The 144179-nt window shown below is 41.8% G+C and overlaps 1 long non-coding RNA gene across 1 annotated transcript; it reads left to right on the top strand.

Moving 5' to 3' along the window:
• Nucleotides 1–42519: 42519 nt before the first annotated feature.
• Nucleotides 42520–114464, top strand: LOC149469615 (uncharacterized). The gene is made up of 2 exons (XR_016311549.1): nucleotides 42520–42716; nucleotides 113707–114464. It is a non-coding gene; the product is annotated as an uncharacterized LOC149469615 (long non-coding RNA).
• The last annotated feature ends 29715 nt before the right edge of the window (nucleotides 114465–144179 follow it).

The raw sequence follows: 144179 nt of genomic DNA, 5'->3' as shown, positions 1-144179 counted from the left end.
GAAGGAGTGGCTTCTTAAGAAGCATTTCAAGGTCCTGGAGTGGCCTAGCCAGTCTCCAGATCTCAACCCCATAGAAAACCTTTGGAGGGAGTTGAAAGTCTGTGTTGCCCAGCGACAGCCCCAAAACATCACTGCTCTAGAGGAGATCTGCATGGAGGAATGGGCCAACATACCAGCAACAGTGTGTGCCAACTTTGTGAAGACTTACAGGAAACGTTTGACCTCTGTCATTGCCAACAAAGGATATATATCAAAGTATTGAGATGAACTTCTGATATTGACCAAATACTTATTTTCCACCATAATTTGCAAATAAATTCTTTCCAAATCAGCCAATGTGATTGTCTGGATTTTTTTTTCTCATTTTGTCTCTGATACTTGAGGTCTACCTATGATGCCAATTACAGCCCTCTCTCATCTTTTTAAGTGGGAGAACATGCACAATTGGTGGCTGACTGAATACTTTTTTGCCCCACTGTATATGCTGATGACAAATCTATGTTTCTACCCTTCAGCTCACTCCATCTGTATCCTCACGCATCACTAATCTACTGACAGACATATTAGTCTGGATGTCACACCACTTCCTCCTTCCTTTAACTCGTTCTATCCAAAACCAAGCTCCTAATATTTTCTCCCCATGTGGCCCTTCCCTGACTTCTCTTCTACTTCTCTTCTCAAGATCAATAACACATCTATCAGTCTGTCCCCACATGGCTAAGGCTAGGTGTAATCCTGAACTCTGAACTCTCCTTTGGGTCCAGCATCTAATCACTGTCCAAATCTTACTGCCTCAGCCTCTCTAATATCTCCAAAATATGCCCCTTCTAAACCAATGACATCACAAAGCTTTTAATTCACTCTCTGGTTATCTCTCTCGCTTCAACTACTGCTGCTCTCTCCTCATTGGATTACCTTTACGTGGGCTATCCCCTCTTCAGTCCATCATGAATGCTGCTGCCAGACTCATCCACCTTGCCAATCATTTAATTACAAAGCCATCTAAAACTTTGCCTCCAGCTACATCGATAACCTAGTCTAAAAATATTAACCAAATCATTCTTTTTGATCCTCCCAAGACTTCCTGCTCTCTAGTTCCCTCATTACCTCCTCCAATGCTCACCTCCAGCACTTCTCCAGAGCTTCTCCCATCCTCTGGAACTCCCTACCCCTATCTATACTGTTTCCTCATCTGTCCACTTTTAGGTGACCCCTGAAAGCCCTGGTTTTTACAGAAGACTTCCCTGCCTCAACAGGTTATTACCTTTTAGTATCACTTGACCCTGCCTTCTAGTTTGTAAGTACTAATGAGCAGGGTCACTGATTCCTCCTGTTTTGAATTGTATTGTAACTATACTGTATGTCCCATTTTGTAAAGTGCTGCACAAATTGTTGGTCCTATATAAATCCTGTATATTAATATAATATGTTACGTAAGCTGCTGCTGGCTTCTATCCCAGCCCACCACCGTTTAGACCTGTAGTCCAAATCTAAGTAAAGTGCTCTGAATCTCCATGGCTCCCTGCTACAGGTCTGACAGGCAATGGGCTGACATATTGAAATTAAAAAAGTGCAGAGGGCTAAACCGCCGGAGAAGTTTGTCTGACAGAGACAGATTCCTCCAAGTGATGACTGTTGCCAGCAAACAAGGATGATTTACAACCTTAATTAACAATATGATTACAATGCCACTTGATTTAATATGGGTGACTGTCTGGGCATAGCCTTACAGAAAATAAACAATACAAAGGATTTCACCTCTTACATGCACTCATCTACAAAGTTTTGCTAATGTAGAAAGTGCAGGGGTTTGGTAGATACTGTACTGTGATACATTTTCTAATCAAATTTTAATCTTAAAGTGGTCACACATAGCCCAATATCTTCATTATCAAGGATGTGCCCTCAAGCTATGACAGACAGTCGAAAGATTTGAAAGTTCTTATCTCACACACAGTTCTCCAAGCATGTGAAAAATGTATGTGAAAGGTCAGCAATCACCCTTACCTCCAGAGGCAAGGGAAATGGATTGGTCCCCTTACCAATCATGCAAAACTGAGTCCAAAAGAATGTTTGTAGAGAGTCCTGTCAGTGTGACCATACGTATGTCCACATGGATGTGTTTGACTGCTCATCTTTGTTGACAAGACATCTGTCTGTATATTTGTCTGTATATGTCTAGATTTCCTGCATTCTCTATTGAATAACCAAGCACATAAGCATTTGAGCTATACAGAAAAACTTGGCATGCAAATATTGTTCTAATTGCTATAAACCAACCAAAAAGTTTATTTTTCCTGGTTGCTATGGATTACAACCCATCACTGCTTTTTAGCATAATGTTTTAAATAATCATTTTATTCCCTTTCTCTCTCACTGAAGATTGCACACAAAATGATCTATTATTACAAAGTACTCCTAACTTTGCATTACACAATGGCTTCACTGCTATAAAAGAGGGAAACTCCATACCTTATGCTGCGGTTTACTAACCTAACTGGCAAAAGAGTTATTCAAATTTTAAGACTTCTAAATGTACCAAAATGAGCCTGGCTATCCACATAAATAATTTTGACATGATAAATATGTGAGTTTGATGATAACTGATAAGTGAAGCAATTACCTTGCTTTTTCTGGATTACATTAAATGAAGATTCTGATAGAGTAATGAAAATAGACAAAGGAGACAAAAGCCATCTATGGAGCTTTTGGGCACTGTGTTATCTCTGTTCTACCATATTGAAGTAGAAGAGTTATCACCAATCATGCTTCCTATGTAGCTTCTTGCTTGTAAGCGAGAACAGTGAATAAATTGTCACACCAAAGCAACTGATAAATTGAGACTGGCAGACCTTTTAAAGTGTGTAAATAAACTTATCAGCAGTCTTCCGTTAGTCCTAAAGATAGGGATATTTTGCATATAATATACTGAAGAATAAAATTTCCGTAATTTGCTGACATCAGTAGCTCATTGTCTGCTTATTCATATTAAATAAACATTTCATCTTTGATCTCCGATTATCACTGTCACTGCACTTTTGCTGCATACAATAGAGGCACAGAAAACCAAAACCTATAATATTTTAATTTATCAAGAGGTAGAAAATGAGCTTTCTGGCCAAGATGCAAATGCAGCCATCACAGAAAATTGAGAGAAGTATTTATGAAGATCTGTAATCTTCTACTAAATTACTTGTGGCTCTGAGAACTTTTATTAGGATAAATAAAATGGGATTAAACCACATATCAGTCTTGAACACAAACAAAGATTGGCAGGATAAATAGAGGCCTATTACCAACAAAATCAACAATTGCTGTATTTTGTTGACTGGTCTACAGAACTAGAAAGTATGTCTTAAAGGTGCCTTCAAATACTAGGTGGTTGTCTTGAATATTTCCATCTGTTGAAAGCATATGCTCAGCAGGCATTTGTCTGTCATTGTATGTCACTGTAGAATTGGGGTCTGGATGACAAAAATCCTTCTCCTGAACAAGTTGGACAACAGATACTCAATGACCATCAAAAATGCTACAGGCATGCAAATGTTCCTTGATCTGACCATAATTGGCTAGATTGGATGAACATTCTCCAATATCTGTAGACCCTCATATAGATGATTAACCAACAGACAAAAGCAGGTCACAGGCATCACACTTGACATTATCCAATGATCCACCCACAATTTATGCTTATCTGACAGTCACATGAAAGGGTTTGCATCCTATGAGCCTGTATGTCAGTAAACTGCAGACACACCAGTATCAAACATCCCAAAAAAAACCAACAGATAAATGAGTGGATCTTTCCCCTAATGATGGTATCCACAGAATCAATACAGTAGTTTAAAGCAATCTTTAAGCATTATTTTGTGGTAGGATGTGCATGAAATAGGGTTTAACTGGTTAGCCAACGCTGTTAAACCTAATTTCACACTCCTCCCTAAACTGAATCAATAAACCCCGAAGTTGCATTAAAAAAATGTAGTAAAACCCACAAAACACACTTATTTTACAGAAATAACCCACACTTTTATTTTGAGAATGTCAAAACTAAAAATACAGTAAAAAATTTGTAATGTTTACATATGCATAGCATTAATACTATCCCCCTTAAAGGTCCTTAGACAAAACCAAAGATAGTTACATCCACTATAAATCAGCCCAATTCAACCATTTAAATGTTGTTCCATTTAAAGTTTTTCTATATTTCACTATCAATTTTGCCTGGAGACCTTTGAGAGGTAGAGTGAATGCTTTTCCTAAACTGACATAGGTAAGTTTTCATTAGTCGTCTGACACACTGCATATGGAGCAGAAACAAGGCAGTAGAGCACTGTTGTTTGCTAAATATGAAGGTCTACTAGCCTGGACAGGGCAGAGAAGCAAACAATAAGAAACAGAACTTTGATGGAATTCAAAAACACTAAGGAAAATAGTACTTTGGAATGTACAAATGATAAAGTTTTAAAAAGCGAGCCTGAAGCAATTTCTGTAACATGTTCGAGATGTCATCTACCCATTATGAAAAGAGTACAAGAAAATGTCACCTACCTCTTATAAAATAAAAATTACCAGGGGTTGCTTGGTGAATCTGTCTCACTGAAGTGTGTCATTTTAATGGTTTTGGATGTAAAAGATAATGTTTTGTTTTAGTATGCATCAACGTCTGATGAGAGAGCACTACATGCTCTGAAACAATTTGATTTATAAGTTTGGGACTTATCTCTTGGTATCATGATCCACCTCCTTATTCGACACTTTGTGGACTCCCAATATCCAGCAGAACTGAAGTTGAGGGTGGTACATCAAATCTTAGGATATGTTTTTGATGGCTTTTTTGGGAAATTTACAGTAGATTCCTGCTATTTAAACTTGTCAGCTGAGACACAAGTTGGTGTCTGCTCTGCCACTTGCTAAGGTGAATCTCATAAATTGATTCCAATTTATCTATCCTCCCTCTGATACTTTTAGATGTGCTCCTCTTTTGTTTCATTTTCTAGTATATATTCCTATTATATTTCTAGTATATTATTGCTACCTTTATACACTATTTACTTTTTTCCTAACTTGCATGGTGTTGCATATATTTCCAGTCTTGGAATACCAGTCCGAAAGTCCAATATTGAATAGACCAGTGTTTTTCAACCTTTTTTGTGCAAAGGCACACTTTTTTCATGAAAAAAATCACGAGGCACACCACCATTAGAAAATGTTAAAAAAATTTACCTCTGTGCCTATATTGACTTAGCTGCTTCAGGTCCGAGCATCTCCTCTACAATAGCTTTGCAGGCGGGAAGTATTAATGTCTCTGCCACAGTGTGCAACTTTTTTGACTTGGCTATAAGTTCAGCAACTTGATAGCTAGCTTTAAGAGCTCTTTCATTTACCTTTGTGGTTTTTCTCATGAAAGTTGCCTGTTTCTCCGTGTTTTCATGCAGGTGAACAAAAAAGTCTGCATTCTTGTTTTGAAGCGAAGGGTGTTTCGTTTGGAGATGGCGTTTAAGTTTACTTGGGACCATAGCACTGTTAGATAGCTTTTCACCACACACAGTGGAGTTGGTTTCTTTGCATCTCCGGTGAAAGTAAATCCAAATGAAATATAGCTTTCGCTATATTGCCTTGTGCCAGAGAATTTCCTTGAGCTAACCATCTTTGCTTTCTTTTGATCCCCACTCATACTTGGGCTCTTATCTGGCTCCGAATTTTGTTCAGAGTCCAGTTCTTTCCTTTTCAAAAATTTGTCCATCACTGCAGTATCTGTTCCTGTCTCACTGTCACTCAGTACTTACTGCGCTTGTCTCCTCCAGATAGCCGCTGTCCGTCACACTCCATCCAGATCCATCAGTCAGCGCTCTTCTGCTCCTGTCTCCTCCAGATCCATCACTCAGCGCTCTTCTGTGCTGAGTCCGCGATAATCCTCCAGAGTCCAGATCCTTCGGTGCTCTTCTGCGCATCGGCGATCTACTGCGATGTCTTCTCCTGTCAGTGTAACAGTGACACCGGAGCTATTTATAGTCCGTAACATGCGCTTCGGCTTACAAATAGACCAATCATTAGATTCTAACGATTGGTCTATTTGTGAGCCGAGGCCACATGTTGCGGATGAAATTGGAATTTTTCCCACGGCACACCAGACAATATCTCACGGCACACTAGTGTGTCGCGGCACAGTGGTTGAAAAACGCTGGAATAGACCATGCTGCTGGAAGATATTTAGCTTGCATTGTCATGCAACTGATCCATAAAAGTGTGTTTTGATCAAAGGGTATGTATCCCGAACCTGTTAAGTGGCAGTTGTGGACTTTGGTCTTATTTTCTTGTTAACAATTAGGCTTTTTTTGGAAACTGTTCTAACTTTTTTTTATTTGGCTTGTCTTTGGATATCTACTATCTTTGTTTTCTCCCATACAGCTGCTCTGCTATTCTGCTTGATTGTTCATCTCTAGCCCTGACCATCAGACCTGACTTGATCAATTTCATTTATTACTTCATTCTGTTCTTGTGTATACTGTTGTCTCTCACAATCCAGGCAATCTGGAATTTGGTTCTGTCATTTGGATCTTACAATTGCATCATGTCTCACTGTCTTTGGGACAGTATGTGGTGCATTAACATTACGGGGACATACATGCGGCCGTGTGAAGCTCCACCTGCCTGGCCACATCACTCCTTTACAGTCCTCTGTGGATCGCAGTGGTAGTTCATTAATTCTTCCTGTCAGTATATCTGCTTGTTCGTACATCCCATGCGTGCAAGCATATATACTGACAGATTTACAGGAGACCTGCATGGCACCAACGATCTTCTGATCACTGGTGCTATGCTTTTTAGGCTCCTGCAGACAAAAATAATAAATGCACATTTTTTTACCTGCGAAAAAATGTGCATTTTATTATTTGTTTACTAGAAGGTGAACTTATCCTTTAAAGTGATACTAAAGCTTCAAGCTTTTTTTTTTTTTTTTAATAAAATAACAAACTTGTCATACCTGCTCTGTGCATTAGTTTTGCACACGGCTGCCCAGATCCCCTTCTTTTTTGGTCCCCCGCTGGTGCTCAGGCTCCTCCACCTTGAGCAGTGCCCCAAGGGCAAGGTGCTTGCCCCCACGTGCTCACTCCTAAGCTGCTTCTCTATGTGTCCATATGACACATAGAGCCATGGCTCGCTCCCAAGCTCTGTCCTCATTGGCTCACTGGCTGTGATTGACAGCAGCGGGAGGCAATGGGCTCCTGCTGCTGTCTCAGTCAATGAGGAGGGAAAGTCCCCATACATCCAAGGCTATTGTGAGCATACCTGGATTGGAGGGGGCTCAGGTAATGATGGGGGGGTGGGTCTGGGAAGGTTTTTTACCTTCTTGCATAGAACGCATGAAGGTAAAAAACCTTGAGCCTTTAGAACCACTTTAAAGCTGTCAGGAAGGCAGGAATCATGGCCATGCCCAAGATCTCAATGAGCACATATTGCAGCCTATATTGTGAGGATTGGGGTCACAGTTTCGCTCACATCTTTGGTGGGAATTGCTCTATATAAAGCACACCCCAGAAAATTTGCTGAGTGGTCAACATATCCTGTGACTTATTCTGTGCTTCTGATAATTTGTTTGGCCCAACTTACCTCCTGACTACACTGTATCCGTATGTACCCCTTCTGACATTGGTTTGTGTCCTGCCTTCATCTTCCACCTGCAGACTTATTAAATCTGTTGCCCATCTGATTTTAACCTTGGACTGGACTCTAATTTTGCTTTCAGAATGGATACCTCTGCTGCCTGAATGTTGGGATAAGGATAGGGTTTCTCCCTTACATTTTAGGACACACTCCACCAGATCTGTTAGTGGGCTTTTCAGAATCAGGTATTTCTTTCTCAGATTTACAAGGCTTCCATCCAGTATTCTGTTAACACATTTGTGGATGTCCAAGCCTCTACTGATATCAACATTAGTTGTAAGGTGTTACAAGCTGTTGTTTGAGTCTAAATCTTTTTAGCCCATTGTTGTTAAATAAGCCTGTTGGCATTGTTTGCTGTGTTGCCCCACCTCTCAGTTGGACTGCTTTTAGATGTCCTAGTCATAATGATTTAAAGAGGCCTGTGTCCTGTAGTGTATGGTTTTGAAAATAGAATTCTTTAATTACCAATAAAATCAATTTCCTGGTTATTAGGTTTCCTAATGATTTTCTTATTGCTTGCTGCATAACTGAGGCTAGCTGGATGAGTTATATTGGGGAAGTCCCAGCAGCTTATTATTGCCAGTATTCAACCACCTGTAAGTATCTGCATACAACCCAGCCATAATGACTTAAAGAATCCTGGGTCCTATACTGTACTAAAGGAAATAGATTTTTGGGGTAAGAAAATAAAATCCTATTTTTCCTCTTTACACCTTTTAGAAAGTATTTGCCTTACCACATTAAGTTTTTGGCAGTTTTCAGATGTCTAGAATTTGTACAGCCAACTTTTTTGCTTCGTCTTGGATGGAGTATAGAAGGATTAGAATCCCTGTCAAGTATTTACTACTATCTGGAGCTGTGATAAACAGATCTCCCCTCACTGTCCCGCTGACAACATTTCACCAGACAGAAGCGAAGAGAACTCCTTAAACTACACAGAACTAATTTTATGTTTTTTTTGTATAGTAGATGTAGGCTATAATTCTGTTAGATTTTATTTTTGCCTGTGCCCCTTTTGCAGATTTTCCTTTTCCTCCTGTGTGGTGAAACCACTGTCAGAGAATGGGAAGTAGGAGTACATTTTCTGTAACAGTAAGTTTTAATTTTTCCCCCCTCCATCCAGAACTAAAAAAGAAGACTTTGACTTAACTTAAAATGTAATGTCATTAATTGGTCTTGATAAAGCAAAATGTCCTATCAACACCTATTCATTTTCATGCAGCAAAACATGCATTTTGCTGCATGAAAGTGCATTTCAAGTAGAAATCCCTTTCATTTCCATGGAGCTGGTTCATATCTATGCACAGCAGTTTAGTGTGAAAAAGAAAGGGAAACTATATGGGCCTATTCACACCATTAAATGTCTGTTTCCACACATGCTACATTTTTTTTAAACCACTGACACCTTGATGCCTTAGTATTTTTTCCTTCCATTGCTGGGGCATTTTTCCCCCCACCACTGGTGGCCCCATATTTCAACATCATTGCTGAAATGTATGAAGCATGGGGCATTCATTACCTCTATTTTTGAAACATTGTATTCAGCACGGCTAATACCCTATTTCAGCACAGCGCACAACTGTTACCCCTGCCCCATCCTCAATATCAGAGTTACTAACTTGACCAGGTATGATCATGGCTGCAACAAAATAAATCTCACAATAGCAAGCTAAACATTGTTTCTAAGTGCACCCAATTAATAATTAAGCCATGTCCAGTTTTTGTTCCTCTCACTGTTTAACTATAAAGCAAGGCAGTCTACATGTTGTAGGTATTGTATATATTGTTTTTATGTTTTCATTATTATTTTAAGCTTGTAACAGGTCTTTGGCATATACTGTATGAGGTTGTCAGTAATACATTTGCACCATCATAAAGGTTCCATATTTTGTCAAAGAAAAATATTATCAGCAGTTGTCAATCCTGACGCAGACAGCATTTGACATGGAGCTAGGTTAGTAATAGTAATACAATGCAACAGATTTTGGGGAAGGGTAGTACAAATTTGGTTTTGGTGGGATGGGCTTTACAAGAGACAGTCACTTTGCCCATTGAATCTTAGAAAGTGGTTTTCTAAAAACAGGTGAAGCAGTTGCCTTCCACAACTGCCTTATCAAAAGTTGTACACAGTTTCTAAAATTTGTTTGAAGAGTTTGAATTTTTATAGAGAATTCTTGAACATAAAGTGTAAAGTAGATTGCCACTTTCTTCATCCCTCAAAGAATTAGTAAATCCCAAACACAGAGTCGGAAATGCAGTGCAAAATTACAGGATTCACAGTGATACTAAAGGTTATTTTTTTTAAATTAAAATAAGAAGTTGTATTTGAATCCAAAATGATGCGCTGTTAAAAGCAATAAACATTAAAGTGACATAAGTATAAATGAATATAAATCTTTATAAAAGTGCACAAATAATAATAAAAATAGTCCCAAAAAGTGAAAATGATAAATGATAGTGCCCAAAAAATTAATAATACATAAAATAGTTGAAAATGATCAGAGAAGAAAACTCTTAAGGTGTCAGAGCACTTTTGGTGTTTTGGAGAACCCCATCATTTGTGCAAGATTAGTGTAATGTAACTCTTGCGACAGCTAATGGACACTTTAAATATGAAAAGTGTCAAATGTGCATGGATATCTGTATGGTCCCTGTTTGGAAAGGAGTGCCTCCTCTGGGTAATCCACTACATCCTCATGGGTTGCTTCATCCTCAGACATAAGGGGGTTTATTTACTAAAGCTGGAGAGTCCAAAATCAGACTCCCTTCTGCATAGAAACCAATCAGCTTCTAACCTCAGCTTGTTCAATGAAGCTTTGGCAATGAAACCTGGAAGCTGATTGGTTTCTATGCAGAAGTGAGTCTGAGTTTGGACTCTCCAGCTTTAGTAAATAAACCCCAAGGTGTTCAACCATACCATGAGAAAAAACTTGAAAGGCCACATAGAGTAAAACTGTATACAAGTTTAATATAAAGTACTAACCACTTACAATATAAAGGACAATAAGCAGTTATCTCAAAAAGGCCAATCTCAGAAATCAGATGGGCTGTTTCCTAATTGTGAGATGCATGGTAACATCACAAGAGATAGTTCCGCCCTATGTGTTTTGTCCCATCTTGTTGTCATCGGGGGCGTGGAACACTTTTTTTAATGGCTGAATACCTTATGTCAATGGATGAAGCAGCCATGGGGATGTACTGAAAGGCTCTCCTTTTCAAATGGGGACCATACAGATATCCATGCGCATTTGGCTTTCTTCATATTTAAAGAGTCCACTAGCTCTGCTAAGAGTTTCATTGCACATAAGGTGGTGGAACACTTGTGGTGTTTTGGAGAACCCTAACATTTGTGCAAAATTAAGATTATTCTTCTCTGATCATTTTGGACTATTTTATGTTATTTAAATTTTTTGGGGGCTATCATTTTCACTTTTTGAAACTATTTCTATTATTTGTGCACTTGTATAAAGATTTATATTCATTTATACTTACAGTATGTCACTTAATCTATATTGCAGTGTGGCAGTTTTTGAGTCATATTTGTTACACAATTTATAATGGTTTTTGTGCCAGCTGCTTTGAGGCTTTTCACCACGATTTCTTTTTAGGTTTATTAAGAGGTTACCCGCTCTGTGCAACAATATTGCACAGAGTGGTACTTTACCTCCTCTTTGGTGCCTTCTTCCTCCAGGTGCACCCTTAGCAAGTGGGCTGCTAAGGGGGCACCTGTGTAAGTGTGCTCCTGAGCTGCCAGGCTGTGTGCATCCATAGACATACACAATACTGGTAAGCCACTCCCACCTATGGCTCACTTTTTTACTTACAGCAGCCACAGGAACACTAGATCAATGAGAAAATTCATGTTTGGGAATGGGGGTGGGCAGTGGAATGGTTTTTTAACTTAATATAAAGAATGCATTAAGGTAAAAAGTGGCTTTAGAACCAATTTAAAGAAGTTTTAAAGTAAAAAGGATGCCCTATTTTCTATTATGTCCTAAATATTGGTATATTGTTCGGTATTTCATTATTTAGTTCACCCCTGTATATGCTCCTTATGCAGCCATGATCTATTTACTGCTGTGGAAACTGTCATTTTCATATAAGCAAGACAATACTAATATACTGTGACTCTTCATAAACCAGACTTTGGAGCTTCTTTTCACTTTGCAGACTTTTCTTTTCTTTAGATTTTCTATGGATTGTTACTATATGGCTCACAGTGACCTCTAATGTATATCTGTGTATGTACGTAGCTATACACACAGCTGGAGTTAATTCCACACTACCACTTTCATGTATAAAAATAAATCCCCATATTTATCCAATAAGCACAACTTGTCCTTCAAATAATGGTATTTTTTCATCATGTTCACAAACAGTTCTGTTTTAATCAAACATCAATTGAGCAATCCTAGGTTTTCGAGACCCACATTGATAAACAATATCTTTGACAAATGACACATCGTCCTTTGATGTTGAAGTGATTTTTGTATACCCAATTATGTTTAAATGTACTTTCATCCTACAGATGAGCTAAGCATGTACCATGTATGTTTTCTTTCTTCATCTTTTTGATTTTGGAAATACGTTTATTCACTGAATGCATATACATGTAGAATTATGTATTTGGCTTACCTGCCATCTGTCACAGATGTTTATAAAGTATAATTCCCACATTAAATCATGCAATCCATATCTAGATTGTTATGGATTTTGTAACTGCATGGTGCATTGCATTAAAGATCCTTATTTCTTTGACAACTCCCACAATCATTTCAAATGGAAAAAATATGCCAATTTGAGTTTTTAGCTGGCTACAAATTCAAAGGGAACTCTGCACAAAACATTTAGAGAGGATATCATTGTTTTAAAGAAAGCAACCCCATGTATCTTATAATAAAAACTGTTGTACCTGTAGTACTGACCCAAACGGCATGTACCACTTTTTATAGTTTTGTATTGGAATTAAGTTGTGTTACTGTAATTTTAAGCAGGGGAAAAAAAAACAGTTTTTTCATATTAGCAGAGCCTTCCCCAGTAGCTAAGATGCACTGTGAACATTTCTGCAGGACAGACAAAGAATAGTTAAAAAGTTTTTCCACAAATGACTTTCTTGCAAAGAACCACAGTGTGCTGTGAGAGACAGCAGACTTATTCACCAACATGCAATGCATAGTACATGTACTTGTAAGACCATTAACGGATGCTAGTTTTTGTCTGTCCTCATATTTGAGTTACAGACCTGTAGCGACTATGCAGAGAGTGAATTCAGAATTCCTGATCTACTTACTAATATGAGGTCAGAGACTCCTCATTAAACCCAGGAGGTCAGATTTTAGCTTTCAAGAGAGCAGTGAAGGGTTAAAACCTCTGTCAGTTTTTTTGTTCACTTTTAAGTTTTCTTTGTTTAAAGATGTGTGTATGTGTGTGTAGATATATTCACACACACAACAGAGAAAAACACAATATCAATAAAAAAGGGGAAGGGAGAGTACCAAAGAACAAAAAAAAAAAACGTACATTGGTAGGACATTTGCAAAGTATAAAATGCACAAAAGTCGTATCATATTAGAATAAACAAGGTATTTAGTAAAGCACATAATCAGAGTATGTACAGTCATGGCCGAAATTGTTGGCACCCTTGATATTTCTCCAGGAAATCATGTATTTCTCACGAAACGTATTGCATTAACACATGTTTTGCTATACACATGTTTATTCCCTTTGTGTGTATTGGGACAAAACAAAAAAAGGGAGGAAAGAAAGCAAATTCGACATAATGTCACACAAACCTCCAAAAATGGGCTGGACAAAAGTATTGGCACCCTTTCACAACTGCGGATAAATAAGAATGTTACAAGCATGTGATGCTCCTGTAAACTCACCTGGGGCAAGTAACAGGTGTGGGCAATATAGAAATCACACCTGAAAGCAGATAAAAAGGAGAGACGTTCACTTAACCTTTGCATTGTGTGTCTGTCTGTGCCACACTAAGCATGGACAACAGAAAGAGGAGACGAGAACTGTCTGAGGACCTGAGAACCAAAATTGTGGCAAAATATCAACAATCTCAAGGTTACAAGTCCATCTCCAGAGAACTAGATTTGCCTTTGTCCACAGTGCGCAACATTATCAAGAAGTTTGCAACCCATGGCACTGTAGCTAATCTCCCTGGTCGTGGACGGATGAGGAAAATTGATGAAAGATTGCAACGCAGAATAGTCCGGATGGTGGATAAGCAGCCCCAAACATGTTCCAAAGACATTCAAGCTGTCCTGCAGGCTCAGGGAGCATCAGTGTCAGCGCGAACTATCCGTCGACATTTAAATGAAATGAAACGCTATGGCAGGAGACCCAGGAGGACCCCACTGCTGACACAGAGACATAAAAAAGCAAGACTACAGTTTGCCAAAATGTACTTGAGTAAGCCAAAAGCCTTCTGGGAAAACGTCTTGTGGACAGATGAGACCAAGATAGAGCTTTTCGGTAAAGCACATCATTCTACTGTTTACCGAAAACGGAATGAGGCCTACAAAGAACAAAACACAGTACCTACGGTAAAATATGGTGGAGGTTCAATGATGTTTTGGGGTTGTTTTGCTGCCTCTGGCACTGGGTGCCTTGACTGTGTGCAAGGCATCATGAAATCTGAGGATTACCAAAGGATTTTGGGTCGCACTGTAGGGCCCAGTGTCAGAAAGCTGGGTTTGCGTCCAAGATCCTGGGTCTTCCAGCAGGACAATGACCCCAAACATACGTCAAAAAGCACTCAGAAATGGATGGCAAAGAAGCGCTGGAGAGTTCTGAAGTGGCCAGCAATGAGCCCAGATCTAAATCCCATTGAACACCTGTGGAGAGATCTTAAAATTGCTGTTGGGAAAAGGTGTCCTTCCAATAAGAGAGACCTGGAGCTGTTTGCAAAGGAAGAGTGGTCCAAAATTCCGGGTGAGAGGTGTCAGAAGCTTATTGATGGTTATAGGAAGCGACTGATTTCAGTTATGTTTTCCAAAGGGTGTGCAACCAAATATTAAGTTAAGGGTGCCAATACTTTTGTCCAGCCCATTTTTGGGGTTTTGTGTGACATTATGTCATATTTGCTTTTCTGCCTCTGTTTTATATTTGTTCCAATACATACAAAGGGAATAAACATGTGTATAGCAAAACATGTGTTAATGCAATACCTTTTTTGTGTGAAATACTTGATTTTCAGGAAAAATATCAAGGGTGCCAACAATTTCGGCCATGACTGTATAATTCATGCCAATCAGGCAACACCAACTTCTAAGATTATAATTTAGGTGTTAAGAAGAATAGTGCAGGCCCCCCACTAAGTTATTGTCAATCATTATGTAATACATCCAGAGCTTATAGGGCAACTCACACCTGATGCAGGATGTACTCTTGAGCATCAAGAAACAAAATAAGAAAGAGTTAATTCAACAGTAGGAATGGTTGATCCATTAGCACCACATCCCCATTATGTTATGTCAAAGAAGACAAAGAATCAAAACGTCTGGTACTTTTAAGGTGCTTTCTCAACCTCAGGAAAAATAACTTGAACACAGGTTTATATAAAATACATTAAGTTTTATTACAAAAATTCATTACAATTAAGGGATAATAAAACCAGTGAATGGATGATATTACACACAATATTTTCAGTACAGTGAACCCCAAGATACCTTCCTACATCATAAGTTTCTGTGTAATATGTAATAATTATAATGTATTAGATTAGATAATCCAATGAAAGGTGCCAACAACCGACATGTTTCGCCGCACAGGTTTCTTCAGGGGTTCAGAAAGGGTACACTGTTAATGCAAAGCATACATTATAATTAACACAGATAATTAGCTTTCCTTTAACATTACAGCAAATATTTTATGTTCAAAATGAAGTCTGACGTTAAAAGAATACAAAAATATGTACTTTTTACCCATACTGACAATCATCCTGACGGTGCATAACCATATATGGAGAGGGGCGTTTAGATGGAGGCCACCATAGGACTCCTTCATGGGACCCCACCCAGAAAACTGGAAAATACCATTAGGTGAGGGGAACCACTACAGATGGAAGTACTAGCTCTAATCAGTAGTATAACCCAGTGGTCGGCAAGCCGCGGCTCGCGAGCCACATGCGGCTCTTTACACCCTTTAATGCGGCTCTTGTGTGCCGGGTGCCCGCTCCCCTCCCTCCTCTCGGGCGGCAGGGACTCTGCAGCGTGATCCAAAAAAAAAACAGCCAGGGCAGCGCGCTCAAATGCAATGATTGGCCAGTCTCGCTGCCACTCACATCCTGATAGCCAGTGATTGGCTGTAAGGATGTGTGTAGGCGGGGCAGCGTGACGAACGTGAGAGGAGCTAGGCTCCTCTCATAGTCCGCCCTGAAGACCGGAACGGCGCAGGAACACGGCGAGAGGAACGCGCGGAGCAAAGGTAAGTGAATTGACACAGGGGGGACTTGGCTTACTACTTGCTACTTACTTACTACTACTATATGAGGGATGAATTAATATGGGGGATGAATTACTATAGGGGGGATGAATTACTATAGGGGGGATGAATTACTATATGAGGGATGAATTAATATGGGGGATGAATTACTATAGGGGGGATGAATTACTTTAGGGGGGATGAATTACTATATGGGGGATGAATTACTATATGGGGGATGAATTACTATGGGGGATGAATTACTATGGGGGATGAATTACTATATGGGGGATGAATTACTATATGGGGGATGAATTACTATGGGGGATGAATTACTATATGGGGGATGAATTACTATAGGGGGGATGAATTACTATAGGGGGGATGAATTACTATGGGGGATGAATTACTATATGGGGGGATGAATTACTATGGGGGATGAATTACTATATGGGGGATTAATTACTATATGGGGGATGAATTACTATGGGGGATGAATTACTATGGGGGATGAATTACTATATGGGGGATGAATTACTATATGGGGGATGAATTACTATGGGGGATGAATTACTATATGGGGGATGAATTACTATGGGGGATGAATTACTATATGGGGGATGAATTACTATATGGGGGATGAATTACTATGGGGGATGAATTACTATAAAAACGTATTGAAACTAAAAACAGTGTACCATCCTATGTATTTTCAGTTTTAAAAATGTGGCTCTCAAAATAAATTTCAATCGTGGTTTTGGCGAGATTTGGCTCAGTTGAAAAAAAAGGTTGCCCACCACTGGTATAACCTATAAGCCGAGCAAATGGACATCATATAGAGGTAATTTTAATAAATGATGATACAAGGTTCAAAATAGGACAGGGGGTATACAACATAAATATAGAATATAGCCCATATAGAGCACATACAGTTGTGCTCAAAAGTTTGCATACCCTGGCAGAAATTGTGAAATGTTGGCATTGATATTGAAAATATGACTGATCATGCCAAAAAATGCTCTTTTATTGAAGGATTGATAATCATATGAAGCCATTTATTATCAAATAGTTATTTGGCTTCTTTTTAAATCATAATGACAACAGAAATTACCCAAATGGCCATGATCAAAAGTTTACATACCCTGGAATGTTTGGCCTTAACCTCCCTGACGGTATTCCCGAGTGTAGCTCGGGGTAACATTTCAGTACCAAAAGCGGTAACCCCGAGCTACACTCGGGCTTACCCTGAGGCACTGCTCCGGCAAGTGTTCTTCACTTACCTTACCCTGCGCTCCCACGATGTGTCCCCTGCAGCGTCCCCGGCCATCTCCTCCGGCCGATGCCGGCATCCGGCTTCTGTGTCCTGTCCCTGTGACGTCGGGACGTACGGGCGCCGCCGCCGCCGCCGCCGGCGGGAAATTTAAAAATTTTAAAAAATGTCATTTTTTTTTTTTTACATTTTACACAGTAAAACATTGCTGTTTCAACCTATTTCACATACATATTGTCCCTAGTGCTTTGTCCTGCGCCCTGCCTGCATTTTGTCTGTTCTTTCTGTCTGGAAACTGAGAAATGTCCATGGCGTCCAAAAAGTGTCCCTTTAGGTCAAAAGCGGTTTAGATCAGCTAGAGAACAGCGATAGTAAATCAGAACCACTTGCAGAATTGAGTGATAATGATTCGTGGGGGAAATTCGTCATCAGAAACTGAAAACGATTTTGTGACTGAGCTCAGCAATGTGCGAACTTGGCGCTCTATTTCACATTTCAGTGTTTTTGGTTTGATTATATTATTGAATTAAATTTTTTATTATTTTTATATTATTTTTATGATTATTTATTAAATTATAATTTATGATTTTGTGTTTCAAATTTTATCATACCCGGGATGTTTACTAGACTCTTGTTCGGACAGATTTCAGTGTGTTTTTCCTAAAAATTACAGCCTACAATAAAAAAAATACATATTTCCATGCAAAAAAATGGTACCGCTTTCAGCACCAAAAATCTGAAATAATCATACCGCCAGGGAGGTTAATACAGATACACAAGGTGACACACATGGGTTAAAATGCCAGTTAGAGGTTAATGTCCCACATCTGTGGCTTTTTAAATTGCAATTAGTGTCAGTGTATAAATAGTCAATGAGTTTGTTAGCTCTTACATGGAAGCACTGACTAGGCTAGATACTGAGCCATGGGGATCAGAAAAGAACTGTCAAAAATCTTGCGTAAGAAGGTAATGGAACTTTATAAAGATGGAAAAGGACATAAAAAGATGTCCAAAGCCTTGAATATGCCAATCAATACTGTTAAATCACCTATTAAGAAGTGGAAAGTTCGGGGATCTCTTGATACCAAGCCAAGGTCAGGTAGACCAAGAACGATTGCAGCCTGTGTAATATTTGTCAGTACTGCAGTCCTAACTCTTTACATTTCAGAGTCTCTTTTGTAGAAGCACATATAACAATGGACTGCAGTATATAGAGGAGCCTTGATGTGGGCACTGCAACTTGCACATATATTTGCAAATGCTTGAAAAGGAAACCCTCTGTTTTAATGATTGTTAGGGTCGATTATGTTGTTTTGCAGGCTGGCTGGTAAGTGTGCGGGGAAATCTTTTGTTTATTTGGGCCTTAACTGCTTTCCACCCGGCAACTGCACATAAAAGGCCTGGTGGGAGCTTTCCGGTTCAGAGAGGACATTCCTGAACGTCCTCTCACAAACATGCACAGCAGCGCACTCCTGTGATGGCTGTGTCCATCGGACACAGCACATCACAGATCGGGATATGGCGCTGTGATTGGCTCTCCCGATCAAATGATGACAGTGTCCAATCACAGCCATCATTCAGTGTAAACAGAGACACGTGTCTCTGTGTTGGCTTTACCCGCCAAGCTCAGTGAGAGCTCAGTGCAGGGGGGGGGGGGATGCTGCAAGTCTGTGACAGCTCTCTGCATAGCTGATGATTTTAGTATTCAGCTATGCAAAGAACACACAGATTGATACCATCCCCACACAGTACACAAAGCACCATCATCTGTCCCTATCCAAGTGTCACATCAACACCTGCGTCAGTGCACAAAACATTTTTCACAGTATACCAGTGTTACATCAACATGTACCAGTGCACAAAACATCTGTCACAGTATACCAGTGTCACATCAACATGTACCAGTGCACAAAACATCTGTCACAGTATACCAGTGTCACATCAACATGTACCAGTGCACAAAACATCTGTCACAGTATACCAGTTTTTTTGATTGAAAAGATACTTTTATACATGAATATCTATCACAGTGTACCAGTGCACTGAACTGCAATAGTGTTCCAGGTAACTTGTAAAGGCTTATAAAGTGTTGCCTATGGAGATTAATTACCAAAGTGTGGCGCCATTTCACAAGCATGCACAATAAACCATGGCATGTTTAGTATCTATTTACTCGGTGCAACACCATATTTTATGTTTTAAAAAAAACTATTTGTATTACATTGTGTTTGCGTGCATTAAAATATATTAAAGTGTATTTTTGCATTAGTGTGTAAAATTGCGTTCCAATAACTGCTGCACATATACCATGTGACTTCATATTCTCTATGGTCTCTGCTGAAAAAATATATAATGTTTGAGGGTTTTAAGTCCTAGCAAAAATACAGATATTTACTTGTAAACCAAAAGTGTTAGAAGACGGACTGGTCTTAAAGTGGATAACGCATGAAGGTTCTCCTTGGATGTTGGGCCTTTTTATGTGGCTAGGATGTAAAAAAGTCTCACACATGGGATGTTGGCATACTTAGGAGGTTTGGAAGAATGTGTTTGGGGTGTAGTTGCAAGTATGCCATCTGTGAGAAATAACTTGTTATTATAACTTTTTTATGGAAAAAAACTAATTTTATTTACAATCTTCATTTTCCAAAGAATTTTGGAAAAAAATTACAACTTCAAAAAGCTTGCCATACCTCTTACTAAATACCGTGGACTGTCTAATTTACAAAAAGGGGTAATTTGGGAGGTACTTGTAATATCCTGGCATGTTATGGCCTCAAGAAATGAGATAGGCCGTAAGTATATCAAGTGTGATCAATTTTAAATGATTGATACCATAGCTTGTAGACTCTAACATTCTCACAGACCAAATAATATACACTGATCTGGGTTATTTTTACAAAAGAAATGTAGCCACTGCGTAAATTGTGCTTAAAATTTATGAAGAAAATTTACTTATTTGCAACATTTTTATAGCAGAAACACATTGTGTTCACAAATTTGCGGTCTTTTTCCATTTAAAGTGCAAAAAAGTAAAAACCTAGAGGTGATTAAATACCATCAAAAGAAAGCTCTGTCTCAAAAAATAAAAAAATTCATATGGGTACAGTGTTGCAAGAGTGAGTAATTATCTTTCAAAGTGCAACAGTCCTGAATGCTGAAAATTGGCCTGGGCAGGAAGCGGGTGAAAGTGCCCAGTATTGAGGTGATTAAAATATCCTATTGCTTTGAGGGGTGGTATTGTAGGATTTTCATACATTTTGGGGGTATACTGGTTTTTAATTTTATGTTTATAATACCTTTATTTAAAGTAGAAATAATTTTTTTATATGGAAGCTTGAAAGGGTGAAACATTTTAGAGGGGCGGTTCTTCAGGTGGAGGCGAGCAAGATGTACTATTTGTGAATAAAACGTGCTGAAGGAAGTGATATTACCAGCATATGGCTCAATTTCTATGCCTTTTTTTCCTGCAAGTTTTCCCTTCAAAAAGTGGGATTTGTTTCAGGAGTGATATTTTGGCTTTTTGATTTGTTAACCTTTTTTTTTAGGTTTGTGGTGCTCAAAGCACAGCATTTACTTGTTTCTTAGGCTGCCTTTTGTTCACAGCAAAAGTGCAAAAACAGTGTACCCATCAACCACTTCAAATTATAATTCTCACATTCACTGCATCCAGTATAACTATACCCAAAGATAAAATAAAAGTTAGAAATATACTAGTGTAGTGCTCTCCCCTGAAGGGGCGGCGGTTTCCTTGGGTTCCCTGTTCCCAGTGCTCATGACTCTAGAAGGAAGCATCACACCCCCAGGTGCAACTGTGGCTTTAAATTACCAGGCAAAGGCCCTGCAGGGAAGAGGACAAGTGGAGTAACCAACAATGACAATACAATTGTTGCTTTAGATTTTAAGGTAGTTCATGAAGTTCAGGCTTTCGGAATTTTGATCAAAATTCCCTAAACTCTTAGTGAATTGATCGTGGACAGATTTGCCTATCACTGATCCATAAATGTTGCCTAACTGGAATGTGGCATGTGGTTTGGCCATCTGGGTTCTACACTAGCCTATGCAATTCCACAGCTGAGTGACAGAAAGTGGGATTTAATGTTGGGAGAGTGTGTAGTACAGGTTGCACCTAGGATTTAAAAGACTCCAAGGAGATGAATTTAAGTACTAACTGTGGCAAACACCAAAGACAAGTGTACCTTAAAACACAGAAATCACCTATAAATGGAATATGAACATTTTGGAGCGAGTCAAATACCTGACAATATTCTTTCCACCCAGTGTACACATCTACTTTTCTGAACATATCAGGTAATCTCCCTTTTAGTGCCTAAAACATTCATGAAAAGAGTCATATTGTTGTGAATTACAGGTCCCTGGCTGCTAGTGGTTCCTGAACTAGACTAGGCTAACTGTATTATTAATAGCAAAGGACTTTCTTTGGCAGGGAATTTGTGGAGGACTGTAGCGGAGGTCAAGGCAACAGGCATTGCGTTTTTCAATGACCTTACCTCACATAAGTTACCTTGAGCTGATGTAATGAAATCTAGATGCAAATCCGAAAAGGCAGAGATGAGTATATGTCAATGAGAACCAATAAGTATAGTTCTCTGTCACCCTATTTTGAAGTTGAACTCCAGGCAGAAAAACATACACAGATGAATGCAGCTCTGTGTTCATTGATTACACCTTCTACGACATGAATGTATCTTTTCCGGCTGGCCATTATTTGAAGACCATACAAGGAGATATTCCTTTAATTTATGGGACACATTTGAGATATTCTAAATGTTATACGGATACTTTCAATTTATAAGAAAGCTTCTAAGTACCACCTTTGGGTGGCCTCAGTGTCAACCTGAATTGGCTTGTTTTGCTTGAGACTCCCTTATCTCCTCCCATCTTGGAAAAATTCACTAGGAGAGGTGGCTGATTGTTTCTGCTTTTACAAACAAAGCTATTCTTTTTATTTTTTGGCATATTGTTTTATCACATTGTATTGACTGCAGAGCTACTCCTGAGGAAGGAGCCATTTTGTCTCTGAAGCATGTTGGGTATCTGCATAGCATACTTTTCTGGATTTGAATATAGGAGTAGTGTTGTACATCAAAACTTGTTGCAAACAAAAATATATATCTGTATCTATCAATGTGACCAGATAATATTCATGCATGTGAAATTTATAGTTATGTAATCTATTTTATTATTTTTAGAATGTGATTTAAATAAACATTGATGTATATTTCTTTTTAACACATTGTCAATTCTTGCCAATAAAGCCCCTTACATATTTAAGAACTTGCAAACCAGTTTCTCTGCAGACATCCGGGAGGCCAGCGATGGTGGTGGAACCTTTTTTTTTTTCTTCAGAGTGGCAGCGGTGGTGGCGGACATCGTGATTGACGTTGGATCTACTTCAGGGGACATTCTTTTATTAAAAGAGTTGTCAAAGCATGACTCCTGTCTTTCTTTTAAAACTACAGCTTTTTTTTGTGAACGGGTAGCGGTACCATGTATCCCATACTCATTCACGTGGGGGGGGCGGGATCTGGAGGCTAAAAGGGGGCTTTCAGATTCCGATAATCCCCCTGCCCGCAGACCCCCTCAACCACCGGCCAAGGTTGTGGGGAAGAGGCCCTTGTCCCCATCAACATGGGGAAAAGGTGCTTTGGGGGGGAGCTCCCCCTACCCCAAAACACCCCCCATGTTGAGGACATGTGGCCTGGTATGGTTCAGGAGGGGGGGCACTCGTGCTCACACGCCCCCCCTTTCCTGACCTGCCGAGCTGCATGCTCAGATAAGGGTCTGCTATGGATTTTGGGGATTTTGGGGGGAACCTCATGCCTTTTTTTTTCAATTTTGGCGTGGGGCTTCACCTTAAGATCCATACCAGACCTGAAGGGCTTGGCATGGACGGGAGGGGGGACCCCACGGCGTTTTTAATTATTTTTTAATTGTCGGCAATTTCTTTTACATTCAGCTGCCAGTGAGAATCCGGCTGACAGCTGAAACATTAATGCATGGTTTTCACTACTTGATAAAATAACTCCTGCAGTATTTTAGTAGCCTTTTTTAGTGAATATAATATTTTTCAGTGCATTCTGGGCATTTGGGATGGTCTCCTGAGGTTATCTTTTAAAAAGCTTCCAAACGCAAATGTGCATAAACGTGGCTAAATGCGTTATGCAAACGTAGCAAAACCAATGTTTTTTAACTTCATTTTCCAGCAGTCAGTTTCCATTGCTCAGAAGAGTTTTCCAAACACCCCATGTACATGAGCCCTAATAGTGGGGAAATATCCACAATAACCAAAAAAACTGATGGGTTCTAACCCTCCATCACTCTATCCAAAATGAAAAGGAAAGTTTTGTCTTTGGTTACACTTTAAAGTCATTTTTGCTGTAATGTTTTCCAAAGTCATTGCTATATCTTTGGACAGGTCTGTTTTGTCTTGTTAGAGAATAGTCATTGTCATTCTCTGGTGTTCTTGAAAGTGTCACTCTGGTATCCATCTGCCAAACATTCCAACTGATGACACAATTCTCCTAACAGCTCAAGTTCCACACCTTTGTAAGAATACTTGTTTATTCATTATCCCATTCTGTCTTGTGAATATTTTCTCCAAAGATATCTCGAAAAATGATTGTGAAAAAGTAAAGTATCCCCACTACATGTATGGCATATATGTTCTAACAAGGGATTAGACCATTGTGATATGCATGGACTTGTTGTTTTTGCTTTTTTTCCAGCAAATGAAGTATATGCTTATATATACAAAAATGTCTCTGAAAATATGGTGACATGACAGGAGAAAATAGATATATTTCACTACATGTAATGGGGTTGATTTACTAAAGGCAAATAAACTGTGCACTTTGCCAGTGCAGTTGCTGTAGAGCTTAGTAAATGAGGGGAGGCTCTGCTGGCTTCCATCATCCAACCATGCGCAAACAAAAATGCAGTTTTTTGTTGTTTTTTCTTTGCATATTTTCTTTATATATGATTGGGTATTCTTTGTAAAGTAAAGTTTTACCTAATTTGCTAAGCTCTGCAGAAACTTGCAAAGTTAACTGTCTGTTTGCTTTATGTAAATCAACCACAATGATTCTGTGTTTCTATGCATTACTGCATTTGGGTTTCTATGCATTACTGTTGAGAGAATTTATCCAAAAAATGTAGAGGCTATACTCCAAATTGGCTATTATATTTTTACATTCCTTAAATACCACATGCCTGGACCACTACTGATTTAACTCATGCATTCATTTATTTATTTCCTTTAGTTAATTGACTTTAATGCTGTTTTATGAGATATTTCTTGAACTTTTTTGCTATATGAGGTAAATACCCCATAAAAGGATAGTGAATTGACATTTTCATTACCTCATAAGATGTTTGGTAAAATTGTGTCAGTTCACCAAAATACCTAATGAGATATGCTTTTGTGAATGGCGCTCAGCATCTCTTTAACAACTGCAACAGAGAAAAATCTGCTCTCCTTCCCTGCCAAGGCAGGGCTGCGCTATAGTAGGGTTGTATAGATTTGGATAAAGAGAAACACAAATCCTTTATCAAATAAAGGATCGGCGCTTTATAAATACTGTATAATAATAATAATAATAATGTCTCTTGTAAAGTATATGTATATCAATAGTGTATTTAGCAACTTTCCTGAAATGTAACTTTATAACGTTATTTGAAGAAAACATGTTTGTCTATTTTCATATATTTGCTACATTTGTGCAAAGTGTAGATGTACATGCAAGGGACACACTTTAAATCAGTTGTGCTGTTTTGGTGTACAAACCTTGTCTACCCTTTCTTCTATGGACAACATTGTACCTCTTCTTAGTTTGAATACCATCATTGCAGCACATTACATTCACTTGACTATGCTAAAAATCCTTTTATCTCTTTGTACTTTCTTGATTGAAATAATTGCTTTATTGCTAATGCGTAGCTGATTCCTTTAAAATGGGTATTGACACATAGAGCCATTGATGTATAGGTTTATGGTGCTGTTCACTCCTGCTGTAAAACTTTGTGGTGTCAACTGCCTGTTCAAGACAACTAGTGTAGGTTTGGTCCACACCCAAAAGAATGTTTATTGTTGAACACTATGTTGTATACCCAGTTCTTACGCATTGCCTCAAGTGGAAAGAAAGTGGACCACCAAAGAAAGGAAGCTAAGAAAAGAATAAGTATGTTACATTAAAACTCACAGCAAGTTAAAATTAGGCATACATTTTGGTACGATTCTCATTTTTATGAAAGTGATCATTTTAGAAAACAATTATACCCAATTTGTATAATTTGCATTGAATGTATTAGCTTTTGCTGAACATATGTTTTAGTAGTACATACTGCATATGGTTGGTGTAACTATAACATATATATATATTTTTTTTTCTTTTTTAATTCAACAATAGGTAATATGTGCAAAGAGCTCGCCTGAATTTCAGAGATCCAGCAAATGGATCATACTTAAAGAACAGAAAGAGAAATATTATAATATCTGGATTCTGTAATTTTTCTATAATGATCAAACACCTCTTGTTGCTCAACAGCAATAAAGTAGATAAGTCCTTCTAGTCCTGGCAAACACCATAGAATTGGAGTGTGGCCTGGGGAGATGGGAGGGACTCTTCAACCTGCCTTCCCCGCTTTTCCGTTTCCCACCACACCCTTTTTTTTCTTCTTCCCCCACCCTCCTCCTTCCCTCTTTTTCCTTCATTGTCCTGGGGTTAGACATTATCCCCCTTACAAATGGTGGATGAGGGGGGTGCAAATTGGCAAAATTCAAACATTTGCAAAATTTTACTTGTTTACTGGGTATTGTCAAGTTCACTTGAGAGTGTAATGCCAGAGATTAGTGATTTGCTATTCAATTCCAAGGTAGAATAGTGAGTGTGTGCGTGCTGTTATATCTCCTCCACATGACCACCAATTGGCTCACAGGTGGGCAGGATAAACAAATAAGGTGGGAGAGAGTTTCCTTGGGTGCAATAAATGCTGGCACTTGTAGAGCACTGGGGAGTATTTCCTGTGTACTTGTTGCTCCACAGTACTCAGCCATCTTTTTGCTAGCATTTAGCAAACATGCGAAGTTAGGCAGACCATGGCAAAATCTTAATTTATGTGGAAAAAATATTAATATTTTTAAAACAAAGGCAGAGCTGCTTTTAAGCCATAAAGAAAGCATAAAGGAAGTGGACATGAGTTCTCTGACACCATAAGGGGAAAGCGCAAGTAGAGAATACTCTGGGTTTCTACATGGAGTAAGAAGGGGTGGCAAACACATCTCAATTTTAAAGAATAAGTTCACCTTTCATAAAATGTTATACCCATATTCAGATCTAAATGCAGTTTTCCCAACATACACATTCTTGCAAATGGCTGTTCAGCAGTGCTAGATGCTGCAGTGACCACGGGCTGGGAACCGCAGACAATCCAAGAGGAAGAATGTCACCAGCACACCAAGGAATCCTCAAAAGGGTCCAAAGCTTTATTTAGTGGTCACATAATATATACAGCTGCAACATTTCATATTCACATATTCAGGGAGTAACATATAACATATTATGAATAGACCAGCTCCTGCTCCACCGCTTTGACAGCTAGCGGGGAACTTCTCCTCCTGCTTGCTGTCAATTTTTTTTTTAAATGTGCCCATCCATGAATGAGAAACTTTCTTTTAGCCGCTATCAGCTTAGAGTTCTCAATTAACTACCACGACACTATGAAGCACTGTGGTAGTTCCTTTTCATTGATTCTTCCTGTCAGTGTATCTGCTTGCCCTTACATCCCATATGGGCAAGCAGATATACTGACAAGTCTGAAGGAGGCTTGCATGGCATTAGCGATCTGCTGATCACTGAGAAATACTTTACAGGATCCTGCAACAAAAAAATTATAAATGCATGTTTTTTACCTGCAAAAATAGTGTTTTTTTTTTTTTTGTTTTTTTAGCAAAAGGTGAACTTGGCCTTTAAGCATGCCAGTAATCTGACTTTAACCCAGTCTCTTCTTATTTGCATACTTGTTTTTGTTTATAAATCCTTTTTTAATTGTCTTTTTTTTACATTTTGTTTAATTTTATTTTATAGAAAATATAACCTTTTAAATGTTTCCTTGACTTGGTGCATTGAATCTATTCGTTTTTAACATTCTTTTCAGCTTAGTACATTACATAATTAGTTGTACTTGGAGAAAAAACAGTACCACATAAAAGACTGAATTCTGGTAGGAGAGCTAGACAATTAAACCAAAAGTATTTACATTTTTTCTGTTACAGAAAGCCTTCATATTTGACCTCTTTTGCTGTAACCCGTGTTACCGCATTACAATACATGATTCTTTCTCTCTCAGTTCCACAATTGCATTCAAAGCAAATACTGCATCCTCTCAATAGAAATACATTAGCTCCAGCGGGTACTTACCTCAAGAGACTTACTCATTGCTCTATAGATTTAATGTGTAGGCATTTTTGTGTTCTATCTTATGTGGTTTCTGCCTTGCCTCAGAACAGTACATTTCATTTTAGATTCTTTTTTAAATAGATTATTGATAATGGAATGAACTATTAAATTCTTAGGCTTGTGAGCTCATATTAAGACATATTCAGTGTGTATATCATTCAGACCAGGGATAAAGAAACCTGGCAATGCATACTAGAAGAGTGCAAAAGGATGAATACAAGTAAATGAATTGCTACTTTCAATTTTAGAATTCATTGTGTTGTGTTTTTTTATTCTTTTTATTTAGAGGTCATCTCAAGGAAATACTGGTACATCTTTATCTTTAGAACAGGTTTAGCTTACATGTGAAAGAGTGCTAAGTACTAGCACCAAAAGTCATCTCTGAGTTTCATAATAACATTAATTTTATTTGATTCAAGAGAAATCCTTTGCTGAGCAAATGTTTTGGTCTAATCCGGAACGTTCCAGTACTTCCATTCTTCTTTTTTTTTTTTCTTTTTTTTTAAATCTGAAGACAACCTGTTGTGATTCAAAATATCTTCTTCCAAGTGAAATTTAATAGATTCTAACCCTTGCCCATTTTAATCAACCAAAACTAAAATACATTTTGACTGATGCTACTTTTTAAGAAGTATTTGATTAAATAAATAACCTACTGTAAGACATTTTATGTATAGAGCACATCCTGTGATTGTTAGAAGAGATGAATAGAAAATCAGACAATCTAGCATTTAAGATCCATTGCAGTGCTGAGGGTGGAATCCTTGTGACTGTTCACTCTTCCTACACTGAGATTGCTGATATTGTTTGGAGCTTGCAATAATCTTTTCCAAAATATGAACAGAAATGTCTTGAACTTGCAAGGAGCAGCTGCTTTGCTGCAGCAATGGAAATTCTATTTAGTCCCTTATTTAAACATCTGTTCCTAAAAAAAAAAAAAAAAAAACTGTTCTGCCACTTACTATTATTAATTTATACAAAAGTATCTTAAAGCATGTGCCATCTCTGCAATTTAAAATTTCTTCACATATGTTAGTAGGGGGCCTAGAAGTAATTTAAATAACCAATCCATGGATTTGTATTTATTTTTCTTTCATCGTTAATTGCTTTCTACACATAGTTCATGGGTGAGTTGAGTTTAGGAATGAGAATTAGTTGATCTTTGTCTCCTTCAAAGGAAAGCAGAGGCTTGCTACCTACATAAAGAACCCGTAACAATACATAAAAAGTTTCACAATTCCAGAGAACTTGTATGCTATAAGACAAGCTTCAAACTCAGTGGTGGAAAGTTGTCTTGACAGCCTCCCTCGGGCACTCATTTCAATGAACAGTTCCTCTAATATATTTCCTCTCCTACTGTGCATCAGAATGTGTTAACTTACTTTTTAAACACCATTAGATTTACCAATCATAACCGCTGATGCCTAAAATTGAACCATGGTTCATGAATGCAGCAGGATATACCTGCCAGCACCCTAATGAGTTAAACAACTGTGTTGAGAAGTGTTGTGTAGTTTAGGGTATGCCACCTGTAGGCTTCACTTGTAAATGTTACTTTTTTTGTTGTCTAACCTGCTGGCAAAATACAATCTTAACAAATGGAGTTACTATTGGGGTCATAAATCATGTTTGTTTGTCTGCCATAAATATTTTAAATGCTTGTGTGCATTAGCTTAATCCTCTGATTTGGATTGTTTCTTTATTTTTTTGTTAGATGATCAAAGGCAAATAAAAGGTAACAATGTCCGCTAATTAAGGGAGATAGGGTGTGGGGAGAGGAAAGGATTAAGGAAAAAGAGGAACAGTAAGCAACAATTTCCACTTCTGCAGAAACTCCAAGAAAAAAAAAAATCTATACATTTGTATTCAATAGTACATATTTCATTTATGCATTTCTTGAGTCTTGGTTTTGTAAAATGAAGCCAACAGATATTAGTCTCCAGTTTCCCTCTAATTTAAAAAAAAGTGCAAACTGGCATGCAAACTGATTTAAATGCATGCAAACCAGAAACAAACCTAAGAAGCATGCTTTTTAGAATGGCAGCAATGGAAATGGGACATAAGATGTTGTTGAGAAAGCAAAAGAAAAAAAATAAGTTTCAGAGACAGGACGGTTTCTAGTAATGTGAAAGACCTGAGGATCCATTGGTCACGCTGGAGAGAGAAAAGCCGAGCACACATACACTGTGGCAAATAGTATAAATAGCCGCATCGCACTGAACAGTGTGCATGGCTTAAAGGAGCACAGTGAAATAGAACCCAAGACAACGTGTTTTCTACACTGCGTATACTGTATATGTTGCAGTTCTTGTACTCTCAAAATACAACTCAATAATTGTCTTACAGACACACAATAACTTCTGAACAAAGGACAAAGGATGATTTAAAAAGAAAACTCTTCCATTATATGTGCTTATCTGCTCAGAAAATAGTTCTAGAACTTACACTTTACCTGAACCTAACTTATAAGAGAACTTTATTAAACTAGATTAGAGTTGCATGGCAACCAGTAAGAGAAAATAATATGGTCACCAGTATGTAATGTAGAGAGTGCAACAGTCAGGTGTATATAATGTACAGCACAGTTTAAAGTGCTGAACTTGGTCTATATAATGTACAACAGAGTATAGATTGCAGTGGTCAGAAATATTTGACATAGTCTCAGCTGACAGTCTAGCAATCAATGTCTCAGGTATGGACTATACAGAATAGTCAATGCAGAAGTGTCCCTTTGTCCCCCTGGGCGTGGCTTGTCGTGGCTTGTCGGATGCTGATGTCAGGAGATTACCTACTAATGTCGAGTGGCAGCTGAGTAGACGGAGCGGTAATTCCTTCTGTGCCTATGCGTTTGATGCCGGTGTCAGCTAGACACCTCACTTGTGAGTGGATTTTATATTTTAATAAATAGATGCTGGTTAAACATGCTGCACCATTATATTCTTCTTTATTTTTGAATGTGGTCCCGATGTATATGGAGCCGTGGTGATTGTCCACTCACGGAAGAGTGGCTGCAGAGTATTCCTCCTCATTTCCTGCCTATATAGAAGGGTATCTATCAGCTGGATTCTAATTCTGCAGAGTATTACATCGAAAGTCTGGAGTTTGTTGGTGTCTACGCTCCCAGAGCAAAAGCGCTAAGGCTGGTCTATAATCTGATCAGCACTTAGCTCTGGTGAGTGCATTTGATTGATTTGGTGGTGGATTAGTCACAAAGTTCGTTATATTTGTCACATGAATTTTTTGGACTTTCACATATTTGATGTATGGACTTTTTTTGTATGTAGGGAATTTTTTGGACTTTCACATATTTGATGTATGGACATGTTTTGTGGAGTTGGAGTTGCTGCTGTATAGTTTGAAGGATGTGGCGCTTTTCTAAATACCAATTTGAGAAATATCATCTAGTTTAAAAAAAAAATGTTTTGATGTGTTGGCTATCCTCGAGTGCTCTAACTGGCAAATCTCTTTTCTCCAAATACAGTATATTACAAAAACACATTTACACATCATCTTGTAAAAAAAAGTTTTGTGTAGAATAAATGAAATTAAAAAAAAAGACTTCTTGGAAACTACTGACCACCCCTAAGATACTACGGAGTTGGTTTACTAAAATTGGAGAGTGCAAAATCTGGTGCAGCTGCTCATAGAAACCAATTTCATAGCTAAACTGAACATGCTGAAGTTAGAAGCTGCATGGTTGCCATATACAGCTGCACCAGATTTTGCAATTTTAGTAAATCAACTCCTGTGTAAATATGACCATAAATATTAAACTTGGATTGGCCATTCTTCTACACTGGGCCATCAATGCAAAAACTAAAATATAGAAATTGCTTCCTTTTGTAGCATTGTTTGTTGTTTTTTTTTGTTTGTTGTTTTAATTATATGTTCCAAGCATAATGCTAAATTTTAATGTAGCTTCCAAGACTTTGTTTTACCTACTTCTGAAAGCTATAAAGCTATAAAGTATTTTTTTTTTTTATCACTGAATACTATCTTTGCCTAGTAGTTAATATCTAGCATGAAAGACTGTGATATATGGTCCTAGGGAGAGACATTTAAAGGCAATTGAAGAGAATCACTATCTTTTACTTCTATCAGTTCTTTAGTTCTGCGGAGGAGTCAGTGCTTCTCCCCATCTCCATGTTTGGTAATAAGATATCATTAAGGTAAAATAAATTGAACTACTCAAGGAGTAAAAAGGAGGTGAAAGTGCAAATACTGGTTTGGATAAAAGTTTAATTCTTCAGTTCCAAGTGACACAGCTTTGTTCTCCAAAGCTAGCTTAGCTCCGACAGGAGTGGCCATGTAATGAAGATGGATGCATCTAGTTATCAGCAAGCAATTTACTAAGGTTTGATGTAACCTTAATCATTGCAGATTGCTCAATGGCACCTGCCACATGGAAGCTAATTAATGAATAGCTGTCCCCAAATTAACAGAGAGCATTTGTAGATGAATTGTGGCCACTCATTAAATGATGTTTCCACGTCACGTTGTAGCTATTTGCTTTTACTGCTCTGAGCTGGCTTATAAAACTGGAAAGTTTCACATAGCTACTGAAGTTAAATGGCCTCAATCATTCATAATTTAACATTGCAAAAATCCTAACGTAAAATAAAAAAATAATTCTAGTAAGCCATCAAGTAATGGTACATCTACCTGCTGAAGGAGCAGGAAACGTATGGATTCATACATGAGTGGGTAACTACTGTGCCTCTAAGGAAAGGGCCAATGAGGATTACCTTTACCCAGACAGGTCACTATGAAAGAGGGCTGATGGAATAAAGAGCTTTCTTCAGTGATATATGTATTTAAAAAAAAATGCCTATTATATGTGCATGTTTATTTTGGGCCCTCCTATCCCTCTTGTATGGAACTGTACTGTTGCTGTATTGTCTCCCTTTATATTGTAAAGCGCAGAGCAACCTGTTGGCGCTACATAAATCCTGTATAATAATAATAATAATAATGCTTATCAACTAGGCCCACCTTTTAACTGATGTTTCAGCCATCTGACCAGTAAAAGCCTATATCAGTTCACTGTCAGTGTTTAATTATTCCCACCAGTAATGGCCTACAATCCACAAATCCTACTTATCATTAGAGGTAAACTGGATTATTATTACTGCTGTCTTTTTGAGGAAGTTATCTTCAGCACAAAGCACAAATAGAAGTTTTTGCTCAAGCATTTGGCCCAGCTGTAACTGGCCAATTGCATTTTCTCCAACTGACTCCATGTAGTCTCCTATAGCTCCACTGGGTTTCTGTTTCAGTTACACAAAGTGGTTAAAGAGTCTGTATAGCTAAAACTTTTAGATGGAGAAGGGAAGGGGAAGAACCTCTGTCTCACCGGGGAGATTCACTATCTGTATTTGTTCTTTTGGCCATTATCACATTAGTATCACCATTAAAGACAAGGTGATGCTAAACCAACATTTTACAGTTGTCACCAAGTAAGCATAAATCTTCAAAGGGTGAACCTGTCCTGGTGAGAACCACCTATTTAAGGAGGGGAAACCTCTTGTGAAGGGAACCATTAGCGATTGCATGTGGGATACCCAGCAAGGGTTCCTGATGATTAGCAATGGGTGAAAGCTCCATTGAAAGCAATGGGATGCTAACAGCAGGAGCAACTGCCTTTGAATGATCAGCTCTGGAGGCAGGCTCTCTGCCTTCAGGGCCAATCATTTGCTGGTAATCATTTCTTGAGTGATAACATACCAGTGGCCATAACTAGATGTGGGAGCTATAGGCCTCCCTTTGCTTTCAATTGGGCTTCTGCCTAATTAATGGAATCCCCCTGCTGGGTATTCTGTATCTAATCACCAGCAACCCAATTAACAAATGTGAATGGGGCCTTGACATGTCAGTAATGTGTTTTAGTATTGTAAACATTAACATTTTTAGTAATATGTCAAATAATAGTGTACAATGAAAAAGACAATAAATCTGCTGATGCATGAGTAGATTTGTTTTTTCATGTCTGCAACAGCAATAAACAACTGTCCACATTAATTGAGGGCATAATCATGCCAGTGTAATATTCCTATCCTCCATCTTGCAAAAAAAATGTCCTGCATGACTATTAGCAGGTAAAGCCAGGAAAACCCATGCGCACAGTTGTAATCATATTCTCTCCCTGACAATATGGCCTAATTCAATATTTCTATTTTTTAGCTAAGGAAGAAGTAGGAAAAAATGGGATTCTCTGTCAGGTTTTTATTGCTGCTCATGTCCCTGTTTTTGTGTATGTTGGAAGGGAGGATGGGAGGAAAATTAGGTGACATTTAAGGAGAGTTCACCCTCTTTTGGCTATGATTGGACTAGGAAAGCAGAAATGGGAAATGTGGAAAAATCCTTTCAACAGGGACAGGGAGAACAATAAAAATATGTTGGCAGTTCTACCATTACCCCACTATCTCCAAAAAAAAAATACAAAGTGTTTAGAGTTCTACTTTAACCAAACTGAATTCATAATTCCATTTTAAGCATAAGTTATAGTGTTTGACTACTGGTATGCATGCTCCTCATTTATAAGTAATTAAAGAGAGCTATTACTGGCATTTAAAAATAATGACCTTAGGAGGTTACAAAGCGATAGAAGTGCAAAAGCATAATTGAAGAAAACATACCATTAAACATTTTCCAATATAACAGTTTAAAATGAATTTAGGGATATTTCTGAACAGATGGGTTGCTCTGGCTATTTTGACCCTGTGTTAATATGATGTTAGACGGTGGTTGCTCAGAAAGCATTGGGGGGAACTACATATGAATTAACATTTTCAGCTTCTGCTATGTCTGCCCCCAGGACTCTTGCATGCCCTCTTCCTGGCTTTATCAAGTAAATAGTGATACTGGCATCATCTGCAAACATTTTGAAATACTGCCCATCAGTACATTTTCTAGATTTCATTGAAACATATTATGCTGCTTTGTAGGTCACCTGGTATTTAATACTTATTGCAATATTTTGGTCATGCCACACTAAAAACAAGTTAGATTTTTGCCAGAGGTAATACAACTAATTAACCAATGGGGTCATGAGGATTAACCTGCAATAACTGGCAATGAAGGTAGATATAAAGAAGATTCTTTTTGTAATGTATGATTCAAACACACCCAGCTCTCATTTAGGAAGAAAAGAAAAAAAGTGTTTTCATCATTTCTGTTGTTGCTTAGATAATTGCTGATTCCCTATTGTCTTTCTTGCTATAGTTGTGAGAGTCTGTTCTCCAACCAGACTAAATCCCCAGTCATCGGGTCCCTTAGGAAGTCTACATTTCACTTAATTGTAACTGGTAGTAAAAAAAGTAGCTTTCCTGTCTAATTGAATTCATGTGAGAGAGACATTCATTTTCGTGTCATGCATCAAAACAAAAGGCTAGCATGTTCTTCAGATGTTGAAGAGCATTCTATCAAGACAAGGCTGTGCGAAGCTGGCAATAAAATGAGTAAATGAGCCATATTATGAAGCCAGTGCTTAGGAATGGGTAGTCATTCATTCCATTTGTGTGCGTTATTGATGGAAATTAGGCACAATGTCACAATTGAGGCTCAAATTAAAAGATTCTGTTCATAAACCACAATTGGTCAATAACATTACCTTGAGAGTCTGATTTGAGGTTTGAGCATTTTAAACATTTTCAGGACAGATATTTTTGAAAACTAGAAAATTATTCAGGAGTAAATACAGGAACAAATTCAGTCTCATATTTATGTTCAAGTGAGGATTTTAGTAAAGGGAACAATTAACCAGCAACTTGGAATGGTATTTTTTCTACGTTGCCAAGTGATATGGGATGAGTAGACTCAGAGGTGAGCGTTTTTTATTCGTGAGATCTGGATTTTTAAAGGCTTGGCAGCCCACTCTTATTGATAAAGGTAAAGGTCACACAGCGGTAGAGTTCAGACAGGTTCTTCTGCATCAAAACTGAAAAATGCTAGCACATCTGGCTATTTTTTTAGCAGCACTGCTGCTACTAGCACTGGCATTCCAGACCATTGGTTCTTTAGTCTCACATGCTCATTTGTCACAGCAGCTTACTGCATGGGCCCATTTCTGGCCTCCAGATAGGGTTCTCTCAGCACCCCAGGTTCTCTCCACTTCTCGGGAACTCAGACCTCCTCCAGCCCCCTCTAGAATCATTAACTTTTCCAGTCCCTCTTGACCCCCATAGTTGTCCTGACTTTCCCAGTCCAAGTGTGCAAAAATACCCCCCAACACGGGTCTTGTCTCAGGAAAAGGTCACCTCTCCTGGCTGGAGCACACCACTATTGTCACACAAATGCTGCATCTCTGAATGGCAGCAAGTGCCCTGAGCTCTCATCAGACCTGGCTTATACTGAGTGTTCGCTTGGACACACAAAACCTACAGGCATCTAGGAAAACCTGGACACAGGATTGAAGGTTCCATCCCACCCAAGACACTTTGGAACATTATGATGTGATATGATGTGCAGGCTGCTGGATTCTGTAGAAATCTTTACTACAGGGCTGCCCTGTCCTCTTTCTGCTGCTGAACTTCCATGACTGGAGAGGTTTACAGCTTTGGGTCTCCAGGCTTTGTTGCACTAAAGATGATCTGATGGAGATACACCCCTCCTGCCCTCTCCTCCATTGGGAATTTTTTTTTTTTATTTGGGTACTGTGAATGATTAATTTAGCATTAGAACATCTGTCAATTCTTTATTGCTTTGTCTTCATTGGGGTATTTATTCCTACCTCCTGTGTATTTCATAGGCATCAAAAGGAACAGGAAGTGAGGAAAAATCTCCCCAATAGGAACACAAAATAAACACAAAATTTCTAATAGTGTGAGGACCTTTCACAGTTTTTTTTCAGGATTTTCTTGTGACCTGTGTTCCCATTAAAGAGATTTCCCTCATTTTTAGGAAATGTGCTTGACAGAAACTGAAACTGATATGAACCTTCAGAAACATGGATGTGGCATTCATTACCTGAGAAAAGTCTTATCCCTTCCTCGTCATCAAAAAAAATAACTGGTATTGAGCTTTCAAGCATACCTTTACCAAAGCTGTTAAAGGGTAGTTGAGATCTGCGAGATCTGCATGGTGGACTTCCATGATGCCGCTGACAAGACTTCTGATTAGGTGACACTATGACATATAAGACTTGGTGGCTTGGACAGTGGCCATAGAAAGAGCAAACATGACATGAAGATTAGTCTCCTAAATTGTAAGCTCCAAGGGGCAGGGCCCTCCTATCCCTCTTGTATTGAACTGTATTGTTGCTGTATTGTCTCCCTTTATATTGTAAAGCGCTGAGCAAACTGTTGGCGCTATATAAATCCTGTATAATAACAATAATAACAGCCAAGATGGTTAGTTGGCCGTGTGCTTGTTTGAGCCTTCAAGAGGATCCTCTTTAACAAAGACTGTAATTGCAGTTGAGTATTGGGCACTAAATGTTTGCATTTTTCCTGTATAAGGTTATGAATAGACAGAGATCTCCTTTGTGAACCAGAGCTCCCTGAAGTTGAGGAAAAGCCATAAAATGCTTTTAGCTACAACAAAAACATGTGATGAGAAGTTTATGGGACTGCCACTTGATGAATGTTATGTAGAGCAATGTCAGTCTGCCATCCCCTTATCTGAGTACTTACTGGAGGAGATTGACTAAACCTGGAGCATTCAGAATCTGGAGCAGCTGTGTTGGGTAGCCAATCAGATTTTACATTCAGCTTATTAAATTAAGCTTTGACAATGAAACCTGATCAGTTAGTATGCAGAGTTGCACCAGATTTTGCATTCTCCAGCTTTAGCAAATTTAGCCCCCTTGTCCTAAACTGGGCTACTATGTAAATCTAGTTTTTGGCTGGGCTGTAGTTGGCTCAGACTGATTATACAGTCTCTTAGTTGGCTTTCCCCTGATTGGTTTGTGCATTTCTCACTGTCACCAGTAGGTGTCACTGGTACCACAGGCCATCTTATGAGATTGCTCAACTAGACTGAGTTATAAATATTTAAATTTCTTCCAGATAGCCCAATAGGAGGTTCTATGTACACTGCTGCATTCTGGGAGAAGGTATATATATATATATATTTGGACGCTCCATGTGTTCACTCTGTTACCTCGGGCTGAGGCCTGAGGAGCTGCTACTGGAGAGAACTCTGTGCTAGGCCCAGAAGTCTGTCTGAAGCCCACCTGCTTTGCAGTGGTCCTGAGGCTGTTCTGACAGGTGTGGAGAAAGCTGAGTCAAGGAGAGAAGATCCAGGAGGGTTCCTTGCTGGAGAGAGCAAGGATGAAGGCTGGTCCCTCAAAAGGGCCTGAAGGACACACTAGACTCTGAAAACGTGCTTGCAGTGTTGCCGGGTCAGCTTAAAGGTTCTGATATTGTGATCCTGGACTGTATTCTGGAATCCAAGGAGTATGTAAGTTATCTGTGTGGTATCTGAAACCACTAACCTTCCACTCCCATTCCCTTCCAAGTTCAACATTAAAGCTTTCAAAAATTGTGACTGGTGCCCAATTTCTGTTCAAATCTCCCCTTTCTAGCCATGGACTCAGCCCTGGGGTAAATGCTAGCTCACTCCCTGCCCTTTGGAGGTACTATCCTGCATACAGAAGATCTGGGGGGACACTGCACACATAACCCCCACTGTGTGGTAAAATATTGTCGGGAGGACAGGAAAGAAGAGGAGATCACTTCAATAACCCTTCCCTACTCTTTCAAAAAAATTTTGCTTGACATACACTTACTTAACCATGGTACTTATGTAGTAAGACATTCTTAGTTCTGTATTCTGCATGAGCAACAAAGATCTGGCTCTGAGACTAGAATTGATTAGATTAACTAATTGATTAGGCTCACCATAGATGGGTAGAATTTTAAACAAAAATTCTTTGGAAAAGAATGGTTTAAGAAAGTTAGTTCATTTTTGTAATCATTTGTGGGGTTAAATCAATGTTTGTTTTCAACAGCTGTGATAAGAAAATTCGAAGGAGCAGGATAGAAAATTTTTCTTGAATGAATGAATTTCTGTGTATGTGGTTTTGGTTTGGTAAAGTTCATTCATTCCAAAATCAAACTTTAAAAACAAACAAAATCTTTCAAACAACATTTGAACGTTCTGAGAATTGTCTTACAATTTTACCTAAGAATTTTTGTTCAAAATTCTGTCCGTCTATGGCCAGCTTAACTCACTTTTGGTGCTTCTGGTTGCAAAGATGTGTGTGGACCTGTCTTGGCTCTTTGGGTACATAACCGACACTGGGAAAAGATAAATAATTCCAGGAACACCTTTTCATAAAGGAGCTCACCATGTTTTTTTAAATTGTAGTGGTGTTACTAGCATGGAGAAGATAGTATAGGAATGCCACTATTGCCCTTGTGTTCTTTATTGGCTATATTTTGTAGGGCTGTTTTTGTTTATTAGAAACCAAGTTGGCAATGGTCAGCCATTCAGCTCTAGTGCCTTGTCCCTGAAGTGTACATCATCATCAAGGGGGTATTCCCACAGCTTAGTATTTAAGCTGAACTGATTGTTCCCCTATGCACAATTGAAATTGATCCCATGGCTGAATATCACATTTTTGGTTCTAAAGCAGTTTGATAAATTTGCCACATTATCAACTGTTCATGATTAGTCTTCCTTTTAGAGGTAAAGCATGCTTCCTCAAGTGCAAACTTTTTTGGCTCAGTGTAAAAATAGGTGGGTTTTCTTCAAATGTAAATGTTACTAACTGCGCTGAATTAACTGCTGCTTTATTATTTTGTTCAATAACTTGACATTTTGAAGTTTACAGCCAGTGAAGCATAATTAAAAAGGAGAAAAAGTGCAAAGCAACCATATTGCAACTGCCCTTTTCTTCAAATAAGAAAACTGAAGATGTTAGTAATGGCAACCCATACATTTCTCCCCTTTGCACCTAGGATCATGCACAAAGGACATGCCTAGATACTGTAAATGTGCATATTTGGTGAATACATAACTATTGATGTTCTGTACAAACTTTGGTAGTTCACCTGATGAAAGACAACCAAATTATTTCATGCTGCAGTACATTCACCTGTCCTGTTATAAGACCTCCCAAAGTCATTTGTCACTGGTATATAGTTGGATAAATTTGTCCTTTTAAATATGGAATTTTTTTATGATGCGAAACTGTTTCATACAATTACTGCAAATACAGAGTGGTTCATTCCTACTGCATGCAACCCAACAGGGGCGGACTGACCATTTGGAAACTCGGGCACTGCCCGAGGGCCCAGGGTCAGTAGGGGGCCCCATGAGATGCCCCTGGTACCTTTTTCATAACCTTTTTTGAGTTTGGGCAAGGACACAGGGGCCCCTTGATTCCCTATTGCCCGGGGGCCCTATGAGTTGTCAGTCCGCCCCTGCAACCCAATGTCTTAGAATAAAAGATCAGAATCTTGATTCCACCATGACCTCGTCAAAGCTCAGTTCTCAGACAACTTTATGAAATTATTTGGTGAAAACCATGTCTAGTGTGTCATGTCTCACCCACTTGAGTGTCCTACAATCTGGACAAAATATGGCAGAATATGGAGTATTTGGACAATTTTGTCTAACTGAGGAGTGTGATTTTGCTTTGTATGCCTTTATTTTATGAAGGTACAAGGGTTTTAAAGCAAATGGTTATTGTGCTAAATTTATGGATTTGTGGATTAGCCACTAAAGACAGTTTACCAATGTAATCTTCCTGCTATTGTATTAAGCTCAACTCTACTCAAAACTTTTTTTGTTAATTTCATGTTGTATGTAGGACATCTGTCAAGCTTTTGTTGCTGTCAGCCACTGAATTGAAGAGATTTACCCTCATTTCTTGTACTGGTGACAAGCCATCAGAGGGACTAGAAACAGTAGGAAATCTATTTTTGTAGAGCGGAATAAGATAGTTTTTGTCAGGTTCACTTTCCATTGTGTATTTTTGTCCCACGGATCCAGGCACCCCCTATTTCATGTCCTGGTGGCACAGGTAGAAATAGTGAGGGGAAATCTTCCTGATGGAGTCACAGACAGACAAAAACCCAGAGAAGTTTTTTATTCCTTCCCCACCCCATAAAATATATAACCTGTGTGAACATTCACTTCCATTGTCCAATCATGTGCAGATTAAATAAGTAAACAACAATTTGCTTTTCACATGATTGGATAGCTAAGGTGAATATTCACACAATGTGAAAATTCTCAAACCCTTTAGGAAATCAGTGTCACGCTGACCCCTAACGCAGATGGTCAGACTCTATAACTAGCTTTTTTGTTCTTCACCTATAGAAGCCCCTTTCCCATAAGGCAAGCAGACCTACTGGTACTTGGTTGCCCCCATGACTTATACACAATGCTATAGTGCCTGGCCACCATGCTGGGGCAGGCGCGAACTGAGCAAAGCAAACAGGTACTTGTGGTTGGTAGACAGGCAGCGGTTCAATTACAGTCCAGGTAATAGGCAGACAAGGTTCAGAGTAGTCAGGGTTCAATCCATAGTCAAAAGGCAGGCAGAGTCCAGAGAATAGTCAATAACCAATCCAATTCCCATAAATAGGGAAATCCTAGCAGCAGGGCAGACAAACAGGGAGCTTGAGCAAGTGTTACAAACTTTATTACAAGCATGAGACTGCAGGTTTGGCTGGCTTAGATCAGTTTTGGTCTCCACCCAGAAACTAGCCACATCAATCACCTTGCAGGTGGACAGACAGAGAGAATGTATCACAGCCAAAACCAGGATGCTGGAATGAGATCGGCAGCTGTGGTGGAGAAGGAGCGCTAGACGCTCCTGACAATAAGCCTCAAGATATTAGAACATTATTTTCAATGAGTTAGTCAGCTCCTGGACTTTTATTGTGAGAAGAACAGTAAAATGTAACCATGGTGCATTAGGCCTATTTTTATAAAGCAGGAAAACAGAAGTCTATTAGTCTTAGTAGCTGGTCTACAAGCCAGCTTATAAATTTAAACACGTGCTAAGAATTTAAGTATAATCAAATGACTCTCTTACGCCAATATCAGTGGTAGGCTATTAGGAGACAAAGATTTGTCATTTGATTTGTTCCTTTAACCGATCATACGAATGAAGCTGACTTCCTGGTTGATCAAAGTTCGTTTGAATATTGAATGCATAGGACCAAAAATGTTATGTCCTCCTCTTTTTTTTAAACAATACAAAAGGTACTTGCACTATGCAAGCAGAAGTCACATTTGGTTCTATTATATGTGCATGGCAAAATTTGTGACTGTTCAGAATTTCCTGACTAGAATAAGCTCACCTGTTTTGATGTGTCTGTGTATGGAAAGCTCTTGGGTTTGAGTCAATCAAAAGAAGCTGTGATGTTTTATCAGACAGGAAGTAAAGGGAACTCTTCAACAGTAACCCAAGCAGAAATACATTTTTTTTCTTTTTAAGTAGGGTATAGGAAGGCTATAACCATATTAGTTTTTTTTTTGCCTGTGCTGCACATTTTTCCTCACTTCCCATCTGGTGAAACGGTTGTCAGTGGGACAGAAAGTGAGGATAAATCTCTATAATGGAGCTCCAGATAGCAGTTCTAATCTTTATCTACTCTGTCCAAAACTGGAAAAAGTTTTTGGTGCAGGTAATTGTACAGGTAAGAATTTTGCTAGCTCTGTCTGGTTAAACTGAAATTTATTTGGATTATGTGCTTTTATTTCTTTTAGTACCATCTCCAAGAAGGAACAATATGGAAAATTTTGCTCTTTCAGTGGAGAAGTTTATTCGCCTTCATTGTAACGTTGGCATCAACCATCACTATTCCTTTTTTTATACACTACTTGAACACACTGAGAGATCCACCTCCTAATCAGCTGTTTAAAGTCGTGGCAGTATGTTCTGGTGTTATTGCTGAAACCCTGCTAGTCAAGTAAGTGTCTTTTATTACAGAACGAAAACTTTATGATTTAGCCAGGTTTTTTTGGTCTTTTATGGTTTCCACACATGGAATGGATCACTTTGCTGATTACTCCCACAAGAATAATCACACGTTTCACACTTTGTAACCAATATGAATAATCTCAATATCGGTTCATAAAATCTGGTTTACAGATTCTGGTGTAACAAGTGGATGGACATACATTCTCCAGAACCTGCAGAACTTATTGCTGTGTAAAGTTTAGAAGTTGATTAGTGCTTCATTTTACATAATGTGTTTTAAAAAGTAAGAAAAAAGGTCAAAATAGGTACATTGGGATTTTTACTTGTACCTCCTCTAGTGAATATATACATCACACAATTATATGATAAAACTTCAACAATGTTTTATTACATATTAATATAAAAATTAGCAAAAAGGCATCTCAAGACACCATTAAAACAACATACACTGTTAAAAAATTAAAGGACCACTTTTTAATCAGAGTATAGCATCAAGTCAATTAGGGGGGTTGTTAATCAGCTTCACTTGCTTTGGTGTTAATGAAATGAACAATAGGTGCACTAGATGGGCAACAATGATACAACCCCCAAAATAGGAATGGTTTTACAGGCGGAGGCCACTGACATTTTTTTCCCTACTCATCTTTTCTGACTGTTTTTCTTTAGTTTTGCATTTGGCTAGGGTCAGTGTCACTACTGGTAGCATGAGGCAATACCTGGACCCTACAGAGGTTGCACAGGCAGTCCAACTCCTCCAGGATGGCACACCAATACGAGCCATTGCTAGAAGGTTTGCTGTGTCTCCCAACACAGTCTCAAGAGCATGGAGAAGATTCCAGGAGACAGGCAGTTACTCTATGAGAGCTGGACAGAGCCGTAGAAGGTCCTTAACCCATCAGCAGGACCGGTATCAGCCCTTAATGCAAGGAGGAAAAGGATGAGCACTCCCAGAGCCCTACAAAATGACCCACAGAAGGCCACTGGTGTGAATGTCTCTGACCAAAAAATCAGAAATAGACTTCAGGAGGGTGGCCTGAAGGCCTGACATCCTCTAGTGGGCCCTGTGCTTACTGCCCAGCACCATAGAGCTCAATTGGCATTTGCCATTGAACACCAGAATTGGCAGGTCAGCCACTGGTGCTCTCTGCTTTTCACAGATGACAGCAGGTTCACCCTGAGCACATGTGACAGATGTGAAAGGGTCTGGAGAAGCCGTGGAGAATATTATGCTGCCTGCAACATCGTTCAGCATGACCGTTTTGGTGGTGGGTCAGTGATGGTCTGGGGGGGCATATCCATGGAGGGACTCACAGACCTCTACAGGCTAGACAATGGCACTCTGACTGCCATTAGGTATCGGGAAGAAATCCTTGGACCAATTGTCAGACCCTACGCTGGTGCAGTGGGTCCTGGGTTCTCCTGGTGCACAACAATGCTTGGCCTCATGTGGCAAGAGTATCCAGACAGTTCCTGGAGGATGAAGGAATTGATACCATTGAATGACCCCACGCTCGCCTAACTTAAATCCAATAGAACACCTCTGAGACAGTGGCGGTCTGACCATTTGGGAACTTGGGCAGTGCCCGAGGGCCCAGGGTCAGTAGGGGGCCCCATGAGATGCCCCTGGTACCTTTCATAGGCTTTTTTGGGTGTGGTTTGAGTGTGGGTGAGGACACAGGGGCCCCATGATCCCCTATTGTCCGGGGGCCCCATGATTTGTTAGTCCACCCCTGCTCTGGGATATCATGTTTCTGTCCATCTGATGATATCAGGTCGCACCTCAGACTGTCCAGGAGCTCAGTGTTGCCCTGGTCCAGATCTGGGAGGAAATACCCCAGGACACCATCCGTTGTCTCATTCGGAGCTAGCCCTGACGTTGTCAGGCATGCATACAAGCATATGGGGGCCATGCAAACTACTGAATACCATTTTTAGTTGCTGCAATAAAATTTCAGCAAAATGGACTAGCATGCTGCATAATTTTTTCACTTTGATTTTCAGAGTGTCTTTGAATTCAGTCCTCTGTAGGTTGATAATGTTCATTTCAATCAAACGATGGGGCACCCTAACGTTCCTAACACATTACCCAGTCCATATCAGTATAGATATCCAGCATAATATTTTTCCCCATTGAGATCTGTTGTGTTCTCAAAGTGTTCCTTTAATTTTTTTGAGCAGTGTAGTACAATAAGCCAAGTTGCGAATACAAAGGTGTCTTATATTTTTTGGTCTACACATTTCGCAGAATAAAGCGCTTTGTCAGAACCTGACCTCCAGGTCCTGACAGTGTTTTGTTCTGCAAAACACATAGACCAAAAAATGTAAAACCTCATTGTATTCACAACTTGGCCTCCTGTATTATGTTGTTTTTAAAGGTGTCTTGAGATGCCTTTTTGGCAATTTTTATATTAATCTGTAATAAAACATTGTTGAAGTTTTATCATATAATTGTGTTATGCATATATTCACTATCAGAGGTACAAGTAAAATCCTATTGTAACTATTTTGGCCTTTTTGCTGATTATACTGGGATAGTGCCTCCTGTAGTGTGATAATTTACCTGGTGCTCCACCACAAATGTTTCTTTCTGAGCTTTAAAGAGTAGCTCTACTTTTGATGAAAAAAAACATTCCCCTCCGTTAAAAATCCTTGCAATGTACATTGACAACCCAAACGTTGCTGCAGATTCCTATCTTTTGTTGCTCTAAAAGAAAATGTGTCAATAAGCACAGTGAATGTGAATGAGAGTGACCTATTCATTATCATTCAGCTGATGCACTTGCAGCATTCTAATAAGGTAAATTGCAGTGTCTAAATCCCGTTGAATGTGATTAACCTTTTAGGGGTATCACACCTAAAATGAAATGTTTGCTGCAGAGGATGCCTAAAATCTTACTTGTATCTTAGTGCAGACATCTGAGAAATCAGTGAGCCAATTACGTGAACAGGAAGTGACCTTTCCAGAAGGTATCTGGGGGGTATTCTGTACACCAGAGATGCACATAATGCTTCCAAGTTGCCATATACTGCACTGCATTTTGGAGAACATTACAGCATTGCAGATTAAAAAGAAAAGGTCATTTTTAATAACATTCATTTACAATATGGCTTGTGTAGCAAGTGTATATGCTGTAGTATTTTTTTTATTTGCTATTTTTTCCCAAGAAAGTGAATTCACCCTTTGAAATTGAATTTTTTTTACACCAGATGTTTTCAAATCTAGCCTGCAAATAATTGTGATGTACTGACAGTATCTGACTGAACAGCTTACCCTTTTTTTAACGTAATTTATTAAAGTAACAAGATCATTTAACACCAGTGTGCAAAAGTACTTATCCCTTTCAAATGGGAGCATTTATGTTCTTGATTAGCACTGGCTTCTGCCTTGGTTCTGTTTCGTAATCCCCAATTTTGCTTGTTGCTTTTCCTATTTTGGAGTCTTGAGAAACGCACCATTTCTGATGTAAAAAAAAAGTCATTTTGGGGGGTTTATTTCTTTATTTTTTGTAATCTGTGACTTTTTGAGTGATTTTACACTGGCTGCCTGAAAAGCACAGGCCATTCCTGGTAAGATTCACAGCTGTTGAAAGTGTTTTTGATCTAGAGATTGACTCATCACTGTGTTTAGGTTGTGTCCTAATGCCTTTACAGCCCATTCCAGGCAAAAAACTTGGTTAAAGAGGACAGAACTATGGAAGCTGTGCTCAAAAAAAGGCGAGCAAAGGTCTAAAGGACTACCTACCAATTCCTTGTTTTGTGCTGATGCACTTGCAGCATTCTAATAAGGTAAATTGCAGTGTCTAAATCCCATTGAATGTGATTAACCTTTTAGGGGTATCACACCCCTAAACCCCTTTGTGGTTCAGCTATCTTTGTAGAGCTATCTGATAACTTGTGGGAAAATTTTCAAGAAGCAGCAAAGGTGGCAAATGAAGCACAGTTCCAAAGAATAAAAGAAGCATATGCAGGAAGATACTTGAATTGCAATTCCTTAGATACAGTTTGTTTTTCCAGCATGCCCCCAGATGATCAGTGGACAGCAAAGTAATGATATTCCTAAATCTGGTGAAACTATCAGAGACACAATTTCGTAGATCTCATGTTTTAGATGCAGGGCAAGAAATTCACTATTTTTCAGGAGTAAGCCTCCTGCCTCAAGACAAAAGCTAAATATTTCTGGATATTGCTTAGGCACAATTAGCATATCAAGATATACCCTATAAGATAGTAAATCTTCACTCTTTGGGTTTAGGTTAACTTTAAAGACCCAAAAAAGCATGTCCATATCAGGTATATACTGCAGCTGGAATATCTGGAGACTCATCAAGTAGCAACTGAAAAACATCCAATCATGATAGATCCTTTTTACACCAAGATGCTACAGAGTTAATGCATGGTATCTAGCATCCATTATCTGGGTCAACAGTAGTCCACTGTGATAGATTTTTCTTTTCACTCTCCTTCTGGTTCCTTTTAAAAGGAGTAAAAGTGTAGAATGATACTGTACTATGATTGCATGGCATCAAACTGTACATGTCTTTGCACGTTAAGCGTGTTTGTCCCATTAAGCAGAGTAAATGTACTGTATTTTTCTCCTCATTGTTCATTGATTTCACGGAGGGAAAAAAGGCAAATGTTTCAGCACTTTTTTCTGTTTCTTTCATTATGAGGAAGAAATTAAACATCCCTCTAAGTTAGTACTTAAAATATCAAAGACATTGTTAAATGCCTTTGAGTCACCATACAAGTAATTCACTTGTGCAAAGCAGCTCCATGGTAAATGAAACCGTACGAGGAAGGTTTCCAAAGCTGAATAAACACAAAATTAATTAGTCTGAAACTTCCTGATGGATCCATTTAATGAAAGCCTGTTATTGTGTCAAGCACTCAACACCATGAATTTGTTTTATTGTGTTCTGTGTTGCTTGCTTTATTGAACCAACATGAAGGTTACACATAACTGTTACTGTGGAAGGCCTTCAAACTGTCTCAAGAAATGACACGTCAACAAAGATGTTTATGAACAGATATCACATGTCATAAGTTGGTTGGTAAAAGAAGTTTTTTTTTGCAAAACTGACACAGCATGCTGCTGTCACACTACAGCCAGGGATTCTGGGAAATGATGTGTTGACAAGCACACCACAGTTAAAGTACCTTTAAGGAATTAACCTTTAACCAAATGAGTAGTCTTTCAATTTTGTCATCCAAGACAGAGCTTTGAGATTTCTATTTATGGGACATGTCCAGAAAGAGGAAGTTTCATTTAATTGGTATGATGCTTTGTTTAGCATGCGGTTGGGTAAATTACCATTGTCATATAAAGCTTTCTTTGTTTAAACATAGCTGACATGCAAATCTTTGGCTCTGGTAAACAACTGATACTTCAATATTAATTTGCTGTTCCTTCAAGTACTTCTGCTTAGGTTACCTCTGTAGAATCTGTATCACAGTTAAAAAAAAAACAACAAAAAATCTTGACTTTATTTTTTTTATATAGATATATTTTAATATCTGAAAAGGATTTGTTGAGGCAAATCTTTGCTGTTCCCACATGTCTTTTAACTAATCAGACATTACAAGGAAAACATTTGTCACATTTGGAGATGAATTCAGCCCTGTGTTAAAGGCAGATGGTTCACCATACAGCACCATAGTAGAATGATTAGGTTCTCAGTCACTGTAGCCAATGTTTTTATAATGTCATTAGTTATCAATTAGCATTTTAACACAAGCTGCACTTGCACTTGATTGAATATATCAATGTTTCCCAAACTTTGGACATTTGTGTACCATATTATTGCAGCGTATGCAGAGCCTGAGCGCCCATCTGTAATAGAACTTACCACATGTACCCTGCTCAGATTGCTTGGGCTTTGCCTAGTTATCTCCACTCCAACTCCTCCACATTCTCCTTACTGTTGTTTTTGGCTTACTGCTGTGTATATATAATTGTTGTGTATATTATTAAATTCTTCTGAGAAAGCCAACATCTAATTTGGATTTAAGGATTACCTAGGAATATATATTTCCATTCTGGTTCTCAGGATGTATCTCTAGCCAATTTTTCTAAATATTAGTTTTATATATCGGGGAACGTGCAGAACCTCTGTCAGGTTTTCATTGCCATTTGTGTGCTTGTTAGAGAGATTAACCCCTTCTTTTTGCACTGTGGTCATTGTCACTGGAACAAAAAGGGATGGGAAATCTAAAATGTCATGGTGGTCACCACAACAAAACAAAAGGGGAAATCTCCTAATGGGTATCACTGTTGTCATAATAACTGTGTCAGAAAAGATTTTCCTTCACATTGGAGAGATTTCTAATGGGGACCTCTGTTGTAGTAAGAAAAAAAAGGCTGGTAGAAAATTTTAATGTGCATGCTTCAAACTAGAATCTATAAAGAAAAATCCAAGATTAACCAACTGTCCAGATTGCTCTTGCAGAATAAATTTAAGACATGATGAAGAAGGATTTGTGTGTCACCTGTGAAACACATTAGCTGTCAACTCTTGATAGACCCTTTTATTGTGACATATAAAAATTAATATCAAGACTGATAGATGGCTTGGTGCTTTCATGCTTTTTTTGCCATACAAGCTGGCACTCCTAAGAACCCCACTGGGGATCTGCTTGGCAATAGAGAGCTACCTTACTTTATCAAACTTTCCACCAAGCTCTAAATCCAGCACTCCAGTACCCCAAAACTGATGAAAGCTGTCAGATATTTCCCCTTATTTTGAAGAGATTTCCCCTCACTTTCTGCTGTATATATGTAACAGTAAATGAAGGGCAAGTTTTCCCGATGGGACCAACGGCAAAAAAAAGAAAACTAAACCATTAGCTATTCTGTGTCACCAAATAGACTTTCTGTGTATGAAAAAGAGGAGATGATGAACTGATAATAACACTAGCATGAGCCACAGCTCTCATGGCCCCAGCAGGCTGGAAGTACAGCAAAAAGTGTACGACCCACAGTAAACAAAAGCATGATTTTTACAGTGCAGGAGGAGCAAGCAAGAGTAGCTGTCCCAAGCGGGTGGTATTTTTGAAGATGGTGGGAGATATGGCAGTTATCCTCGTGTGAATTTTAAGGGGGAAATCCCCACAAAAAACAAGGGAAAAAAGCATAGGTCAAGCAGTTCATATCAGTCCCTTGTAAGAGCAGGTATCCTGGCAGTCCAAGGCAGAGGGCGGTGTGAGAATACCTCCCCCCCCATAGCCATTGTAAGGGACCGCCTGGCGGTACCACTAGCACTCCACTAAATAGGTGTTTCCAGAGCACGGAGTCTAAGTCCCAGGGGGCTTGTTCACCAGGGCCCCTGATGGTGGGGATGGACTTGGAGCCCCCCGAGACCAGGTCGTGGCTACTGGGCAAACCCGTTAGTGGTAGTGGTATTCGCCGAGGGCTCCTGCGGGGAAGAGCCTGATATGAGGAGGTCAGGAGACCCCACTGGGAGGGATGGACGGATGGATGGATGGATGGCTGAGCAGGTGCAGGGTCAGACAAGCCGGGTCGGTAACAGGGAGGACGGTATGGTACAAGGCAGCGGGCAGAGAATAGTCGGGTCACACGCCAGGTCAGCAACAGCAGGTCAGATCCAATAGGGGGCATACAAGAGAGAGGTCAGGCAAAGCAAGGGTCAGGGCAGGAGAAATACAGCAAGGTCAAGCACAATCCGGGTCAGCAACTTACTATTCACAGGTTCGCAGATACAGGATACAGGTAAGACCAGAAGGCACTGAATGACAGCTCAGGGCCATTTAAATATCCCGCCCTGCGCTGCCATTGGTGCCCAGCGGGCGGCCGCGGCTTCTACTGCGCATGCGCGAACTCGAACGCCGCGGCCGGCCCGGACCTAATGCTCGAGTCCCAGCACAAGGCGGCACACTGCGCCTGCGCCGGGACCAACGCGGCGGAGACCGAGAGGATCCCTGACATTGCCCCCCCCCCTACGGGCAACCTCCGGATGCCCACCCGATCTCTCCACCACGGGTGATCGCGAAAGAACCTCCGGACAAGTCTAGGTGCATGGACATTATGGGCAGGTTCCCAAGAATTATCCTCAGGGCCATAGCCCTTCCATTTGATTAGGAATTGGGTCTGGCCCCCCCTCCTTCGGCACTTCAAGATTGATTCCACCTCAAATTCCTCTTCCCCTTCTACTGATATGGCCTGCGGAGGCCCAGATTCACGTTCAGGGAAGGTATCCGGGACTACTGGCTTCAGCAGGGACACATGGAAGACTGGGTGGATCTTGAGTGTGTCAGGGAGGACAAGTTCGTAGGCCACCTCGTTGACCATCCGCTTAACGCAAAAGGGTCCTATAAATTTAGGGCCTAATTTCTTTGAGGGGCAAAGCATCCTTAAGTTAGAAGTAGACAACCAAACCTTCTCACCGGGTCGCAACACCAGATCTCCCCTTCGTCTCTTGTTGAATGCCCTCTTGTAGTCATCTTGGGCCCGAATTAGGGCTTCCTGTAGCTTCTTGTTGTTCGAGGAGAAGAACGTCAATGTATCCTGCGTTGCCGGAATTGGGCATTCAGGGACCAAGTCCGGGAGGAAGGTAGGGTGAAACCCACAATTGGAGAAGAACGGGGACTGCCCCGTTGCCGAATGGCACGCGTTGTTGTACGCGAATTCCGCCAAGGGTAGAAGTGGTATCCAGTCATCCTGGGCAAAAGATGTATAGCAGCGCAGGTACTGCTCCAGAGTCTGGTTGGTTCTCTCGGTCTGTCCGTTGGACTGAGGGTGAAATGCAGAAGAGAGGGACAGTTGGATGTTCAGAGCTTTACACAGAGCCCTCCAAAATCTTGAGGTAAACTGAACCCCTCGGTCAGAGACGATGTCTTCAGGGACCCCATGTAGTCTTACAATCTCCCGAATGAATACTCGCGCAGTTTCGGCTGCCGACGGAGTCTTCCTTAATGGTATAAAGTGGGCCATCTTAGATAAACGGTCCACGGCCACAAGAATTGCTGTGTGGTCCCGTGAAGGTGGGAGCTCGACTATGAAATCCATCGAAATTTTCTGCCAAGGCCGTTCGGGAATTGGTAAAGGCCGCAGAAGACCCCAAGCCTTGCACCTTGATGGTTTGTTCCTCTGGCAGGTGATGCAGGAGTTGACGTAGTGTTTGCAGTCTTTTGCCATGTCCGGCCACCAGAAGGAGTGTCGGAGGAGCTCTAAGGTCTTGGCCGACCCAAAGTGCCCTGCCATCGGGTGATCATGGCAATGGCCCAAGACCAGAGTTCGGATTCCCTCTGGCACCACAATCCGATCTTCCTTCCACAGGAGTCCCCCCTTGTTCTGGAGGGGCACCCCGGCTGGGATGGATAAGGCCGTGGACGCCTCCATTATCTTGGAACGAAGGTCCGTCTGGAGCGCCAAGAAGTTCCCTGAAGACAGGATAGTGTCGGGCGCTGGGGCCTCCTTGGCATCCTCGTACATTCGTGACAATGCATCTGGCTTCGTATTCTTTGATCCCGGCCTGTATGTAATGTGGAAATTGAATCTTGAGAAGAACAGTGCCCATCTTGCCTGTCGTGGGCGTAAGCGTTTGGCGGTCCTCAGGTACTCCAGATTCTTATGATCCGTAAATATTAAGATGGGGTGTGAGGCACCTTCCAGCAGGTACCTCCATTCCTCTAACGCTGTCTTAATCGCCAGAAGTTCACGATCGCCGATATCGTAGTTCCTTTCCGCCGGGGTGAGTTTCCGTGAGAAGAATGCCACAGGGTGGAGCAATTCCCTGGTGCCCTTCCGCTGGGACAGGATGGAACCTACCGCATTCTCTGACGCATCTACCTCCAAGATGTAGGGTAAGGCGGCATCGGGGTGACCCAGGATGGGTGCCAAAGTGAATAGCTTCTTCAAAGCTTCAAAAGCTTCCTGCGCCTCTGGCGTCCACCTGAATCGAGTTCCAAGCTTGGTTAGCTGAGTAATGGGGGAGACCAGACCCGAGAAGTTCTTGATGAACTTGCGGTAAAAGTTTGCGAACCCGACAAACCGTTGGACGCCCTTCCTGTCTGTGGGTTCAGGCCAATCCAATATTGCAGAGACTTTCTGAGGGTCCATCGCGACCCCCGCGGTGGAGATAATCAGACCCAGAAAAGTAATACTAGACTGTTCAAAGCAACATTTGTCAGCTTTGGCGTATAAGCCATGCTGCCGCAACCGCCCTAATACCTTTGCTACGTGAACCCTGTGCTCCCCCAGAGAAGGTGAAAAAATCAAAATATTGTCTAAGTAGACTATAACAAAGACATCCAGGAAATCCCTAAAAATGTCGTTCACAAAGTGTTGGAAGGTGGCGGGTGCATTGCACAGACCGAACGGCATGACCAGATACTCGAAGTGGCCGAAGCGGGTGCGGAGTGCCGTTTTCCACTCGTCCCCCTCCCTTATGCGAACCAGGTTGTACGCTCCCCTTAAGTCCAGTTTTGTGAACACCACTGCCGCCTTTAAACTCTGGAATAATTCTGGTACCAACGGCAGGGGGTAACGGTTTTTGATTGTAACTCTATTCAATTCCCGGTAATCAATACACGGTCTCAAGGTCTTGTCCTTTTTTTCTACAAAGAAAATCCCTGCCCCTGCTGGAGAGGTAGAGGGGCGGATGAATCCCTTCTGCAGGCTGTCCTCAATGTATTCCCTAAGGGCCCCCAATTCGATCTCCGAAAGGGGGAAGATCCGCCCGAAAGGGATCTCTGAGCCAGGTAACAGGTCGATGGGACAGTCATACGGGCGGTGGGGGGGTAGAGTATCTGCTCCCCGTTTACTGAATACATCAAGGAATTCATGGTAGGCTGCCGGAATGACCTGCCTTAAGTCGGCATCCCCCTCTGAGCACACAAGGACCTGGGGAACCCCCAGGCCCGAAGTGCGGCAGTGTTCCCGACAGTATGAGGAAGGGAACGAGACTACCCTGGTTTCCCAGTCAATCTGGGGGTTATGAGCCCGTAACCACGGAAGCCCCAGAATGACTGGAAAAAGGGGTGATGCAATGGCATCCAAGCGGAGGAGTTCCTGGTGTTGGTTGGCAATGGAGGTAGAAATGGAAGGGGTCTCCTGGTTAACCACCCCTGATCTTATCCGGGACCCATCGGCCAGAAATATGTTGAACCCCTTTTCTTTTGGTTGGAGGGGAATACCCTGCTGGTGAGCAAAATTAATATCTACAAAACAGCTGCATGCCCCCGAGTCAATAATGGCTGTCACTTCCATGGTCCTTTCTGGCAGCTGAAAGGAGAGGGGTACAACTAAGTATTGGGAAGAATGAACATCGCCAACAGATAAGGAAGAAGAGGTGCACTTACTCAGTTTCTGCGGGCAGGATCGTACCATGTGACCAGCTTCACCACAGTAGAGGCATAGGTTCTGGGAGCGTCTGCGCTGGCGTTCCTCTGGAGATAGCTTAGGTCGTGCCAGGCCTAGCTGCATGGGTTCAGGAGCATCCTCCGGTGGTGGGTTCAGGAACTGTGGCCTAGTGGATTGGCTGTGACCCTGGAAAGACCCCCAGGAACCTCCTCGACCCTGACCGGACCTCTCAAACCTGCGTTCCCGCAGTCTTCGGTCAATCTTGATGGTTAGTGCAATTAAGTCTTCAAGCGCCTCAGGCATTTCTACCCGGGCGAGCTCGTCTTTCAGGGCCTCTGACAGGCCCATGCGGAACTGGTGCACAAGGGCAAACTCGTTCCAGCGTGTGTCCCCCATCCAACGCCTAAAGTCAGAGGCGTACTCCTTCGCCGCCCGTCGGCCCTGCCGGAGTGTGTAAATGGTAGCTTCGGCCGAAGCTGCCCGCTGTGGATCATCATATAAGATGGCCATTGCGTCAAAAAAAATGTTAACTGAGCCTAGGTGGGGGTCATTGTTCCCTCTCAGTCGGTGGGCCCAGTCTTGGGGTTCACCCTGCAGGAGGGAGATGACAAACCCCACCTTTACCGATTCCGTCAAAAAAGTACGAGGTTGCAACTCAAAATAGAGAAGGCAGGATTCACGGAACGACCTGAAGCGTGTGCGGTCCCCGTGAAAACGCTCCGGTAGGGGTACCCGGGGTTTGGTCATAGGAAGTGATGCGGGAACCCCTGAAGCAGGCCCAGGGGCCGCTACGGGCGGAGGTGCAGGGGTCGGAGCCTGTGGTGCAGGGGCAGATATCGTGCAGGCCTGGAACCGATTTTCAATCTGCAAACACCTGTCCTGTAAAACGTTTACCGCTTGCGTCAAGGAAGCCAGGTGCCTACAAACTTCCTCCAGCGGGGAGGGTCCTCCTCGAGGCTCCGTCATGGCCTTCTGGTACTGTAAGGGACCGCCCGGCGGTACCACTAGCACTCCACTAAATAGGTGTTTCCAGAGCACGGAGTCTAAGTCCCAGGGGGCTTGTTCACCAGGGCCCCTGATGGTGGGGATGGACTTGGAGCCCCCCGAAACCAGGTCGTGGCTACTGGGCAAACCCGTTAGTGGTAGTGGTATTCGCCGAGGGCTCCTGCGGGGAAGAGCCTGATATGAGGAGGTCAGGAGACCCCACTGGGAGGGATGGACGGATGGATGGATGGATGGCTGAGCAGGTGCAGGGTCAGACAAGCCGGGTCGGTAACAGGGAGGACGGTATGGTACAAGGCAGCGGGCAGAGAATAGTCGGGTCACACGCCAGGTCAGCAACAGCAGGTCAGATCCAATAGGGGGCATACAAGAGATAGGTCAGGCAAAGCAAGGGTCAGGGCAGGAGAAATACAGCAAGGTCAAGCACAATCCGGGTCAGCAACTTACTATTCACAGGTTCGCAGATACAGGATACAGGTAAGACCAGAAGGCACTGAATGACAGCTCAGGGCCATTTAAATATCCCGCCCTGCGCTGCCATTGGTGCCCAGCGGGCGGCCGCGGCTTCTACTGCGCATGCGCGAACTCGAACGCCGCGGCCGGCCCGGACCTAATGCTCGAGTCCCAGCACAAGGCGGCACACTGCGCCTGCGCCGGGACCAACGCGGCGGAGACCGAGAGGATCCATGACAGCCATATTAGGCCACATGCCCTCAACATGGAGGGATAACTTACATTGTTTGTTTGGAAAAAGGACTAGTTCAAACAATATAACATTTAACCACTGAAAAAAATTAACAATTCGAAAATATCCGTATACACAATTCTATACCCAAGAAATCCAGTTTGTTGCAGCAGAGGAAAAAGGTGCTTCCTGATAGCCTAGGAGGCAATATGATAATCCCTGGATCAACAATTCCTAGTAGTATTTCCTTAAATTTCAACAACGAGTTATATTTTTTGCATTTAGGAATGCATCTGTGTTTTTTTTTTTCTAACAATCTACTGTGCTGGGCAAAACTAGTTCTTCAGGGAATCTATTCCACATTTATTAACAGCTATTATTTTGAAGAAGCCTTTCTATATTAAGAGGTTAAATCTCTTTTCCTCCAAACATAGAGTGTCCCCTTGTCCTCTATAATGACCCAAAAGTGAATAACTATGCACTATATGGACCACCTATGTATTTATATACATTGATAATATACTGTAATAATTAATCCATTTTAACCAAGACAGTATAAATTCAATTCAGCTAATCTTTCCTCTATTTCACTCAACAGTGTGGTTGTCCAGAGGAGGACCCTCCCTGACAGAACATCTTGTTCCCATGTTGATGAGGACAGGGGGGGTCTCTTTTTCACAACCCTGGTCTAATGGGTTGGAATTTGGAAGCTTCTCATTAACAAGGAGGCCTTCATATACACCGCATCCCCCTTTTGAATGAGTAAAGAATACATAGTACCTCTAGTCTTTCACAAAAAATGTAAACCTTCACCACTTTAACCTTTCTTTTCTCTATCAAAACTAAGCTATTAATATTTCCCCTGCCACATGCTCCTTCCTTTGGCTTCTCTGTCAGGATTGATGGCACATCTGTCAGTCCATCCCCACATGCCAGGGTGCTAGGTGTAATCCTGGACTCTAAACTCTATTATCAGACCCAAATCCAATCACTCTCAAAGTCTTTCCACCTCAGCATCGCCAAAATATACCCCTTTTTAACCAATGACACCACAAAGCTTCTACTTCACTCTCTGGTTATCTCACATCTCAACTACTGCAACTCCCTCCTTATTGGCTTATATTTGCATAGGCTATTACCCCTTCAGTTCATTAGTTATCCTGCTGTCAGTGTTATCCACCATCTAGTGTCTGCCACATTGACTCCGCTCATCCAATTAACAAAATTCAAAATACAAACAATTTAAAAAGCTAGCCACAACTCTGCCCCCAACTATATTATTAACCTTGTCTCAAAATACCAATCAAATCATTCTCTTCATTCCTACCAAGGCCTCCTGTTCTCTACCCCCTTGTCACCTGCTCTTTTGCTCATCTCCAGGATTTCTCCAGAGCCTCTCCTATCCTATGTAACTCCCTACCTTAATCTGTCGGAATATCTTCTACTCAGTTCACTTTTAGTTGATCCCTGAAAACCAATTTCTTCAAAGAAGCCTATCCTGTCTCCACCTAACAACTGAACTGTTTCGTGCCTCAAAAATCCATGGCTATCAATATCCGGAGAGTTTTCTTGAATATTCAGACCGCAGTGGACAATCGGGGGGACTCCTGCCTCTGGATGCCAATAAGGCCTTTGACCCTGTGGAGTGGTCCTATCACTGGCAGACTCTTGAGCACTTTTGCCTTGGAGATAATTTCATTCCCTGGGTCAAACTGTTGTACTATGCACCTGTTGCTTCAATCTGGGAGTGCTGCCGGAACTTCCCTGTTTTTTGGCTGGGCAGGGGAATGAAGCAGGGCTGCTCCTTCTCCCCTCTTTTGTTTGCTCTTGCTATGGAGCCACTTGTGGCTATGATCTGAGCTAATGACAACATTGTCCGCTTCCGCTGTGGGGAGTTGCATGAGAAAAAAACCTTGTATGCTGATGATATGCTTCTCTTTTTAGGAGACTTTGGACCCTCCCTTTAGGAGGTTATGACTAACATCAATTCCTTTGGGGAACACTCGGGGTTAACGATAAATTGGTCCCGGTGACAAAATCATTCAAATATCTAGAAGTAATAGTTTCCTCCTCCATTGTGGATTACTGCAATCTTAATGTCATGCCACTTCTTCGGTTTAAGGCCAAGGTAAAAATTTGGATCAAACTATGGCTCTCCCTGATATGAAATGCCAACCTGATCAAGATGATTCCCATGCCCCAGCTGCTATACTTCTTGCATAATACCCCTGTAGTCATCCCTCTGCATATCTTCCGGTTGGTTAATTCTTTATTTTGCTCTCTGTTGAAAGACAAAATTCTGGGCCTTAAACTTGAACAGCTGCAGCATCCCAAGGACTGGGGGGGGGGTTAGCCCCCCCTAATCCTTGGCTCTACCATCTAGCAGCGCAGCTGTAACACTTAATTGGGGCTTTTCCAATGACAGAATGAAGCCAACAGGCCCCTCCACAGTCTGACTTCTCTATTATATGTCACCATGTCAGGTCTCGGGATATCCCTGCTAGTTTGAACTCCCTTGGTTTTAGCTCCTCCAATGAAATCAGCCCCACATATTGTTTGACCCAAAAGATTTGGTCAAAGGTGAAAACTCTTCAGGGTGCTAATGGGTTCACTAGCTATAGTCTTATATGGCATAACCGTAACTATCCCGAATTGGCAAAGTCAACCAGTGTAGGGGCATGGAGAAGAGGTGGCATCATTATAACAGATATTCCGCAGTGGTTCCTTAGTTTCACCTACCATCTCCCTCATTCCATGCATTTCTACTACCTTCAACTCAGACATGCTATTTGCGCTCAGGGTCTGTTGACTAACTGGACACTTTCCCCAGCTCCAATTTTTAATTACTTACAATATGTGCAGTAGATGAAAGGATTAATTTCCCACTGCTACAGGATGTTACTTTTACCCTACATAGAAGGATACCCATGTAAGGCCAAGATTAAATGGGAGGCTGATGTTGGTAGTCTGGAGGAGGATCAGTGGAACAATGCCTTGAAAGACATACCATCTTGCTCTCAAAACATAACCCAAAGACTTTTACAATTATGCATTGTGCTGCGGGCCCATCATACCCCTCTTAAGCTCTGCCAGATTGGCGATTTGCAATCCACTTTGTGTGCTAAGTGTGGGGCATCAGAGGGTGATCTCATACACTTGATGTGGCACTGCCCCAGGCTTCATCAGTTCTGAGAGGCAATAGTGGACACCATTAATAGGGTTTTTCAAACCATGATTCCACTTGAACCCATTTACTGTATACTGGGAATCTTGGATGAGCTTGCCCTGACTGGAACGTACTGTCTGCCCTCATGTTGTAAAGCGCTGGCCAAACTGTTTGCAGTATATAAATACTGTATAATAATAATAATAATCCAAAAAATAACAAACGGACACTTTTTGACCAGTCCTGTAAAAAAAAATGTAAAAAAGCTAAAACAAACGTGTCACCCAGTAATGAAGATCTACGTCAGTCACGATGACTGATGCCTGCCTAACCACCAATAGAAAAAAACCTGCCAACCAAAAGGCATGATCCACTCTATTGCTCACTTGCCACAAATGGCATCCCTTGATCCTAGCTGTAAAGGACTAGGTCTCCCGGTGCTGTCCTTGATCAAATATGGATATAACCATACCACGGCCTTACTAAAGACAAAGCAAATAGGACATTTTCCCCAGAGCTTAGTGAATGAAGTGAAATCGCACAGAGACACAAGCCTGTAAAAATAAAATGGTGCAGAGTATTGCTGCCCACAACCTGCACTAGAAGCAGGACTGACCAAATCTAGTTTCAGACTGAATTTTGCTTGTCAAATACACTGAAAATCAACTATAAAAGTCTACTTTTTATTGTGGGTATGTAGATTTATTTGTTTTATTTTTATACGGCTAGTATGAGTTCCCAAATTTGGCTTTATATTTGCTTCCTCTATTACTTTTCAAAGCAGGACAATTGCTGAAGTAGGGGCAAAACTGTAAGCTAGCCATAATCTACTACATTGTACTTTCAGTCTAATACTGGGAGCTTGCCAACAGGAGAGAGTAGAAAGATGAACTCATCAGTGTTGTGATGCTCCTTTAATATCTAGTCCAGAGACTTGGGGAAAGTCTTTTATGATACTGCATTATTTAAAGTGGATGTAAACCTCCGACATGAAACATAAACTAAGCCCATTCTTTTATATTGCGTACTTGTATCTACTAAAGCACTAAGTGTGATTTCTCTCTGCTGCCTCGTTCTTCTTTTTTCTGACAGCTTTTTTCTGACACCAAAAAATCATTGGTGATGGGGGAGGAAAGCTTCAGCACACAACCTGTGATTGATAGCCTCAGCTGCGCATTTTCTTGTGTACTATGATGGGTGGATGTGTCCCTTCCCTCCAATCAGGGCTCAGGGCTCTCCTCACTGAGCTATGTAGTGTAAGACTTAAGATCGCTCCCACTGCTTTTCAGAGCTGAGAGAGGCTGTGTAAAATGTGTATTTTGGAAGGTTGTAAAGAGAGATGATTTCAGATAAACAGGTACAACTTATGTAGGAGGATTTATTTCATCTGTGAATCCCCATGCTAGTCCATTCACTAGATATATGTAAGGATTTTCAAGCACATTAATTGCAAAATAAATAGATCATCTATGTGATTTTTCTAATCTGACAATGGTACCTGGATCACAAGTCTGGCTGAACAGAATTGCAACTCTTTTGAAAGAATAAACAGTCAAAAATAACACTTGCTTCTAGTTGGCCATAACAGAGTTTCAGTAGATGTCTAATGAATATACAAGGGAAAGGCATTATCTAAATCAGTAAAAGCCCTTTGTAAGATGAAGTAACCATTCATAAAACAATAAAATCAAACTTTAAACTGTTCAGTGTCCATTTCAATGGAAAAATAACAATTGCATTCCTAATCAATTAAACATCTAACCGACACTTGTGGCTTAAAAGTATCATGACCTAAAATGAGTGGAGTTCAAATATTTAATCCATCTTTGTTAATATAGCCAAACTTGTGTAGGCAGGTGCAGTCTGCTTTCTCTGCTGCAGGTGGTACTCCACCAGAGTAGTATCACAACCTGGAGAGGAAGTCAAGGGAAACTTAGATTCTCTGTGGCTTCCTGGTCCCTGGAGGCAGTGTTCCGATTGGGTACACTGCCTCCAGGTGACCTTTGGTGGCCATCTATGGGTCAGCAGAGTCTTTATAAGTCCTTGCCCCCAGGTTTTTTCATGCATTTTGCAAAGTGGCTAGAGTAGTGAAAGAGCACCTGCCTGTCAGGGAAAGTGATAGTAGCAGGGAAAGGTTCCTGACGAGCAGGAACAGGCTGGGGACTCTCAAACCTGTACTGTAGCCTCCCTTTTGGAACTGGACCTGGATTCTATGCTCTGAAGACCAACTCTGTTGGTGCATCTTTACGCGCTGACTGTCAGGAATGGACTTGCCAATAATGGTGGGACTCACCTGCCTTGTGGGCTGCAGTACCAGGGCTGGCCAGCGGGTGCTCTCAGCAATCAGAGACTCACCCCTGCAGTCAGCCAAACACCTGAAGCTGATTGCAGAGGTTGTATTTAAGGAATGGCCAGACTCACAGTCAGGGCCTTGGTGTGTGGTTTTCCATGGGCCCCTGTACCTTGTATCCTGTGTTCCTGTTCCTCTGCCTGTCTGATTTGTTGCCGACCCTGCCTGATCCTGACTTCTGCTGTCCGTCTCCTGTTTAACCCCTGGCTTGCCTGACCATCCTTCTGCCTGATCCTCTGTACCGCGCTACCTGAGAGTTACTGAACCCAGCTTGTGACCCTGACCATTCTCTGCCTGCTCCTCCGGTACCTCGCTGCCCGCACGTTGCTGACCTGGCCCGTCTGACCACGCTAACTACTCTGCCATCCATCCTGCACGCATCCAGCCATCCCTGCTCACTCCTTCTGCCCCTTCACATCAGGCTTCCTACCTACACACACACCTCTGGCGGATCCCTCTACCACGAGCAGGTGTACTCAGGGGCTGCGACCTGGTTCCTGTCTGCTCCAAGTCCATCCCACCATCAGGGGCCCTGGTGAATAAGCAGACTGGGTCTTAGACTCCGTGCCCTGGGGAATCCTGTCCTGAGGACTGCTAGGGGTACCACCAGACGGTTAACAGAACTATACGGCCGGCCTGACTATTCCACCTCTCCAGTCCTGACTGCACCTGTGTTCCTGCACATACTAAGATTAGCGGAAGGTTGGTTTGTTTACTGTGCGTTATATATCTGGGTGGCTAATAATAATTATATTGTTATTATATCATTCCTGAAGCCTGTTACTTCCCTGTGTCAGTCCACACATTTCTGGTCATACCTGGATCCCTGACATTACACCAAGGCCCTGACTGTGAGTCTGGCCATTCCTTAAAAACAACCTCTGCAATCAGCTTCAGGTGTTTGGCTGACTGCAGGGGTGAGTCTCTGATTGCTGAGAGCACCCGCTGGCCAGCCCTGGTACTGCAGCCCACAAGGCAGGTGAGTCCCACCATTATTGGCAAGTCCATTCCTGACACTGCCTCTCTGCCAAGAACTTAACTGTGAGTGTTATCTTTAATGGCGCTCTCCCGGGGTTATTTGTAGTCTGCATTTTCTGCAATACAAGTTCTGAGTTTATCTGTAAATAGACTCTGTGTCATTACTATCACTGCATCCCGCTGCACCCCCCCACATGTGCAACATTTTTGCATGAGATGGGTTTTTATCTGATGTGTTCCTAAAACACTCCTCTTTCATGCAAGTGCTCCAGTACCTATGCAAACCTTTACAATATAATTGTCATTTCCTTCTAGTACACAGTTACTGAAAGCTCTATATTAAATATTATTTTTTGTTCCCAGCCTTTTACAGAAAAGCTTGCCACCTGAGCTAATTTAGTATAGGTATTGCACGAATAAGTCTGAAGTTCTTGCTTGCATTTGAATACCACTGTTGACACAAAGCAATAGAGACAAGTCTGTCTTATTAGTTCAAATGCTTCCTACATAAAATGTTCATCAGTTCAAAAGGTGGCAAACTGAGAGAAACCAAACAATGGAGCTTTTATTTAATGAGTTTAATATGCAATGAAGTCTTAATAACAAGTCACCACCCAGCTAAATCTTTAATGTTATATTTGAAGCAAGCCCATTTTCCATATGCTCTTTGGCAATATCTATCTTTTTGTTGCTATTTTTGCTGTTTATTTCCCCACAACTCTAAACCTTCCTCTTTTTTCCTAAAAAATAAACATGTCATACTTACCTGCTCTGTACAACAGTTTTGCACAAAACAGGCCTGAACCTCCTCTTCTGAAGGAGGTGCTCTCGGCTCCTCCACGTCTGTGAATGCACCCATAGCAAGCTGCTTGCTATGGGGGCACTCATGCTGTCTTGATCCCGAGCCATGCTGCCTGCATCCATAGATATACATATCATGGCTCGGCCTCACTCCCCACTCCCTTGTCACAGGATTTGATTGACAGCAGCAGGAGCCAATGGCTCCCGCTGCTACCTCTGTGAGCAGAGAGAGAGGAGAGAACCACTGAAGAATGGCACATCACTGGATCGATTCTGGGCTCAAGTAAGTATAAGGGAAGGCTGGAGGGGGATCGCAGAAAGGGTTTTTTTTTTTTTTACCTTCATGTAGAGAGAAAGCATTAAAGTAAAAAACCATAAGCCTTTAGAACCACTTTATAAAGTACATCGGCTTCTATGATTTAAAAAAAAATGCAACAAAATGCAAACATTTCTAACAAAACTTATTTTTTTTCTTATAAATGTATAGAATATCCTATTGACTTAACAAAGTAGCACTGCTATTTTAATGACCTTTAAATTTCTCCTAAAGTCTAAGTGCATGTACCTGCCGTGAACTGTCGCTGGAAATAGCCTGTACTGTATAATGTAAATTCACGCCCAGTACTACTTCTCAGCATGGCTCTGAGTTAATTTCAATTAAACTCACAACATTAATTGTTCCTCTCTCCATTCTGTGGTTGCCTTTTCATTGCCTTCCAGTGTGCAACAGGTTCGACTTTGAAACAGAAAGTAATGACCATGTAAAATCCTCATCTGGAACAGGCGGCCCATGGAATATATGACATTTTTATCACCTTGTTCCAAGTTCCGCTTTCAATAAAAGCACAAATTGAAAATAAAGCCTGGGGTCTGCTTAATCATTAGTAAATTAAGAATCTGTTTTTAATATCCCCTAACTTGTAAATAATGTATCAATTGAGTAGCTTGCATGCAGGAAAGTCTGCTAAATGTGTAATGAAAGTAGTTTGCTATTATTGGAGGATGCATACCAAATGCAGCAAATTCAATAAGCCAGTTGTTGTTTGGGAAAATGGTGTTATAATTAGCAGGCACCTGCAGCTGTTTTCTAAGCTGAACAGGCCTGAAATGTGAACAAAGTGGATCTGGGTGTCACAATGTGATGAACAGGTTTAATTTTTTTTTTCTGTTACCTTTTTAAACATTCAACAGTGGAATATCTTGTCTATTATGAAGGGAACATTGTTTACCTTGCTTTTCAAAGTTAAATGTAGAATCCATGTTTAAAATGGAAGGCCTGGACTATAGAAGAAGGCATTTGAGTGTTTTTCTCCCATTAGGGAAAGTGTATCTAAATTCATAGACTTTACGCCTAGTCAGACCATGTGCTTTGGGCTGTGTTGTGCTACATTGCTCAATTCAGATCCAAGGCAATGACAAGCTGAAATATATTGTTTCCAATAGGGTTGCACCGATACCAGTTTTTTAAGTACGAGAACCGATATTTTATCAGGTACTCGCCAATACCATTTACCAATACCTATTTTTCTTGCGGTGCATTTTGAGCTCATACAAAATGAATGGGCTTAATTTGCACTGCAAAGAATCACATGTGATTTCAACAGGAATGTGGTGCAATTCCTGTCCGAATCAATTGCAGTTTCCCTTACCGTTCCTCTGTGAAACAAGGCTATAGTCACTATGACAAGCCTGGTTTCACACAGCAGCAGTGAGGGAAACAGACCTACCTGACTCCTACTAATTGACTGGAAAGTCCTGCACATCTGCTGGGAAGTGATCTCCAGCCCTCAGTACAGTCCCCACACAGAATAATGTAGATAGGTGGATCCTCCTCACCTGTCCATGTTTCCATCATTAGGCTGATCAGGGCTCTCCCCAGCACCGGACAGTACTGTTTTGGAGTCCCTCCAGCCAGCCAGCCGCTCCTCGGTAACACTTGCAGGGTGGACCAGCACACCCGCCGTAACTCCACCATCTGCACCAAGCACCGCCACTTTTTCATCAGATTCCCTCATCAGAGCCCCTATACATCAGATTCCCCCATCAGAGCCCCCCTATATCAGATTCCCCCATCAGAGCTCCTATACATCAGATTGCCTAATCAGAGGCCCCATACAGTGCCTTGAAAAAGTATTCATACCCCTTGAAATTTTCCACATTTTGTCATGTTACAACCAAAAACATAAATGTATTTTATTGGGATTTTATGGTATAGACCAACACAAAGTGGCACATAATTGTGAAGTGGAAGGAAAATAATAAATGGTTTTCAAAATTTTTTACAAATAAATATCTGAAAAGTGTGGCATAAATTTGTATTCAGCCCCGAGTCAATACTTTGTAGAATCACCTTTCGCTGCAATTACAGCTGCAAGTCTTTTTGGGGATGTCTCAATCAGCTTTGCACATCTAGAGAGTGACATTTTTGCCCATTCTTCTTTGCAAAATAGCTCAATCTCTGTCAGATTGGATGGAGAGCATCTGTGAACAGCAATTTTCAAGTCTTACCTCATAAAAACGTTCACCACAACTCCCTCAGTACACCCCTTTCCTAAACAATACTTATACCACTACTAATAGTGAATGGAAATTAACAATCATGATTATAAACGTCCCATTAGCAAAAATTCCATACAATACACCTATAGGTGTTAATAAGTGACACTGTGAATATCCTCTTTTCACTGTTTGGTGCACCACCACCACATCAGGTGAAAGACCTGCTCACCTCCAAATTAAGTCATTAACACTCTTCTGGATATAAACAGCCTTTTCTAATTCAGACTCAAATCTTCCTCTTAACTCCTCTCGCCCTCCTTTTGGTCAGCCATCCAGCAGGAATGGTCTAATGAAACAAAAAAGCCAACACATAGTGCTCTCCATATAACACTTTGTTTCCCCACTAAAATAACACAGATGTAAAAGATAAAATGAGTCCACATCCAGCTCACCACTCTGCTGCAAGATGGTGGTGCCGTGACTTCCCAGGCTTGGCTCCTCTCTCCAAGACATGTTGCACCCCCTCTCAGGACTTCCTCAGTAGGCCTACCACCACCATCTTGCTAGCAGAGTGGTGATCTGGATGTGGACTCATTTTATGCAAATTTTGTCTTTTACATCTGTAACTGTTATTTTAGTGGGGAAACAATAGTGTACTGAGGGAGTTGCGTTGCACGTTTTTTTATGAGGTATATCTATTAAGAGTGAGGTGAGATTCACTTGATCTGTGTTCAGCAAGCAACAAGAATGTCAGGGCCTGGACTTGAACCTGGGACCTCAACTGTGTCTGGCAGTAACTCTTCTCACTGAGCTAACTGGGATGCTGGACAGTACTCTGCCTGATCTATTGGACAATCCTGCCTTGTGCCTTGTTTTCTGCTGAACCTTGAACTCCTTGCTCCTCCCATGAACTTCCTGAATTAAGCCATGTCTCTGCACTCCCTGTTTGCCAGCTTATTGTGCCTTCTCCAGCCAGTATTTCACTTTTGTCTCTCCTGCTGCCGTCCATATCTTCGCTACCGACCTTTGACTTTTTTCTTGACTATGATTCTGCCTCAACCCATCCTGCTACCACTTTTTACCGACCCTTGACTTGTTTACTGACTACGCTTCTGCTAGATCCCTACCTGCCATATCAGTTACTGGATCCTGGCTTGCTCACTTCCTGGTGGGGCGATCCTGAGAACTGCGACCTGGTACTAACATGCAGCAAAATCCATCTCCACCATCAGGAGCTCTGGTGAATACCGGTTAGTGCTTAGACCCCACACCTCAGGTGAGCCTACGTCATCTCCCAGGGTGACCTGCTTGTTTACCTATACTGTTGGTTGGTCTGCTGCTATAGCTACTGGTCTCTGAACCTGACCTCTGACCGTGACAAAGGGGGTGAGTTTGTTTTATTTTGTTTTCATATTATTTATTATATTTTATATATAATTTTTGTCACGTGAGATATACTGCGCTGCTAAATTTGGTTGGTAATTTTCAAGTCTTGCCACAGAGTCTCAATTGGAATTGGATTTAGGTCTGGAATTTGACTGGGCCATTCTATGCTTTGCTCTAAACTGTTCCATTGTAGCTCTGGCTGTGTGTTTAGGGTTGTTGTCCTGCTGGAAGGGAAACCTCCACCCCAGTCTCAAGTCTTTTGCAGACACTAACAGGATTTCTTGTAAGATTGTCCTGTATTTGGCTCCATCCATCTGCTCATCAACTCTGACCAGCTTCCCTGTCCCTGTTGAAGAAAAGCATCCCCACAACATGATTCTGCCACCACCATGTTTCACGGTGGGGATAATGTGTTCAGGTTGATGTTCAGTGTTAGTTTTCCGCAACACATATGCTATGAGGCCAAAAAGTTCAATTTTGGTCTCATCTGACCAGAGCACCTTCTTCCACATGTTTGTTGTGTCCACCACGTCTGGCCAAGATTTCTGGAGTGCACGACTAATCGTTGTACTGTTGACAGATTCTCCCACCTAAACAGGGCGCTTTTGTGATGTAATTGGTTGCTATGATGATGGCGGTTCTAATAACCAATGACAGTAGTAATACAGCAGGGGAGGAGGTCCCCTCCTTCTTTTCTGTATTACTACAGAGTGGGTACTGCCGGGAGAGGAGCCTGTCACTTCTACACTCAAAAGCCAGGCTTGTGTGTGTGCACATGACAAGGTATCAGTTTTTAGTATCACTGCATTTGCATGAGTACTGATACTTGTGTAAATGCTTACAGTGGAGTTCCAGCCATTTTTGTGTTTGTTAAAAGTCAGCAGCTACAAAAACTGTAGCTGCTGACTTTTAATAAACACACACTTACCTGTCCCAGGGTCCAGCGACATGCTCACCCGTGCCATCCCTTCTCCCCTTCTTCCCTTCTCACCAGTGCCAGCATCTCAACTGTGGGAACCAGGCTGTGACAACTTCTGGCTTCACAGCCTGGTGCCCACTACGCATGCTCAAGTCTTGCTGTGCCTCCTAATTGGTCCGGCAGTCTTCTGGGACCTGTGAAAGTTTCCAGGATACTGTGGGAGGGAGGAGGGGACTTTCGGCTCACTTCGCTATGGTGAACTTAGCCGGAAGTGGGAGCGGGTACCTGTCAAAAACAGGTATTCGCACCCCCTCCCCCCCAAAAGGTGCCAAATATGGCAGTGGAGGGGGGGGGGAGGCAAATAAGCAGAGCTTTCACTTTTGAGTGGAGCTCTGCTTTCATAACAGCACCGATACTGGTATTGGTGCAACCCTAGTTTCTAACAGTCTCAGTTCACACCAATATACTACATTGGTGTGCGTGGGTGAAAATGGAACATGCTGCATTTAAACATAGTACAACATACATAAGGAAATCAAAATGAAGTATTTTTGCTTAAGCTTTGAACCAAAAAAAAGCACCAATTTGCATAAAAAAATGTAAAAAAAAGAATGTCAACACAGATCAACATATATTAATGTCTATAAATGCAACCTGTGGAGTGAGTCCAACCAGTGTGTTCTCTGCTTAATGTTTGACATGCCATGTGGCCAAGCTCTCTCATTTTTTAGTGTTGGAAAGTTTTCTTTTTGAAAATAATTGGTATGGCCACAGTAAGGCAACACCACTGTTTTATAAATATGTCCCTTAAATTTTTGTTAAACTTTTCATCCACCATTTTCCAGGCTTCCTCAGTTACCAAAGCCCTCCAAACTCCTAGTGAGCACACATGTAGAACTTGACAAGCATTGTGTATGCACGGATTGGACTTTCTATCCCCTGGAGAATGCTTTCTATGATGAAACTGTCCTGCAATGCCCCAGTGGGATGATAGAGGGGTAATGGTATCTATTTTCCAGAACGACAAGCTATGTCATCAGTGTGGATGAGCTCATACAAGCTGTAGCCAAACACCTAACAAAACAACCAAGGCAGTAATTACAAATCCATCAAAATCCATCACCGCAATAAACCAGTTCTATTTTACTACATGACTTCTGAGAAGCATAGACATAACGCCATTATAACAAATTAGAATCCAGCTTTGCCCAAACATGACATGAAAATAATTTAAGTTGGAAAAGACAAGGCAACAGATTTATTAAAAATTGTGGAAATAATTCTCAGCATAACAGTCATCGTATAACCTGTGCCAGTTATTTATACTGTGAATACGTATAAACATCATGACTTGGCCATAAGCCGCTGACAGGCATCAGACTACCCAAAACCCGTTTATGGGCCTAAATCCATGAACAAACACTAACTGCTGGCAAGATCAAACAGCCAATAAACCCTTGAAAAACAGTATCAGATGAGGGAAGGACAGGCAGACATCTCTTCAGACAGGTGGAAAATCTTTTGAGATAGTGTCATACCACCACTAATACTCCAAAGGTCATCCCACCACTAATACCCCAAAGGTCATCCCACCACTAATACCCCATATCATAGCAACTAAACAAACCCACACCAAATATAAACTTGTTCCATATACTTCTTCTCCTGATCTTTCTTTCTTCTTGGCCAGGTTAACCTAACTCCTGCACATGTGCGTTTCTTCATCCGAATACCCAGGACTTCTACACTGGGGCTGCACATGTGCGGCTGTCAAGTGCATAATAATGACCACATTTCTAGCAGACACAGGAAGCTCTTTTAATAAAAAAATTATTTGCTAAGTTAATTAATTTATCCACCCAATGGTTATACTTACCTTCCCTTTGCTTCCCTTCCCTTTGTCCACCACTCTATTTATTTGCCCAAGCTAAGTACAACATACTCCTGGTATGGGGCACTGTGTAAATTGATCTCCTTGTTCTAGAATCAGTGCTTGAATAGCCAAGGGTTAAGCCCTAGCACTGTCATATGGGATGGGGAGAAAGTCTGTAATCATTTGTAATATCCAACCTTACTCTCTTGAAGCATACATGGAGCTTGCTTTTTTCTCTGGCAGGCAAATGGGGGAATAGAATGAATAGCAAGCAGCTGATCAGTTAAGTAAACCTGGTGCTGTTGTCTTGCATAGACAAAGCACAGGTTCACTTTAAAATGCATTTCCACTTTTTCAAGCAAATTGGGACCACACCTACTTATGTACTTATATGGGCTACATGTTCACAAACTCCTGGTATGAAAAAAGGTTGATGCATTTACATTTTTCATTTGAAGCTTTCACCTGCTATGTAATTTTAAAGAGTGGACTGAGCAGGGGCATTTTATGAAACCAGTGGGCCTGTGTGCAAGATCATACGTTTTGGCTCCCATTGCTTGGAAAATAAATTGGTGTGCTTAGTGACACAGTGAAGAGCAAGCATGGTTTTTATTGTGCTAAGGATGTTGTTAGAATTGTAAAAGACCTGGGGCACCTTTAGGTACACCAAGTAAATAAGTAATGTGGGGCATGAAAAGAGAAGGCCCATTTATTAAATACCTTCTTCAGCTCTGTGTATACAAAGAGCATGCGAGAGCTCTTGTCCATAATGGGTATGGTATTGACACAGCTCCAGATGATCCACATTGGCTCACAATTGATATGATCCAAAAATATTTAGACAGAATAAAGGCCAATAAAGCAACTGAACAGGATGGCATACACACATGGGTCTTTTAAAGAATTGAGCTCTGTCATTTCAAAGCCATTGTTTCGCATTTTTAGGGACTGTTTAATGACTGGCATAGTAGCACTGGATTGGCGTAAGGCCAATGTGGTGCCAATATTTAAAAAGGGGTCAAAATCTATACCAAGTAATTATAGACCTGTTAGTTTAACTTCTATAGTTGGGAAGATACTGGAGAGTTTAATAAAAGACTACATAGATGAGATCTAGCTGGAAAAAATATTTTAAGCAACAGACAGCATGGATTCATGGAAAAAAATCTGTTTATTTTTTATAAGGAGGTGAGCAAAACCTTGGACAGAGGGTTGGTGGTCAGGGGCGGACTGACCATTTGGAAACCTGGGCACTGCCCGAGGGCCCGAGGTCAGTAGGGGGCCCCATGAGATGCCCCTGGTACCTTTTTCATAGGCTTATTTGAGTTTGGGCAAGGACACAGGGGCTCCATGATCCCCTATTGCCCGGGGGCCCCATGAGTTGTCAGTCCGCCCCTGGTGGTAGTGGATGTGGTATACTTGGATTTTGCAAAAGCGTTTGACACAGTTCCCCACACATGGCTAATGTGTAAGGTAAAGTCTATGGGCTTGGAAAAATCTGTATGTAAATGGATAGAAAACAGGCTAAAGGATCGTATTCAAAGAGTAGTGGTTAATGATTCATACTCTGCATGGTCTAGGGTTGTCAGTGGTGTACCACAAGGTTCAGTGTTGGGACCCTTACTTTTTAATATATTTATAAACAATGTGGGGTCTGGGATTAAAAATACCATTTCAGTCTGTGCAGATGACACCAAGCTGTGCAGTGGAATAATGTCCTTACAGGATGTCTTCAACTTACAAGCCGACCTCAATGCACTGTTTAATTGGGCAACTATGTGGCAAATGAGGTTTAATGTGATATATTATACTCGTGAGCCAAAACAAGATAATTCCCTTTTACGTGATAACTACAAACCATAAATTACTACTGGTGCTTCAGCACTATACACATAGCTCATAAACTGTGTTGAAAACTAAACCATAAATAGTGATATGTATCTAATATACACATGCGTGCCGCGCTCCATATAAATAACAAAACTAAGTATATCAAGTGACGGTGATAGTAACGTGAAAAACACAGTGCTTTATACAAGTGCAACATACACATGAGATGTGTGAAGATTTGATCCTGCACGTTAATATATGACAGTCCTCTTTACACTTCTTTGATTTATTCCAGTGATAAGTGAAGTATATAGTGCCACACTCCTGTGCTCTGTGAATGGATGTGCGCTCACCTCCTTGTTAGCCAGACAAGCTGGCTAGACACACTTTTTGTCCTCACTGGACAAGCTGGGGATCTTTGCTTTACTTTCGTGCCTCCATCCAGTACTGGGTTACCTAATTGCCACCAGAGGTCTCCCTCCTTCCACACTGGGACCTCAATGGATTTCTTATGGGGATGGTGTGAATGGTTTATTTCCTCTCATTTGTGCCATGTAAAAGACAAAAAACCACCAATGGTGCCTTATCCTTTGTGTGGCCAGAGCCCATTTATTGTAAAAAGATGCCACTCACATTTAAAATCCAACTGTACTGTGGTTAGCCGGCGTGTATATCCGTCCTGTGTTGTTGGCACCGCTCGTTTTCCGCAGCGTAGTGACGTCAGAGCCCCTCCCCTACGCGTTACGCCACAGGGTCCCCCTGATGAAGCCACGTGACCCTGTGGCGTAACGCGTAGGGGAGGGGCTCTGACGTCACTACGCTGCGGAAAACGAGCGGTGCCAACAACACAGGACGGATATACACGCCGGCTAACCACAGTACAGTTGGATTTTAAATGTGAGTGGCATCTTTTTACAATAAATGGGCTCTGGCCACACAAAGGATAAGGCACCATTGGTGGTTTTTTGTCTTTTACATGGCACAAATGAGAGGAAATAAACCATTCACACCATCCCCATAAGAAATCCATTGAGGTCCCAGTGTGGAAGGAGGGAGACCTCTGGTGGCAATTAGGTAACCCAGTACTGGATGGAGGCACGAAAGTAAAGCAAAGATCCCCAGCTTGTCCAGTGAGGACAAAAAGTGTGTCTAGCCAGCTTGTCTGGCTAACAAGGAGGTGAGCGCACATCCATTCACAGAGCACAGGAGTGTGGCACTATATACTTCACTTATCACTGGAATAAATCAAAGAAGTGTAAAGAGGACTGTCATATATTAACGTGCAGGATCAAATCTTCACACATCTCATGTGTATGTTGCACTTGTATAAAGCACTGTGTTTTTCACGTTACTATCACCGTCACTTGATATACTTAGTTTTGTTATTTATATGGAGCGCGGCACGCATGTGTATATTAGATACATATCACTATTTATAAATGAGGTTTAATGTTGATAAATGTAAGATTATGCACTTGGGGGCTAAGAATATGCATACATATTACATACTAGGGGGGAGTACAATGGGGAAATCAATGGAGGAGAATGATCTGGAAGTTCTGATAGATCACAAGCTTAATAATGGCATGCAATGCCAAGCTGTGGTTTCTAACACAAGCAAAATCTGTCCCCCAGTAAAATTCTCCCCTTGTACAATCCCCTGAAGTTCAGTCAGGCTGCCCTACAGGGGTTGTACTCAGACTGGTCCCCAGTACACTCTCCGCAATAGTTGATTTTTTTTTTAGGTCCCACAAAAGTTGCACAAATGTATATCAAATCACTGTTTTCCCTTAAAAATATACTAAAATCATTATAAGCACAACATTACTGTTAAATCCCTAGTAAGGACTCATTCACATAGGGTATACTAAAGTGTTTGCCCATGAGAGGACCATGTTTACTCGAACACGGATGTACAGGTGTTCCATGCATCCCTGTGCAGGCAGTTCTATTCATGCCATTTGGGACACAGAAACTGCACGGACACAGTCGCTGCTCCTAATCTGATATCTGTGTAGGTGTGAGTTCAAGGAGTTCAGAGACATGACATCTAAACCCACACAGATGCCAAATCAAAAGCATCAGCCGCTGCTTCCCAAATGACATCAATGGGACTGCCTGCATAGGGATGCATGGAACACCTGTGCATCCCTTTTGGGTTAACACAGCACTGGGGTACACTGTAGTATGCCTCAGGTGAATAAGACCTTGCTATAGAAAGAATCTGAGCACATACAGTCCTGTATTTGAATGAATAGCTATCTTTGTACAGAGGTTCCTATCTGTTCACAAACTGAAGTATAGTAAACACAGTTTACTATGGATTAGTGATGAATGAACACAGGAGCATTCAATACTAATCACTCACTGTATTCTTTGCAGAAGGGGCTGGCAAACATGACATGTTTACCAGCCCCCTTCATCCTACTCTCCATCCTGAGCACTGCACTGATCTCCCATCCCAGTAGCAGCTGTAGCAGGTGAGAGGGGGAGGAGAGGAAGCCAGCCAGCAGGGCTGCAGGGTGGGGGCACGGGGGATCAGTGATGGGGGGGGTGTAGCACATAGGAGTCAGTTGGAGCAGCACAGGGGATCTAGAGGTAAATCCACCAGTGGCAGCACCAATCCTCTGTGGCTCCCTTGCAGCTGCTGGTCCCTCCTCCTCTTTGAGTGCTGCAAGGGAGCCACAGAGGATTGGTGCTGCAGGGGAAGGCACATAAGAGCGGAGGAGGGTATTTTGGAGCACAGGGCATCTCCTCTACATGTGCATTATGTGTCAGGGCACAGTGCGCCCCCTTCCTCAGGACCCGTGTGCACAGCACACATTGCACACCTGGATGATGCGCTACTGGGACTGGGGAGTTAATGTTTACTATAATTTTCCTTGTCTGTACTGTGCTGGCAGAATTCATTATCCATTTTAAACTACATTTGAGCACTGTCACCAAATATTTCAGGGCTTGGGTGGTATGTTAATGAGAGGAAACTCAGCCTGTCCCTACTTGTCCTTCCACTTTTCCACTCTTATTTTCAAATCGTTAAACCTAGCTTGCAATCTGCCCAAAAGACTGCTCCAAAGAAAAAAATAGAAAGGTAAGAATTTTTATTTTTTAGGTATGTTGTGCTAATGAAAACACATAACAAACCTGTAGTGGAGGTTTGTCAATATATGATTGCAAAAGTGACACTACATTGTAAGCCTGCTTGGACATCTCTGTATAGTTTGTTCTTCAAAAGAGCGATGTTAAAATGTAAATGTACAGTACTCTGCTGATTACAGTAAAGTTAATGTATTGCATCTGATGGAAGATAAGCTCTGTGTGGTTGACCAGAATAAGGGCAATGAGACAAGTGACTGATTAATTTGTTTGAATGCAAAAAAAATTGTAAAAAATAAATGGTTGAAATACATATATTTCTTTAATTTTGCTAAAAGTTGAGCGTTTTATAGATGTGCATTTAATCACTGTTGTGCTGTGAAGCTGACATCTCTTCCCACAGAACTGTGCCATCATGCAATCCAATCTACAGACTGGCCACTGTTTCTAAATTCCATTAACTTGTTTATATTTGATGACCAAAGTGTTGGATGTTACTAATTGATTGATTATATAGCACGTTTGGTCTGATGTGGCTGGTATTTAGAGCTGTGCACATGTCCTCCTTAGAGTCGAGAAAAGGTTTCTCAATGCGCATAGGTTTTTCTTTTTTTTGTTAACTCAAGTAATAGTAAAGTTCACCAGGCTCCATTAAAATCAAAGAGTTTACTTCTGGCGCTGCAAGTTGTTTATGGAAAATTACTTAGTCTTTGATCTGTTCTTCACACATATTACCTAACACGAGAATTCTCCCTCCAGCCATTCATATTTAGCTGAAAATTTGATATAAACATTTTATTAAGCTGATAGAAATGTCAGCTTTTTGTTCTGCTTAGGTTTGCAAGGTATTTAACCATTTCCTAAGTGTTGTATGAGCCCTATTGCATTCCTCTTTGTTAAGGAAAGGGGGTGTTTTACAAAGGATGTCCAACCTCAAAATGTATGCACAGCCATTTAGATGGTTATAAATATTCATCAAAATATTTGAAGAATGTGAGCAGTCCCTTTAGCTCTGAACACACATCGTCTTTCCAAGATTCTGGCATGCATACTGTACATACTGTAACTTTCCCATCATGCATCACAGACTCCTAACTGGTTTTGAACGGTCACATGCAGCTATGCACAGTAGTTTAGTATTTCAAGCAAGCGAAGGTGTGAAAAAGTTTTGCAGCTGTGCAGTATGTACAATAGTAGTTTATGTTGTAAAATTAACATTTTCTTAGGCTGCTATGTTTATTGAGCTCCAGAGAAGCAAAGCTCATTGGGGGAGATGTAGGGGTTGATTTATTAAAGGTAAATAGGCTGTTCACTTTAATGAGAATTTTCACTATGAAGGGAGTTTTCCTATAGCTTATTAAAAGTTTTAAAAATTCACTTTGCAAAGAATTCCTAATCAAGTGCAAGGACTTTTAAAAAAAAACAAAGGTGTGTTTGCTTGTATGTGATTGGAAGTCAGCAGAGCTTCACTTCATTCACCGAGTGAAAAATTCCCTTGCAAAGTGAATACCTCATTTTGTAAATTTTACAATTTGCTCATATTCTCTTATTGTATGCATGATTTACAATATCGTTTGTGTGTCTACTGTGAAGTTTGTACATAATTAAGTAATATTAGCACCATCTGTAAGGGAAATTCAGATGTACATTTCCTCTAGTAATTAATAACTAGACTTTGACAGAGTCTAGGAGCTAGTTCCAAAAAGTTGGGAGCACGTATCAATGCAGCTTTGATTGGACATGCATTTCTCAACACAAATGGCAGCCTTGTACATTACCAGCCACTCAGCAATAGCTATATACATAGTTATTCCTAACAGTATCCATATACACAATCCTCTACCCCAGTGTTTCTCAACCTTCTTTCAGTCAAGGCACCCTTTAAACTTATGGACAGTCCCAAGGCACCCCTTAAAATTATGGATAGTCCCAAGGCACCCCATTTTAAAATGGGGTGCCTCAAGACTGTCCATCATTTTAAAAAGGTACCCCATTCTAAAATGTGAAAAACTATTCTAACAGCAACATTTACACATGTAGGACACCCAACATTAGAGGTGATTTATTCTTCCAAAGCAAATACACATTTTACGTGCTGATACTGACTAGTATTCCAATGTTTCTCTTTTCCCTCAGTTTTTCTCCATCACTGAGCTAATATGACCCCAGCACTGACAGAGAAGGACAAGGGAAGGTCAAACCAGGATGCTGTGAGGGCAGCTGACATCCTCCTTATCAATTGATGATGCCATTGCTTGTCAGGACGCTGGCGGCTAGAAAGTTGTGATGGTGCACAATGAAAGCATGTGGCTTTGTGTAAATTAAAAGGCAGGCTTGTTCCACCCACTGGCTTGTATACATGTTTTGGGCAAATTTTAGTCATTTTGCCAAGGCACCCCGGAAGAAACCTCAAGGCACCCCAGGGTGCCTGGGCACCCTGGTTGAGAAAGGTTGCTCTACCCCACCCTGCAGCTGCCATGTATTAATTTCTCTCTAATACCCATAACCATAATCTATATGGTCCTCTTCCCCAGCACCTTGTTGGCTTTGTATTCAGGTAAAGTAGGTGTGAATCCTAAATTATTATTATGTAGGATTTATATAGCACTAACACTATGTGCAGTGCATTACAAAATTAAAGGATAAGTTAACCTTACATAACACGTCATATGTTATACCCATATTCAGGGTGTAACAAATTATGAATGGACTGGCACCGCATTCCCCCCCCCCCCATCTCCGTTGTGACAGCTAGCAGGGGATTGTCTCCTCCCTGCTAGCTGTCAGTTTGTTACAAAAATGAAGCCGTGCGGGGCTCTGTCTGCCCGGCCGTGTCACTCATTCCTAGTATTCTGTGAATGGGAAAACTACAAGTGATGATAGCCTTTGCAGCTGTCGGCTTGTAGTTTTCAATGAACTACCATTGCACTCTGAAGCGCCATGGTAGTTAATTGAGCCTTCCTGTCAGTAACTGCTTGTCCATACAGGATGTACGAGCAAGCAGATACACTGACAGGTCAGAGGAAGACATGCATGGCACCAGCAATCTGCTGATCGCTGGCGCAATTCTTTAGAGGCTGCAGAAACAAAAATTAATAAATGCACATTATTTACCTGAAAACAAAAAAATGTGCATTGATTATGTTTTGTTAAAAGGTGAACTTATCCCTTAACCACTTCAATACCGGCCACATTTACCCCCTTCCTGCCCAGGCCAATTTACAGTTTTTAGTGTTGTCACACTTTGACAATTGTGCGGTCATGCAACGCTGTACCCATAAACAATTTGTATTAAATAGAGCTTTCTTTTGGTGGTATTTAATCATCACTGAGTTTTTTTATTTTTTGCTAAATAAACTAAAAAGCCCTGAAACTATTGAAAAAAAGCCTGCATTTTTCTTTCTGTTATAAAATTTTGCAAATAAATAACATTTCTTCAAAAATTTAAGTCAAAATGTTTTCTGCTGCATTTCTTTGGTGAAAATACCTAAAATTAGTGTATATTATTTAGGCTGTAGGAAAGTTATAGAGTCCCCAAACCATGGTATATACAGGTGAAACTCGAAAAATTAGAATATCGTGCAAAAGTTCATTTATTTCAGTAATGCAACTTAAAAGGTGACACTAATACATGAGATAGACTCATTACATGCAAAGCAAGATAGTTCAAGCCGTGATTTGTCATAATTGTGATGATTATGGCTTACAGCTCATGAAAACCCCAAATCCACAACCTCAGAAAATTAGGATATTACATGCAATCAATAAAACAAGGATTGTACATAGAACAATATCGGACCTCTGAAAAGTATAAGCATGCATTTGTACTCAGTACTTGGTTTGGGCCCCTTTTGCAGCAATTACTGCCTCAATGTGGCATGACATGGAAGCTATCAGCCTGTGGCACTGCTGAGGTGTTATGGAAGACCAGGATGTTTCAATAGCAGCCTTCAGCTCTTCTGCATTGTTCAGTCTCATGTCTCTCATCTTTCTCTTGGCAATGCCCCATAGATTCTCTATAGGGTGCAGGTCAGGCGAGTTTGCTGGCCAATCAAGTACAGTAATCCCATGGCCATTGAACCAGGTTTTGGTGCTTTTGGCAGTGTGGGCAGGTGCCATGACCTGCTGGAAAATGAAGTCAGCATCCCCATAAAGCTTGTCTGCAAAAGGAAGCATGAAGTGCTCCAAAATCTCCTGGTAGACAGCTGCGTTGACCCTGGACTTAATGAAGCACAGAGGACCAACACCAGCAGATGACATGGCTCCCCAAATCAACACAGACTGTGGAAACTTCACACTGGACTTCAAGCATCTTCCAGTGTGTGCCTCTCCATTCTTCTTCTATACTCTGGGTCCTTGGTTTCCAAATGAGATGCAAAAGTTGCTCTCATCAGAAAAGAGGACTTTGGACCACTGAGCAACAGACCAGGTCTGTTTTTCTTTAGCCCAGGTAAGACGCTTCTGACGTTGTTTGTTGTTCAGGAGCGGCTTGACAAGAGGAATAAGACATTTGAAGACCATGTCCAGGATCCGCCTGTGTGTGGTGGCTCTTGATGCACTGACTCCAGCCTCAGTCCACTCCTTTTGAAAATCCCCAACACTTTTGAATGGCCTTTTCCTGACAATGCTCTCCAGGCTGTGGTCATCCCTGCTGCTTGTGCACCTTTTTTCTTCCACACTTTTCCCTTCCACACTTTTCCCTTCCACATAACTTTCTATTAATGTGCTTTGATAAAGCACTTTGGGAACATCCAACTTCTTTTGCAATTACCTTTTGAGGCTTTCCCTCCTTATGGAGGGTGTCAATGATGGTTTTCTGCACAACTGTCAGGTCAGCAGTCTTTCCCATGATTGTGATTCTTAATGAACCAGACTGAGAGACCATTTAAAGGTTCAGGAACCCTTTGCAGGTGTTATGGCTTAATTAGCTGATTAGAGTGGGACACTTTGAGCCTAGAATATTGCACCTTTTTACAATATTCTATTTTTCTGAGATTGTGGATTTGGGGTTTTCATGAGCTGTAAGCCATAATCATCACAATTATGACAAATCAAGGCTTGAACTATCTTGCTTTGCATGTAATGAGTCTATCTCATATGTTAATTTCACCTTATAAGTTGCATTACTGAAATAAATGAACTTTTACACGATATTCTAATTTTTCGAGTTTCACCTGTATATCTGACAATCGATCAGTCCTGATGTAATGATGACCCATCTCATTTCTTGAGGCCTGAAAACGGCAGGATAGTACAAATACCCTCCAAATTACCCATTTTTTGAAAATAGTCCAAAGTATTTAGTAAGAGGCATGGTGAGGTTTTTGGAGATTGTAATTTTTTGGAAAATATAGATATAAAAAAAAAACAAACTTTTTTGTACATATAGTCCAGTACAGCATTATTATATAACTGGTGTGGTGGTGATCAGGGACACTGACTGGTGACCGCATGCAAAAATAATTATAATAATAATATTGTTTTTTAATTTTTCTATTTTTTTTATTACATTATTTTTCCTTTTTTTTGCTATTTTTTTTTTCAACACACTGTGACGAAAGCAATACAGTGTTACTATAGTAACATTGAACTACTCTGGGCAAGTGACTAGGATTTTTTTTACACATTGTGATTGCTAATACCAGTGTATTTCATTGCTATTTGCAATCATTGTTACTGAAAAAAACTGATTCATTCAGTCTTTTGTTGTGATTAGTTGTGATTGGACAAAGCTCATCACATGATACAGATGGGCTGTGATTGGCCCTGTCTGTACCATGTGACTGCTTTGACCAATCACAGCTAACAACACAATTGCATACAATGAATGCCATGACATGAATCCATTTATGGTGTACAATTGACATGTGATCTGCTGTGATTGGTCACATGACACTGGCAGTGGGCCGGTGTAGTGATATGTCATCGGCTATGTCCCATGGACACAGACAATGCCAGGTCGCGCTGCTGCGCGGCCCCTTTTGACAGGACGTCATACGACATCCAGTCACAAGGAGGAGTGTCCCATCCGGCCATTAATCTGCTATAGGCTGGGCGGGAAGGTGTTAAGGGAGACAGTGATAATTAGAGATGAGCGAATCGAACATGACGAAGTGGAATTCGTTCCGAAGATTTGGAAAAATTTGATTCGCGACGAATCCGAAGATTAGCAAACTTCGGATGCACGAATCGAATTTTCCCAAAAATGGCGGCGACATGTGTGGCGACAGGAGAAAATGGACAGAGAAGATGGGGCGGGGATCTCTGGGAAGGCGCGCAGACAAGGCGCGCTGACCCATAATGCATTCATGAGTCATGAATCATGACATGTGATCGCATTAGCCAATCAGCAGCCAGCCAGCACTGTGTAATGGTGGAGCTATAAATCGCGGCCATCTTAGAATTCTCCATTAGCCTCCGGTCATTCAAGAGAGACAGACCTGTCTGTATTAAGGGACAGAGTTAGGGCCACAGAGACTTTAGGGCCACAGAATCGTTACTCAGGGACACAGGAATCGTTACTCAGGGACACAGAATCGTTACTCAGGGACACAGAATCGTTACTCAGGGACACAGAATTGTTACTCAGGGACACAGAATCGTTACTCAGGGACACAGAATTGTTACTCTGGGACACAGAATCGTTACTCAGGGACACAGAATTGTTACTCAGGGACACAGAATCGTTACTTTCGTTTTTTTTTGGTGGCTGTCGTGCACAGTTGGTGCTGCAGTTTGCCGATTGTGTACAATAAACTGACTTTCTGCTTCACAACCACTATTGTACGTTCAAAGAGTTAAATCCATTTACACGCCGGCTGGCGGTAATATTTTTTGGGTGATTAGTGCATTCGAGTGACACAAACGTACAGTTTCCAGCCAACGGCAAGCTGCAATTGACCAATTGTGCTAAATAAACTGACTTTCTGCTTCACAACCACTATTGTACGTTCAAAGAGTTAGATCCATTTACACGCCGGGTGGCGGTAATATTTTTTGGGTGATTAGTGCATTCCAGTGACATAAACGTACAGTTTCCAGCCAACGGCAAGCTGCAATTGACCGATTGTGCTAAATAAACTGACTTTCTGCTTCACAACCACTATTGTACATTCAAAGAGTTAAATCCATATACACGCCGGGTGGCGGTAATATTTTTTGGGTGATTAGTGCATTCCAGTGACATAAACGTACAGTTTCCAGCCAACGGCAAGCTGCAATTGACCAATTGTGCTAAATAAACTGACTTTCTGCTTCACAACCACTATTGTACGTTCAAAGAGTTAGATCCATTTACACGCCGGGTGGCGGTAATATTTTTTGGGTGATTAGTGCATTCCAGTGACATAAACGTACAGTTTCCAGCCAACGGCAAGCTGCAATTGACCAATTGTGCTAAATAAACTGACTTTCTGCTTCACAACCACTATTGTACGTTCAAAGAGTTAGATCCATTTACACGCCGGGTGGCGGTAATATTTTTTGGGTGATTAGTGCATTCCAGTGACATAAACGTACAGTTTCCAGCCAACGGCAAGCTGCAATTGACCGATTGTGCTAAATAAACTGACTTTCTGCTTCACAACCACTATTGTACATTCAAAGAGTTAAATCCATATACACGCCGGGTGGCGGTAATATTTTTTGGGTGATTAGTGCATTCCAGTGACATAAACGTACAGTTTCCAGCCAACGGCAAGCTGCAATTGACCGATTGTGCTAAATAAACTGACTTTCTGCTTCACAACCACTATTATACGTTCAAAGAGTTAGATCCATTTACACGCCGGGTGGCGGTAATATTTTTTGGGTGATTAGTGCATTCCAGTGACATAAACGTACAGTTTCCAGCCAGCGGCAAGCTGCAATTGACCGATTGTGCTAAATAAACTGACTTTCTGCTTCACAGCCACTATTGTACGTTCAAAGAGTTAGATCCATTTACACGCCGGGTGGCGGTAATATTTTTTGGGTGATTAGTGCATTCCAGTGACATAAACGTACAGTTTCCAGCCAACGGCAAGCTGCAATTGACCGATTGTGCTAAATAAACTGACTTTCTGCTTCACAGCCACTATTGTATGTTCAAAGAGTTAGATCCATTTACACGCCGGGTGGCGGTAATATTTTTTGGGTGATTAGTGCATTCCAGTGACATAAACGTACAGTTTCCAGCCAACGGCAAGCTGCAATTGACCAATTGTGCTAAATAAACTGACTTTCTGCTTCACAGCCACTATTGTATGTTCAAAGAGTTAGATCCATTTACACGCCGGGTGGCGGTAATATTTTTTGGGTGATTAGTGCATTCCAGTGACATAAACGTACAGTTTCTAGCCAACGGCAAGCTGCAATTGACTGATTGTGCTAAATAAACTGACTTTCTGCTTCACAACCACTATTGTACATTCAAAGAGTTAAATCCATATACACGCCGGGTGGCGGCAATATTTTTTGGGTGATTAGTGCATTCCAGTGACAGAAACGTACAGTTTCCAGCCAACGGCAAGCTGCAATTGACCGATTGTGTACAATAAACTGACTTTCTGCTTCACAACCACTATTGTACGTTCAAAGAGTTAGATCCATTTACACGCCGGGTGGCGGTAATATTTTTTGGGTGATTAGTGCATTCCAGTGACATAAACGTACAGTTTCCAGCCAACGGCAAGCTGCTATTGACCAATTGTGCTAAATAAACTGACTTTCTGCTTCACAACCACTATTGTACGTTCAAAGAGTTAGATCCATTTACACGCCGGGTGGCGGTAATATTTTTTGGGTGATTAGTGCATTCCAGTGACATAAACGTACAGTTTCCAGCCAACGGCAAGCTGCAATTGACCGATTGTGTACAATAAACTGACTTCCTGCTTCACAACCACTATTGTACATTCAAAGAGTTAAATCCATATACACGCCGGGTGGCGGTAATATTTTTTGGGTGATTAGTGCATTCCAGTGACATAAACGTACAGTTTCCAGCCAACGGCAAGCTGCAATTGACCGATTGTGCTAAATAAACTGACTTTCTGCTTCACAACCACTATTGTACGTTCAAAGAGTTAGATCCATTTACACGCCGGGTGGCGGTAATATTTTTTGGGTGATTAGTGCATTCCAGTGACATAAACGTACAGTTTCCAGCCAGCGGCAAGCTGCAATTGACCGATTGTGTACAATAAACTGACTTTCTGCTTCACAACCACTATTGTACGTTCAAAGAGTTAAATCCATTTACACGCCGGCTGGCGGTAATATTTTTTGGGTGATTAGTGCATTCGAGTGACACAAACGTACAGTTTCCAGCCAACGGCAAGCTGCAATTGACCGATTGTGTACAATAAACTGACTTTCTGCTTCACAACCACCATTGTACGTTCAAAGAGTTAGATCCATTTACACGCCGGGTGGCGGTAATATTTTTTGGGTGATTAGTGCATTCCAGTGACATAAACGTACAGTTTCCAGCCAACGGCAAGCTGCAATTGACCGATTGTGCTAAATAAACTGACTTTCTGCTTCACAACCACTATTGTACATTCAAAGAGTTAAATCCATATACACGCCGGGTGGCGGTAATATTTTTTGGGTGATTAGTGCATTCCAGTGACATAAACGTACAGTTTCCAGCCAACGGCAAGCTGCAATTGACCGATTGTGCTAAATAAACTGACTTTCTGCTTCACAACCACTATTGTACGTTCAAAGAGTTAGATCCATTTACACGCCGGGTGGCGGTAATATTTTTTGGGTGATTAGTGCATTCCAGTGACACAAACGTACAGTTTCCAGCCAGCGGCAAGCTGCAATTGACCGATTGTGCTAAATAAACTGACTTTCTGCTTCACAGCCACTATTGTACGTTCAAAGAGTTAGATCCATTTACACGCCGGGTGGCGGTAATATTTTTTGGGTGATTAGTGCATTCCAGTGACATAAACGTACAGTTTCCAGCCAACGGCATACTGCAATTGACCAATTGTGCTAAATAAACTGACTTTCTGCTTCACAATCACTATTGTACGTTCAAAGAGTTTGATCCATTTACACGCCGGGTGGCGGTAATATTTTTTGGGTGATTAGTGCATTCCAGTGACATAAACGTACAGTTTCCAGCCAACGGCAAGCTGCAATTGACTGATTGTGCTAAATAAACTGACTTTCTGCTTCACAACCACTATTGTACGTTCAAAGAGTTAGATCCATTTACACGCCGGGTGGCGGTAATATTTTTTGGGTGATTAGTGCATTCCAGTGACATAAACGTACAGTTTCCAGCCAACGGCAAGCTGCAATTGACCGATTGTGTACAATAAACTGACTTTCTGCTTCACAACCACTATTGTACATTCAAAGAGTTAAATCCATATACACGCCGGGTGGCGGTAATATTTTTTGGGTGATTAGTGCATTCCAGTGACATAAACGTACAGTTTCCAGCCAACGGCAAGCTGCAATTGACCGATTGTGCAAAATAAACTGACTTTCTGCTTCACAACCACTATTGTACGTTCAAAGAGTTAGATCCATTTACACGCCGGGTGGCGGTAATATTTTTTGGGTGATTAGTGCATTCCAGTGACATAAACGTACAGTTTCCAGCCAGCGGCAAGCTGCAATTGACCGATTGTGCTAAATAAACTGACTTTCTGCTTCACAACCACCATTGTACGTTCAAAGAGTTAGATCCATTTGCATGTTAGGTGGCGGTAATATTTTTTGGGTGATTAGTGCATTCCAGTGACATAAACGTACAGTTTCCAGCCAACGGCAAGCTGCAATTGACCAATTGTGCTAAATAAACTGACTTTCTGCTTCACAACCACTATTGTACGTTCAAAGAGTTAGATCCATTTACACGCCGGGTGGCGGTAATATTTTTTGGGTGATTAGTGCATTCCAGTGACATAAACGTACAGTTTCCAGCCAACGGCAAGCTGCAATTGACCGATTGTGCTAAATAAACTGACTTTCTGCTTCACAACCACTATTGTACGTTCAAAGAGTTAAATCCATTTACACGCCGGGTGGCGGTAATATTTTTTGGGTGATTAGTGCATTCCAGTGACATAAACGTACAGTTTCCAGCCAACGGCAAGCTGCAATTGACCGATTGTGTACAATAAACTGACTTTCTGCTTCACAACCACCATTGTACGTTCAAAGAGTTAGATCCATTTACACGCCAGGTGGCGGTAATATTTTTTGGGTGATTAGTGCATTCCAGTGACATAAACGTACAGTTTCCAGCCAACGGCAAGCTGCAATTGACCGATTGTGCTAAATAAACTGACTTTCTGCTTCACAACCACTATTGTACGTTCAAAGAGTTAGATCCATTTACACGCCGGGTGGCGGTAATATTTTTTGGGTGATTAGTGCATTCCAGTGACATAAACGTACAGTTTCCAGCCAACGGCAAGCTGCAATTGACCGATTGTGCTAAATAAACTGACTTTCTGCTTCACAACCACTATTGTACGTTCAAAAAGCTAAATCCATATACACGCCGGGTGGCGGTAATATTTTTTGGGTGATTAGTGCATTCCAGTGACATAAACGTACAGTTTCCAGCCAACGGCAAGCTGCAATTGACCGATTGTGTACAATAAACTGACTTTCTGCTTCACAACCACCATTGTACGTTCAAAGAGTTAGATCCATTTACACGCCGGGTGGCGGTAATATTTTTTGGGTGATTAGTGCATTCCAGTGACATAAACGTACAGTTTCCAGCCAACGGCAAGCTGCAATTGACCGATTGTGCTAAATAAACTGACTTTCTGCTTCACAACCACTATTGTACGTTCAAAGAGTTAAATCCATTTACACGCCGGGTGGCGGTAATATTTTTTGGGTGATTAGTGCATTCCAGTGACAGAAACGTACAGTTTCCAGCCAACGGCAAGCTGCAATTGACCGATTGTGTACAATAAACTGACTTTCTGCTTCACAACCACCATTGTACGTTCAAAGAGTTAGATCCATTTACACGCCGGGTGGCGGTAATATTTTTTGGGTGATTAGTGCATTCCAGTGACATAAACGTACAGTTTCCAGCCAACGGCAAGCTGCAATTGACCGATTGTGTACAATAAACTGACTTTCTGCTTCACAACCACCATTGTACGTTCAAAGAGTTAGATCCATTTACACGCCGGGTGGCGGTAATATTTTTTGGGTGATTAGTGCATTCCAGTGACATAAACGTACAGTTTCCAGCCAACGGCAAGCTGCAATTGACCGATTGTGTACAATAAACTGACTTTCTGCTTCACAACCACCATTGTACGTTCAAAGAGTTAGATCCATTTACACGCCAGGTGGCGGTAATATTTTTTGGGTGATTAGTGCATTCCAGTGACATAAACGTACAGTTTCCAGCCAACGGCAAGCTGCAATTGACCGATTGTGCTAAATAAACTGACTTTCTGCTTCACAACCACTATTGTACGTTCAAAGAGTTAGATCCATTTACACGCCGGGTGGCGGTAATATTTTTTGGGTGATTAGTGCATTCCAGTGACATAAACGTACAGTTTCCAGCCAACGGCAAGCTGCAATTGACCGATTGTGCTAAATAAACTGACTTTCTGCTTCACAACCACTATTGTACGTTCAAAAAGCTAAATCCATATACACGCCGGGTGGCGGTAATATTTTTTGGGTGATTAGTGCATTCCAGTGACATAAACGTACAGTTTCCAGCCAACGGCAAGCTGCAATTGACCGATTGTGTACAATAAACTGACTTTCTGCTTCACAACCACCATTGTACGTTCAAAGAGTTAGATCCATTTACACGCCGGGTGGCGGTAATATTTTTTGGGTGATTAGTGCATTCCAGTGACATAAACGTACAGTTTCCAGCCAACGGCAAGCTGCAATTGACCGATTGTGCTAAATAAACTGACTTTCTGCTTCACAACCACTATTGTACGTTCAAAGAGTTAAATCCATTTACACGCCGGGTGGCGGTAATATTTTTTGGGTGATTAGTGCATTCCAGTGACAGAAACGTACAGTTTCCAGCCAACGGCAAGCTGCAATTGACCGATTGTGTACAATAAACTGACTTTCTGCTTCACAACCACCATTGTACGTTCAAAGAGTTAGATCCATTTACACGCCGGGTGGCGGTAATATTTTTTGGGTGATTAGTGCATTCAAGTAACATAAACGTACAGTTTCCAGCCAACGGCAAGCTGAAATTGACCGATTGTGCTAAATAAACTGACTTTCTGCTTCACAACCACTATTGTACGTTTAAAGAGTTAAATCCATTTACACGCCGGCTGGCGGTAATATTTTTTGGGTGATTAGTGCATTCCAGTGACAGAAACGTACAGTTTCCAGCCAACGGCAAGCTGCAATTGACCGATTGTGTACAATAAACTGACTTTCTGCTTCACAACCACCATTGTACGTTCAAAGAGTTAGATCCATTTACACGCCGGGTGGCGGTAATATTTTTTGGGTGATTAGTGCATTCCAGTGACATAAACGTACAGTTTCCAGCCAACGGCAAGCTGCAATTGACCGATTGTGCTAAATAAACTGACTTTCTGCTTCACAACCACTATTGTACGTTCAAAGAGTTAAATCCATTTACACGCCGGGTGGCGGTAATATTTTTTGGGTGATTAGTGCATTCCAGTGACATAAACGTACAGTTTCCAGCCAACGGCAAGCTGCAATTGACCGATTGTGCTAAATAAACTGACTTTCTGCTTCACAACCACCATTGTACGTTCAAAGAGTTAGATCCATTTACACGCCGGGTGGCGGTAATATTTTTTGGGTGATTAGTGCATTCCAGTGACATAAACGTACAGTTTCCAGCCAACGGCAAGCTGCAATTGACCGATTGTGCTAAATAAACTGACTTTCTGCTTCACAACCACCATTGTACGTTCAAAGAGTTAGATCCATTTACACGCCGGGTGGCGGTAATATTTTTTGGGTGATTAGTGCATTCCAGTGACATAAACGTACAGTTTCCAGCCAACGGCAAGCTGCAATTGACCGATTGTGCTAAATAAACTGACTTTCTGCTTCACAACCACTATTGTACGTTCAAAAAGCTAAATCCATATACACGCCGGGTGGCGGTAATATTTTTTGGGTGATTAGTGCATTCCAGTGACATAAACGTACAGTTTCCAGCCAACGGCAAGCTGCAATTGACCGATTGTGTACAATAAACTGACTTTCTGCTTCACAACCACCATTGTACGTTCAAAGAGTTAGATCCATTTACACGCCGGGTGGCGGTAATATTTTTTGGGTGATTAGTGCATTCCAGTGACATAAACGTACAGTTTCCAGCCAACGGCAAGCTGCAATTGACCGATTGTGCTAAATAAACTGACTTTCTGCTTCACAACCACTATTGTACGTTCAAAGAGTTAAATCCATTTACACGCCGGGTGGCGGTAATATTTTTTGGGTGATTAGTGCATTCCAGTGACAGAAACGTACAGTTTCCAGCCAACGGCAAGCTGCAATTGACCGATTGTGTACAATAAACTGACTTTCTGCTTCACAACCACCATTGTACGTTCAAAGAGTTAGATCCATTTACACGCCGGGTGGCGGTAATATTTTTTGGGTGATTAGTGCATTCAAGTAACATAAACGTACAGTTTCCAGCCAACGGCAAGCTGAAATTGACCGATTGTGCTAAATAAACTGACTTTCTGCTTCACAACCACTATTGTACGTTTAAAGAGTTAAATCCATTTACACGCCGGCTGGCGGTAATATTTTTTGGGTGATTAGTGCATTCCAGTGACAGAAACGTACAGTTTCCAGCCAACGGCAAGCTGCAATTGACCGATTGTGTACAATAAACTGACTTTCTGCTTCACAACCACCATTGTACGTTCAAAGAGTTAGATCCATTTACACGCCGGGTGGCGGTAATATTTTTTGGGTGATTAGTGCATTCCAGTGACATAAACGTACAGTTTCCAGCCAACGGCAAGCTGCAATTGACCGATTGTGCTAAATAAACTGACTTTCTGCTTCACAACCACTATTGTACGTTCAAAGAGTTAAATCCATTTACACGCCGGGTGGCGGTAATATTTTTTGGGTGATTAGTGCATTCCAGTGACATAAACGTACAGTTTCCAGCCAACGGCAAGCTGCAATTGACCGATTGTGCTAAATAAACTGACTTTCTGCTTCACAACCACCATTGTACGTTCAAAGAGTTAGATCCATTTACACGCCGGGTGGCGGTAATATTTTTTGGGTGATTAGTGCATTCCAGTGACATAAACGTACAGTTTCCAGCCAACGGCAAGCTGCAATTGACCGATTGTGCTAAATAAACTGACTTTCTGCTTCACAACCACCATTGTACGTTCAAAGAGTTAGATCCATTTACACGCCGGGTGGCGGTAATATTTTTTGGGTGATTAGTGCATTCCAGTGACATAAACGTACAGTTTCCAGCCAACGGCAAGCTGCAATTGACCGATTGTGCTAAATAAACTGACTTTCTGCTTCACAACCACTATTGTACGTTCAAAAAGCTAAATCCATATACACGCCGGGTGGCGGTAATATTTTTTGGGTGATTAGTGCATTCCAGTGACATAAACGTACAGTTTCCAGCCAACGGCAAGCTGCAATTGACCGATTGTGTACAATAAACTGACTTTCTGCTTCACAACCACCATTGTACGTTCAAAGAGTTAGATCCATTTACACGCCGGGTGGCGGTAATATTTTTTGGGTGATTAGTGCATTCCAGTGACATAAATGTACAGTTTCCAGCCAACGGCAAGCTGCAATTGACCAATTGTGCTAAATACACTGACTTTCTGCTTCACAACCACTATTGTACGTTCAGAGAGTTAAATCCATTTACACGCCGGGTGGCGGTAATATTTTTTGGGTGATTAGTGCATTCCAGTGACATAAACGTACAGTTTCCAGCCAACGGCAAGCTGCAATTGACCGATTGTGTACAATAAACTGACTTTCTGCTTCACAACCACCATTGTACGTTCAAAGAGTTAGATCCATTTACACGCCGGGTGGCGGTAATATTTTTTGGGTGATTAGTGCATTTCAGTGACATAAACGTACAGTTTCCAGCCAACAGCAAGCTGCAATTGACCGATTGTGCTAAATAAACTGACTTTCTGCTTCACAACCACTATTGTACGTTCAAAGAGTTAGATCCATTTACACGCCGGGTGGCGGTAATATTTTTTGGGTGATTAGTGCATTCCAGTGACATAAACGTACAGTTTCCAGCCAACGGCAAGCTGCAATTGACCGATTGTGCTAAATAAACTGACTTTCTGCTTCACAACCACCATTGTACGTTCAAAGAGTTAGATCCATTTACACGCCGGGTGGCGGTAATATTTTTTGGGTGATTAGTGCATTCCAGTGACATAAACGTACAGTTTCCAGCCAACGGCAAGCTGCAATTGACCGATTGTGCTAAATAAACTGACTTTCTGCTTCACAACCACTATTGTACGTTCAAAGAGTTAGATCCATTTACACGCCGGGTGGCGGTAATATTTTTTGGGTGATTAGTGCATTCCAGTGACATAAACGTACAGTTTCCAGCCAACGGCAAGCTGCAATTGACCGATTGTGCTAAATAAACTGACTTTCTGCTTCACAACCACTATTGTACGTTCAAAGAGTTAAATCCATATACACGCCGGGTGGCGGTAATATTTTTTGGGTGATTAGTGCATTCCAGTGACATAAACGTACAGTTTCCAGCCAACGGCAAGCTGCAATTGACCGATTGTGTACAATAAACTGACTTTCTGCTTCACAACCACTATTGTACGTTCAAAGAGTTAGATCCATTTACACGCCGGCTGGCGGTAATATTTTTTGGCTGATTAGTGCATTCCAGTGACATAAACGTACAGTTTCCAGCCAACGGCAAGCTGCAATTGACCGATTGTGCTAAATAAACTGACTTTCTGCTTCACAACCACTATTGTACGTTCAAAGAGTTAAATCCGGTTTTATTTTTGGGGTGCTTATTGAATTAAAGAGTATGTCAGACAACACGCAGAGGAGTGGCAGAGGAGGCAATGTTTCAGGAGCGAGCAGACGTGGCAGCAGAGGAAGGGGTCGAGGCAGCACTAGTCGCAGCCAGAGGCCATTGCTCCCGGTGTCATCCAGCGGTCGTGTCTCCACCGACAACCCTGCCGTCATCGATTGGTTGACTCGGTCGTCTTCCTCTTCCCAGGTCACCTCTGACACCTACAGCCAACGGTCGGTGGGTACGTCAGACACAACCGTTAGTTGGCATGGCCCGGGAGCAAGCCCACTGAAATCACGTGTCCTCGACCTGCCCCTGTCCTTTGGTGTTCCCTTACCAAGCGAAGTATCGCATGCTGTGGGCTCAGCCCCACTGTACAGTGAGGAAGAGCTAACAGAGGGCGGTCAGGAACGGGGGGAGACATCCGCCTCTTCAGCATCCAGGCGAAGAAGTACTGGCGAGGAGAGTGGCTCGGTATCCGGTCTAGAGACAGGTCTGTCTCCTGACCCACACGCAGCCGAGGGGGCTAGTAGTGACGCGGAGACCCTAATTGATGATGATGAGGCTGATCGCACTTGGCAGCCTCGTCGTCATCAGGCTATTGCTTCCGCATCATCAGGAGAAGAGGGTGCCAGCTTGCCAGCGAGCAAAACAGTCGGTGGGTTGCCCAGGAGGCAGCAGGGTCGCAGCAGTGTCAGTGGAGCCAAACGGCCACGGAGTAGAGCACCAGCTCCACTGCAGCCTACCACCACGGCCAGTAGTGGTGCCGGTGTGCACGGAGGAAGTAGCAGTCAGCCAGTGAGGAGTAGCGGGGGCAAAGTTTCCTACTCGGCGGTGTGGCAATTTTTCGTCACGCCGCCCGAGGAAGTAAACGTAGCCGTATGTCGACTATGTGGCCAGAAAGTCAAGCGTGGCCAGGGGACCCATGTTGGGACTATAGCGTTGCGTCAGCATATGCAGCGTCGCCATTCGGTGGCCTGGGAAAACCGTTATAAAGATACGGCGGTTCTGCCTGCCCCAGCCCTCGCTCCATCACCCGCTCCGTTACTTGCTCCGTCACCCGACGTCAATCGCCCTCTATCAGCCAGTCAAGGCTCCAACACCTCTGCTGAGGGGAGTTGTCGCTCGTTGGCATCTTCCGCTCGTTCAGATGCTCCTTCTCCTGCTACTCCTCTTCACGGATTCCGTCAGCAGTCTTTCTTGGAATCCGTTTCCAAGAGACAACAGTTTGCGAGCACGCACCCGACGGTGCAGAAGCTGAACGTCCTCCTGTCCAAGTTGCTGGTGCTGCAGTCCCTCCCTTTCCAAGTGGTGGACTCAGCACCTTTCCGAGAAATGATGGCTTGTGCCGAGCCGCGGTGGAGAGTGCCAAGCTGGCATTTCTTCGCCAAAAAGGCAGTGCCAGCCCTGCATTCATATGTAGAAGAGATGGTGGGCCAGTCATTGAGCATGTCGGTCTCTGCCAAAGTGCACGGCAGCGCCGACGTGTGGAGCTGTAACTACGGTCAGGGACAGTACATGTCATTTACGGCCCACTGGGTGAACGTGGTGCCGGCACAGCCGCACCAGCAACTTGGACAGGTCACGCCGCTTTTGCCTCCACGTTTGCACGTCCTTGGTCCAGCAAAGATGTCCGCCTCTACCACCTCTTCTTCCGCCGTGTCCTCAGCCACCACCCCCGTGCCAAGTCCCATTACCCGACCGGCATATCACATGTGCAGGGCGCAACGGTGTCACGCTGTGCTGCACCTGGTATGCCTTGGCGAACGTAGTCACACAGGGGAGGAACTTCTGAGTGTAATGAACAGAGAAATCGACAGATGGCTGTCTCCGCGCAAACTGAAAATCGGAACCATGTTGACCGACAACGGAAAGATCATGGTGTCTGCTCTGCGTCAAGGAAGGTTGTGCCATGCACCATGCATGGCTCACGTGTTCAATCTGGTTGTCAAGCGGTTCCTAAAATCCACCATCCCACTGCAAGACATCCTTAAAATGTCACATAAACTTTGCATGCATTTCAGCCATTCCTACACCGCAAAGCACACCCTCCTTGAGCTGCAGCGGCAGAACGGAATTCCACAGCATCGCCTGATCTGCGACGTTGCAACAAGGTGGAATTCAACCCTACATATGTTAGACCGCCTTTACGAACAGCGAAAGGCCATCACCGATTTCCTGATGTTACAAGCGGATAAAGGTACTCCCCTGTGTAACTTAGATGTCAGCCATTGGCAGCTCATGCGTGACACCTGCCGCTTGCTCAGGCCCTTTGAGGAGGCCACGCTATTCGTGAGTCGGCAGGACTATGGGATGAACGACGTCATTCCTCTGTTGCACGTCCTGGAACAAATGCTGTTAACAATGGCTGGTCAGGGTGCGGTAGACGTGGCGCACAGATCTCAACGCCACATGACCCCTGTGGGGGCACGACAGGAAGAAGAGGAGGAGGTAGAGGAGGACATTGGTGCTCAGGAATTATTGAGTGAAATGGGTGGTTTTTCCACTCAGCGGACAGGAGTGGAGGAGCAGGAGCATCTGGTAGAGGAGGAGGAGGAGACAGAGGACCCAGACGCACCGTGGCAGTATGCTGTGGAGATGGAGGCAGGGAGTCCCTCGCATTCCTTGGCACAAATGGCCCATAGCATGCTCGGTTGCTTGCGTAGCGACAGCCGAATAATAACCATCAGACAGAGGGATGACTTTTGGCTGTCCACCTTGTTGGACCCTAGCTACCGTTCAAAAATGGTGGCCTTTTTCACACCTGCTGAGAAGGAGGCCAAAATAAAGTACTATAAAAACCACCTATGTAGTCATGCAGTATATAGCCCTATCGGCCACTTTCTGGCATCCAGTTGCTGTAGCCCCCATCACCACACTGTGCCACGGGCCCCTGTACCGCCTTCTCATACTGCTGCCAGATCCATCCTCTGCCATGTGCGTCTTTGTCGTCTGCTCACGCTGCTGGGTTCCCGTTTTAAACCTAGGCCTGTGTATGGCTTCCGAATACTGCTGCCTCCACCGCCACCCTGCGCCATGTGCCTCTGTCATCTGCTCACGCTGCTGACGGCTTCCGCTTTTTAACCTAGGCCTGTGTATGGCTTCCGAATACTGCTGCCTCCACCGCCACCCTGCGCCATGTGCCTCTGTCATCTGCTCACGCTGCTGACGGCTTCCGCTTTTTAAACTAGTCCTGTGTATGTCTTCCGAATACTGCTGCCTCCACCGCCACCCTGCGCCATGTGCCACTTTCAGGTCTCCTTACACTGTTGGTGGGTTCCATTTTGTGATAGGGTGCTGTATGGCCTTCCATTGCTGCTGCCTCCACCATCCACCCTGCGCCATGTGCCTCTGTCGTCTGCTCACGCTGCTGACGGCTTCCGCTTTTTAACCGAGGCCTGTGTTTGGCTTCCGAATACTGCTGCATCCACCGCCACCCTGCGCCATGTGTCTCTGTCGTCTGCTCACGCTGCTGACGGCTTCCGCTTTTTAACCTAGGCCTGTGTATGGCTTCCGAATACTGCTGCCTCCACCGCCACCCTGCGCCATGTGCCTCTGTCGTCTGCTCACGCTGCTGACGGCTTCCGCTTTTTAAACTAGTCCTGTGTATGTCTTCCGAATACTGCTGCCTCCACCGCCACCCTGTGCCATGTGCCACTTTCAGGTCTCCTTACACTGTTGGTGGGTTCCATTTTGTGATAGGGTGCTGTATGGCCTTCCATTGCTGCTGCCTCCACCGCCACCCTGCGCCATGTGCCTCTGTCATCTGCTCACGCTGCTGACGGCTTCCGCTTTTTAACCGAGGCCTGTGTTTGGCTTCCGAATACTGCTGCATCCACCGCCACCCTGCGCCATGTGTCTCTGTCGTCTGCTCACGCTGCTGACGGCTTCCGCTTTTTAACCTAGGCTTGTGTATGGCTTCCGAATACTGCTGCCTCCACCGCCACCCTGCGCCATGTGCCTCTGTCGTCTGCCCACGCTGCTGACGGCTTCCGCTTTTTAAACTAGTCCTGTGTATGTCTTCCGAATACTGCTGCCTCCACCGCCACCCTGCGCCATGTGCCACTTTCAGGTCTCCTTACACTGTTGGTGGGTTCCATTTTGTGATAGGGTGCTGTATGGCCTTCCATTGCTGCTGCCTCCACCGCCACCCTGCGCCATGTGCCTCTGTCGTCTGCTCACGCTGCTGACGGCTTCCGCTTTTTAACCGAGGCCTGTGTTTTGCTTCCGAATACTGCTGCATCCACCGCCACCCTGCGCCATGTGTCTCTGTCGTCTGCTCACGCTGCTGACGGCTTCCGCTTTTTAACCTAGGCCTGTGTATGGCTTCCGAATACTGCTGCCTCCACCGCCACCCTGCGCCATGTGCCTCTGTCGTCTGCTCACGCTGCTGACGGCTTCCGCTTTTTAAACTAGTCCTGTGTATGTCTTCCGAATACTGCTGCCTCCACCGCCACCCTGCGCCATGTGCCACTTTCAGGTCTCCTTACACTGTTGGTGGGTTCCATTTTGTGATAGGGTGCTGTATGGCCTTCCATTGCTGCTGCCTCCACCGCCACCCTGCGCCATGTGCCTCTGTCGTCTGCTCACGCTGCTGACGGCTTCCGCTTTTTAACCGAGGCCTGTGTTTGGCTTCCGAATACTGCTGCATCCACCGCCACCCTGCGCCATGTGTCTCTGTCGTCTGCTCACGCTGCTGACGGCTTCCGCTTTTTAACCTAGGCTTGTGTATGGCTTCCGAATACTGCTGCCTCCACCGCCACCCTGCGCCATGTGCCTCTGTCGTCTGCCCACGCTGCTGACGGCTTCCGCTTTTTAAACTAGTCCTGTGTATGTCTTCCGAATACTGCTGCCTCCACCGCCACCCTGCGCCATGTGCCACTTTCAGGTCTCCTTACACTGTTGGTGGGTTCCATTTTGTGATAGGGTGCTGTATGGCCTTCCATTGCTGCTGCCTCCACCGCCACCCTGCGCCATGTGCCTCTGTCGTCTGCTCACGCTGCTGACGGCTTCCGCTTTTTAACCGAGGCCTGTGTTTTGCTTCCGAATACTGCTGCATCCACTGCCACCCTGCGCCATGTGTCTCTGTCGTCTGCTCACGCTGCTGACGGCTTCCGCTTTTTAACCTAGGCCTGTGTATGGCTTCCGAATACTGCTGCCTCCACCGCCACCCTGCGCCATGTGCCTCTGTCGTCTGCTCACGCTGCTGACGGCTTCCGCTTTTTAAACTAGTCCTGTGTATGTCTTCCGAATACTGCTGCCTCCACCGCCACCCTGCGCCATGTGCCACTTTCAGGTCTCCTTACACTGTTGGTGGGTTCCATTTTGTGATAGGGTGCTGTATGGCCTTCCATTGCTGCTGCCTCCACCGCCACCCTGCGCCATGTGCCTCTGTCGTCTGCTCACGCTGCTGACGGCTTCCGCTTTTTAACCGAGGCCTGTGTTTGGCTTCCGAATACTGCTGCATCCACCGCCACCCTGTGCCATGTGTCTCTGTCGTCTGCTCACGCTGCTGACGGCTTCCGCTTTTTAACCTAGGCCTGTGTATGGCTTCCGAATACTGCTGCCTCCACCGCCACCCTGCGCCATGTGCCTCTGTCGTCTGCTCACGCTGCTGACGGCTTCCGCTTTTTAAACTAGTCCTGTGTATGTCTTCCGAATACTGCTGCCTCCACCGCCACCCTGCGCCATGTGCCACTTTCAGGTCTCCTTACACTGTTGGTGGGTTCCATTTTGTGATAGGGTGCTGTATGGCCTTCCATTGCTGCTGCCTCTACCGCCACCCTGCGCCATGTGCCTCTGTCGTCTGCTCACGCTGCTGACGGCTTCCGCTTTTTAACCGAGGCCTGTGTTTGGCTTCCGAATACTGCTGCATCCACCGCCACCCTGCGCCATGTGTCTCTGTCGTCTGCTCACGCTGCTGACGGCTTCCGCTTTTTAACCTAGGCCTGTGTATGGCTTCCGAATACTGCTGCCTCCACCGCCACCCTGCGCCATGTGCCTCTGTCGTCTGCTCACGCTGCTGACGGCTTCCGCTTTTTAAACTAGTCCTGTGTATGTCTTCCGAATACTGCTGCCTCCACCGCCACCCTGCGCCATGTGCCACTTTCAGGTCTCCTTACACTGTTGGTGGGTTCCATTTTGTGATAGGGTGCTGTATGACCTTCCATTGCTGCTGCCTCCACCGCCACCCTGCGCCATGTGCCTCTGTCGTCTGCTCACGCTGCTGACGGCTTCCGCTTTTTAACCGAGGCCTGTGTTTGGCTTCCGAATACTGCTGCATCCACCGCCACCCTGCGCCATGTGTCTCTGTCGTCTGCTCACGCTGCTGACGGCTTCCGCTTTTTAACCTAGGCCTGTGTATGGCTTCCGAATACTGCTGCCTCCACCGCCACCCTGCGCCATGTGCCTCTGTCGTCTGCTCACGCTTCTGACGGCTTCCGCTTTTTAAACTAGTCCTGTGTATGTCTTCCGAATACTGCTGCCTCCACCGCCACCCTGCGCCATGTGCCACTTTCAGGTCTCCTTACACTGTTGGTGGGTTCCATTTTGTGATAGGGTGCTGTATGGCCTTCCATTGCTGCTGCCTCCACCGCCACCCTGCGCCATGTGCCTCTGTCGTCTGCTCACGCTGCTGACGGCTTCCGCTTTTTAACCGAGGCCTGTGTTTGGCTTCCGAATACTGCTGCATCCACCGCCACCCTGCGCCATGTGTCTCTGTCGTCTGCTCATGCTGCTGACGGCTTCCGCTTTTTAACCTAGGCCTGTGTATGGCCTTCAATTGATGCTGCTTCTGCTCCACCACTCTGCCATTGGACTCTTGATAGTCGTCTCCCCACGCTGCTGCTGGGGGGACTTTTTAACATAGGCCTCTGTATGGCCTTCAATTTTAGCTGCTTACGCTCCGCCACTCTGCCATGGGCCCCTGTACCGCCTCCTCATGCTGCTGCCAGGCCCGTAATCTGCCATGGGCCCCCATACCGACTCCTCATGCTGCTGCCAGGTCCAGAGTGTGTCATGGGTCCCTGTACGGCCTCCCATTGCTGCTGTCTCCATCGCCACACTCTGCCATGTGCCACTTTCAGGTCTCCTCACACTGCTGGTGGGTTCCATTTTGTCATAGGGTGCTGTATGGTCTCCCATTGCTGCTGCCTCCACCGCCACACTGTGGCTCCACACTCTGGTTTTGGCCCCGTGACTGCCCAAATGAGTGAAGTGTGCGGTGATTCTAAGATCGACGGCACTCATCTGCATGTCATACTGACTGACAGTATTATTTCTCTTCCCCAGCAGACTCCAAGGGCATTTAAATTAAAGGTACAGTGTTCTGCACTAATATAAAGGCTCTCTGAAGCCTAGAAACACCCTTTTTATAAGTTAAATTCGCAGCGAATATATTCGGCACGAAGCGAATTTAATCGGCGACTTCGGCGAATCAGCCGAACCGAATTTTTGAATAATTCGCTCATCTCTAGTGATAATCCATTCCAATACAGGAGGGTTCAGCGGTCCCTGCTCATAAGAAATTATAATCTAAAGGGAGAAGCAAGTGATACAAAAAGTGAGTTGTATGGGAATAATTGGAGAAAGTAAAATTCCAGTTGAAAGATAGAGGTGAGATGGGCTTCCCTAATGTTGGGTACACATGGGCCAAATTTCGTCTTTTACATCAGGAACTGGCCAACATTCAGTCAGTGTGTAGAGCTGTCTTCCCAACAGAAGCTGGTCTAACGACCAGCTTTTTTCAAAGGAACATACTGGAAAACCACCATCCGATCAGTGCTTACAGCCAATGGCTGCAGGCGCTTATCAGTGTGTTCTGGAGGGGGGGCAGTCCCCCTGTCAGAAAAAAAGGCACAGCATGGGAGATAAACGTACCAATATCACTTGTGTTTGTATGGTGAACTGTCAGGTTTTTTTCCTCCAGCCCCCTGGGTTTAGCAATGTAGGAACTAGCATCAAATGGTAGAGTTTTTTTCAGGACACAGCCACTCACTTTATTTCTTTTTAAAGGCCTTTTAGCCCAATTTTATTTAAAAGAAAGTTCCACAACATGCTTCCCACGCAGGGGTGTTCACCATCAAAACAAACTAAACATATTCAGCCTCCTGGCTCTCTTTATCAGCCCTGCTGGTTAGCAGTACCTCCATTTATATGGGTCTCCCAGACCACTGGCTAGTCCCAGCACACAGCGTTGGACTTCTTGTATGCACACAGCCTCTTTCCAAAATATGGCTTTTTGCACACAGCTATCAGCCACATGCACACAGCTATCAGCCACTTGAGCACAGTTAGCAGCCCCTTGCTGCTCTGGCTTCCACCTCTCCTAGGTGGAACCCTCCTGACTCCTGGCAATGACCTCCTGTCTGCCGGGGTGGAACCCAGAATCATGGTTTGGTCTCTACAAAAAGCCTTCACACACCTGTGCAATCAGTGTGCTGGCTGCTTTGGACATGGACCCAGGATTGGAGATTTCATCCCTCCCAAATCACTTAGAAATCTCCAGGCCACAGGTTTCAAAACGGGCTTTACAAACCAAAGAGGAAACTGATAAACCAGTTTCCTCTGAATTAAGAGAACTGCCTGGAGCCCCTCAACCTGTATAGTTGAGAATCCTGGGTTATAACCTTGATTTTCACTGTGGCAGGATACCGCACTGCCACAACGAGAAAAAACTGGATGTAGCAGGCTTTATGATATGAATTTTCAAGGATTGCCATAAGGTGGACAGACTAGGAGAACCCCCAATGGGTTGGGTTGGGGAGTTCTATAGGAAGGGAAAGGCTCTGAGGAAACCTTGCAGACATGCATGAGAGGTGGCGACAAGGGTTCTAGAGAGCTTGAGGTCTTGTTAGGAGCAAAAAGAATTGTTCAGTAATATTATGAGATGAGGTTGGGGATGTAGCTTGGGGCAGAGTTGTGTGTTGTTGTTGTTAGTGTTTAGAATCTTATGCTTTGGGCGAGCGAAGACCAATGGAGGGATCTGTGTGTGTGTGTGGGGGGGGAATCGGGGGGGGGGGGAATCAACACTGAGTGGTTGGTTAGGAAGATGAGTCTGGCAGCAGCATAGATAGACTGAAGTGGGATAGCCTGTGTAGAGGTAGACCAATAAGTGAGGAGCTGGCAATAGTTGAGGCAAGAGATAACAAGGGAATGAATTGGACGATTTGTGGTGTCATTTTTTTTAAGAAGTGGCATTTTGGAAATGTTGCAGAGATAAATAATAGCACTGTAACTGCGTATCAAACAATTGACTTTTTTTTAAGTTAAAATAGTTTTTCACTTTCTTTTCATCCTTTTGTTGCGTCTCAGTGCTGCTGATCTCCTCCAATGTGTTTGTAGCCAATTCTGTCTCCATACAGCGATAGCTGCATGCAGTGCAGGTGCTTCCACTAGGCAAACTAGGCAGCCGCCTAGGGCACACTGCCACCTAGGGGTGACTGGGCACAGCATAGGCCCGCACTATCTCTGTGTGGCCTAATGAACCTCTTGTATGAATTCTTCATTTCTCTGCAGAATCCCCCTCTCCTCATACACAGGGAATTATGGTATCTTTATTCTGAATCTTTAGTCTTACAGCCTGTCCACACTTGACCAGTTAGTGTGTGTGTGTATATATATATATATATATATATATATAACAGTATTTCATGTAGCAGTGAAGTGTCAGCTCCCCCTAGGATGGGAAGTGATGACATTAGCCCAGAACCCCAGGTGGGCAGTAGTTTCTGATTGGAGGATCGGTCCGTACATCTCTGGTACACACACTGGCACACACCATCCTCCAGCTGTAACAGGGAGCTGGGTAGTGACTGAATGGGGCATGCCCAGTACTGGCTCTCTCTTCTTCTACACAGCTGGAGCCAATCAGTAGGCGAGGGTGTGCTCTGGTTGCAGGGTTAACCCTATGTGAGTAGGATGATCGGGAACCAATGTATATGAGAGGGAAGCAGTCTAGTGCTGGGAGGTCATCTGTCCTCCCTGAGAGCCACAGCCTGGACTCCGTACTTTGGCAGGAGCCATCAGAGGTGAGCCGAGACTAGGAGGATGGCAGGTCATGGAGGTGACGGGAGGAGAGGGTCAGACAATAGTCGAGGTGAGGGAAGCAGATGCTGATTGATCATATGGGACACCGCCATATCATGAATGATCCTTCAGCTGAGGGGAGGGGTGGCAGAGAGGAAGGAAGAAAGGACAGAGGAAGATGGGGTTTCTGGGGTCAGTGTAGTAGCTGAGCTGCAGCTCCTTCCAGTGTTCCTCTCAGACTCAGTCCCTCACTGCAAGCCAGCTGGTGGCTGCTGATCACTATGGAATTTTGTAACTTTTTTTGTTTCTCTGTCTGATTGGTTAATACAGTTAATTTATATTTGGTTAAATAACATTTTAATTTTGTCTTTAATATTGGTGAGGGTGGCATCTTATGGCACTTATGTTTGCAAATTAAAAGAAATTTAGCAGTTTCGAGTTTTGTTGATTTAATATTTTGTACTCCTTTTTTAATTGTTTTTTTTTTTTTGGGGGGGGGGTTGCGGATCTTGCCCAGGGTGCAAAATAGTCTAGCACTGACCCTGGTTGCATGGCATTTCTTGCGGCAGGTTTCATGATGATGATAACAGTGGGCCATTCCTTTTTAATGTTTTATAAATAATTATTGATGCATAAGTCCAATTGCTGTAAGACAGAGCAGATGTAACATGTTTCCAAAGGTGAACTTACCCTTTAAACACTATGCACCAACAGAGGTGTTGCTAAATCAGGACTCTAGCACCCCAGTATATTCAAACTATATTCTGGTTTTTTAGAGGTCTTTGCCAACAAAATTTGTACAAACCCTACCCCTAAAAAAATCTACATAAAAACAATGCAATGATTTGCAAATCTCATAAACACATATTGGTTCACAATAGAAAATAGGCAACATATCAAACGTTTAAACCGAGAAAATGTACCATTTTAAGAAAAAAAAAGTAATTTTGAAACTGATGGCAGCAACACGTCTCAAAAAGTTCTGAAAGGTCAGCAAAACTGACAAAGTACAGTAAGTGATGCTAACAAGAGAGAGCTGAAAGATCATTTTGCAACTAATTAGGTTAAAGTGTTACTAAACCCAGGAGCCTGCATTCACTATATCTGGTCTCCCACAGTACACAGAACATGGGAATGCAATTATTTTAGTAAATATAAACTGCTAAATACCTTTTATCATCCTCAGTATATAGCAGTCTTATGACTTCTATCAATGTCCGACTCAGCACTAGTTAATCTTGTAGGTGGAGTTTTCTTTCTCCTTTGACTGTCCAATAAGGCTGCATGACCCCTGACCCTCTTTCTGGAAAGTGCTGATTGGCCCTGTGCTGATCACATGCACCCTTTCAAAAAAAATACTCTCTAGCAATACACACCAAATTAAGCATGTGCAGAGTTTCTCCTAGGTCTCTGTACTATCAACAGATGGACTGGGGACTGTTGAAGAAGGGGAGGATCAGAGAAGACAGGATCAAACTGCCTTTTTACATAATGTGGAGGATTAACCCCTTAGGTTCCACAGTAAGTATAACAAGCATGCTTTACTGTATATACAGACTGATTTTACTTTTGTGGATTTAGTAACACTTTAATTCGCAGCAGGCCAGTAACATGATTGGGTATAAAAAGAGTATTGTAGAGAGTCAGTGTCTTAGAGGTAAAGGTGGGCCGAGGTTCACCAATCTTTGAAAAAGCTGCATCTAAAAATTGCGATTCTTTTTTTTTTTTGAGGAATGTTATACTGAAATTGTTTGCCAAAGACTTTACATACAGTATATCATCATCTACAATACATAATATCATCAAAAGTTTTCAGGTTGTGCGAGTAACAGGGCCGAAACACAATATTGGATGCCTGTGTTCGTCAGGCTCTCAGGTGGGCTAATAGACATCACTGCGTGGGCTCAGGAATACTTCTAAAAATTACTGTCTGGGAACATAGTTCTCCGCACTATCCAAAAATGCAAAGTAAAGTTCTGTCACGCAAATAAGAAGCCATATCTGAAAGTGATCCAGAAACACCGCTGTCTTCTCTGGACCAAAGCTCATATAAAATGATCTGTTGCAAAGTGGGACAACATTTCTCTCCAGCAACTGGTCTCCTCAATTTCCAGATGTTTATAGATTGTTGTTAAAAGAAAAGGGGGTGCTACACCATAGTAAACATGGGCCTTTCCCAACTTTTTTTGTTTTTTTTCTTTTTTTTATATGGTACATTTTCGCAGTTTAAACATTTGATATGCTTTCTTTCTTCTATTGTGAATAAAATATAGGCTTATAAGATTTGCAACTCATTGGATTTATGTAGCTTTTACACAGCCTTTGTGGAATTGGGCTGTAAATGACTATTTACCTCTACCTGTTTTTTGTTATGAGGCAAGCTGTTTTGAAAAGAGACATTTGGGTTTTACACATGTTGCAGAAAATTAAGCCTGTTTGTATCCAGAACACATACAGTATTATGTGGCATACAATAACAATTGCACATGATGCAGTTGGATCATATACTAAACCCTCCTACATCTACTACAGAAAATTTGCATTTCCCCAGTTAGAATTGATTTGTGATCTCCATTACTTCTGCAGCCTGTAGATTAAAGAAATACAAACGTCCTTCCATACCATACATGTTACTATTTTTTTGTCCAGAGTTAGTTTCTTCAAAAGCAGTTTTTTATCCTTTTCTCTAAGTTTGGTAACTTACCTGGAACTGTTCATTTATTTATTTTTTAATTTTAACTTTTTTTTATTTATTGTGCTTCAATTTTTAAACCACAATACAGCTTTTTTTACAGTAAATTAAATATTTTTCTTCCCATTGTCTGCTTTTCAAACAAACACTTGTTATTTCTAACAGATTTTATGGTAAAATATGCTTTATTTTTCCAATCATAATTTTTAAATAAGGAACCACAGGTGCAAATTAAAGTCAAAATGAATCTACAAAGTGCACCCATCATTTGACCTGTTAATTAAAAAATGTAAAGAACCAGAATTCCATTTCAATTCCGGAACAGAAGGACAATGTGTTTGCTCATTTAAACAATGTGCTATGAGTATTATTTAATTAAGATCTGGGGTGCAGCTGTTTTCAGAAAAGCTGTTTCATATGGCAAGTCTTGCTCCAACACAGATTTTTTTTTTTTGTCGGGTGCACAGTACAAAGACCGATATATGCCAGGTGCATGTGCAAGGAACTCGAAGCACTGCAAGCGCCAACCTACTCGTCAGCGCAGTACAATGGAACATACCGTGCCAAAAATAATATAACAAATTAATTAAACCTAGTTCCTTTTTAAAGAGAGAAAGGTCATTGCTTCAGGCCATTTGCATTATAAAATTAAATTTGTTGGAAGTCAGTTTGCAGAAAGCCTTTCAAAATGTAAGGTGGATATTTGTTTTTCAGGTAAAGACAAACAGCTTAGTCAAATGAAGGGCCTTCTTGAATAGGCATTCTTGACATCATGCCGTAATAAACTTGAGGCCAATAAAAGCAGTGCAAAAATGTGTCTCTCTCATTCTTACGCACCTGTTTTTATATTTAAAGTGGAACTATAGTGCTCATATAAACATTCAGTCAAGCAGATTTTTATTGCAGAAGAGACTCTATATGTGTTGTCTACAATAAAAGTTCCTCTTCTTCCTGCCAACTCCTCTTCTAAATGTACACGGGGCTGTGAATACATTCTTAGCATGTCTTGGATGGTTTAACTCCAATGCGCATGTACAGAATTTGCGTTCTTCTAGGACAGCCAATCAAGATGACCAAATATGCTAAACCCAGAGGAAGATGATGGTGTCCACAAGGTAGTTTGCGGACATTGCATCACTGGAAAGCAGATAAGTCTTGTGAACTTTCTTTCAGCTTTAATACACACTAAGGGCCCATGTACACAGGACACTTCTAAACGATGGAAACTGACTGCTGGAAAACGTAGGTTAAAAACCGTCTGTTTGGCCATGTTTATGCATGTTTGTGTTTATGTGCGTTTTTTAAAGATAAGCACAGGAGAACCTTCCAAATGCCCAGAATGCACTGAAAAGTGATAAATTATTAACCATTTCAGACTGTTTCAGAGAAATACAGAGAGTAGAAGCAGAGAGAACAGTATTTGTTGAGATTAGCTTAGGTGTGAGTTGCTCATTAACATTTCTTTTGTTTCCAAGGGTGGGAAGGTGTCTGCTGGAGTGAGTCATTAAGGCCAACTGACAGGGGTGTGACGGTCGCGGCGTCAGACCCCCAGCCCTTCTCAGCAACTTGTGACCGAAGGACTAGCCAATCTACAACCGCGCTGTCACGTGCGTAACAATTTTCCAGCTAATGGACCACAGTCTATGTACCTGCAGCCTGAGAACGATTGTTACTGGGTTAGGTTAATTACGCAATTAACCCTTCACACTGACACCACCACCTTTTTGTAGAGAAAAGGAGGAAACTCACCAATATTAGCAATAACACTATGATGTTTTAATAAGCATCTGTATACACAATGTCACCACAGACAGATGTATATAGAGGGTTAAAAACACACAGTAGCGCTCTTCATAGACAGGGATTCTTAGTTTGCATTAAAGAGCTTTAGAAACAGTTCAACACTTTTCAGAAAATAAGATTTATTACTAAAAAGGTCAAAATGGTGCAATAAAAGTATTTACAGAAAAAGATGTAGCCAATATATATATATAAATACAGAGAGCAATAACACAACAGGAAGATAACAGAAAGAAAGTTAGAGAGGTAGAATACTTGCCGTCAGCCTTGGTTTAAGCAGATCAAGTTTCCGGAACAAAAGGGTACCGTCTCCCAAGTTGGTTCCTGATGTTAAAAGGGAGATCTCTTCAACTTCCTTCTCCAAACCTGACATCCTTTTTTCTAGGAACTCAGCAGGGTGTCTCCTTAAAGCAGAGAACCAATCGCCTCATTTGGGGGGGGTGTTGTAGGCGGGGAACTCGGGCTATGAGCAAATCCCTCCCAAGTTATACCATGGTCAATAACCTTCCCTAGGGACATGTAGCAGCCTAGCCACTAGTAGATTAATATGCAGAATGATATCCTGAACGTCCAGACATCAAATATGGCATATTTCACTATTCCAGCTAGAACTATATGGCTTTCTGCTCTCCTGTAGACTTCAAGTAGGGGTGTAAGATATCAGGCAACTCGCATTAAGCTTAGCTATCCGAATATATGCTTTTCTTGATTGTAATTATTGCCTATCTCCAGATATGAAATTATATGGAAAAGTGGGTTTTAAATGTGATGTCTGTTTTATGGCTATCTCGGAATGCGTTTGAAGTCCAGTGAAGGACTGGTTTATGGCTATATGATTACCTCCAAGCAAGAGTCTTACAGACATACTGGGCCCAGGCTAATTGGGGTTTATAACCATTAAGCTATCCTGCTGGGCCTGATGCCTGTGATCTCTCCGCATACATACAGACCACATTCCTGAGGGAGGGGGGATTGGAGGGAGAGAGATACAAGATGGAGGATCCTTAGCAAGATGGATGACCGCATCCATCTCTGTGTGCACAATTGCTACAAGGGGGTCTACATGAGGAATTTGAGGTGTGAATGGTCATTAACATATCTTTTGTTTCCAAGGGTAGGAGAGGTCATTACAATGTGTGACAAGCTGGGTGGGAACATCCTGTGTTTAGTATTTTGTCCATTTGAGTACCTTGAATGCATTTTTCATGATGAAAAAAGCTCTAGACAGCATTGGGAATTGGAAGAGTTAAAAAATTTTTTAGCAAATGCAAACGCTTATAAAAGCTATAGCTGCGTTTACAAGCATTTTGTATTTGAACCTCTGATAAAAAAAAACTGCTGAATGCATGTTTTCAGCTTTCAAAAATCTATTGTAAACTCAAATGCCTGTAAACCACTGTACACAAAGATAAGTACATGGATACATAGGAATACATTAGGGTGAGTTCAGGGGTTGCTGACAAAAACGCTGAACAGCTCCTAAACTAGAGTTTATCAGCTGCAGTGTACTTGAGCCCTAAGACACCCATGTCTACACAAAGGGGTTGATTTACTAAAGGCATATAGACAGTTCCCTTAGAAGAGAAATGTCTCCTTGCAGAGAGAGAAACTTCACGTGCAAAGTAAACCATGGATTTTTGTTTACTAAATCAATCTCAATGTATTCATTTGACTCTGACTGGTCATTCTCCATTTATTTTTCTGTGATTCACATGTCTCATAGGCAAACAATTAAACTAAAATTCTAGTGTATTTTAATATTGACCTGAAAGTAATTTGTGATCTGACTTTCACTTATACTGGTTTGCTGTTCCAAATGTATAGTCTTCAATGTATAAACTTGTAAATACTTCTTCTAGTTATATATATATATCAGAAAATGTGGTTAGAAACTCTGCCTTAATCACTTCAGTCACAGGCCTCATTTCCCTACAACACCTTGAGTGTTGTCTTGGATCTACACCTTATTTATTTCAGGGTTTTGTAGTCTTTTCTAACATATCATACATTGTTTTCCTTTGACTTTCTAGGTTTTCAATAGAAAAAAAATAGTGAGGAAATAAAAAAAATGAGCTTCCAGCAATTCTTTCTAATGCACTTCAAAATAATTAGCACAGATACATACTTCAAATATACAGAAAAAACTGATCATCTGCCCAAGTCTATAACTATATACTTCAAATATAACCCTCAAAGTTTTCTGATTAACATGATATCACATAAGTGTGGTTTTAATAGAACATCAGGGGTGTACCTACAGGGGCCATAATTGTGACCCGGCCCCACGCTTCAGGGGGCCCGTGTGGTACTCCTGTACACCTGTATAGGAGGCATGGTGGGGCGGCGGCATATAGAGGAACCAATGCCCTCCATTTTCCTCCTGCGCCCGCTGAAAGGCTGCCTCTCCTCCTGGTAAATGGTTGCATTTTAGTTTAGGACAGCATTTTCTCTTTTAGACGCTACATTGCAGTGCATGCAAGAAAAAAATAATTGCTAGTGCAATTTGTTAGCATAACATTCAGATAGGATCAAGTTGGGTTGGCGAGGACACAAATTTAACTACAACTTTTTACAGGTTATCCAAAGGCTATTTCCAAATTAATTTTTAAATACTTGATGCCTGCGCAGCAAACACAATTGTCATTCAGATCAAGAGACTATATTGTTGGCAAGTCAGGATAAACCAAGGGAGAGGATTTTTTTAGCTGAGGATCTGCAAAAAGGATAAGGTCAGTGGAGAGCTTGTGAGATTGTGTAGCAAACCAATCAAATGTCTGTTTTGCTAAATGATGACTAGCCTAATAAAGGCACCTCTGTTGTGAGTACAAATGGTTTTGTTATCAGAATCCATCAATATGAGAAGCACATTTTAAAACTACTCAGAATGTAACTAAACCACTTACAGAATTTGGATCATCCAAGAGCTTTGGGCATTATGTGCTAATACGCTCAGTAAGTTTGTACATTATGGCATACTGAGCTTGTGAAGCTTCTTTCACCAGCAATGCAACAGCCACAGTTTTTTAATCGGGTCTTTTTCCCGTTTTGGAATTTTCTGCCATGTTGATTGGTTGGGCTGGAGTGACGTAATTGAGAATACTAATTCTAAAAACAGATGCTGGGAGTAGCTACTGTGGTTGTACATGGGAATTACTTTGTCCCAGCACAGATTCCTGCCAAGAGTGTGCACTGCTGTTGAATCTATTGTTTTATATTTATATATACTTTTTTTTTAAACCTGCTGCTTTCATTAAATACCTGGTGATCCTGCCATGAAGGTCCTTGTTTGGGAACTTACCATTGTAGGGTGGCTATGTCAACACATGCTACACAAGCAAATGATTTGAAGCCATTACTGGTGTACATGTGTGTAGACAGGAATTGTCTGCAAGGAGGCTGCAAGAAATCGGGATTTACTTCTACTTTATGACAAACTTGTGCTTCACCCATGTAGTCCAAAGCAACAGATGCCTCCTACCCATTAACACTTACCTTTCCTTTGCTCCCCACCCCAATTCTTTGATCAGGCATCCTTAGTGAAGTAAATGCCATGCTCTTGATGATTTTGGAAATAATCATTTGTGTTTTCAATTACTACATTGTGTTTTGACCTCTGTTCAACCTCCTATTACAGTATTAACAATTAAATTCTGTGTGCTAAATGGGCATTTAGAACACTGACCACAAAGTGTGATGTTCTTTCAAAATGTAGTACTATAATTTACTAGAGTAATAGGTTAAAATTGGCAGCATTATAAATGCGTAACTTAGCTAAAAAAAAATCTAAAACAGGCCTGCTTCCAAATATTACATTATACTTTAATTACAGCTGAATTTTGTCTGGGCATGATGGGTACATTCCTTGAGAAGAAGGCTTAATGTTGACATTTTATCAGATAAACTCTGCTGATCACATGTTCTTGATAACCTCCCTACACAACAGAGAACATCTGCCGCCTGGGAACAAGCATACATTGCCTAATAACTAGTTTAGGCTAAAAGAAAAGACTTTCTACATTGTGGCAGCAAGAGAGAATGATCACTTAGGCTCACAAAGTAAAATACTTCTTATTTTTGAGATATCATTCCAAACCGAGCCAACACAAAGTATACCAGTGTTTACAGTATAAGCAGTATCAAAACACTGTATGTAATTCTTTATCACTTCTCCTACTGTTCTAGCAGGGCACACAATAAACAGGCAATCCATGTTCAAACAGGCTGAATAATGGATCAATAAAGACCTTTTATTTATTTCCAACAGTACCAGTACCTCAATCGAACTCTTGCACACTGCATGCCTGGAATGGTGCACAGTACTAAGCTACAGTGGGTCATGTGTATGGCCATACTGCTCTGTACTGTGATGGAAAAGGAGGCTTCCTGGATGCGCTGCTGTCAATCAAATGCTCTGACCTGCCCTTTCATGTTGACAATGGAGACAATCAATAAATGTAATAGACACATAAAGAAGGCTTTAATTTTTATAGCGATCCAGAGCATAGGCAATGCGGTGATGGCAATGCTGTAGAGGAAGAATGGGCCTGCAGATTGTTGACACACAAAGCAGGGAGAACAAGTCACTAGTAGGTAGTTGCAGATATTTTTCTTTATCACTTGGATTCTCTTGTTTTCCACCAGAAGACATGCTTTACTATCTCCATATCTTATTTAAAAGCTCAACTCCAGCCAAGGTTTCTATTGTCATCTAATTTACTAATTTAGGGGTGAATCCCCCACATCAGGCTACTACATGATATGAAATCTCTAGTGGACACACTGCATTAAAATATTTAGTTTTAACTTAACGGGGAAGTATACAAACCTTTGGTTATTAAAATGTATGTCTGCCTCAGTGATAATCCACATTTTTTTCCTGCTGTTGCAGGGTCAGGACACAAAAAGTAGACAGATATCTTAACTCTTCCCGAGTGTCTCCAAAACTCTAAGAAAAAGGTTTCGGCTGAAGTTGGGTTTGAAAGACATCAGTGGAAAACAATTTACTTTGGGTTGCTCCACTGTACTGGTTGTGAAGGCTGAAAGTTTTTTTCACCTTTGTGCATTCTATACATAAAGGTAAAAGCCTTCATTGTGCAGCTCCCCCCACAGCCCCCCCCCCCCCAGTATTTACCTGAGCCTGATCCTGATCCAGGAGCCCTCTTCCTCCTCATTGGCTAAGACACAATCACAGCCAGTGAGAAGGAGACAGGGGCACTCAGACACACAGAGGCAGCTCGAGAGCAGGCATGCATGAGTGCTCCCAGAGCAAGCAACTTGCTCTGGGGCACTCAGCAGGGGGAGGTGCCAGGAGCACTGGCTGGGGACCCGGAAAAAGGAGGATCCGGGCTGCTCTGTGCAAAACCATTGCACAGAGCAGTCAAGTATGACATGTTTGTTTTTTAGAAAAAAAAAAGCTGAACCTTTAATATCACTTTAGGACTGTGCCACTCTTTTAAACTGGGGAAATGGGACAGATCCTGCTCCTAATTAACAAAGACGGTGCAAGCCTCTTTGTTAATTAGGAGTAATCTGCTCTGTTTTCTATGGTATGCCTATAACATACATGTCATTAAGAGCTGGGAAGGGTTATGTGATATGTTGGAATTACTTTTTTATGGTAGTTTGAGCACTGTGTTGTAATTTATTTATTTTTTTGTAATTTGATGTATACATGGTATGTATCCTTTTTAAGATTTAGGCTGATCTGGGAGACATACACACCAACAAAGAAGACATAGCAGCTGGGGGAGGGAGCAGCACAGCATTTGAGGCTGGCATAGCTAGGGATTCAACACTCTCAAAAGTGTTGCATTTCTACAAATTTTAAAGCAGTATAAAATTTAGATAACTAGTCAGGAGTTTGCATGTTCTCCCTATGCCTTTGTGGGTTTCCTCTCACACCCCAAAGACATGCTGTCAGGTTAACTGGCTCTTGCCTAAGTTGGCCCTAGTATGTATGAATGTGAGGATTGTAAGCTCCTTAAGGGCAAGGACTCATGTGAATTATATATATATATATATATATATATATATACTATATTGCCAAAAGTATTGGCACAGCCCTCCAAATCTTTGGATCCAGTTGTTCAAATCACCTCCATGGTCACAGGTGTATAAAATCAAGCACCTAGGCATGCATATTGCTTCCACAAGCATTTGTGAAAGAATGGGTTGCTCTCAGCAGCTCAGTGAATTCAACTGTGGTACCGTCCCTGAAATTTTCCTGCTTCCACAGTTAACTGTTAGTGGTACTATAGCAAAGTGGAAGCAACTGGGAACAACAACAACTGGTGGTAGGCCACGTAAAATGACAGAGCGGGGTCAGCACATGCTGAAGCAAACTTTGTGTGGCCTTCAGATTAGCACAACAACAATGCGTAGAAAGCTTCATGGAATACGATTCCATGGCCGACGAGCTGTATCCAAGCCTTTTATCACCAAATTTAATGAAAAGCATCAGATGCAATGGTGTAAAGTACACTGCCACTGGACTCTAGAGCAGTGGAGACTTGTTCTCTGGAGTGACGAATCACGATGCTGAACCCTACGGACCAAGACTGGGATGCCATTAAAGTTCATGTGTATATAAAGGCAGGTGTCTCAATACTTTTAGCAATATAGTGTATGTAAAGTGTTGCGCACATTAACAGCGCTTTATTAGTACCTGTAATAATAAATAAATACGTATACAAGTAAGCAGTTATCTTACTTTACTTCCATTGTTTGCATTAAAGTATGGGTTTAAAAAAACAAAACAAAACAGTTATACTTACCTAGGTGGATGCAGCATCGGTCCCCTGCTCCTTTTCAGACTGAGAATTGAGCAATCAAAGACCACTGATCTATTGGTTCTCAGTCTACAGTGAGCAGAGAGTCAGGGACTGTCTGTCCAGCGCTCACTGGAGTGCCAGGCTGTGGAGGAGGCGGGAACAGCTGGCTCAGGCTCTCAGTGTCTCACTGAGAGACTGAACCAGCTGCCAGTCCAGACATCTGGATGGATCCTATCTGTAAAGTCGGAATGGATCCAGAGGCCATACCAGCTGAGTCAGCAGCCTAAAGCCCTGAAAATGGGTCACGGGCATGTAGAAAAAACTGCACTCCTGTGAGCAATAGGAAAAGTAGGGCAAAAAAAAGCTTTGGCCGTGCCTCTCCTTTAAGAAGTTTGATATGAGGACAGGGTCTCTTTAAGGCATAAATCAATAAGGTAATTCATGGGGAAAGTCTATTCTGAGGCTGTGGTATTAACAGACTACATTTCCTAAATATTACTTTCGCAAGCAAAATGGCTTCCTTTAATTTATGTGTAGCCAAGGTGTAGTCTACATTAATTTATAAAATGGAAGGTGAGGGTTTCTATGATATATATGCTTACAAACATTATGACTTTATTGTCACAAAGAAATATTATCTAGTCCTTTCTGATACACATAATTAGAAATAATGTGGTTTTAAAAACACAGATTATAGATGATCAATGGACCCAAAGGCAGAAATATCAATTAAATATACAAAATTGTATTGCAGCTTTGGTCTTTTTCTCCTGCCGTCCAACGTCACAAAACGTCTGTGTCAAAAAGATGCCTGAGGTCAGCAAACACTCCACAGCAACTTCCAACAACTGTAACTCTGAAGCTACATGACATCTTAACCTTTAAAAAACTGCTTCCAGTCAGCATTTAAAAACACCCAAGTCTTACTTGACCTTTACAATTTGGTACAAATTTATCAGAGAAAAAAATGACGTTACAACAAATTGTTTTCCAGCTATGGCCTTTTTAAAATGTTCATTGTGTACTGTATTTTTACTTTACCTCTACCATATTATTTGCAACCAATCATTAATCACAAAAGATAAATACCTGATTTTTATGATCTGGCTGGTTTTAATAGTTTTGCTTCATGCCTGTGACATTTAAAGCAGTCATTTTGCTGAAATGTAGATCAGATTTGTACTATAATATGCATAGAAATTCAGCTTTTTTTATTTGAAAATGTTATAGTTGTCGTCAGCCTATGTGAGTATGTACTATTGTGTGTCTTTTCTGTATTCACTGTATGAAACATACTAACATTTTGCAAGTGGCAGTTATTGTAGAAATGTTGCAATGTGTTATCACTTTGTTGACATAGACTAAATTTTGGGCTCTCTTGAAAAATATATTATTTTGGACTCTGTAAGAAACATCTGCAGAAAATGGATTCTGTTCCTGGAGGCCTAACAATACTCTTATGAATTAATAAAATACATGTATTTCTCTGGAATGCATGACATTTATACTAAAGTTTCAAATAATTTAATAGTATAACCTGGTTCATTCCCTTTCTTTAATAAAGTCTCGGGGCACTGGATTGTGAATTGTGACCCTTAATGTCACCAGTACTGTAGAAGAGCCTGTACTGGACTGCATACACAATTAAGGCTTGGATGCCAGTAGTTTTGTACATAATTGCTCAGGTATGTCCACTTTTTTTGTCTACTGCTATTCTTTTTAACACAAAATGTGTTATGCATACTAGAACCATGTACATTGAATGGCATTAATTAAAGAAAATTCACTTTTGTTAACTAAAGATTTCTTATATTTTTCTGCAGAAAGTTTGGTTAGAAGTCATGAAAATAATGTATCCCAAATAATGTTCCTAAAATAGTGAATTTCTTACATTCCAACAGATGACCCTTTTCTGCTATTATGTGTGGTTGCTGAGGACCTTAAAGTCCAAAGGGTTCCCCACACATCTTTTATGTACAGCTTAGAGACACTATTGGAAAAAACAGAAATTTAAAAAAAAGGAGTTGCCCCAGGATACCTTCAATGTGTATAGTTTACGAGGTCATCATGGGAAAAATAAGTGCAACTGTATTTGCTCATTCTTGGCATGGAGTAAACACACAAGTGCCTAGTGTGTCTATACTCTAGCTGACTATGTTTTACTTTATTAAGATGAAAATAAAATTAATTACTCTACTTCAAATACTTGTTACTAAAGAATATGAATTCAAGTAGATTTTCTTTGTCCTCATCCATGTACAGAACTAATATTCAAGCAAGAATGATTCAACCTACATTTTATTAATAAATCTGGCTCTGAAGACATATTCTCAAATCTAGGTGAAACATTTCATTGTTGGCAATAGTGAGTGGGTTTCTCGGTCTTATTAAAAATTGTATTATTTATTATTGCAGCCTCTACTACTGTAACTTAAAATATATGCAGCTTTTCATGTTAAGGAATTACCCTGCAGTCCATAAATTTACCATGAAATAGTCTGAACTTTATACCTATGTTTAATGAAGCTCTCACAGTATAAAAACTAGCAATGTTATGGATGAATTCCCTTGTTTAAAAATCGCCCAGGCAGGACTCCTGCTTTAAACAATTATAATTTTGTTTACAGCCTTGCATAAAACCTTGGTTTCCATCCTGAACTCTGTTATTCTCTGCTCCAGGCCCACAGTTTTTGATCTACTTATTATATGTGATTGCTGGCTGGGAGGTAATAAATGACAAACTTCAGTTCCCCACCTCTAACTACAATTTATACCAAATGTATGTGATTACCTTTACTGTATTTTTTTATTTTTTAGCAAACTTGTTTAAGATTTGAATGTATTCATGGTATGTTAGAATTAGCATTGTTGGGCTAAACCAATGTTTATATATTCTCCTGATATTTGTATAACTACAGGTTTTTTTATGCACTTGCCCACCTCTGATAAACTTTCAGCAATCTAAAATATTCTGTAAAGATGTATAATTTGTTATGAATAAAGCTAGGTATATCCTTTAATGGGTAATCAAAGATGCACGCATGATCTATCTTCTAAAATATTTTCAAACACATGACAAACTTGCAAGATCTGCTATGGCAAACATACAAGTTTATGTTACTAGAGAGGGAAGGAGGAGGGCTGAGGTGGTGCAGAGGTAGCTTGCCTCAATGACCTTGGAACAGTAGTGATAAAGTCACGTTATTTAGCATGTTTGATTGCTCATTTGCCATTAGCAGCTGTGCCTGCAGCATCTGGAAACACCTACATGAGTTTGCCACCTAAGCTGGATGTTTTTGTTATGTTACGTCTGTGGTATTTAGAAACCTACACTGCTCCAAAAAATTAAAGGAACACTTTTTAATCAGAGTATAGTATCAAAACAATTAAACTCCTGGGATATTGATCTGGTTAGTTAAGTAGCAAAAGGGGTTGTTAGTCAGTTTTAGCTGCTTTGGTGTTAAGGAAATTAACAACAGGTGCACTAGGTGAGGAACAATGAGGTGACCCCAAAACAGGAATGGTTTTACAGGTGGAGGCCATTGACATTTTTTCCCCTACTCCTCTTTTCTGACTGTTTTTCACTAGTTTTGCATTTAGCTAGGGTCAGTGTCACTACTGAGAGCATGAGGCAATACCTGAACCTTATAAAGGTTGCACAGGCAGTCCAACTCCTCCAGGATGGCACATCAATACGTGCCATTGCTAGAAGGTTTGCTGTGTCTCCCAGCACAGTCTCAAGAGCATGGAGGAGATTCCAGGAGACAGGCAGTTACTCTAGGAGAGCTGGACAAGGCCAAAAAGGTCCTTAGCCCATCAGCAGGATTGGTATCTGCTCCTTTGTGCAAGGAGGAATGGGATCAGCCCTACAAAATGACCTCCAGCTGGCCACTGGTGTGAAGGTCTCTGACCAAGCAATCAGAAACAGACTTCATTAGGGTGACGTGAGGGCCTGACGTCCTCTAGTGGGCCCTGTGCTTTCTGCCTGGCACCATAGAGCTCGATTGGCATTTGCCATTGAACACCAGAATTGGCAGATCCACCACTGGTGCCCTGTGCTTTTCACAGATGAGAGCAGGTTCACTCTGAGCACGTTACAGACGTGAAAGGTTATGGAGAAGCCATGGAAAATGTTATGCTGCCTGTAACATCATTCAACATGACCGTTTTGGTGGTGGGTCAGTGATGGTCTGGGGAGGCATATCCATGGAGGGATGCACAGACCTCTACAGGCTAGACAATAGCACCCTGACTGCCATTAGGTATCGGGATGAAATCCTTGGACCTATTGTCAGACCCTTCATTGGTACAGTGGGTCCTGGGTTCCTCCTGGTACACGACAATGCCCGGGCTCATGTGGTGAGAGTATGGCCCCCACACTTGCCTGACCTAAATCCAAAAGAACACCTCTGGGATATCATGTTTCGGTCCATCTGATGCAGCCAGTTTGCACCTCAGACTGTCCAGGAACTCAGTGATGCCCTGGTCCAGATTTGAGAGGAAATACCTCAGGACACCATCCATCGTCTCATTAGGAGCATGCCCGACATTGTCCGGCATGAATACAGACACGTGGGGGCCATACAAACTACTGAGTACCATTCTGAGTTGCTGCAATGAAGTTTCAGCAAAATGGACTAGCCTGCTGCATCATTTTTTCACTTTGATTTCAGGGTATCTTTGAATTCAGTCTTCTGTAGTTTGATCATTTTCATTTCCAACCAACGGGCATCCTTACGTTCCTAACACATTACCCAGTCCATATCAGTATAGATATCCAGCATGATATTTTTCCCCATTGAGATCTGATGTGTTTTCAAAGTGTGTTCCTTTAATTTTTTTGAGCAGTGTAGAAGAATGGAAGAAAAAGACCAAGTGGTCCATATATTTTGTATAATTTAAATTTTTTTTGCCTTTTTTTTATAGACCTATGTATAGACCTATGTTTGTCCCAAGAATGTCTGAATCAACTTACTGTTGACTGGCCACTACCTTTTCTGAAAGTCTATCCGACGCATCAACTAAGCTTTCAGTAAAATAATACTTTTTAAGATTAGTTTTAAGGGTCACGTCCCTGTGTTCTTGATTTCAGCTTCATATTGAAAATATTACCCTCCTGAACCTTATTCACAACTTTGACATATTTTAGGTATCAATTATGCCTTCACTTTCCCTTCTTATCTCCAGACTTTACAGATTAAGTTCTGGAGGTGTCTCCTGATATGTTTCTTTATACCTCAAACATTTGAACATTTTGTTGCCCGTTGTAGCAATTGTGCACACAGATATGGACGCGGACAACCATTTTGCTAATATTCACCATCTTGTATGATTCTCACTCCAAATCAGTCCCCCTCCCTTTCTGTTGAATGGCATGTGGTCTGTGTGTGTGCTGAGTTCAGGAGTGCACAGGGCACAGCTGGATACACTTCATGGTTGTAATCCCAATTAGCTGGTTCCATGACGTCTGTCAGACTCTTGCTCTGGCCTGATCATAAATCTATAAATCCGTCAGTCACTGGACATGAAAAGCATTCCGGAGTAGCAGTAAAACGTACATTTATTGAAATCACTTTTTCATACAGATTCATAACTCCCGACAGGTACAAAGTACAATAAAACAAAGCATATATTCAGGTAGGACATTTTAATACAAGTCACCTGATACCTTACACCCATAGATAACGTCTACCCGAGATCAGAAAGCAATATCTCTTTAACCGTCACAGGCATATATGTCATATCTGGTGTCTTGACATTCAGCAGATGATTCTGCATATTATCCTACCAGTGGATAGGATGCTACATGTACCTATGGAAGGTTATTAACCATGGTATAAACTTGGGAGGGATTTGGTCACAGCCTGGGTCTCCGCCTAAACCCCCCTCCCCAAATGAGGCAATTGGCCCTTCGGTAGACACACCCTGCTGGGGGACTAGAAAACAGGCTGTCAGGCCTGGAGATGAAGAGATTCTTCCATTTAACATCAGGAACCAACTTTGGGAGAAAAGGCACCCTTTGTTCAGACACTTGAACGCTGCTTAAACCAGGACTTCTGCAAGTATTCTACCTTCTTAAACTTCTTTCTTTATCTCTCTGTTGTGTTATTGCTCTCTCTCTCTAAATATATATATATATATATATATATATATATGGGTTACATCTTTTCTGTAAATATTTTTATTGCACCTTTTTGACCTTTTAGTAATAAATCCTATTTTCTGAAAAGTGTTGAACTGTTTCTAAAGCTCTTTAATGCAAACTAAGAATCCCTGTCTCTGAAGAGTGCTACTGTGTGTTTTAAAACCTCTGGATACATCTGTCTGCGGTGACAGTGTGTATACAGACGCTTATTCAAACATCATAGTGTTACTGCTAAGATTTGTGAGTTTCCTCCTTGTGTGAAGGGTTAATTGCATAATTAACCTGACCTAGTAACAATCGCTCTCAGGCTGTTGGCACCTAGATTGGGGTCCAGTGAGCTGCAAAATCTTTGTGCAGGGTGCAGCTGAGAGTGGCATTGTTACGCAAGTGACAGCGCGGTTTTAGATTGGCTAGTCCTTTGTTCACAAGTTTGTGAGAAGGGCTGGGATCTGACACTGCGCCCGTCACACCCATCTCTGTACTTGTTCTGTCTTTTCGATATCTTTTATGTAAGTGAGGTCTCCAGAACCAAACACAGTATTCCAAATGTGGTCTAACTAAATATCTGTATAGTGGAATCAGAACCTCCTTCCTCCTGCTGGTGATCTCTTTAGTGATGCATCCCAAAATTGTATTTCCTTTTCCCACTGCATGGCCACACTGTTTGCCCATATTGTTAATGCTGGCCAACACTGTGCTGCCAATATTGTAGTTTAGAAAGGGATTCTTTTTCACTGGGTGCATTATTAGATTACATTTAGAAATACTGAAGTTCAGTTTCCACTTCTTTGATCTACCAGCAATGCCAAATCATGTCCCATATTAGAGACACCTTCAAGGATATCAAACTATAATGCATTTCCATTTTTAATGTCTAGTTAAAATACAATCCTTAACAATTTCACTTTTAATATACTGTATAATACATGACACAGAATATGATGGGTAGTCTAAAGTCTGTAATGGTCTTATCTGAACCGGTAAATAAGGTGAGGTGATGAATCACTCTACTCATTTGGTTGTGTAATTTCAGCTTCAGCTACTGAGCTTTAACAGATCTTTTCAGTGAAGCAGTTAAGGATAGCCTGATAAACATGCAAAAATTAGTATGGAACTCTAACTGTAGCCTGGAAATGTAAATGCAAAATATTTCATAATTTTGGGAGTACAAAAAAAGAAAATCAAAATTGTGACTAGATTAAGAAAATATATACAAAAACACATACTTTTTCACCTTCTGAGGACCCTAGCTGTTAAAATACGCCCAAAAAGAACATCAACAACGTTTTAGGGTGTATTTCATACATCCTGCTTCATCTTCCCCTGCCACCGCTATTACCAACAATTACTGGCTGCCAAAATACGTTTGCTGATATTATTGTCATGTTCATGTTGAATTTACTATTTAATTCATATGTAGGTTAAAGGTTTGACCTTTAATCTGCATATGACATCAGTTAAAGCCGAACTAAACCTATTAATTTAACTGTTTCCCAAAGCAGTTACATCCATGGCATGCCATGAATAATAATGGTCACAGTTGCTTGTGCCCTCAATCGAAATGTGAAGCCATCAAATGGTTGATGTCATAACTCATCACATGCACAGCATCATGGCAACTGCAGATCCAACAGTGTGTAATATAATGGCTTCTTTGGCTGTAAAGGATAGGAGGGTTAAGTTCTGCTTTATAGAAACCTTACAAATAAAATATATATTTCTTGGCCCTAATTAAGTTATTCTGGCTCCGTCAACACCGTACTGTACGGTTGTAGCGTTAGCTACATACAGTATGCAGTGCCGTGTTCTTGTTCTGCTTTTGGAACAAAATCAAGTTGAGTTCTTCTCAGGTCCTTCTATGAAGATTTTTGGCTGCACCATAGCTACTGTGACTTCTTTCTGAAGCTCCTAAAATAGTTGACTCCTCAGCTGATCCTTGGGGGATCATACCCAAACACCATCTGGAGAAGATGTGGGTCCAGCCTGTAATGTTGCTTCAGGCACTGGATTGTGTGTGAGCGCTCACCTTGGTACGTTGTGGATCATACTGAGCTAGCTGCAGGGAGCTATACAGGTCTAAGGCCGTGATCTGTCAGCGGCTAAGTTCTGTCCCTGTAGACCCTTTTTGGGGGTATGTTTATCATGGAGGGTGAAACCAGGATGAGTCTGGTCTCTTTTAAGCCTGGTTAAAGATTAAAGATCCAGTGCCCTATACTGTGCTATAAAAAGCTATTATACTGCCGAACTTTTTTTTTAAGTATAATATATATACATATATATATTTATTTATTTTATTTATTTTTTTTTTTTTATGTTAATTTGTCTTGCTTTTTTTTCAGTGTTGCGTAAAAATAAAATGTGCAACGTTGAACAAAGCCCCACGTTTTTACTTGGCATATACATATACTATGCTCTGTACCAGAAACACAATTGTAGTGCCATATTAAATGGGACAAATTATATTTTAAACTAACAAGATAGCAAAATAATACATTTTTCTGTTTTGATCTTAAGTAATGACAAGGTTATAGGCAAATAAACAGGCCCATAGGGAAAATGTACAGATTGCTCTGGACCATGGGGTATTTTGATCATTAAAATAGTGTTTCTTTCATATGTATGTGTATGTGTGTGTATGTATGTATATGTGTATATATGTATATATATATATATATATATATATATATACAGAGAAAAGCTTTTCTTGCTTACTTAACTGATTTATGTACGAATTTCCAAAGATTTAGTTTACTGATTTGTCTAATTTCTAGCATCTAACAATTTGCTTAAATTTTTTTGTATTAATAGTAGTATATTACTATATATGTTATTTTTAGCAAACTAAGGCATTGCATAGTCTGTGTCTCAGTATTACTGAGTAATGCTTAGCAATACAGTATACTGTATATATTTTGTACTCCTTATAATGCAAACTAGTTTGTGGATAAAAAAAATAATAACACAAATATTAATGAATACCATACCATGCTTTTTAGGTTACAAGAATGTGTCCTGTGTACAATAATAAGCCATAAAAATAAATATTTTTATTGTCATTATTAAGTGAATTGTTAAACAAACTGGAATTAGCTTTTTGTTTGTATGTAATACAAAAATGTATACTGAAAACATCTCTTTCAAATCCATCTTGCTGATCACCTTCCCTCCCTTGTACCCTTATACGTACATTTTTCCTTTCACAATGTAACATTATTCCAGAGCCTGGAAATTGATACTTTAAATATCAAAACATGGAAAAAGCTAGCCCTGTATATAGTTACCTTTTTTGTTTCCAGTTCTTCAACAGGGTCTATAGTGGAAATCTCTGACTGCAAAGCAAACTATTTTTTGGCTTACTGTTTTTACAGTAATTTAAAATTCAGTTGAGCAAATAATGTCAGCCAACAGGTTAGGCGAGGCTTCTTCAACTGTACAGACAGCAGTCTAAAATATAGTCCTTCATAAGACAGTCAACAGCTACTGGCTGTGTAGATGACTGTTAGACTTGACAATAACAACATCTAATGTTCTGGTCTGTTTGATTTATTATAGCAAAGTATAGCCTTCAGCTTCTGGGTTCCCTTCAATTTGGTGCAGCCATGTCAGGTCTTGACTTCGGGGATGTCTGATGATAACTATTTAATATGAATTCTTTCAGTACTATGTACAAGGGCCGATAGTGTTTTATGGCACAACATTCTAAAATATAACCTGTAATGTTCAGTAAAATAATAAAGATGAAGTCACACTGAACAGGAAATATTGTTGTCCTCATACTTTGTTACTATGGTAGTGAAATTAAAGTGTATGCCCATGCATTACCCAAATTTACCACCAAACCTCTCTCTCCCCCTTTAGAGCATATCTCACCCTATTTTTTTCCTTGTTTCTGTAATGAGAACAGTTTATTATCTTGTGATATCATCACCAGGCTTGTAAAATTCTAGCAGGGACAGTCACATGGATACACTCGCCTCTCCACAGATCTAGAATGAGGTCTTCTCTTAGATGCATGGCTGACAACAATTTTGGGTTTCACTTGGTGTTACGGTGCTGCAGCCAATCACGATGTTGCTCTTCTGATTGGTGCTCACTTAAAGGACCAAGTGCTTAGACTTGGGTGCTTGAATGCTGAGCAATGTGTCATTACATCTATGCCAAGCTCCATTCTGCAGTACTACATGCCACGGTGACCCTTGGGCTTTACCATGTCTCCAGTGACTCCTGTGTGCTACTATAGCTCCAGTAACCCCACTGACCTCTTTGTGCTCTTTTTTTTCTCCAGTGCATTGTGTTTCCAGTGACTCTTGTGTACTCAAGTGCAGCTCTTAACACCCACATGTCTCCAGTGGCTCTGCATCCCCATGCCTTCAGTGCACCCCTGTGAATTGTTTAGCTTCCAGTGCACCCTTGTTCACCTTCCTGACTCTAAGTGTGCACCAGTGAACCCCAGTGTCATGGCACATCCAGCAAGCCAAAGAGACGTACCCTGTGCTTTATCTGCAACCACATAGACTATCCATTTCTCCATGGATACAGACCACTATTTGAAAATTTTGTTCAAACCATTATTCTTTCTTATGTATACCAGTTGCCTACTAATCCTGCTGTACTTCTCTCTGACTCATCTGGATCAAATACAGCTCTCTCTCTCTCTCACATTCCACCTTCCAAACCTCAGGCTCTGTCACAGCCCAGTGCATCAAATCTGTCATGACTGTAACCACGTTGCTTCACATTCCCACCTCCTTTGCGTTTTTCTGGGGCTCTGGAGAGTTGCTGTGGGTTAATAAATCTGAGTAACGTTCACTTTGCATTACAGCCACAGAAATTTAGCACACTAAAGTGGCCAGTGTTGTTTCCCCACTCTCTCAGAAAGCTTTGGTCTAGGCATCTCCATTCTTGATAAGAGGCTACCCTGTAACCAATAACATTGTGGCCCTTCTGGCTTTCTCTTATAGAATTTTATATGGGCTGGCTCCAAGCCTTCTCTTCAGCAAATGCTCTTCTGAACCCCTGCCAGGGTTCACTTACTGTTGCATAGCACAAGATTCAATAGTGGACTGTTGAAGATGAACTGTCCTTGGTATGCTACCTTTTAGCAGAGTTCACATGAAGAAAGAAGCCTTGTTATGTTAGCAAGGAGTTGAACTAAGTATATGACAAAGGAAAGTTCAAATTTGCATGGTAGCCTGTAACATAGAGACCAATTTTTTTAACAGTAGTGTTGTATTTATCACTGAATAGTACAATAAGGGTGTTTTGGTCATATAGACCAGTCAGCCAGAAAAACGTGTAGGAATTGTCCTTATATACTAGCATTTGCTCCATCATATATTGGTTGTGAAGGTTCCCTACTGTGTCCGCGAAGGAGTGTGGAGTAGTAGATTTCCATAATCTTAATATATTCAATTTAGCTGTTAACAGTTGGTGTAGAATGCATGTCCTGGTCAATGTTTTTGTAGGTTTGTTAATAAAACTACAATGTATAAAAGCACCTTACATGAACTAAACTTTCCTTGATAAAAATGAAAGCAAAATGATTGTAGCGCTACTTCCACAGGGTCTGCTTGTTAATGCTTGTCTCCAGTGGTTGCCCTGACCTTGCAAGACTTGCGGCACCTCTGACACTGTGGGTTCAGACATATTTCAACAGTATAGAATAATAATGCATGATACACAATTCTTTAGTATTACCTCTATATTAGACTTGTTCATAATAGTATACTACAGGAATAATAGGTTTAGGATATACAACCTCAGTTAAGTCGTAAAAGCAGAAAACTGGTAAAATAAAAATAATCAATTAGCAACATGAGTAGTAAGCTTCAACTATTTGACTGCAGATAATTATGTAAATGTATACTCTGGCATAAATAGATATAAATACCCTAAATTGAATAACAATGGTCTTAAAAGAGGAAAGGTCCCTTTAACTAGAGATTGCAACTTGAGTCCTGTGATGTTTAAAGGTCCTGATATAGTGGTGTCTGCTGTCCTTTGCTAGCAGTGGTGGGGCCCATAATTATTAGTGAATACTGGTAATTCAATGAAGTTAAACAGATAAGCCATGGTAGTGCTCAAAGCAAAGGTTTCCTGCTAACTGAGCTGTAAAGGTGTCTGAATACAGTGTCTCCAGAGTGATGATAGAAATAAGTTGGGTATATGACCACTCACCAGTTCTATAGACAGCATGGTCTCCTAAGAATGAGAGTTCTTACCAGGGCTCTTCGCTGTTTTCAGGGAAGTGTACAGTTACCACCTGTCAGTGCAGTAAGCAGAAATGTCTGTGTGAAGAACGGACAGTGACAGTCCTGATGCAGAGAAGCTGATGCAATCCCGGAGCTCCGCCATTATCTCTGGAGGAGAACGGCATTCCATCTGTGTTCAGCTATGAATAAAAAGCTAAGAGAGCGAACTAGTCCATTGCTGTAGAATATATCTGCTTTCCCAGCATCCTTCTCCTTCCCCAGCTCTCTGGAAGTTGTAGTTCAATCAGCACTCAGGAATACAGTATGTATTGGCTATAGGACTACAAGTACCAAGATCCTCTGCTGTCAGAAAAACTGAATCTACACTTCTAGCAGGAAGTTATGTAGCAGTCCCAGTGCTGGGTACTCGAGGGAAAAAAGGATTAACCATAGTCTAATATATAAATGTACCTGAATGGCATAATGATATAGCCAGCACCTAGCTACATACAGGGGTGGACTGACAACTCATGGGGCCCCCGGGCAATAGGGGATCATGAGGCCCGTGTCCTTGCCCAAACTCAAAAAAGCCTATGAAAAAGGTACCAGGGGCATCTCATGGGGCCCCCTACTGACCCCTGGCCCTCGGGCAGTGCCCGAGTATCCAAATGGTCAGTCCGCCCCTGGCTACATGATATTCCAGCATTGAAATAAATGCACCCTAAAATCTAGAATGTTTTTTTCTTAATTATTGCATTATTATAGTTCTTAAAGCGAAGCTCCACCCAAAAGGGGAAGTTCCACTTTAAGGACTGCTCCCCCGCTCCCCATTAAGGATTGGCACCTTTGGGGAGCGGGTACCCGAATTTGACAGGTTCCCACTTCCAGTCCGATCACCTAGGCAATCAGAAGTGGAAGGTGTCCTCCCTCCCTGTAGTCTTTTGGGACATGTGACAGGTCCCAGAAGACTAAAGGACCATTCATGAAGCGCAGTGCTACTTGCACATGTGAAGTGGGTACCCGGCTGTGAAGCCACAAGCAGTCACAGCTGGGTGCCCACACTGTTTCACCGGCCGTCCTGGAATACAGGACGGCCGGTGAAACGGGCTGCGGGGGACACACCGCGGGACCGAGAGACAGGTAAGTGGCTGTTTTTTAAAAGTCAGCAGCTGCAGTTTTTGTAGCTGCTGACTTTTATTTTTTGACAGGGTGAGTGGAACTCCGCTTTACAGTGGACATTTCATCCCCAATTGGACACATTTTTTATGTCTGTCATCCTAATTTGCGTTTCTTAAAAGCTATGTGAAAAATTGAGTACTGTCCGTGATACTTTTTTTATTTTCACTAACATACCATTTTGAAGACAAGCTTTCGGGGAATGTCCCCTTCTTCAGGTCTAAGCAGTACTGAAACAAAGATTTAGCAGAATGTTGGAAGAGATGTAGGGGATGGGGAAAAAAAACCGAGATAAGACACAGCAAAAGCAAAGTCTGGGGGGGGGGGGGAGACAACACTAGCAGAGGCAGTCATGTTGTCTTCCCGCCCCCCCCCCCCCCCGACTTTGCTTTTGCTGTGTCTTATCTCATTTTTTTTTCCCATCCCCTACATCTCTTCTAACATTCTGCTTAATCTTTGTTTCAGTACTGCCTAGACCTGAAGAAGGGGACATTCCCCGAAAGCTTGTCCTCAAAATTGTATGTTAGTGCAAATAAAAAGAGTATCACGGACAGTACTCAATTGTTCCTGTCGCAAATGCACTAATACGGATACAATCACCTCAAGCTTAAAAGCTATGTAAAAGTATTTAAAAATAAAGCATTTATTTCATAAAGTACCAAGCTTCCTGCTGATTAGGTTGCAAGTTTAGGCACTGGTGACATAGTCAGTGCTATCTTCCAGCCTTTGGGAAGGCTGTATCTCTAGAGACTGCAGGTAGATCTCATAATTCTAAAGGGAAGGCTTGGAAAATTTCACCAATCTAACCAGATTCAATTGTACATGCACAGAGATTCATAAAAATACATATATGTACTTCTATGATTGTACAATTGAAATCTTGTGAAGTCCTGTAATGTGTTGTTTTCATTTTTGATGCCTGCATCTTTTAGTTATATAGGCTAGTTCCCAGAAGGAAAGCTACTGACTGCGTCACCAGTGCCTAAAACTGTTTGGTGCTCCTTTGAAGAAATACTGCAGCTTTAATTAATTTTTCCATAGCTTTTCAGAAAAGTGGGGTTAGGATGACAAACAAAGAAGATTTTTCCAATATGGGGTGAAAGAAGCACTATACAACTGATAAGAAAACCTATGATAACCCCCTTGCCCATTATGCTGTAGAGAGAAATGGCAGGTGCATAAAAAGGTTATATCAGGTTTACACACCTTGGGTATGCTATGACTCATACATCAGTGTAAGCTCCCTGTCACCTGGATATGTTGTTCCAGTTAATTATGACACACCCTATGGCACATTGTTGCTTAGAGATATAAAGTGATCTTTTGTTACAGCAAAAATTCTTCTATTATCTTTGGGACCATGCATATCTATTCAAAGTACATGTTTATCTTCCATGTGTACATATATGTATTTTAGATGGCATTTCAACTCAACCAATTAGTGGAAAAAATTGATGAATGTCAAAATAGATTATGAGTTAATTATAAGTTGATGCCTTTGTTTGTGACTACAATTGTGCATATGTCTTTCTTAAAGTAAATCCGTGACATTATAAATGGCCATAATACTACAGTGAGTGGGTCACTTGGAGGTTAAATATACTGACTAGTAAAACATGTTTAAAGAGACATAGGAGGCCCAAGTAAAGTATCTAGGAGCATGTCCATACAAGATCCATGCTTTTTAAAGCTTCTGGTTTGAAATGCAATATGACAAAAATGTGGCACAGAGATTCAGGCAACCTATGCTTTACAAATGGTCAGCAATAGTGTACATGAAAATGACATAAAAAAAAAAACTGTTGCCTTTCAAAGGCTAGAACTACTTATCAGATATGAAGGTTTTCCAAAGATATAATCTGATTGGTGGCTGCCAAAATATAACTGGATAATATGCTGTATTATATGAGTGGTTCTTTGTTGTGCGGAGATTACATTCCTGCAATGGATGCATTTCTTAAGTTGTTTAGCAAGCCAATAATAGACCAATATTGAGCTTTTCAACAATTAGGGATTTTTCAGATCACAAAGACTTGTTAGACACATTAGCCGATCTGTGATTTCACTGTTCAACAGGTAAAAAGTTTTGGGCATAAAATTAGCTAATCTTACATAATTTTGGGGTGCTGAAAATGAAAATGACCCTAAAAAATGTTGATTGGCTCTAGTTTCCATGATATATTCACCCATCTAATGACGTAAGCCATTCAAAATTATGATGCAACTTCAGCTGCATATTGCGCAATTGATAGTGGTGACCAATAGAAAATTGCATGTATACTGAGATGATGCAATATTAGCCTTTAATTGCATCACTTCACTGCATAAAAGCTGCAGTATCTGTAGCTGATTGTAGTTCGACAGCGTCTTTACATTTCGTTTTATGCTTATATAGGCTACTCAGTAATGCCTCGAACTTGTGTGAATAAAGCAGATAATTTCTGCTATATCTGCGGTGAAATAACTTTTATCTCACAAAAAAGGAGGATAACAGGAATGATTAAGAAAGCCTACAACTTGTATTTTGGCTGCAAGATAGGAGACCAGGACAAAAGCTGGGCACCACATATATGCTGCAATTCTTGTGGGACGGCACTGGAGCAATGGTTGAATGGAAAAAAGGCATCTATGCCTTTCGCTGTGCCAATGATTTGGAGAGAGCCAACAGATCATGTTAGTAATTGTTACTTTTGTATGGTGCCTCCAATTGTAAAAGGGCTAAATAAGAAGAAAAAGTTATCTGTGCACTATCCAAATATTCCATCGGCAATACGTCCAGTTCCTCATGGAGAGGGGCTACCAATTCCTAAAGCACCAGAATCCTTCGTGGTTGAGTCAAGTGAGGAAGAACCTGAAGCGTGTAGTCACGTGCAGTTGTAAGAGATAGCCCTTTCCTCGAATACAAGAGAAAAGCCAAGAGAAGCAAAACCGACACAAACTGAAGACAAAACTAGTGAGAATCCTAAGTATTAAAATGATTCAACTTAGCTTATGGCTATAATTTCTCTTGGTAATCCTATGCAATATATTATGCCATTTAGGCTTTGTTATGTAGTCAATATCACTTGCTTTATATTTGTGGAAAGACATCTATCTATATAATTATTGTGCATTATGTAGTCATTACGCCTATAGTAGAAAACTTTCCGTTTACAGAAAAACTAGAGCCAATTGACAAATTTCATTGTTATATTTGAACTCAGAATGTGAAATTCATTAAGAAATGGATCCTTTTGTTTCCAAAACTGGCAAAAAATAAAAATTTGTTGAACAGTGTTTCCAACCAAACAAAACACTGATACCATCTTGTGTGACTTTTGGGCAGCACATTCATTGCAAAGAGTTTTTCCCTTTTCATATGAAAATGATCCATAAACAACCTCAGTCTTGGGAATGATTGTACCATATGCTATATTTTTAAGCCATTTAATGTACAAAATCCATTTACATTTTTGGAGATATCATTGCTTTTTATTTAAAAAGCACTAATGGAGAATCCATCACTGTCAATCTAAAACACATGTATCGGTAAGATTTACCTACAATGAATGTTTGCTGAATGTCATATTCACTGCTTTATAAATATGCCCCTGGTGTATGGCCACTATAGGTCTTTTTACAGAATTCTAAAATGATTATACATCTTCCAAAGGTCATAAAAAGTTGACCAGTCCATCTAAAGATATCCATTAGGGTTGGGCTTGATGTTCGATTCGAACAAGTTCCACTTGAACATGGGTCGTTTGTGTGTTTGGTGAACACAGGAACGATAAGAGCATTCGGCAGGCTGTTCACCCACTGCATCTCACAATGCACTGAGCCCTGACAGTGCATTGTGACTGGCCAAAGCAATGAACCTGACCACTGGTCAGGTGCAATGCTTTGGCCAATCACAGTGCATGATGATGTCACAAGTTACACTACACTTTTTTTTTTTTATGAATGAGTAGCAGTACCATGTACCCCATACTCATATACGTGGGGGGGGGGGCAGGATCTGAGAGCCCCCTTGTTAAGGGGGGTGTCCAGATTCCGATAAGCCCCCCACCCTCAGACCCCCCACAACCATTGGCCACAGTTGTGGGGAAGAGGCCCTTGACCCCAAGGTGCTTTGGGGGGCAGCCACCCTGCCCCAAAGCACCCACCCATGTCGTGGGCATGTGGCCTGGTATGGTTCAGGAGGGGGTGCATGCTCAGATACGGGTCTGGTATGAATTTTGCGGGGGACTTCCAAGCCATTTTAAAAATGTTGGCGTGGGGGGTTCACCTCAAAATCCATACCAGACCCGAAGGGCTTGGTATGGATGAGGGGGGACCCCCATACCATTTTTTATTTTTTTAATTGCCAGGCAATTCTTTTTATATTCAGCTGTCAGCAGGGAACCCCGCTGACAGCTGAAACATTAAAGAATGTTTTCACTACTAATATACCACATGACTTAAAAAATATAACTCATGCAGTATTTTAGTAGCTGTGTGGCATCTTACCGCATACTCAGATGTGGTAAGATATCACTTAGTGAATTGTCCCTGCTTGAAGTCCGTGATCAAACTTTTGATAGGTTTGAATGTTCGACCATGAACCGAGCAGAGGGGGTGTTCGGCCCATCACTAATATCCATATAATAGAACAAGGGTATAAAGGGTATCAAACCCAATTTCATTATGGGCCGCATCAGCATTATAGTTGCTCTCAAAGGGCCAGTTGTATTTGTAGGACTTTATAGATGTATCTACTCTTTATCGTATTAAATTGCCTCTGTATTTGATTTACTACTGGTTTTAGTAATAACTTAAGACTTAAGCTGTGAAGGGCAGGTACAGACTGGCATGGAGCCCTCTCACACTCCTGTAGCAAATTATGCAAGTCTGAAAAGAAGGGTCGCACACCACTGGTGTCATTGACAAAAAACTTTATTGGAGACTGCTCAGATGAACATGGTTTTGCCATGGTGTTCTGTCTGAGCAGTCTCCAATAAAGTTTCTTGCGGATGATACCAGCAATGTGTGACCCTCCTTTTCAACTGGCATAGAATTTTATTAGTCTCATAATAATTTTCAGCAGATGTCTAGAGCACACCCCCCCCCCCCTTACATCAGATGTCAAGAACACCGCACCAGCAGAAACCTAGAGTCCCCCACCCTCCCTTACATCACAACCCTCTTACCTTGTGCTGCTGCTGTGAAGAAATGGAGCAGAGTTGGGAAGCAGAAAGTGAAGGGTCTGCAGAAGGACCAAAGGAAGGTTGGAGTCTGCTACTGGAGTCTGAGGCCAGGGGAGGTGGAGACAAGGGGGGAGCTCTGGCTGCAAGGAGAGGTGCAGGATCTGTAGGAGGAATTCTGTCCCCCTCTCTGATGCCAATTGCTGAGATGTATTATTTGTGTATTGCAGTGTTTTTGCTGCCTGTGTTAAAGGGTTGGGTCACCTTTACCAAAAAACTACTTATGCTAATAGGGGGTGTCTGTAGGTAAAAACTGTCTAGCTTTGAAGTTGAATAATGTCATTGCTATATAGAAGGTGTAGGCCATTTCCATAGCTCATGAAGCCTGACTGGCAGGGCAGCCATCAGAAATTTTGGGGCTCCTTACACAGCTTTAGGCTTGGGCCCCTTTTGGCCTGACCACCAACATTCCCCAGGGCTGCCCACTGGCTGTCCTACAGAATCTGTCCACAGGCCAGTGGTATGCACATGTCACACCCACACCCTGACACAATTAACAGGTATAGCGTCTGCCAAGCGTGATCCATTCAAGTGAATGGGGCCACTCTGCAAACGCCCTGCAACTGGGTTGAATGCATGCAGTTACAGCATGCTAGTGTTGGATCCAAAAGGTTAAAGCATCTGGTGCGAAGGCGATAAAATGAATTTTATCACCTCCTCACCTCCTGCTTTAACCCCTTGGTTGTTGTACTTACAAGGTTGCAGGGTTCTTGTAGAATGGCCCCATTTACTTGAATGGGTCACGCTTCGCAGGCACTACACCTGCTAAGTGTGACAGGGTGTAAAATTCCTGCTGCAGAAAGGGACCATGTGGGATGAGAACAGAGAAGGTCCCCTGGGATGAGGACAGAGGGAGGGTCCTGGGATGAGGGACAGAGAGGAACCCCTGAGATGAGGACAGAGAGGGACCCTTGAGATAAAAACAGAGAGGGGCCACTGGGATAGGGACAGAGAGGGGCCCCAAGGATAAGGACAGAGAGGGGCCCCTGGGATGGGGACAGAGAGGCCCTCAAGATGAGGACAGTGAGGGGCCACCGGGATGAGGACAAAGAGGGACCCCTGAGATGAGGACAGAGAGGGACCCTGAGATGACGACAAAGAAGGACTCTGTGGGATGAGGAAAAAGAAAGGGCCACCGGGATGAGGACAGATAGTTAACTTTCTCGTAATTATACAACAAGACAATTGTCAGCACACAGGGTATATAATCACTTCTGAAACAGGTATGGATAATATCAATAAGTCCATAAAAAGTCTTTTAATGTCCTCGTAATTCTAAACAGCGAGAGCAAGTCAGCTCTATATAACTTAAAAATTAAGGAGAAAGAGAAGTGCCTTCTAAGTGCAGTATGAAGTGTTTTTTTTACCTTCATGCTACACTTACCCTAGGTTCACACCTAAGCGTTTTCTGCAGTGTTGTGTATTTTGCAGAAATGCAGTACAGTCCATTTAACATGATTTCCTATGGGACACGTTCACACCTGTGCGTTTTCACCAGGTGCGTTTTTTGGAAAATTGCATTTTTGGTTATAGACTTCAATGGAAACACTGCAGGAAAGCATGTATTGCATTTTTGATGCATTTTGCCGCGTTTTTGATGCGTTTTGCATTTAAAATCTGCCTAGCAACAAGAAAAATTAAAACAAATAAAAAAAAGACCTCACAAAAACGCAACACAAAATGCAATGCAGAAACGCATTAAACACAACCAGCAAAGGTGTGAACCTAGACTTAGAAGGTAGTTCCCTTTCTCCTTTCTTTTTAAGTTAACCTTCTCGCTCACATGTGCCTTGCCCATTGCCCCTCTGTAACAGGCAGCATCACTTTGATTAGGGTGGGGGGGGGTAAAAGGTTTTGTCAGATTTTAAATTCCCCCACTCCACCTTCCAGCACAAGTCCCGTCCCCTCCCAAACTACCCCCCAGCACATATCCTCTTCCCCCCCCCATCACTCCTCCATTTGTGCGTCCTTGTTACCTGCCTCCTTTCCTGTTACTGTTTCCCCCTCCTCTGTAACAATCCATAAACTAAACACAGACCAGTGTGGCTCTCACAGTGCAAGGTTCCATCTCTCCCTCCTACTCCTGTCTGTGTAGATGAGAAAATTGGAGCTGAGGAGGATCCTCAGTGAGCTCTGTGAGGAGTGCAGGCTGTCGGTGGGGAGAGATGCTGGTGTTGGCTGCCACAGATGGGCGATTGCCGCATGTGAGACCTCTGGCACCCCGCAAGAGATGCGAGGCAGGTACCCACAGTAGCATGCCACTTGTCAGGTCAGTTACCGCTGGAGCCCAGTGCCAGAACCTGTTCTGGCACTGGGCTCCAGGATTCAGCACAGGTTCATTGGGACAGAGGTGCTGCGTCCTCGGAGACTCTCATGGGGCCCCCTGCAGCCCTGGTTGGGGCTCGGGCCCCCTATATCTGTATGGGTTGTCCCCCCTTGATAGCGGCCCTGCTGACTGAGAACTCCCAGGACATTGCTAGGATGTTACTAAGGGAGGCCCAGATATTACTGTTTACGTTCACCATCACAGGAGTGAGCTCTAAAACTTTGAGCACAGAACTACTGCATCAGGGGAGAGAAAGTGCATGTGGGGGTTTGAATCAGAAAGAGCTCATTCCTGTGATGGTGGAGGTGAAAGTAATAGCTTGGCCTCTCTTAGCAACCAGTCAGGCTTTATGAAGTACGTAAATGGCCTACACCTATAGTAACGGCATTAATAAATTTAGATCAAAGCTGTACAGCTTGTTTTCATCTACAGACATCAGGGGCGGACTGACCATTTGGAAACTCCGGCACTGCCTGAGGGCCCGGGTCAGTAGGGGGCCCCATGAGATGCCCCCTTTTTTTAGTTTGGGCAAGGAAACCGGGGCTCCATGAATCCCTATTGCCCAGGGGCCCCATGAGTTGTCAGTCTGCCCCTGACAGACATCCTTTATCTGCATAGACAGTTTTGGGTAAAGGTCAATTAACCCTTTAATGAAGCTAATAAGGGTCTGCTTTCAGCACACAAAACGTTTCAGAAAAGTCGAAAGAATCTTTGTTATCCCTTAGAAGCTATTTAAAGCCCCCCTTATAATTGCACTGTTATAATTTTTTCTTTTCTATTGCTTCCCATATATTTATCTGAAATGGTAAAATTTGGAGAACATTGTTTGCTTGGAAACTGACACTTTTGGGAGTGTTGATTTATTGGTCCCTCATAGCTCTCACTGGTTCCTCCTGCTGACTTCCTCATCACTCCTATAGTGATTTGCTGGACACCAAGAAGAACCAGTGAGTGCTATGGTTGACCAAGGAGCATGACACTCTTAGAAGTGTCTTTTTCTCAGCAGACTTTGAGGGACAATTTTTCATGAACCTTCAGCATGGTATCGGGCAATGCAGCTGACAAAAGATACAAATATCAGCACTCTCTTCTTTTACAGGTTTAGCTTTACTAGCAAACTTAAATATAACGACAGGGTCATTATGGTGACATGTAGTAGGGTGTAGTGAGAGGTTCATTTTTTTTTTTAACCAGCATTTGGAATCCTCCTTTCCCTATGCATAGACTGATTTAGCAATCGTTAAATTCATCATATTATATAGACAAACTGGCCAGACTACGGTTTTGTGTACCTATGTAGCTTCATCTCTGTAGTAAGCATGCTGTGGGCATCTGCTGCAATTAAGCAACCTATCATTAATCTGTTCTAATTATCTTCTTCCTTATTCATTTTCATTTATTTTGCCATTCCACAGGGCCCTCCCAGTCATTAGCATTATTTTCAGCACATTGAATATTTAAGTGTGTTTCTTTTGAATAACAGTTGTGAGTAGGGTAAATGCTATATGGTGTGGGAAAGCAGCAGGGCATCATTCGGTGTGCTGAGCTTTGTCATATGGGACAACCTGTTCTGTGTATAGCCAGACTCAGCCAGAATGAAAACACGCCTTACCCAAGCTTCACACCTAAGCATTTTCCACAGTGTTTTGCATTTTGCAGAAATGCACAACAGTCCATTTAACACGATTTCCTATGGGACACATTCACATCTCTGTGTTTTCACCCGTTGTGTGTTTTGGAAAGGGTTAGGGACTTTTTGAATGCAAAAAGTAATATTTTTGGTTCTATAGATTTGAATGGAAACGCTGCAGAAACGCATGTAGTTCGTTTTTGACATGTTTTTGATGTGTTTTGCGTATTAAACTGCCTAGCAACAAGAAAAAAAAAATGCTGCAAAAACGCAGATGCAAAAATGCAACGCAAAATGCAATGCAGAAACAGCTCAAAAGCAAACTGCATAGGTGTGAACCTAGCCTAAGATATTGAAAAAAAAAGATCAGATAAATGTTTGAATACTCGCCTGCGGTTTGCCACATTCCTCAAACTTATGGTTTAAATAAAATGTATAATAAATCCAGAATGTAATGGATTTTGCTGTAAAATAATGCCACACAGAGATATTTGAAGCTCTTTCATTCAACCACTGCATAATAAAGGGGATTTCTTTAAAAATGACAATGACCTAGATTTTAACTATCTCTGTAGCAACATGTAGATGATTCTTTCTCCTGAAAAGTCCTTACAAACAGTAGTGGGACCCTCATTCTGCTATTACTTGGTAAACTGCTTAGTGCATACGTTAAAGTCAGAGCCAGATCCCCCCCAACACAGCCTAGGCAGGACTCTAGGATTATATGGATATTCAAGGGGCCCAGCTACTACACCCCTCAGGCTCCAGGCAGAGAGCACAATCAAAGCTGGTCAACTGCCTATTACTTCACAAGGGAGGATGTGAGAGTAGGCAGTGCCAGTGGGGAGGATTCTTTGTGCCTTTTACAATCCTTATCAATGTCAGTCAAAGGGAAGGGGGTGGGCAGGTAAAGCTGCCTTGCCCATTCTATTAATTTGCTTTAAATCCAACTGTATCTAACAGACAAACGGCAGTTTCATATTCATCTTCGGTGTCACACTGCACACAAAATCTAAAAAACTAAAGGTGCTAAATAATGGTAAGGAACAACATTTTGTATAATTTTCTAATATACCTTGTATATCTTGTAGGGCAAAAATGTCTTAACGTTGGTATTGTAAAAACATCTTTCATCAATCAGATTATGTATTAATGTATGATATCTATCTGTCTGGCCAAGTTTAAGAATTTAGAGTCATTTATAGTGACATGGACTTGGGCAGTAAGTATTGTCTATTACTATATTCCCCCATATTTGTGTTTTTTTCTGCATGCTTAACGTGGTTCTAAAGGCTCATTTTGTTTTTCTTAAAATAATAAACACATCATACTTACCTGCTCTAGGCAATGGTTTTGGCAGCCTCGATCCTCCTCTTCCTGGGTCCCTGCTGTGCTTCTGGCCACTCCCCCTTGCTAAGAGCCACCAGAGCAAGCTGCTTGCTCTGGGGGCACTCGTACATGCTCACTCCCAAACCGCCTCTGTGTGTCTATGGCTTCTGATGCTGTGTGGTGAGAGAGACCCAGGAGAGCTGCTGCTCTTGTACACATCGCTGGATAAAGATCAGGCTCAGGTAAGTATTAAGAGGGCTGCAGGGGGAGCTGCACACTGGAGGTTTTTTATCTTCATGCTCAGAATGAAGGTAAAAACCTTCAGCCTTTAAAACCCCTTTATTGTTTATTTCCCCTAATATAAAAACAAAGTCACCATTTTTTGGCAGGCAGGGTGCCTGAATTATAGACACAGATTTATAGTCACATACAGTCATGGCCGAAATTGTTGGCACCCTTGATATTTTTCCTGAAAATCAAGTATTTCACACAAAAAAGGTATTGCATTAACACATGTTTTGCTATACACATGTTTATTCCCTTTGTATGTATTGGAACAAATATAAAACAGAGGCAGAAAAGCAAATATGACATAATGTCACACAAAACCCCAAAAATGGGCTGGACAAAAGTATTGGCACCCTTAACTTAATATTTGGTTGCACACCCTTTGGAAAACATAACTGAAATCAGTCGCTTCCTATAACCATCAATAAGCTTCTGACACCTCTCACCCGGAATTTTGGACCACTCTTCCTTTGCAAACAGCTCCAGGTCTCTCTTATTGGAAGGACACCTTTTCCCAACAGCAATTTTAAGATCTCTCCACAGGTGTTCAATGGGATTTAGATCTGGGCTCATTGCTGGCCACTTCAGAACTCTCCAGCGCTTCTTTGCCATCCATTTCTGAGTGCTTTTTGACGTATGTTTGGGGTCATTGTCCTGCTGGAAGACCCAGGATCTTGGACGCAAACCCAGCTTTCTGACACTGGGCCCTACAGTGCGACCCAAAATCCTTTGGTAATCCTCAGATTTCATGATGCCTTGCACACAGTCAAGGCACCCAGTGCCAGAGGCAGCAAAACAACCCCAAAACATCATTGAACCTCCACCATATTTTACCGTAGGTACTGTGTTTTGTTCTTTGTAGGCCTCATTCCGTTTTCGGTAAACAGTAGAATGATGTGCTTTACCGAAAAGCTCTATCTTGGTCTCATCTGTCCACAAGACGTTTTCCCAGAAGGCTTTTGGCTTACTCAAGTACATTTTGGCAAACTGTAGTCTTGCTTTTTTATGTCTCTGTGTCAGCAGTGGGGTCCTCCTGGGTCTCCTGCCATAGCGTTTCATTTCATTTAAATGTCGACGGATAGTTCGCGCTGACACTGATGCTCCCTGAGCCTGCAGGACAGCTTGAATGTCTTTGGAACATGTTTGGGGCTGCTTATCCACCATCCGGACTATTCTGCGTTGCAATCTTTCATCAATTTTCCTCATCCGTCCACGACCAGGGAGATTAGCTACAGTGCCATGGGTTGCAAACTTCTTGATAATGTTGCGCACTGTGGACAAAGGCAAATCTAGTTCTCTGGAGATGGACTTGTAACCTTGAGATTGTTGATATTTTGCCACAATTTTGGTTCTCAGGTCCTCAGACAGTTCTCGTCTCCTCTTTCTGTTGTCCATGCTTAGTGTGGCACAGACAGACACACAATGCAAAGGTTAAGTGAACGTCTCTCCTTTTTATCTGCTTTCAGGTGTGATTTCTATATTGCCCACACCTGTTACTTGCCCCAGGTGAGTTTACAGGAGCATCACATGCTTGTAACATTCTTATTTATCCGCAGTTGTGAAAGGGTGCCAATACTTTTGTCCAGCCCATTTTTGGAGGTTTGTGTGACATTATGTCGAATTTGCTTTCTTTCCTCCCTTTTTTTGTTTTGTCCCAATACACACAAAGGGAATAAACATGTGTATAGCAAAACATGTGTTAATGCAATACGTTTCGTGAGAAATACATGATTTCCTGGAGAAATATCAAGGGTGCCAACAATTTCGGCCATGACTGTAAGTTATGTAAAGCAGAGTTCCACCCAAAAGGGAAAGCTCTACTTGTTTGCCACCTCCCTCTTCCACTGCCACATTTGGCACTTTTTGGGGGGGAGCAGGTACCTTTTGACAGCAGCCGTAGCAAACTGAGCCAGAAGTTTGCCCCCCTCCATCCCCCCACAGTCTTCTGGGATACTTCACAGGTCCCAGAAGACTGCTAGACCATTCAGGAGGTGCAGCACGACTCACGAATGTACAGTGGGCCTCTGGCTGTGAAGCCGCAAACTGTCATAGCCGGGTGTCCACAGTTGAAATGCCGGTGCCAGGGGGAGAAGAGGGAGAGAAGGAACAGGTGAGTGTTGAAAATTTGACAGTTTTTGTATCTGCTGACATTTAATAAACATAAAAACAACCGGAACTGCACTTTAATGTTGATTGTACTAAAGCACTTATTTTTTTGTGTGTACTTGTAAAACACAATACTATTGTCAGGAAGGGACTTGCCAGTAATGGTGGGACTCACCTGCCTTGTGGGCTGCAGTACCAGGGCTGGCCAGCGGGTGCTCCCAGCAATCAGAGACTCAACCCTGCAGCCAGCCAAACACCTGAAACTGATTATGCAGGTGTATTTAAGGGATGGCCAGACCTGCAGTCTGGGCCTTGGTGTGTGTTTTTCCTGGGCCCCTGTATCTTGTTACCTGCATCCCTGTTCCTGTTCCTGTCCCTGTCCTTGTCCCTGTCTGACTGATTCGTTGCTGACCCTGCCTGATCCGGACCTCTGCTGACTTCTCCTGTTTGATCCCTGGCTTGTGACCCCGACCATTCTCTGCCTGACCCCCTGTACCTACCTGACCGTTAGTTGCTGTACCCGGCTCATGACCTGACTACTCTCTGCCTGCTCCTCCTGTTCCTACCTGCCCGATTGTTATTGACCCGGCCTGCTTGAAAACGCTTGCATTGTATGTATTGTTATCTGTGGGTGGTTTGGTTTGGTTTGTTTGCACTGTGTTATGTTTTAGTATTGCACTGCGTTTATGTATTGTTAGTGTTAATAAATTATATTGTTTATAACATATCTGAAGCCTGCGTTTCCCTGCGTCAGTTCACATACCTCTGTTCATACCCTGGAGCCATGACAACTATGTTCATGGGGATGTGGAGGCCTTAACCTAGTATAATACACAAAGTTTTAAATAATTTTTATTAATTTTGAACAGAAACAATTACAGGTAAGGGAACCACAAAAGAAAAGGGGTATTCAGGTTCATAGTCATACAGGTTCCATTAGATGTGTCGTAATGTCAACACAATAACATACAAACAGGGTGAATTGCAATGGTTTATACTTAGTAGTAAATCCTGTGTCCATAAACTGAGGAATCTGAAATGAAAGTTCAAGCCAAAGTCCTAGGTGTCACCCTAGACTCAAACCTGTCCTTCCAACCCCATGTCCAATCGCTGGCAAACTCATGCAGGCTCCATCTCCGCAACATCTCCAAAATACGTACGTTCCTAACCCCAGACACTACAAAACCACTTATTCACTCCCTCATTATCTCACGACTGGACTACTGCAACTCCCTTCTCACCATCCTACCTCAACACAGGCTATCCCTGCTTCAGTCTATCCTGAACTCAGCGGCCAGACTCATCCACCATACCAACCACTCCGTATCCGCCACCCCCCTCTGTCATTCCCTCTACTGGCTTCCGATTGCCCAACGCATTACATTCAAAATACTAACACTGACATACAAAGCCATCCATAACGCTGCCCCAAACTACCGACCTGATACCCAAATACCACCCAACCCATACTCTTCGCTCCTCACAAGACCTCCTACTTTCTAGCTCCCTGGTCTCCTCCTCCCACGCCCGACTGCAGGACTTCTCCAGGACTTCCCCCATCCTCTGAAACTCACTACCCCAATCCATCAGACTGTCACCTACCCTCCTCACCTTTAGGCGCACCCTGAAAACCCATCTCTTCAGGGAAGCCTACCCCGCCCTCACTTAACAGCCGATCTCCTCCACTCCTCCTACCACTCCATCCCCCACAGCCACTTCCTCCTGTACCACTATCCCCTCCCTCCTAGATTGTAAGCTCGAAAGAGCAGGGCCCTCGAACCCCTCGTGTATTGTTTTGTTACTGTATTGTCTCATGTTCTGTCCCCCACAATAATGTACAGCGCTGAGCAAACCTTCTGGCTATATAAATACTGTTTAATAATAATAAGTGTAGAGGAAGCCAGAGGGTAAAAGGGGTGAACAATATACTAGTAAAAGGGGTGAACAATACACCAGTCAGAAACAGATACGTACTCCAAATAGGGTGGGCTATCATATTTTAACAGTACATTCTGGGTTACGAGACCATTTTGACCAGAAATGGGAGAATTTGGCGTAGGAGAAATTATTTGAGTCGGATCTCTTTTCCATTTCACACTGGAAGTTTAAGTCATTGACCGTCGTAAATAGGGATGTTGATGTGGTAGTCTTCCATAATTTCGCGAGGTCGGTGGGAAGTTGTTTAATGCAATATGGAAAAGTGCTAAGGTAGGGTCAGGATGTATTACCTTATCAGGTATTTCAGATAGTATAGTGAATACATAAGCTTACACATAGACTTCTACTCCAGGGCTTTGGTGAGCAAAAGTTGTAGTGGAGGAGATCTAGGAAAAAAAGCATTAGTGGCCTGAATGGGTAAGGTTCCCTTTATGATTTTGTTTAACCCCTTAATGCCAGCACCTCCCACTCTTTGAGGAGGTTTCTGCTACTGGGAGGTAAGTCTGGATTTCTGATCATCTGACTGCCGTGATCAAAAAGCTCCAGTTTGCAAGTAGTGATCAGGAGCTTTCAGTTAGCTGCCAGTAACTGTGCCGGGAGCGCCCAGGGTGCGCACTCTCAGCACAGCTCTGTTTACATTCTGGTATGCATATATGCGGCCTCTTTTCATTGAGGCCCACTCGCCGAGAGGCTGCATATATGCATACCGCCGGCATCAAGAGGTTAAGGATTTGTTCACACCAGCAGTTGCACTGAATGCATGACTGCTGGTGTTTTCTGGAAGGAACAATGCTGATGTGGCAATTGCAGAGCATCTCACTGTTTACTTTTTTTTGTTAGAATGTTTTTGATATGTCATAAATGACACATTTTTAATTATTGAATATTTCCAATTTCAAAAAAAGGTATTTAATTCATTGGATTTTTCCAATATCAAGAAAGGTATTAAATATTCTCCAATAATATAAATCACTCTTCAGTTCAGCATGTAGTTTATTTCACCTTTTAGTTTCATTTTAAAACGTCATCTTGAAGTCCTTCGTCTGCATATTTTTAAATGTTTCCTCTTCAATAATATTGCTCCTAGCAATCTGAATATTAGAGGAAGAACAATTCCGGATTATGCCTGTGACCCATTTCCTTTATGGCTTTAATTTCATTGTTAAAATGCTTCTTTTTTAACAGCTTTATTAAATAGAAGTATAATGCTATAATAAATACATATAAGTATTTAACATAGTAAGCTGCTACATTTGTTGCCAAGAAATAAAAGTCCGACATTGGATAAAGGATAAGTGTTCCATTAAGTAACAATACATTATAAAGAGTTTTGCTGAATCACAATAGAGTCTTAAAAGTGTCTGCACTTCTTAAAAGTTTTATAAACCGCAGCTTCAGTGAGTGCTACTGTGTGTGCGTGTGACAGTTTTTAAGTAACCAAGTTATTTATTCTTTTATTAAGTGCCTTGTCACTGACATGAGGCCTTCTGCGGGAAACGAAGTTTGTAAATGGTGCTTGAACAGGTGTATGATTCTCTTAGAGGAAAAGCAGCCATTGAGTGAACAGCCGTGGGAACAGGCTGTATGTGTGAAAACTGTTTTTTGACTTCTTTACATGTCTTAAAGTAGGAGACATTTATGAACATTGTTCATATTAAATAGTGAAAAAATGCAGGGGAGTGAAATAATACCCAGTCAAATCTTAGCTTTGACTACCTGAGCATTATTTTAAACTTAAAGGATAACTAAACCTATGAACAAAAATGTAATATAGTAAAGTCCTTAAATATGGTGGCTGCATTTGTTTTCTTCTTTTTCAAGCTAAGAACATTTTCAGCAAATACAGAAGATGTCTGTTGATTTTGTTAGAAATGTAGTGTCCTTATCACTTCTTAGCTATCTTCTATAAATTACTTATTGTCCTGCCTCCATGTAATGGAGACAGAGACATAGCAAGATGTTTGTAGTCCATATGAGGAGGGTAGTCTAGATGGACAACCATGGATCCCTTCATAGGTACAATGGTGGAGTGACATGGCTTTCCAGGGACAGGAAGTATATTTTTGTAGGATTACAAGGGGAAAATAAAGCAAAAGAATCTTGAAAAAAAAAAAAAAAAACTAATGCAGCCACCACATCAAAGATTTGTAAGCTGCAATATATTACATTTTTGTGTTGACTTTAGATACACCTTAAAGCTGAACTTCAAGCAAATAAATACACCAATTCATACACGTTTATGTTCATTAAAAAAAAAGTATATTTTCTTAAAGCAGCTAGTGAATGTGACTAAGTATCAGCTTCACGTAATCCATTTTACAGAAGAGCTTTGACTGGGAGAGGAAGAAGCAGCACAATGTACCAATCAGGTCCTTTGTAGTGTTCATGTGCTAATAAGGAGCCTGCTGATAGCAGGAGAGAGTAGAGTGATAGTTGAGCTAATCAGACTGATGCTTCTTCTGCAGTGACTAGTCATGGTCTTTAGGTGGGCTGTGCTGTCTGGTAGGACCGTGTGTATCTTAGAAAAGAATGGAAAGAAATACTTTATGGAGACAAACCAACTCCCTTATATTTATTTCAGCTGTGTATTTAGCAGTTTCTTGGAGTTTAGCTTTAGCCCTAAAGTAATGCCACATGTATGACCATCTTCCACTGAGTCAGCTGCAAAGCACCGGTGGTGAGTGATCACGTGACCCTTGTTCAACTTGCAAGTTTATTGCCTGTTTTTCTTTTTCAATAAGTTTTTATTGAAGAAATTTCCATCAATAGTTTATGTAAACAGAAAAAAACAAAGCCCTGTGCACCATACAAAGAAGATCCAACTTTAGGGCAGAGGTGGTGTCAGGGATCCCCTCGATCCCCGCCGCGTTGGTCCC

Source organism: Staurois parvus, unplaced genomic scaffold, assembly GCF_062004578.1.
Source record: "Staurois parvus isolate SC_StPar_1 unplaced genomic scaffold, SC_StPar_1.0 ptg000066l, whole genome shotgun sequence".
NCBI lineage: Eukaryota > Metazoa > Chordata > Amphibia > Anura > Ranidae > Staurois > Staurois parvus.
Note: the sequence above shows the minus strand (reverse complement) of the source record. Positions and strands in the feature narration are given on the sequence as shown.